A 121,509-nucleotide genomic window follows, 5' to 3' on the forward strand; every position below is an offset into this window, starting at 1 on the left:
CAAGTAATTTAACAACCGGTTCTCTGCCCTAATGATTTCTTCCAACAACCAGTTTGCCAAACTGCTCAGAAAGTTAACAACCGGTTCTCCCGAAGTGGTGCGAACTGGTTGAATCCCACCACTGGTTGTAAGTGTTGTACCTTGATGAAGGTATCTTTTCTTTTATGCACACTGAGAGCGTATGCACCAAGACAAATTCCTTGTGTGTCCAATCACACTTGGCCAATAAAAATTCTATTCTATTCTATTCTATTCTATTCTATTCTATTCTATTCTATTCTATTCTATTCTATTCTCTGATAGCTATTTAGGGGAGGGGGGAAATGGATCCTTCTGGTGCAATGAGGTTTTTTTCAGATAAATTTTTGGAGGAAATACCATATCAAGATGTAGTTTGAACAGTGTTAGTCTCAACTGTAGGACACAATCTCTTTTATCACTGTTAATGTCTACAAAGAGATTCTTTCATAAGTCTCTCAGGTGTAATTTCCCAGCTTCAGAAATTTGGCTCCAACTCCAAATTTAGCATACTGCTGTTATAGCCACCGAAATAAATTCAATTGGAACGTGCTTAAGTGCTAACCCATTTATTTAATACACCTTGCACCATTAAAATCTAGTCCAGAGAATATGACAATTATCTTGAAAAAATTTGAAGGGAAACAGTAATAAGGCTATAATAAATAATATTAGAATATACTGGTATACTAGAATTAGTAGAAACTTGTTATTATGTAACCATTAGGTTCCTGTAATACATATATAGCCTTGTATTTGTATAACACACATATATTGTACCTTTATATCTGTAACACAAATATGCCTTTGCATTTATATCACATATATTATGGCTTTATATTTGTATCTCCTGTAACAAACACATTCTTATTATGCCTCTGTAATATATCTGATATTTGTCAAATATGTTCCTGTCATTTGATCTGAATCCATATCAATCTTCTTTCTGTTCTTCTTGTGCCATCTAAGAGCATGGTACCTATCTCAGTTGGAACTGCAGACATCATCCAGGAGATAATATACACTTCAGCCCTAACTTACACCTTTGATCTATTCCCCGCAGCTCAGGGGGCCAAATGAGCAATTGGCAGAACAAAGGAATGCTCAGGGAAAAGATAACGCTAATTGGGAGGCTTCTATTCCTTTGCAGGGGAACAAGTAATACACAAATCTAACTAGGAGGCCAGAATTGGGTACTAAGCTGATGTCTCTGAGGATGTAAAAGGATGCCATATCTTCCCCAAGGTGCGGCTATCTCCTCACATGCATTGTATCTGTTTGTTCTAGATATAGTCCCACCCATTATTTTGTTTTTGGCCATAAATAAAATATGCTTCTTTTTGCAAGCCTGGTCTTGAGTCTCTCTTTTTGGCATTCTGGTGACTCAAGTATATTTTGGGACCTTACAAATTCTTATAACCCAGAAGTTACAGGGTCTCACTTTCCATGTATACCGATGAAGCCATTCACTTTTCACAAATTCCCCAATGAAATGAGACTAAAGAACAGCAAGGATCCCTCATGAGGCTAAACTGCCATCCTGCTTGCACATTTTACTGGCCCACAAAATAACAAACCACTTTTTAACCTAATATAAAGTGCAGGAACAATCTCATTATCAATTCACATTTGAATAATTTAGTGTACAATAATCCCAGAAATTTAACTAGGACAATCAGTTAATATAGGTCTACGGAGATTCTCAGGCATCCAGGTCATAGTTGCTTTTTCAAGAGGCAGCTGGACTTTCTGGTTTTTCTTTGAAGATGTTTCACTTCTCATCCAAGAAGGTTCCATGAAACGTCTTCAAAAAAACAACAAAAAAGTCCAGTTATCTCTTTGAAAAGCACCTTTGGGATAGTTAATACAGGTTTTATTTTATTTATTTATGTATCAAATTTGAAAATGTGATACATAAATAAATAATTACACTGAGAGCATATGCATCAAGACAAATTCCTTGTGTGTCCAATCACACTTGGCCAATAAATTCTATTCTATTCTATTCTATTCTATTCTATTCTATTCTATTCTATTCTATTCTATTCTATTCTTCACACAGTGACTTCATAGAACAAATCAATTCAGAATTCTCACTCAAGATGGAAATTATTAGACTGAAATTTTGGATACATTACGTAAAGGCCCAGGTCTCTAGGGAAATCTATATTCATGGTAAACATGGAAGGAAAAACAATACCAGCAGCAAGGAAGGTGGATGGACAGTGGTCATGGGTATGTTAAGAATATGGTGAGAGAAGAGAACTAGGAAAACACAGAGTCAAAAACAATAATAAATTGTTGTTTATAAATTGTTGTCAATGACTTGGACGAGGGGATAGATGGGGAACTCATCAAATTTGCAGATGACACCAAGCTGGCAGGAATAGCTAACACTCCAGAAGATAGGCTCAAATTACAGAAGGATCTTGACAGACTTGAACATTGGGCACTATCTAAACAACATGAAATTCAACAGTGAAAAAAGTAAGGTTCTACATTTAGGCCAAAAAAACAAAATGCGCAGGTACCGTATATGTGGTACCTGGCTCAATAGTAGTACCTGTGAGAGCGATCTAGTGAGAGGGATCTAGAGTCCTAGTGGACAACCATTTAGATATGAGCCAGCAGTGTGCAGCAGCTGCCAAAAAAGCCAACACAATTCTGGGCTGCATAAACAGAGGGATAGAATCAAGATCACGTGAAATGTTAATACCACTTTATAATGCCTTGGTAAGGCCACACTTGGAATGTTGCATTCAGTTTTGGTTGCCACATTGTAAAAAGGATGTTGAGACTCTAGAAAGAGTGCAGAGAAGAGCAACAAAGATGATTAGGGGACTGGAGGCTAAAACCTATGAAGAACGGTTGCAGAAACTCAGTATGCCTAGTTTAATGAAAAGAAGGACTAGGGGAGACATGATAGCAGTGTTCCAATATCTCAGGGGTTGCCACAAAGAAGAGGGAGTCAAGCTATTCTCCAATGCATCTGAGGGTAGAACAAGAAGCAATGGGTGGAAACTAATCAAGGAGAGAAGCAACTCAGAACTAAGGAGAAATTTCCTGATAGTTAGAACAATTAATCAGTGGAACAACTTGCCTGCAGAAGTTGTAAATGCTCCAACACTGGAAATTTTTAAGAAAATGTTGGATAGCCATTTGTCTGAAGTGATGTAGGGTTTCCTGCCTGGGCAGGGGGTTGGACTAGAAGACCTCCAAGGTCCCTTCCAACTCTGATATTATTATTTTTATAAATCTATTGTTATGAGCCCCAGCTTTTTACATTTCATAAAACAAGAGATTTGGGGAGGGGGTACAGTCTAATACACTCCTTACACCTGATTCCCTGACAGATTTTTGCTGAAAATATTGTTTACATTTTGTGCATAAAAACATTGTTGCTAATTACAATGGCAAGGGTAAAAGATGGAGATATCCTGTAGCAAATACTAATGAGATCATGGATTTAAATAAAGCTGTCTGAATTGATACAGGAGGGTCAAAAATTCCATTATAATGGGAACAATGGCTTGTCATATTTTGAAGGAAAGAAATATTTGGGTTTACAAGTCATGATGTTTAACGTTTTTTAAAGTCATGTGATGAATGCTAAAATAGCGCATTCTAACCACTGTAGCCACAGTGGCGCAGTGGTTACAATGTAGTACTGGAGGCTGACTCTGCTCACTGCCAGGAGTTCGATCCTGAGAGGCAGAAGGTTGACTCAGCCTTCAAACCTAAGATCAGTAAAATAAGGACACAGATTATTAGAGGCAATATGCTGACTCTCTGAACTGCTTAGAGAAGTGGTATGTAAGTTTAAGTGCTATTGCTAGTTATATAAGATTGTGGCAGAAAAAGAACATTGATTCAATAATCTGAGATTTAATATCCTCTTCATTTAACTAAATGCCTAAATCAGCATTTCTCAACCTTAGCAATTTTAAGATGAATGGATTTCAATTCCCAGAATTCCCTTGTCCTCCATGCTGGAATTCCGGGAGTTGTTATTCACACATCTTAAAGTTGTTAAAATTGAGAAACACTGGCCTAAGTACTGAAGAATAGAATAGAATAGAATTTTTTATTGGCCAAGTGAGATTGGACACACAAGGAATTTGTCTTGGTGCATATGCTCTCAGTATACATAAAAGAAAAGATACGTTCATCAAGGAACAACATTTACAACACAATTGATGGTCAATATATCAATATAAATCATAAGGATTGCCAGCAACAAAGTTACAGTCATACAGTCATAAGTGGAAAGAGATTGGTGATGGGAACTATGAGAAGATTAATAGTAGTGCAGATTTAGTAAATAGTTTGACAGTGTTGACGCAATTATTTGTTTAGCAGAGTGATGGCCTTCGGGAGAAAACTGTCCTTGTGTCTAGTTGTTCTGTTGTGCAGTGCTCTATAGCGTCATTTTGAGGGTAGGAGTTGAAACAGTTTATGTCCTGGATGTGAGGGATCTGTAAATATTTTCACGGCCCTCTTCTTGATTTGTGCAGTATACAGGTCCTCAATGGAAGGCAGGTTGGTAGCAATTACTTTTTCTGCAGTTCTAATTATCCTCTGAAGTCTGTGTCTTTCTTGTTGGGTTGCAGAACCGAACCAGACAGTTATAGAGGTGCAAATGACAGACTCAATAATTCCTCTGTAGAACTGAATCAGCAGCTCCTTGGGCAGTTTGAGCTTACTGAGTTGGCGCAGAAAGAACATTCTTTGTTGTCCTTTTTTGATGATGTTTTTGATGTTAGCTGTCCATTTGAGATCTTGCGATATGACAGAACCTAGAAATTTAAAGGTTTCTACTGTTGATACTGTGTTGTCTAGTATTGTGAGAGGTGGAAGTATGGAAGGGTTTCTCCTAAAGTCTACCACCATTTCTACGGTTTTGAGTGTGTTCAGTTCCAGATTGTTTTAGTTGCACCACAAGGCTAGTCGTTCGACCTCTCGTCTATATGCGGATTCGTCATTGTCTCGAATGAGACCAATCACTGTTGTGTCATCTGCGAACTTCAGTAGTTTAACAGATGGATCGTTGGAGAGGCAGTCATTGGTATACAGAGAGAAGAGAAGTGGGGAGAGCACACAGCCTTGGGGGGCCCCTGTGCTAATTGTACAGGTATTTGATGTGATCTTGCTTAGCTTCACCTGCAGCTTCCTGTTTGTTAGGAAGCTTGTGATCCACTTACAAGTCTGTTCCGGTACCTGTAGCTGGTTTAGCTTAGTTAGAAGAATGTCTGGAATGATGGTATTGAATGCTGAACTAAAGTCTACAAAAAGAACCCTTGCATAGGTCTTTGGAGACTCAAGATGTTGTAGGATGTAGTGCAGAGCCATATTAACAGCATCATTTGTTGATCTATTTGCTCGGTATGCAAATTGCAAGGGGTCTAACAGCAGATCCGTGATGGTTTTCAAGTAGGAAAGCATTAGCCTTTCAAAGGTTTTCATGACTACAGATTTTAAAGCAATTTGTCTGTAGTCATTCAGTTCCTTGATGGTGGGCTTCTTCGGCACTGGGATGATGGTAGAGCGTTTGAAGCAAGAAGGAACATTGACAGGAAACAAAAAGAAATGAGATAAACAATCATTCCTGGAATTAGTAACCTGAGAACATTTTGACAATAAAGTACAGATGAAGCACTGTTTTGGGAGAGCTGCTTTGGCGATGTCCTGATTGTGATTTCAATCGCTTGAATTTATTGCAAGAACTAAAGATTCAGAAACTGCTTCAGAGGTGGTATTCAGAAGGTTCCGACCAGATCTCGAGAACCGGTAGCGGAAATTCTGAGTAGTTCGGAGAACCGGTAAATACCACCTCTAACTGGCCCCAACCCTATCTATACTCTGCCTCCCGAGTCCCAGCTGATCGGGAGGAAATGGGGATTTTGCATTAACCTTCCCCTGGAGAGGGGTGGGAATGGAGATTTTACAGTATCCTTCCCCTGTCATGCCCACCAAGGTAAGCCATGCCCACCAACCCACGCCCACTGTGGTTTACCGGTAGTAAAAAAATTTGTATCCCACCACTGAACTGCTTGGAACCCATTGACAATTGGCTGATGATGAGCCATGATGTAGTTTTCCTACAACAGATTCCACATTATTTGTTGATCTTAAGGGGCAGAGACATATTGTGGTAACAAATCAAGGATAACCTGTAGTGTCTGGATTTGTGCAGTATACTGCACAAAAATGACATTGGCTAGGCAATGAGTCACAACATATCTTGACTCAGTAGTTTAAAAAATATAATCCCATTTTCACTATTTTTATTTGCTTGCAATTATTACTTTGTTTTAAAATGCATTTGTATAGATTTTGTTTTGTGAGAATCCTGCCAACAATTAAACCACTATGTTGTGTGAACATATAGAATAGAATAGAATAGAATAGAATAGAATAGAATAGAATAGAATAGAATAGAATTCTTTATTGGACAAGTGTGATTGATTATATTCATAAGATGTCAATAAAATAATTTCTGACTAAGAACATTTTTATTTTCCTTTATGAGTATGTGTCTTTTTTATCTGTTTTAAAATTTATGTTAACACAGTTTCTGAGAGGTTATTTAAATCTAGGCAGTGTAACACATTATAAACTTCATACAGCTACTTTATGAATTTGCCATATAAATTACAAATTAATTACTTTGTAAATTAATTTCCTTGCATCAAATTATTTGGGATTATAAACCTCCAGAGAAGAGAATTGTTCTAAGTAAAATCCAAGGATTAACATGGATTTAAGAATTGATAAATGTAATTTGTATGCAGATCCACAATGGAAAAAAGGCTACATTAATTAATTAGACAACCATTTATCTGGGGATTCATCAAGCCTTTCTGAATATTTTGAATCCGATTTTCCTCAGTTGGGACCCTCCAAATATGTGGAAAATATTTGCTTGCTGCTGGATCTGGGAATAGTAGTCTCAAGATATCTGGGAGGATCAAATAACGAGTGGATTTGCTCTTTCTTTTAAGTCAGTTAGTTTATCAGAATGTGATATAAATCAGAATAGCTGGGTAAGAACAAATTAAATAATATAAACTGAATTGACTATCTTTGTACCACAAACTAATGTTGCTTACAACCAGCAATGATTAGCTCATACAATACTTCAGGAATAAAACGTCCATCAAATTGAATTGACTTTCTTGTGAGCATTTCATATTTCTTAGAAATAATATGGAACTGATTTGCCAGAGTCTTATTACCCATGCAACCAGTTTTTGCTTAGTTTTATAAGATTAAGCAAAAAGTGATAATTCTGCTACGTTGCAGGTTCACATTGTGTTGGGAAGCACATGCTAACCAGTTACATTTTGTCTGGATTTTTTTAATTGAATAGAATAGAATAGAATAGAATAGAATAGAATAGAATAGAATAGAATAGAATTTTATTGGCCAAGTGTGATTGGACACACAAGGAATTTGTCTTGGTGCATATGCTCTCAGCGTACATAAAAGAAAAGATACTTTCATCAAGGTACAACATTTACAACACAATTAATGGTCAATATAGCAATATAAATCATAAGGATTGCCAACAACAAAGTTACAGTCATACAGTCATAAGTGGAAAGAGATTGGTGATGGGAACTATGAGACGATTAATAGTAGTGCAGATTTAATAAATAGTTCGACAGTATTGAGGGAATTATTTGTTTAGCAGAGTGATGGCCTTCGGGAAAAAACTGTTCTTGTGTCTAGTTGTTGTGTTGTGCAGTGCTCTATAGCGTCGTTTTGAGGGTAGGAGTTGAAACAGTTTATGTCCTGGATGTGAGGGATCTGTAAATATTTTCACGGCCCTCTTCTTGATTCGTGCAGTATACAGGTCCTCAATGGAAGGCAGGTTGGTAGCAATTATTTTTTCTGCATCCCCTGAAAGCAGAAAATTAGCTTAATCTAGTAAATTTATTGTGCAATAATAGCTAAGAAACCCCCCATATTAGACAGGAATGTTAGCAAGCCAAGAGAATACTTCATGGAATACTAAGAACCACCAGAAGACACACTTACTAGTGTCTTCTATGAAAGCTCACCCAATGATTTTGGGCCTGTTGTTCCTTAAAAACAAAAAGCAAAATTAAAATTTTACAAGTGAAAAGAGAAAAATGAACATTTAAAAGATTAGAAGAATCTTTTAAATGTTCATTTTTCTCTTTTCACTTGTAAAATTTTAATTTTGCTTTTTGTTTTTAAGTGTGCATTTGTTTTATATTGTTTTATTATGTTGTTTGTGAACTCCCAATAGTCACTTACGTGAGATGGGTGATGCAAAAATTTGATAGAAAGATTAAATATAATAGATATAATAATCTCCTTTTATAGGGTGATTATTCTGGGAGAAAAAAATAGGTTTCCTATTACTTTTAGACATTTCAATTAAAATGGTAATCCTCAAGCGAATTACATTATAATTTAAACAAATTTAGGACCTGTGGACTTCAACACCCACAATTCACTAGCCAAGTCCACACATCTGAAAAGTTGCCAAGTTTGAAAAACGGCGGGCTGACCCAAGAGAGCGAGAGCGGGTAGAAAGCGACAATTTTAACAATCCCAGGTCAAGCAAACTCGCATAAACGCACAGGCACATTTAGGGAAAGGCGGGAGGAAATTGACCCAGGGTGAAATGCCTAACTGTCGCAGTAGAGGGAACTTCTCCGTGTCGGGCTTTCCCTTCTATCCTTGGCAGCCCCACCCTCCCCTCTCCCTCGCGAATGGTTCGCTCCGTAGCCCGTCGAGCCCCGCCTCCCACAGAACCCGGAAGAGCGTATCCGAAGGAAGGGCGGGGCGAGGGGGCGGGGCGGCGTTGTCCCTCAGTAACTGCGGGGCGGGGCTTAGGGAGGGGAGGAGGTGCGTGGAGACGCCTCCGCCAGCCCTGTCCGCGCCCTCCCTCGATTCCCGCCCTCCGACAGCGCCTCAGCGGCAGCCGCTCCACGGACAGGGGCCACAGCGGCGGGGAGAGTATGAGTGGCGCAGGGGCTCAGCCTCCCGCGGGCCCTGGGGTCAGCCCGGGCCCCGATTCTGAGCCGCCTCAGCCGCCACCGCCGATGCTCAGTGTCGACCTGCCGGGGCTGCTGTCGCAGTTCGCGCGGAGTTTCGCGCTGGTCTTCCCCATCTACCTGCTGGGTTATCTGGGGCTGAGCTTCAGCTGGGTCCTGGCTGCCTTGCTATGTCTCTTCTGGGTGCAGCGGCACCGAGGCGGAAAGAGCTCCCGCCTGGGCCGGGCTCTCGCCTTCCTGCAAGACGAGGAGCGGGCGGTGAGGCTCACCGTCTCCACGGGAGACCTTCCCGCCTGGGTGAGTGAAGGCAGGCAGACAGACAGGCAGGCAGGCAGGCAGGTGGGTGGGTGGGTGTCTCTCTCTCTCTCTCGGGATTGTCTGTGGGGAGTTAGCCCTTCCTCGCCCGCCCGCCCGCCTTCCGATTTGTGGGGGGTGAGCGGCTTCCCCGAGGGAAAGTGGATCCGGGCTCCAGGGGGAACCCACTTGAGGGTCTGTTTCTGCCCCTTTAGTCGCCTCGGGGTGGGGTGGGGTGGGGTGGTGGGGATGGTTGGGGTCGTTCTTCAGCAACGGTTTGGGCCGAGCCCACAGAAAAAGCCAGCCTACTCCGCTCGTCAGGACGCGGAAAGTTGGGCGAATTGGCTAAAAAACAGGGTGAAACAAGAGCAACAAGAACTCTCTTCCCCCCCCCCCCCACTCCCACGGGTGGAGGCGCAGCCACGCCTTTCCTTGCTTTAACCAGGTGGGTGGGTGGTCAATGCCAAGAGGGTGAGAGTTGTCCTTTCCTCCTCCCTCCCCCAACCCCGCTTTCTTGAATTCCTGAACCTGCGTTGGAATTTATTCCCTGGGGTTGAAAACGATGGCAGTCAACGTGTCTGGAGGGTTTGAAAATTAGGAAAGGCTGATGGGAGTTAAATCAGCCTCTTCTGGGTACAAGATCCACACCGCCCCCCCCCCCCCCCCGGCCTTTTCTGGAAGTGAATCTGCCTCTTGGAAAAAGCCTTTGCTTGTCATCAACTCTCTCAACCCCCCTGTTGGAAAGGTTAGGGGAGTGGTCCTAAGGAGAAATAACTCGGGGTTGCATTATTTCAGAGGTGTAAGAGGAAATGGATGGATGTATTATTTTTCTCTTAATGTCCACAAAACAATCATTGGGTGATTGAAATCATGCAGGGGCCTGACAGGCTACTATATATTTGGTTTCAAATATACTTAGAAATGAGGATCACACCATGCTTTTTCCCAGTATTTATTTCCTTCCTCATAAATAACTTTTCTCTGGTTGTCTTTTTGTTTTCAGGTCAAATACAACATATTATTTCATCTGAGTTCCTTGTTAAGAGCACTAAGGCATTATTGAACTATTGCCTCATGTGTGTCATAGGATGTTAAATTTGTCTGGGGGGGGGTTGTCTTGAGATTTGTCTGCACACTCTACAGTATACAATTGTGAGCCACCCAGAATCAGTTGGCTGAGATGGGCTATAGAAATTGAATAAATAAATGCATAAATAATGTGTAAACTTTATTCTATTAGCCAACCATGCCAAAGAGATGTTGCTTCTGAAGTTGTGGAAAAAGGAAATGGGAGTTATTTTTAAATGCAGCACATTCTTTGGATGACACCTGTTTGATCTCAGCTACCTGGCTGTTGATCTGCAGATTAGCATGAAATTCATAAGTTTTCTGAATAACTGTTTTTATTCCAGACTCTTGCTTTTCCCCTTCTTTTAGTAGCTGCATGAAATGTGAGTAATTAGTGGGTGTGTCTTCCCTAACAGTCACTAGGAACGTTATTGTGTAAGAAAAAGTTCAAGAATTGCTTTTGCTTTTTTTAATATTAAAAGATTAATACAACTTAAATATGACATATACATTTGTTCATGCTATTATTAAACATTTGGAATTGTTTACAGTTTGGGCAGCTTGCAATTTTTAAAAAAAAAATGTTCAGTCACAGTGAACTAATGAAATTCTCAAACTGTAGCTCATGAAATGAAATTCTAATGTTCAGAGCAACTACTTTCTCTTTGAAACATATCTTGTCAAGAAAAGAGATGAAGAAGATAGAGTCAAATGTGATAAGCAGCAGCAGATTATCTCTGTAAAGAAGGAGTGCATAGCTGTCTTTGTATAGATATTCATGTTTTATATTTTACGGGGTGTCAAACTCGCATTTTCATGTTGTCATGTGATATATCTCAACTTCCCCCCCTTCATTAAAAACGGGGGTGAGTGTGGCTAGCATGTGACGCATCTGGCCTTTAGGCCACGAGTTTGAGACCCCTGTTTTACAGAGTATACAGCGTGTATAAAGAGGGAAATAATATTTGGCTAGCAGTTCTGGTTGAGAATAGTATATATCATATCCCTCCCTAAGAGGTCCTTGTGTCAATTCAGAATTGGTTCCAGACCTGTCTGATTAGATGAGGTTGTTTTGAGAGCTGAGTCATTTTTTTGCTCTCATTGTGTCAATTTATTTGGAAGTGGAACAAAGCTACTCGTCTTTTTCTTCAGTATTAGAATTTTATGAGTGGTTCATGTTCTCTTTGTTCTGAGGTCTGGTCTCTATACCTATACTTTACAAAAAGCTTTCAAAGAAAAATCAAACAATGGATTTTATTATTTATTTATTTATTAAACTTGTATACCACCTACCTTGCCAGAGACTAATCTAGATGGCTTGCAGACGGTCAATTAAAATTAAAACATTAAAACGATAAATAAAGATAATACATTTAAAATTCATTTAAAATTAACTAAACAGGATGGCAAGGGAGGGCACAAAGGGTGCATAGGAAGGAGGTAGGATGTTATTTATAAATAGTCCTCGACTTACGATCATAATTGAGGGCAAAATTTCAGGTAAGTAAGTAAGAAAGATATTTTTAAGTGCATTTTGTCCCATTTTACAACCTTTCTTGCCATAGTTAAGTGTATCTGGCTTTCCCATTGACTTTGCTTGTTAGAAGTTTGCCAAAGGTGATCAAATGACCCCAAAAGACTGAAACTGTCATAAATATGAACCAGTTGCCAACAAGCATCCAAATTTTGATCATATGATCCTGAGGATGCTGCACTGGTTGTAGGTGGGAAAAACAGTCGTAAGTCGCTTTTCAGTGTCGTTTTAACTTCAGACAGTCACTAAATGAATGGAATGAATAAGTCAAGGACTACCTGCATTCCATTAACCACTTCTAAAACGCCAAAGTCCTATTGGGGTCCTAGGCTAGTTGGCACAGCCATCTCTTCAAGGCCTTTTGGAAGACCAAAAGGGGGGTACAGCTCTCATTCACAAGTGTGACCAATGCTGTTTCTGTCACATAACTGGGCCTGGAATCTGGCTAAAAAGGGAAGATGGGAGACTGTATGGAAATTGTCCAGACAGTTAGGGTAAAGAGATTTTTTTTAAGGAGGGAGGAAACCAGGTCCTCCTTAAAAGATCTTGAAAATGTCTCATCCTGCAGTGAAGAATTTATCATTGTCTAAACTTAACTGGTTGCCATTGTCCTGAAGGCTTTCACCAACCAGGATGGTGCACTTATAGTACTGAAGATTTCCCTTTGTCAGGTCCAAAGGATCAAACTATTGCCAGTAACCAGGTAGAAGTTTTACCCAGGCATCTCCCATGGGCCTGTACTACACCTGGGTTCCAACTGGGAACAAATCTGAGCAACTTTCACCAGGTGTTCCACAACTTCCTTTACATGGCTCTGAAGAGGTACTGAGTGATCCTGAACCAGGTAACACTCTGTGGACACCATAAAAAAGTAGAGAAATAAGTGTTTCACTGCTCTTATTGCCATGAGGTAGGCCTTAATAGTAGCACTAAGCCAAGGGTATCAAGCTCACATCGTCACAGCAATGTCATGTGACATACCATGATTTTTGTCCCCTTCACTAAACCAGGCATAGGCGTGGCCAGTGCGTGATGCATCTGGCATGCGGGCCATGCCCCTGCTTTAAGCCCTATCTGGTTGGTTTCATCACTCATTTTCCTCCAGTGGTGCTCTAGTTTAAGCAGTGTCTCAGTCATTTTCAGAACCCGCAGCTTCTCTGTAAACCATGGTGAGTATCGGGAGTGATGGGTCATAAGAGGCAGCAGAATGTGATCCGGTCGAAAGCCTCAGCCATCTTATGGTTCCAAGATGTGAGCATAATTATGTGGCAAAGGCCCTGGGAACTCCCCCAATTTCTTCTGGAACCCATTCAATTCTACACAAAGGTGCTTTTCAAAAGGTATCTGAATTTTCTTAGTTTTTTTTTTCTTGAAAATGTTTCTCTTTTCATCCAAGAAGCTTCTTCAGTTCTTGGATGAGAAACAAAATATTTTTGAGGGGAAATCCCCCCCCCCATTTGCCTTTTGAAAAGCACCTTTGGGACAACCATGAGCAGGATGATTGATAATCTCCATAGATATTCAAGACATTCAAGTCCATCAATCGTCAATCAGACTGCTTGAGTGGGCCTTTAGAAAATGTGGTTTTAATAACCTAAGAGGAAGCTGTTATGGCTTGAAAATCTTAAATACAGGCAAAAGTGTTGTAGTTGGCTGGGCTTTCTTGAAAAGGAAATTAAGGATAGTGAATCTCAAATGTATCAGCGAGGAAGAAAACTAAGTGACATTAAAAACAAATCAGTGTAGTTAAATAAGCAGCTTATGAAGGAGCTGAGGCTGAAGAAGATGCTTATATGAAATGGAGGGTAAGGCAAACAGCCAAGAAAGCTCAGAAATGAGGTTAGGAAGTCAAAGGCAAAAAATAGCCTCAGGCTCACAAGGAAGGTTTCTTCAAAATAATTCAGTAGCAAGAGAAAGGTGAAAGAAAATCTACAGTCCAAGTGGAGAAATCTTAACAGATGACCAAACCTAAAAGGCAAAGGAAGTCAGCAGCTATTTTGCTTCTGCATCCAAAGGATATATTTATTTATTTATTCATTTACTTAATTAAGTGAATTATTAATTAACAAATACCATTGAAAGATGGGAGAAGAGGCACATTAAGTACATGGGGAGAGATCGGATCTTTCCCAATCCATAATTGAGTAGCATAGATTTTAAATGAATATTCAGAGGGAAAGTTTAAATCAGTAAAGAATGTGGTAAAGAAGCCATTTTGAATGTCTTGTTCCCAGGTCTTGAGAGGTACCTCTCAACAGTGAAGTTTCTGGTGGAAGGACTGTTGTCAATCTTTGCACTTTAGAAGACTCATGAGGAGCAAAAATGGTCCTTTCTTAAAAAAAAAAAAAAAAGGATTCAATAATTATTGACCAGTCAACCTAGCTTAACATTAATATCTAGCAAGATGTTACACTAGAGCAGATAATAAGCATGTCATTTGTAAACTTGTAAATAGTGATTGGTAAGTTTCATCATGGCTTTGTCAAAAATAGGTCATATAAGAAAAAATTATCTTCTTTGGTAAGATAATTATGGTAGTGGAGTACCATATATATAATTATTTCATTTCAGTCAAGATTTCAAATAATATTTTATAAACAAGCTGTTAAAACTTAATTTGGATAGTATTATGAAAGGTGGATCCATGATTGGCGGACTAACTGCACTTAGAATCAGGATTGTTTGCTTTACCGCAAGTTGGAGAGTGGTAACCAGGGAAATGTGTCTTGGAGCCACATGTTTATTAATGGCCCAAATATTGGGATTGATGAGCTGCTTATCAGATTCATAGATGAGCTACAACTACAATTGGAGGAATCTGACCAACACCTAGGATGACAGAATAAGGTTGCGGTCTAATCTGGACAGATTATGAGACTGCACTGAGAGGAACAGAGTAACTTTTAACAAGGAGAAATGTTAGGAATTACATTTAGGGTACAAAAATATAGTCAGTGCATACAGAATGAATAATTCATGGCTTGGAAGCATTATATTGAGAAGGGCTCTGTATCTGAAGATCAGCTGAGTAAACATAATCTATTCCCTTGACATATTAATTTACAAAAAATTAACAGCATACATGAGAACGGGTTTAGCTACTATCTTCGAAACTAATGCCAGAAGAGCTCAAATACTCAAAGGTATAAATATGCAAATACAGTTTTAATCATGTTTATTTATGCACTCTTTATGTAGCATAGTTAGTATGAGATGTTAAGATGTGTGATATTGTCAGGCTGAATGCCTTGAGGAACTGTTAAAGGAGAATGTTAAGTTATATAATTGTCACATTGTTTGCAGCCTATAATATAGGCTAATAATATAATAATATAATATAGGCAAGGCAGAAGAAAAGGATGTTTTGACAAAATTTCTGGAAAACAAAAATTTAAAAATAACTTGGAATATATCATCTAGTTCTATTTTTAGGTCAAATTCAATGTACTTTTCTTAAATGGTCATATTAGTTATACATAAAAACTCAAAAAAAGGACAATTATCAAACTTTTTATTCAAACAAAGCTGTTAGAGCAGTTTATATATAACAAGACAACCTTCTACCCATTGGAACGTCCTTCGTCAATATTTACTTCTGTTAAAAAATAAACAGAATGATCATTGGTGGACAAAAAACTGTTGGCAGGAGTGACTTCCAATTTCCTGTCAGCTTTCCATTGACTTTTCTGGTGGGAAACTGACAGGGAACATTGGAACTTATGATCACATGACCAGTAACAGCAGTACTATAGTGGCTACAAGTCTGGGAATAGAAGTCTGTAGGTCCTTGAAATTTCAATTCTATGAGAGTAATGTGGCTTAGATTTGGACACTTGCTTTAAATTAGCACATTTACGGTAGCTTGATTCAAAAGTGTTTGCTCTGGAATCCACTGTTTTGATTAACTGAAGGTTACAAATAGATAACACTTGAGATTTTTAGTAGCGTGTAGATTAATTGGGAGGAAAAGTTGAATCCTGTCCTTGGCTTATAAAGCCAAAAGAGAAATGATGTGAAGGAAAGAAGAAAAAATCAGCAGATTCATATATATCTATATATATTTCTATATATATGAAACTACTGATTTTTTCGCGTTTGGGAGGCTAGTAGATCTATTTCAAGCTATTTAGCTCTCATCAACTAGCCATACCCTTACTCGGATTCAAACTTGGGCTGCATGCATATTAGGCAGTTGTATTTACCTCTGAGCCACAAGTTCTTCCATTATCAGCTGAGCCGGGGGAGATACTTAAATGTTTTTTGTTGAGACTACGTGTTTTTCTGTCGAAGCACTTCGCCTGCCCCAATATGGGCGGGAGCATACTGCTTCCCTTTATTTCTTTATCAGCAAACACAAATTTGGTACAAAATAGTTGTTGTGAAAGTGACAGCTTGAGGGCGCCTGGATTGGAGTTGAAAGGCGAAAGGGAAACAGTATGCTCCCTCCCATATTGGAGCAGACCAGGTGCATATTTGGGTCTTTTCCCGTGTAAGGTTGAAAGTAGGTAGGCCTAGATACTTTCAACCTTACATGGGAAAAAGACCCGAATATGCCAAAACCTACATACCTTTACCCGTGAAAACCTATGAAAACAAATATACATATATATGTATATGTATATGTATACATACATATATACATACATATACATATACATGCATATACATACATATACATACATATATATATATATATATGGATTCGTAAAAAATGCTTCTGGGAGCAAAACCCGAATAACCAAAGACCTACATACAAACACCCGCGAAAACCTCAGAAAACAAATATATATCTCCCGCGTAAAATTGGAAGTGTCTTGGCGACGTTTCGACGAAATCTCATTCGTCATCTTCAGGCTTCAGCTTTGTGCTTCTGGGAGCAACGCGGGAGAAAACCCGAATAACCAAAGACCTACATACAAACACCCGCGAAAACCTCAGAAAACATATATATATATATATATGTCTTTGGTTGTTCGGGTTTTCTCCCGTGTAAAATTGGAAGAGTCTTGGCGACGTTTCGACGAAGTCTCATTCGTCATCTTCAGGCTTCAGCTTCGTGCTTCTGGGAGCAATGTGTGATCGCAGCTGTTTCTTCCTTTTAACTGCTAGTGGGGGTTTGAACTGATTGGGTGGGAGCTTGGCTGTGCTCTGATTGGATGGGGGTTTTTTTGTGCTCTGATTGACTGGGGGTGTGTCCTGTGTTGGTGGGGGCTTGGTTGTGCTCAGTTTAGTCTGTGTTGCAGGGGGATTTGAGCTGGTGAGCTGCATAGCTGTTGTTTGGCTTTGTGGTCGTGCTACATCTTCATAGTGGGTGTCAGTCTGCTGCATGTATGGATTGGAGGGGTTTGAAATGGCTAATGTTACGTGTGAGGTGATGGATTCGTAAAAAACTCATTCCAGTTCATAGAGATCATAAAGAAACAAAACTTACAGCCCAGCGACCTACTTGTGAGCTTTGATGTCATACCCCTCTTCACCCAAGTGCCAATCAAAGAAGCCTTGACAGCTATCCAAAACAAATATAACCCCCCCCCAAGCACATCCTAGATCTGACCAACCACTGCCTATCCAACACATACTTCATCTATAATGGACAAAAATACAAACAAGTACAAGGAGCACCCATGGGATCACCCCTCTCACCTGTCATTGCCAATCTCTACATGGAACACTTTGAAACCCAAGCTCTAGAAAAATCTGATCACAAACCCAAACTCTGGCTCAGATATGTAGACGACACCTTCATAATCTGGCCACACGGGAAAGAAAAACTTGACAACTTCCTCACACACCTCAATAGCCTACACCCCAAAATACAGTTCACCATGGAAACAGAAGTTAATAACCAACTTCCCTTCCTGGATGTCTTAGTCTACAGAAAACCCAATGGCTCCCTAGGACACACCATCTACCAGAAGAAAACACACACAAACCGCTATCTGCACGCACTCTCACACCACCACCCAGCACAGATCAACTCCGTAGCCAAGACACTCATCTCCAGAACAAAATGCTTAGCTGATGAACAACACCTAAAACCCGAACTAGACACTCTCACTAACGTACTAACATCCAATGGATTCCAAACAAATAAGATTACCAAGCTAATCCAAAAAGAACCCCCCCGCTAAAATCCAAGACAGAGAACAAGAAAATGGCACAGCCCTCCTCCCATATATAAAAGGCACCACAGACAGAATCAGCAAGATCCTCCACAAACACAACATCAAGACAGCATTCTGCACAAACAGAAAAATATCCACCATCCTAAGAAACCCCAAAGACAAAATTGAGTTAGAAAATCAAGGAGTACCGTATATACTCGAGTATAAGCCGAGTTTTTCAGCACGTTTTTTGTGCTGAAAAACGTCCCCTCGGCTTATACTCGGGTCTATACGGCTTATACTCGAGGTTTTTTTTTTTTTAAAGCCCCTCGGCTTATACTCGAGTATATACGGCTTATACTCGAGTTTTTTTTCTTTCTTTTTTTCACATTTTACCGGACGGAAGCCCTGCCGGTGCAGTGAGAGGGCGGGGCGGGGGAGCCGCCAGCCTTCTCAGCTGAGGGAGGGAGGGTTTCAACCGTAGGTGCCTCATTTCCCACCCTCGGCTTATACTCGAGTCCCCAGTTTACCCCAGTTTTTGGGGTAAAATTGGGGACCTCGGCTTATACTCGGATCGGCTTATATTCGAGTATATACGGTATATGAAATCCCATGCACCGCCTGCCCCATCACATACATTGGACAAACCAACAGAAGAATAAGTGCACGCATTGAAGAACACAAGAACTCATTCAAAAAAGAGGAACCAACTTCTTCCCTGGTCCAACACTTTAAAGTCACAGGACATGATATTGACTTTAAAAAGACCAGAACTATCGCCAAAACTGAACACTTTAACAACAGAATAATCAGAGAAGCCATCGAGATAGAAAAACGCCCACACAGCATGAACAAACGAGATGACACCTCCCGCCTACCAGCCATTTGGAAACCCGCCCTTATTGACAAACGAGTCCCTAACACGAGGAATGACACCAGACCCACACTCACGAGGTCCATACAGGATGTCACCACCGCACATCCACCCAGAAAGCAGACCCAAACCCACACTGATCATGAAGCACGACCAAGGACCAGAAGCCAGACCGCAGCTGCAACATTAGCCATTTCAAACCCCTCCAATCCATACATGCAACAGACTGACACCCACTATGAAGATGTAGCACGACCACAAAGCCAAACAACAGCTATGCAGCTCACCAGCTCAAATCCCCCTGCAACACAGACTAAACTGAGCACAACCAAGCCCCCACCAACACAGAACACACCCTCAGCCAATCAGAGCACAAAAAAACCCCCATCCAATCAGAGCACAGCCAAGCTCCCACCCAATCAGTTCAAACCCCCACTAGCAGTTAAAAGGAAGAAACAGCTGCGATCACACATTGCTCCCAGAAGCACGGAGCTGAAGCCTGAAGATGACGAATGAGACTTCGTCGAAACGTCGCCAAGACACTTCCAATTTTACACGGGAGAAAACCCGAACAACCAAAGACCTATATACAAACACCCGTGAAAACCTCAGAAAACATATATGTGTGTGTGTGTGTGTGTGTTTGTGTGTAGGTCTTTGGTTATTCGGGTTTTCTCCCGTGTAAAATTGGAAGTGTCTTGGCGACGTTTCAACAAAGTCTCATTCGTCATCTTCAGGCTTCAGCTTCAGGTTTGGGAGCAATGTGATCGCAGCTGTTTCTTCCAACTGCTAGTGGGGTTTGAACGGATTGGGTGGGAGCTGGGCTGTGCTCTGATAGGATGGGGTTTTTTTGTGCTCTGATTGGCTGGGAGTGTGTCCTGTTTGGGTGGGGGCTTGGCCGTGCTCAGATTAGTCTGAGTTGCAGGAGAATTAGAGCTGGTGAGCCACATTGCTGCTGTTTGGCTTCGTGGTCGTGCCACATCTTCATAGTGGGTGTCAGTCTGCTGCATGTATGGATTGGGGGGTTTGAAATGGTTAATGTTGCAGCTGCGGTCTGGCTTCTTCAAACCTCCAATCCATACATGCAACAGACTGACACCCACTATGAAGATGTGGCACGACCACGAACACGAAGCCAAACAGCAGCAATGCAGCTCACCAGCTCAAATCCCCTGCAACTCAGACTAATCTGAGCACGGCCAAGCCCCCACCCAAACAGGACACACCCCAGTCAATCAGAGCACAAAAACCCCCATCCAATCAGAGCACAGCCAAGCTCCCACCCAATCAGTTCAAACCCCACTAGCAGTTAAAAGGAAAAACAGCTGCAATCACACATTGCCCCAGAAGCACGGAGCTGAAGCCTGAAGATGACAAATGAGACTTCGTTGAAGCGTCGCCAAGACACTTCAATTTTACGGAGAAAACCGAACAACCAAAGACCTATATACAAACACCGTGAAAACCTCAGAAAACATATATGTGTGTGTGTGTGTGTGTTTGTGTGTAGGTCTTTGGTTATTCGGTTTTCTCCCGCATAAAATTGAAGTGTCTTGGCGACGTTCAACAAAGTCTCATTCGTCATCTTCAGGCTTCAGCTTCAGGTTTGGGAGCAATGTGTGATCGCAGCTGTTTCTTCCAACTGCTAGTGGGGTTTGAACTGATTGGTGGGAGCTGGCTGTGCTCTGATTGATGGGGTTTTTTTGTGCTCTGATTGGCTGGGAGTGTGTCCTGTTTGGGTGGGGGCTTGGCCGTGCTCAGATTAGTCTGAGTTGCAGGAGAATTAGAGCTGGTGAGCCACATTGCTGCTGTTTGGCTTCGTGGTCGTGCCACATCTTCATAGTGGGTGTCAGTCTGCTGCATGTATGGATTGAGGGTTTGAATGGTTAATGTTGCAGCTGCGGTCTGGCTTCTTCAAACCCCTCCAATCCATACATGCAACAGACTGACACCCACTATGAAGATGTGGCACGACCACGAACACGAAGCCAAACAGCAGCAATGCAGCTCACCAGCTCAAATCCCCCTGCAACTCACACTAATCTGAGCACGGCCAAGCCCCCACCCAAACAGGACACACCCCCAGTCAATCAGAGCACAAAAAACCCCCCATCCAATCAGAGCACAGCCAAGCTCCCACCCAATCAGTTCAAACCCCCACTAGCAGTTAAAAAGGAAAAAACAGCTGCAATCACACATTGCCCCCAGAAGCACGAAGCTGAAGCCTGAAGATGCCGAATGAGACTTCGTTGAACCGTCGCCAAGACACTTCCAATTTTACACGGGAAAAAACCCGAACAACCAAAGACCTATATACAAACACCCGTGAAAACCTCAGAAAACATATATGTGTGTGTGTGTGTGTGTGTTTGTGTGTAGGTCTTTGGTTATTCGGGTTTTCTCCCGCGTAAAATTGGAAGTGTCTTGGCGACGTTTCAACAAAGTCTCATTCGTCATCTTCAGGCTTCAGCTTCGTGCTTCTGGGAGCAATGTGTGATCGCAGCTGTTTCTTCCTTTTTAACTGCTAGTGGGGGTTTGAACTGATTGGGTGGGAGCTTGGCTGTGCTCTGATTGGATGGGGTTTTTTTGTGCTCTGATTGGCTGGGAGTGTGTCCTGTTTGGGTGGGGGCTTGGCCGTGCTCAGATTAGTCTGAGTTGCAGGAGAATTAGAGCTGGTGAGCCACATTGCTGCTGTTTGGCTTCGTGGTCGTGCCACATCTTCATAGTGGGTGTCAGTCTGCTGCATGTATGGATTGGAGGGGTTTGAAATGGTTAATGTTGCAGCTGCGGTCTGGCTTCTTCAAACCCCTCCAATCCATACATGCAACAGACTGACACCCACTATGAAGATGTGGCACGACCACGAACACGAAGCCAAACAGCAGCAATGCAGCTCACCAGCTCAAATCCCCCTGCAACTCAGACTAATCTGAGCACGGCCAAGCCCCCACCCAAACAGGACACACCCCCAGTCAATCAGAGCACAAAAAACCCCCCATCCAATCAGAGCACAGCCAAGCTCCCACCCAATCAGTTCAAACCCCCACTAGCAGTTAAAAAGGAAAAAACAGCTGCAATCACACATTGCCCCCAGAAGCACGAAGCTGAAGCCTGAAGATGACAAATGAGACTTCGTTGAAACGTCGCCAAGACACTTCCAATTTTATGCGGGAGAAAACCTGAATAACCAAAGACCTACATACAAACACCCGCGAAAACCTCAGAAAACATGTATGTATATGTATATATATATTTTTTTCTGAGGTTTTCGTGGATGTTTGTATGTAGGTCTTTGGTTATTCAGGTTTTCTCCCGCATAAAATTGGAAGTGTCTTGTATGCGGTCGTGCTTCATCATCGGTGTGGGTTTCAATTTGCTTTCCGGGTGGATGTGTGGTGGTGACATGCTGTGTGGCATTCGTGTGGGAACATCAACCCCATTAACCAATTAGCAACACAGCCAACCAATCAGCTTGAAACAGCTAGGCCAGCTATTCAAACAGATCTCCACAGATCCTCCACAAATACAACATCAAGACGCCCACACAGCATGAACAAACGAGATGATACCTCTTGCCTACCAGCCATTTGGAAACCCGCCCTTATTGACAAACGAGTCCCTAACATGAGGAATGACACAAGACCCATACTCACGAGGTCCACACAGGATGTCACTGCCACAAGTCCACCCAGAGAGCAGACCCAAACCCACACTGATCATGAAGCACGACCAAGGACCAGAAGCCAGACCGCAGCTGCAACATTAGCCATTTCAAACCCCTCCGATCCATACATGCAGCAGACTGACACCCACTGTGAAGATGTGGCACGACCACGAACACGAAGCCGGACAGCAGTGGTGCAGCTTCCCAGCTCAAATCCCCCTGCAACTCAGACTAATCTGAGCACAACCAAGCCCCCACCAACACAGGACACACCCCAGCCAATCAGAGCACAAAAAACCCCCCATCCAATCAGAGCACAGCCAAGCTCCCACCCAATCAGTTCAAACCCCCACTAGCAGTTAAAAAGGAAGAAACAGCTGCGATCACACATTGCTCCCAGAAGCACGAAGCTGAAGCCTGAAGATGACGAATGAGACTTCGTCGAAACGTCGCCAAGACACCTCCAATTTTACGCGGGAGAAAACCCGAATAACCAAAGACCGACCGACCGACCGACCTACCTACCTACCTACCTACCTACCTACCTATATATATATATGTAGGTCTTTGGTTATTTAGGTTTTCTCCCGCGTAAAATTGGAAGTGTCTTGGCAATGTTTCGACAAAGTCTCATCCGTCATCTTCAGGCCGATGCCTTCTGCTTCATGCTTCTAGGAGCAATGTGTGATCGTAGCTGTTTCTTCCTTTTAACTGCTAGTGGGGTTTGAACTGATTGGTTGGGAGCTTGGCTGTGTTCTGATTGGGTGGAGGTGTTCTGATTGGTTGGGGGCTTGGCTGTGCTCTGCTTGGATGGTGGGGTTGGCTGTGCTATGATTGGCTGGGATTGTGTGGGTGGGGGCTCGATTGTGCTCAGGTTAGTCTGAGTTGCAGGGGGATTTGAGTTGGTGAGCTGCATTGCTGTTATTTGGCTTTGCGTTGGTGGTAGTGTTACATCTTCATGGTAGATGTCAGTGCTGCATGTATGGATTGGAGGTGTTTGAAATGGCTAATGATGCAGCTACGGTCTGGCTTCTGGTCCATGGTATGTATATATATATATTTGTTTTCGTAGGTTTTCACGGGTATATGTATGCAGGTTTTGGTATTTTCGGGTCTTTTCCGTGTAAATTTGGAAGTATTTAGCCAACGTTTCTATGAGATCGCACCCATCATCTTCAGGCTTTGGCTTTGTTCTTATGTGAGCAAAGTGTGGATTCTAACTGCTGTTTCTCTATAAATACTGGTGGTGGGGGTGTTCTTTTGAATTGCAGGCCTAGCTGTTACAAGCTGATTGGTTGGCTGTGTTGCTAATTGGTTAATGGGGTTGATGTTCCCACACGAGTGCCACACAGCATGTCACCACCACACATCCACCCGGAAAGCAAACTCAAACCCACACCGATGATGAAGCACGACCACGGCCCAGAAGCCAGACAGCAGCTGCATCATTAGCCATTTCAAAACCCTCCAATCCATCAAGACACCTCCAATTTTACGCGGGAGAAAACCCGAATAACCAAAGACCTACATACAAACACCCACGAAAACCTCAGAAAAAAAATATATATATACATATACATACATGTTTTCTGAGGTTTTCGCGGGTGTTTGTATGTAGGTCAGGTTTTCTCCCGCATAAAATTGGAAGTGTCTTGGCGACGTTTCAACGAAGTCTCATTCGTCATCTTCAGGCTTCAGCTTCGTGCTTCTGGGGGCAATGTGTGATTGCAGCTGTTTCTTCCTTTTTAACTGCTAGTGGGGGTTTGAACTGATTGGGTGGGAGCTTGGCTGTGCTCTGATTGGATGGGGGTTTTTTTGTGCTCTGATTGACTGGGGGTGTGTCCTGTTTGGGTGGGGGCTTGGCCGTGCTCAGATTAGTCTGAGTTGCAGGGGGATTTGAGCTGGTGAGCTGCATTGCTGCTGTTTGGCTTCGTTTTCGTGGTCGTGCCACATCTTCATAGTGGGTGTCAGTCTGTTGCATGTATGGATTGGAGGGGTTTGAAGAAGCCAGACAGCAGCTGCATCATTAGCCATTTCAAAACCCTCCAATCCATACATGCAGCAGACTGACACCCACCATGTAGATGTAGCACGACCACGAATGCGAAGCCAAACAACAGCAATTCGGTTCACCAACTCAAATCCCCCTGCATCTCAGACCAACCTGAGCACCACCAAGCCCCCCAAAACAGAACACACCCCCATCCAATCAGAGCACAGCCAACCCCACCATCCAATCAGAGCACAGCCAAACCCCCAACCAATCAGAACACACCTCTACCCAATCAGAACACAGCCAAGCTCCCAACCAATCAGTTCAAACCCCACTAGCAGTTAAAAGGAAGAAACAGCTGCGATCACACATTTGTCCTAGAAGCATGAAGCTTTAAACACGTAGCCTGAAGATGACGAATGGGATTTCGTCAAAACGTCGCCAATATAGTGTTTATAATAATAATCTAATATATTGCATATGTGTTTTCACGGGTAGGTCTTGGCATATTCGGGTCTTTTCCCGTGTAAGGTTGAGAGTATCTTGGCGACATTTCGATGAGGTCTCACTCATCATCTTCAGGCTGGTGGTCAGAGCTGCTGTCTCTCTATCAATACTGGTGGGGAGGCGGGGAGATTAATACATTTGTGAGAGTGTGTAATTCAGTTTTCAGATGGTCTTTGTCGGATAAACGTTTGGTTCTGGAGATGAGAGTCTTGGCTATGGAGTTGATCTGTGCAGGATGGTGATGTGATTGTGCTTTAAGTAGCAGTTGGTGTGTGTTTTTTTCTGGTAGATGGTGTGTCCTAGGAAGCCGTTGTGGTTTTTGTAGGGTAGGAGGTCCAGAAAGGGGAGTTGATCGTTAGCTTCTATTTCCATAGTGAATTGTATTTTGGGGTGTAGGCGATTGAGATGTGTAAGGAAGTTGTCCAGTTTCTCCTTTCCATGTGGCCAAATTACGAAAGTGTCATCTACGTTTCTAAGCCAGAGTTTGGGTTTGAGTTCAGATTTATCTAAAGCATTGGTTTCAAAGTATTCCGTGTATAAGTTTGTATAAACTTATGACGGGTGAGAGGGGTGATCCCATGGGTGCTCCTTCTATCTGTTTGTATCTTTGTCCATTATGGATGAAGTAGTGTGTTGGGTAGGCAGTGGTGGATTAGATCTATGATGTGGTTGTGGGGGGGGGGTTGTATTTGTTTTGGATAGCCGTCAAGGCTTCTTTAAAAGGCACTTTGGTGCAGAGGGAAATGACATTGAAGCTCACGAGTAGGTCGCTGGGTTGCAGGTTTTGTTTCTTTATTGTTTCTATGAAGTGGAATGAGTTTTGTACGTGTGTGGTGATGGATTCTGTGTAGGGCTGAAGTTGTTTGGCAAGGAATTTGGTGAGATTTTGTAGAGGTGAATCTATGGAGCTGACTGTGGGTCTGAGTAGTATTCCTTCTTTGTGTATCTTGGGGAGGCCATAAAACTTGGGGCATCTGGATGACTTCTCTCTGGGGATGATTCTTTGCTGGATCTCTTCGCTGATGGGGGAGGCTTTTATTTTGGATTTGGTGGTTTTTTCCAAGTAGGTGGTGGGGTCTGTGTTTAGAGGTTTGTAAGCGGGGTCTTAGAATAGGTTGGATAGTTTGGATTGGTAGTCCGATGTGTTCATCACCACTGTGGTGTTGCCTTTGTCTGCTGGGAGAATGATTATTATTGTCTTTCCTCAAGTCGGTGAGTGCTTTTTGTTCTTCTTTGTGTAAGTTGCTTCTGGGTGGGTTGCTGGAGCAGAGGACATTGGTGACTTCAAGTCTGATTTTATTGGCACACACCAACCGCTACTTAAAGCACAATCACATCATCACCCTGCACAGATCAACTCCGTAGCCAAGACTCTCTTCTCCAGAACCAAACGCCTAGCCGACAAAGACCACCTGAAAACTGAATTACACACTCACACAAACGTATTAATCTCCAACGGATTCCAAAGAAACACAATTACCAGCCTAATCCAAAGGGAGACACCTTCCAAGAACCAAGACACAGAACAAGACAATGGCATCGCCCTCCTCCCGTATGTCAAAGGCACCATAGATAAAATCAGCAAAACTCTCCACAAACACTACATCAAGACAGCCTTCTTCACAGACCCAAAAAAATAGCCAACATCTTAAGAAACCCCAAAAATAAGATCCATCTAGAAAACCAAGGAGTCTATGAAATACCATGCAAAATCTGCCCAGCCACATACATTGGACAAATTAATAGGAGAATAAATGCACGCATCGCAGAACACAAGAACGCAGTCAGAAAAGAAAAAAACCTCCTCCTTTTTCTAGCACCTTAAAACCACAGGACATGAAATTGATTTTGAAGGAACCAAATTAATCTCCAAAACTGAACACTATAACAAGAGAATAATTATGGAAGCCATCGAAATAGAGAAACACCCCCACAGCATGAACAAACAGGACGACACCTCCCACCTATCAGACATTGGAAACTAGCCTTAGTCAACAAACGAGTCCCAGCCACAAAAATTGACACTGGACCCAGGATAACACACAACACCATCACCAATCATCCTCACCAGATTCAAAACCAAATCCATCCCACAGATGAAACACAACCATCATCCAGAAGCCAGAGCATGCTGGCACCGCTGGCTGCTGCGCCCCCCTCTGATCCCCACACAAAGCAAGCTGACACACCAGGAACACATGACAAGACCTCAGACTCGGAGCCAAACCAAAACCCAGGATGCTGCATCACAGCCATCTGCTCAAGACATCACATCACAGAACTCCAGAGGCCACAACACCAAAGCTCAGGAACAGAAGACTAGGACCACACCCACACAGGATGCAACGAAACAGCCGACCAATCTGCAAACACCCACTCCATCTACCAATCAAGATACAATCACACAGCCAACCAACCCGCTCACAGCAACACTCCCCACCTCCCCACCAGTATTTATAGAGAGACAGCAGCTCCGACCACGCTTTGCTCGAACAAGCATGAAGCCAAAAGCACCAGCCTGAAGATGATGAGTGAGACCTCGTCAAAATGTCGCCAAGATACTCTCAACCTTATATGCAATGCATTTTTCAAATTATTTGTACTATTCTTCTCGAAAACTGGGAGTGCAACAAGGATAATATAGTCCAAAGAAGGTTCAATTCAGCTTCTTGGCCATTTATGATAGGGCAATATAAAGAAGCAGTGTAGAAGATTATCTGCATTGGAAGTGGGTTATCATTTTAATGATAGTGGCAAAGGCGTCATTTCATACTGCACAGAAGAAATAAGGGTCTTTAAGGATTATTATGGCATGGGTAGATTAAAGACTTGAGGATATTATTTATGATATTGCCATGAAACTGGAGAGAAAGAACCACAGTATGAATATAAAATCTAATAAACATGAACATGGGAAAGGTCAATAAAAGATGAAAAGAATCAATTACATATTGAAATCCTAGACTTCATCAAACTGATACAGAATTACACATCTCAGGAGATCATAATGTTTATTACTCAGGATATAAGAAACGAAGGAATGTCAAAGTTGGAAATAGTGAGAGGAAAATATAATTGGACTGAAGGATCTAAAACCAGTATATTGATAGTTTTGAACTTTGGTGTTGTAAAAGACTCCTGTGAACACCATGGATAGCCAAGAAAGGAAGGAAATGGGTCATAGAATAATTAGTGCAGTTCTTCCTCAAAGTAGAAATGATAACATGCATATGGAAAGAGCTACTTGTGTTGACTAGTCTATTCACTGCTTACTCCAGGAATGAGTGGCTCAAGGTTGACTCAGCCTTCCATCCTTCTAGAAGTTGGTAAAATGAGGACCCAGACTGTTGGAGCAAAACGCTGGCTCTGTAAACCACTTTGAGATGTCTGTAAAGCACTGTGAAGCGGTATATAAGTCTAAGTGTGAATCGTATATAATTCAGCAAAAAGTGAAAGGTAAGAGAACAACCAGCAATATGATAATGACAATGGATGACTGAAAACCTGAAGACCAGATTGGGAATAGATAATTGTGGAGAAGATCTATCCATTCCTGGTTTACAGCAGGTATCTGTGCTTAACTAAACTATGGTTAGCTCTTAAATATAAAAGTTTAGGCTATTAAGTAATAACCGTACACTAAGTGGTCTTCCTCTCCAAATGAACATCCAACATTACTTCAGCCTGCCTGCATGAGGCATGTCCCAAATTTACTTATTTGTTTGTTACATACTTTGCCCATCTCCCCAATAGGGCAAGTCTGGGAGGTTTACAGAACATAAACAGGTAAATAGAAAAAAAATTACAGTTCTAAAAATATGCACATTAAAAATCTAAACTATACCCCAAAAAAAAAAACCCCAAGGAGATGGACAGAATGGAGATAAGGTCTTCTTACCCGGTCAACCACCTTCATCTGTGAACGCCTCCCTTGTGGCTCCAAGCCAACCAGCAGAACCAATTTTAAATTCCCTCTTGGAAGGCCAAAAGAGCCGGAGCAGTTCTCACCTCTAGTGGTAGAGTGTTTTACAGGGTCTGGATCACAGCAGAAAAAGTTCCTCTCCTTGACCTCATTCACCTGAATTCTTTAGCAAATGAGGTCTGTAGCGGGCCTATTTTCCTGGTGCAGGTGGACGGGGTAATCCCTTTGGATTCTAATCCCATTGAGGCTCCTGTATCTTTTTTGTTGCCTTCCTCTGAACTTGTTCAAACTTGTCAATATAGTAGATATATAGTTATACCTCCTAGAAATACAGTAGGAAATCTGCACACCTGTGTGCAGTAGAACTGCACACAGGTGTGCAGGTACAGCCTCCCCAGTGCCAAATAAAAGCAGAATAAGGACTTTGTTATAGACATTGACAACAACCTGGACATAAGGCAGTAGTATAAAATAGCTGCTATTAGGGCTAACTCAGTCTTGGCCTGCATCAAAAGAAACATTGTACCATGATTTATTCCCTTTTATTTTTATTTCACATGGCAAGTTGCATGGGATAATTCTCAGAAAGTAATTTGCATAGGAACTGTTCTGATGCAAATTGGAGGGATTTGCATCAGATTTACATCAATAGTGATTTGTAGTGGGAGAATAGTTGTGGAAAAATAAAATATTGGGGGGAAAATCCATCTCAGTCATTGTTACATTGTCTTGTTAAAGAGGAATTTCTATTTTTGAAAATTAGCAGTACCCGTAGTCCCAGAAACAATGAACTTACACACTAATAGCAAGTATAACTTATGGATGTTTAAAAATCTAGTAATGTGACCCAAAATTTATTGTGGCATTAATTTAAATATTGTATTGCCATTCACTGTAATAAAATTTATCCTGTAATTTACAACTTCTACACTGCAAAAACATATGGACTACAAATCTTGATCAAGGCAAAACAATACATGCAATTTACATAGACTTCTGTAAAGCTTTTGACTCTGTGGTACATGACAAACTTCTCCTTAAACTAAAATCCTATGGCATCTCTGGACCCCTCCACAATTGGATAAGAGCATTCCTATCAAACAGACAAGAAGTGGTCAAAATAGGCAGTGTCCTATCAAATCCTGTTCGTATCAATAGCAGCGTTCCCCAAGGCAGTGTTCTTGGACCAACACTCTTCATATTATACATTAATGATCTCTGTGACCATATTATAAATAATTGTGTTCTCTTCGCTGATGATGTTAAACTATTTAACACTACCAACAATACAGCTACCCTTCAAAAAGACCTTGACTTTGTGTCAGAATGGTCAAAAACTCAGCAACTCCAAATCTGAACCAACAAGTGCTCTGTCTTACACACTGGAAAAAAGAATCTGAACACTAAATACAAACTTGATAGACACTACCTTATAGATGACCCCCACCCCGTTAAAGATCTTGGAGTTTTCATATCAAATGATCTAAGTGCCAAATCCCACTGCAACTACATCACAAAAAGGGCTTTAAGAGTTGTAAACTTAATCTTGTGTAGCTTCTTCTGCAGAAACGCTACACTACTAACCAGAGCATATAAAACATTTGCTAGACCAATTCTTGAATACAGCTCACCTGTCTGGAACCCATACCTCATTTCGGACATTAATATAATACCTTACGCCACCAGACTTGAAATCCTGGGTTTAGAAAATTTAGAACTCCGCCGCCTTCGACATGACCTGAGGTTAACTCATAGAATCATCGATTACAACGTCCTTCCTGTTGAAGACCACTTCAGCTTCAATCACAGCAGTAAACGAGCACACAATAGATTTAAGCTTAATGTGAACCGCTCCAATCTTGATTGCAGAAAATATGACTTCAGAAACAGTTGTTAATGCCTGGAATGCACTACCAGACTCTGTGGTCTCTTCCTAAAATCCCCAAAGCTTTAACCAAAAACTCTACTATTGACCTCACCCCATTCCTAAGAGGTCTGTAAGGGGCATGCATAAGAGCACCAACATGCCTACCGTTCCTGTCCTAATGTTACCTCTGATTGTATCCAATTTTGTATAGTTATTACATACATGCTTATATATATATTTATATATTGTATAGTTATTTCATGCTTATGCTTATATATAATATGACAAATAAATAAATAAAATAAATAAAAATAAATAATATCTGATAACCTTAAAATATAACAATGTTTAATCCCTCAATCCCTTAATTGAGTGAAGAGATTGAGACAGATGAGTTTAGGCAACATATTCCTAAAATATGCATGTAAAGAGGATATTGCTCATAAAAATAAGCATTGCTATGATAGAAAATGTAGAATGTAAACTTGCTTTTAGGAATTTTTTTTCTAATGAATCTTGAAAAAGTAACCATATTGAAGATTACTTTACATCAGGGGTGTCCAAACTTGGTCCCTTTAAGACTTTTGGACTTCAACTCCCAGAGTTCCTCAGCCAGCTTTGCTGGCTGAGGGACTCTGGGAGTTGAAGTCCAAAAGTCTTAAAGGGACCAAGTTTGGACACCCCTGCTTTACATGGTTTCACTTTGACTAGGTAAAATTAGAAATAGCCCTGATCAATAGTAAAAAGTTAAAGTTTTCCTGTCAGTTGTGTCCCCACTCTAAGGCACAGTGCTCATCTCCATTTCTTAGCTATTTCCATGGTCACATGCCAGCATGGCTATACTGTTACTGTTACCCCCACACCAAAATGGAACCTATTAGTCTACTTGTATTTGCATACTTTTGAACTGCTGTGTGAGCAGCAGCTGGGGCAAGTAATGGAAGCCCACCCCGTTGTTTGGCGTTCAGGTCTCAAACTGCAAAAGTGTTTAACCACTGAGCCATTGCACCCTCCCCCTTCCAATCAATAATAAAAGATCTATTTTCGAGGGCTCCACTTTAATCCTTGCTATTTCCAGTTAAAATCTGGATTGGAAAAACCATGCTTTTTTACAGGTAATCTTTGATTTACGATCATAATGGAGCCTGCCTATTTTGGTTGTGGTCATAAGGCGAGTCATCCGTGGAATCAATCTGGTTTTATGACCATTTTTGTGGCAGTCATTAAGCAAATTCATTGTTCGCTATGGGGCATTTTTTGTCAAAAAGTGGTCTAAATGTGGGCTGGTTGCTGAGCACCCGAAATGCAGATCCATGACTGGGTGGGTAGCCATCAGAACTTTGAAATAGCACCTTTTATGGCCCTTCATAACTTCAGACATTCTCTAAATGGTCAGTCATAAATCAAGGACTACCTGTATATCAGGCCTGCAAAATTCTTAAGGAGAAAGGGCCGCATAGATAAATTAAAAATCCTTGTGGGCTGCAAAGAAATAATTGGAATGCCGATCAGCTGTTCCGTAGCTATTAGAGCAATGCAAACACAGGATCTTGGTGAAGTGCTTAGTAAGCATGTCTTTCATGGTGGCAGCTACTGTAAAGTTACTACTTATTTTAAAAGAAAAGTGGGCTGCAAAAGGCGATGGTTATGGAGTATTGTCTGATCTGCTGTATATTCTTGGAATCTACTAGCAGTCATGTGAAGGCAAAAAGTGATATGGCATTAGGAAGTTTTGTACATTTAAAATGAATACTGCAATCTCATTTCAGAGTGGCACTAATCAAAAATCTGTGGTCATAAATAAGGATGATTAGCAACGGTTTTTAGAAATTTGGTCTTTCAACAGAACTAGTGCATAAAAATCTTGCTAGTGTGTGGCATTCACTAGCTAGAACCCCTTCTAAGCAACCTTGACATTTTCCTTGCTTACATTCCTCTTATGTTGTACAAATGGTAGTGTCATGAATTAACTTAAAACAAATTTTTGGTCACCCTGTGGTCTCATTTGTGAGTAAATGAAAGATGAACAAGCTTGGATAATGCAAAATATTTGCCTTTTTATTGCACTAGAAAATATATCTATAGGAAGTCTACATTTCCGATAACTAAAAAGTAGATTTCAGTTGCTTCCAGACTCTCTTGTTTCCATATACATGCTGCAGTGTTGTACTGTATGAAATAAATAGGATTTCTCAAATTTGACCTAAAAAATAAGATCTTTCTACATCTGCAGAAGAGGCATTGGTGTATGAATTGATAACCTTTTTATTTACTTTCAGTCTTTATACCTGATTTTAGAAAATATCAGTTGCTTTTTCCTTTAATTTAAATACTTGTTTTAGTTGCTGAAATGTTTTGTTATATCAATACTCTTTTTTAATGAATCTCTTTAACATTCATGCTAGGATTCAGAATTAATTATTGCTTAATGACGAAGGCTTTTTCAAAGCTAAACCATCCATATGCTTGGAAATAAAATAGGTACTGAATTTCTCTCTAAACCATATGTCTTTGCATTTGTTTGGCTTCTAAAATGATTTAAGTACATACTGGTCAAGGTGGTGGCTCACTTGCAGTATAATGGAATATACTTTTAGCAAGTTCAGGCAATAAAATGGCTTATAATCGTGACTTATAATGGTGATAGTTTTTATAAGGATGCAATATATTTACTTCTTTTTCTATTGAATATAATCAGGGATTTTTTTCCTATTTTCTCCTTAAGTCATAATCATATAAAGTATTATCTAATTCCATTGTAGTGTTCTCCAGAACAATTTGATAATTATTCTAGCTTGTCCTAGAAATCTATTACAAACTGAGAATCTGTAGTTTACTTGGAGAACAAATTGCATAATATAGAACACAAATTAAATTTTTAATTTCAATTTTATGCTGTGATTCTTCTTAAAAGAAAGCTTGAGGAAGCTAATTAAATATCTTATTATGCAATTCAAGGATGCATAAAAAATGATCAAACGTAATTGCAAAGAATGTATTGATAAAAATAGATGTTTAAAATACTAGCCTTTTTTGAGGTGGGGTGAGGGAAGGTGAAGCTCCTTGCGGGACTACTTCACCCTGAAGGCACCTACCTGTTCTAGTGTGGTCATGCTTTAGGTCTTTCCAGTGGTGGGTTTCTACCAGTTTGCCCCAGTTCAGAGGCGTTAGAGGCGGCGGCAGGAGGCTCCATCCCCCCACCCAGATGTCATCATGAATGCTCTGCACAAGTGCAGAAGGTTCTTTGCATGCGCAGAAGTGCCGCGCACGAAAAAAGCAAGTACATGCACATGCATGCTCCCAGTTCTGAACTGGTAGCAAAGGTAAGTGGAATCCACTACTGGTCTCCTCCCTTAAATATTACCACCTGAGGGGACCTTGGAGGCACACCTTCTCAGTGGCTGCGCCCCCACCCCTTTGAAATAGCCTCCCACTTGAAATCTGAGCTATCTCTTACCCTTTTAGCTTTCCAGGGGGCTGTAAAGACCTGGCTGTTTGCTCAAGCATTGGGCTAGAATGGAGGTTGAGTGAGCTAGAAGGAAGATTGGTCTGGCATGGGGTATAGGTTGAAAAGGAAGGATGGTCTTGTTCTTAACTAGGTTTTTTATAGATTGTTGTGAGCTACCTAGAACAGGGGTATCAATGTGCAGCCCACGCCCACCCCAGCTCCACGAAGGGATAAAACATCACGGTACATGTGACGGCAATGTGATGCCGCGAGTTTGACATTCGTGACCTAGAGTAATCATATGAGGCAGCAGTAGGGAAATAAATGAATAAACCATGTGATCTGCATAACTCAGTTGTAAAACATTTGACTATTAAAATATTTTAACTCCTGCTAAGATGGTGCTAAATGGTGCTTTGTAATAAAAAATGGTTTTGAATGTTGATGGAAAAGTATTAACCAGGAAGACGAGGCAGAGAAATGATGCTATTACAAAACTTCCTTTAAAAAACACTTAAAAGAATCCTTTTCTTTAAAACCACTTTTTAATAAATTCAACTGTGGTATTTAAGGAAATTGTTTTTGTTGACTTCTGAGTAGAGACTTTCTTAAATGTGTTAAATCTTGAAAGAGTGAAAATGCATGTTTGGTTTTTACTATGCCAACTGCAAACTCAAGGTCAGTTTGACCTGTCACAGTTGTTACATTTAGGTAGAAGAAATGACTATACATTGTAGAACATGTCTGTTGTTACTTGAGGGTTTCTATATATCTCTCAGTTGTTTCATGGGTGCTTATAATCTTACAATATAGAACTTACTCATTTCATTTGGCAATGAGATGCCAAAACATAAGTTTATTTGGACTAAAAAAAGAAGTTTTAATTTTCCTGGACTGGAGTGAATAGATCTGAATGTAAGTTGTATGGAAACATTGCTTATAGCTGCCGGGTGCATCAGATTTGACTGACGCTTGTACTTGAATTCTCTATAAATAAAATATTGTATAATAATACTTAGAAGAGTCCAATATATATTATTGATAGTTCTCATGTACTTAAGCACATTAAAAATAACCACTAACCCTTTTAGCCAGGGTTTTGCAAGTTTGAACAAAACAAAAAAATCTATATGCAAGTCATTTTAAAACTCTCTTATTGTGGGTCAATCATCAGTTTTTATGGTTTTCCCCCCTCCCTGCAGTGAACTAGAAGCATCAATAAAAATGCCATTACTGAGTGTCAATTAACTCATAAAAGTTCATCTCCAGAATGCTGGTAAACTATTAGCTGAAGGATCTGAACCGGTTAGTTCAGCTTTAAGGCTGGTTAGGTATAGCTTAAGGGTATTGCTGGTGTACAGTAGTTTTTAGCTAGGGGTAAATGCTTCAGCCATTGGGATGGGAATACGGATCAGGAGGGAAAGGTTAAGATATGGCTCCCCAATTACAGGTAGTCCTTGACTTAAAAACATTCGTTTAGTGACCATTCAAAATTACAACGGCACTAAAAAAGTGGCTTTATGACTGTTTTTCACACTTATGACCATTGCAGTATCCCCCCCTGATCACGGGATCAAATTTTGAATATTTCCCAACTGATTCATATTTAGGACGGTTGCATTCTCCTGGGGTCACGTGATTCCCCTTTTGCAATCTTCAAGGCTTCAAAGCAAAGTCAGTGTGGAAGCCAGATTCACTTAACAGCCTGGTTACTAACTTAACAATTGCAGTGATTCACTTAAGGTTGTAAACTTAAGGTTGTAAACAGAGGCAAACTGTCTCGTTTAGCAACAGAAATTTTGGGTTCAATTTTGGTTGTAAATCAAGGATTACCTATGTTTACAGTTCTTTAACTAACACACTAAATAATTTTAGGTAAGCATTTTTAATCAAATATAATATATTTATATAATGGTTCTTTCATTCAATCCTTCAAAAAAAAAACAAACTTCTATCTTAATTCTGGAAACTATATAGGTGTACACATACTATTTTCTTGGCAGGGAGCGGGGCGTCAACCTGACAAGGCATCCTTTCATTTATTTATTTATTTATTAAATTTCTATACCGCCCTTCTCCCGAAGGACTCAGGGTGGTGTACAGCCTTATTTAAAACACATAAATACACAATATAAATCCCAGATTTAAAATGCATTTAAAATGAAATATTTAACAGGCCTAATTAACTAAAACGGTCATAGACTGATATAAAACCCTTAAAATTTAAAATTATAAATAAATTAATACATAAAATTAAGTTAAAAACACTTAGGCTAGACCCGCCCGATTGAATAATAGAGTCTTCAGTTCCTGCTTGAAGGTTCAGAGGTCGGGGAGCTGGCGTAGCCCCAGAGGTAACTCGTTCCATAGGGTCGGTGCTGCCACAGAGAAGGCTCTCCCCCTGGGGGCCACCAGCCGACACTGTTTGGCTGATGGCACCCGGAGCAGGCCCACTCTGTGGGAGCGCACAGGTCGTTGGGAGGCTATCGGTGGCAGAAGGCGGTCTCGTAAATAGCCCGGTCCTAAGCCATGGAGCTGATCACATCAACTTAGCAATCAAAAATGCCCCTTTCGTGGATGGCAACCGCCAGTTCCGCAGACAAAAATGACTCGCCCCCCCATCCCTCCAATAGGAGGAAGGTTGAGCCTGTATGTAGACCAGTGAGAAAACATAACTACAGACAGTTGGGTCCTCGCAACCATCCGGCATGGACTGTCACTGGAGTTCCTCTCCAGCCCACGCAATCGCTTCCTACAATGCCCTGTCTCCAACGACTGCCTAAGGCGGGACTGATGGAGCATGCGGTTCAATACCTCCTAGATATAAAAGCAGTAGAACTGGTTCCACCAAAGCAATGGAGACGGGTTTTATTCCATTCTGTTTGTTGTACCGAAGCACTCGGTGGACTGGAGGGCAATTCTGGACTTAAGGTCCCTCATCAACCACTTGGTCTACAGGAGGTTCAAAATGTCTTCCCTTCTCTCAATTCTACAAGAGATTCGCCCTGGAGATTTCATGGCCTCAATAGACCTGTCGGAAGCGTACCTCTACATCAGGATCTTACCAGATCATCAGAGGTTCCTAAGATTTTGCTATGCGGGTCACCACCTTCAATACTGTGCCCTGCCCTTCGACCTGGCATCGGCCCCACGCTGCTTCACGAAGATATTAGCAGTCCTAGCAGCCCACCTGCGACTATCCAGGGTGAGGCTGCAGGCTTATCTAGACAACATTGATTCAGGCCTCCTCTCTCCGAAAGGTGACAGAACACCTAGACTTGACAATATAAACCTTACAGGACCATGGGTTTCTGTTGAATTACCCAAAGAGTCATCTGACACCAGTAACCAGATTGAACTACCTCGGAGCCATCATAGATTCCACCCTGGGGCAGGTCTTCCTATCCCAAGAAAGGAGGGACAGCCTGCGGGCGTTAGTAGTTCAGATTCAACAACACACCAAGGTTCCCTTGGGCACACTGTCCGAACTACTAGGCAAGATGATATCTTGCATACAAATAGTCCCATGGGCTCGGCTACATGCTCGAAACCTTCAATGGCGCCTGCTACCGTATCAACAGGTGGGCACTGCCAATTCTCGGACAAAGGTCAGAGTTCCCCTTGCAGTGAGACGGTCCCTCCACTGGTGGGAGTCACCAGCTCTCGACAAGAGGCTCTCCCATATAAGAGCCTTAGAGGATAGTTCTGACATCGGATGCCAGTGTATAAGGGAGCCCACCTCAACTCCCAAGTGGCTCAAGGCCGCTGGTCCCCACAGGACCTAGCAACAACATAAACTGGTTGAAGGTGAGAGCGATCCATCTGCCTCTGAGGCACTTTCACAGCTCCGTCCAAGGACATCACGTGCTCATACTGACAGACAATGTTGCCGCAAAGGCACACGTCAACCACCAGGGCGGTACCCGCTCACGGACTCTCATGAAAGAGGCCCTCAAGCTGGGCAGGTGGGCAGAGATCAGTCTACGCTCTCTCAAGGTGGAGCACATCACCAGCGAGGCAAATGCTCAGGCAGACTTCCTGAGCAGGACCACAGTGAACAATGCCAAATGACGTCTCCACCCTGACATCTTTCTGCAGATCTGCTTCTGATTCGGGACACCACTGGTGGACCTGTTTGCCTCACGCCTGAATGCACAGCTACCTCGTTACATCATGAGGTTTCTGATCCAGGGGGCGGAAGGGACCAATGCCCTCTGCTGCCCCTGGCCCTCCAGCTTCCCTTATGCCTTTCCACCTCTCCCCCGATACCAGGGGTGATTCGCAAGATCATCGCAGAAGGCACAGAAGTCATTCTGGTGCCTCCTTACTGGCCACGGAGGCCGTGGTTCATGGATTGACTCAATTTATCCGCATCGAGGCCTTGGAGGATTCCTCCAGAGAAGATCTCTCTCAGCAGGAGGTCCTGCTCCATCCGGAGAGGGTCCTTGAGGACGGAAAATTACTCTGACAAGGTTATCCGGACCATTCAGGTGGATAGGAAGCAGTCCACCATCAGGATCTACAATTCGACTTGGAAGGTATTTGTTACCTGGTGCGCCCAGCACCACATTAATCCTGTCTCAGCTTCTACTTCACAGGTCCTTGATTTCCTCCAGGATAGACTCGACAAGGCGCTGGCCCACAACACCGTCGGAAGACAAGTGGTGGCCCTTTCCACTGTCTTGTCAAGGACAGACAGCTGCTGGCGCACCACCCAGTCATTCGCAGATTCCTGCGTGGGGCAAGTAACATCTGCCCTCGGGTTGTTCACAGATATCCTATCTGGGACTTACCTAGAGTGTTAAAGGCACTGACTTTACCACCCTTTGAGCCCTTGCACATGGCAAGCCTCAGATTTCTCATCCTTAAGGTGGCATTTCTGGTGGCCATCACATCGGCATGGCGCATTTCTGAACTGGCGTTCCTCTCTGTGTGGACCGACCTGTGTATCTTCCATTCAGACAAAGTCATCCTGCGACTTGACCCCTCATTCAGTCCCAAGGTGAACTTCTTGTTCCACAGAACCCAGGAGGTCATATTGCCTAACTTCTGTCCTTGGCCTTCCCATGCCTTGGAGAAAGCATGGCACACCTTGGATGTTCAACGGGCCCTCAAAATTTATATAAAGCTCACTGCACCCACCAGGAAGTCTGAGGCACTCTTTGTTTCATTCCAGATGACTTAATTGGACACTAACGTGTCCCCTTCAGCTGTCGGTTGCTGGATCAGGGCGCGTATTGTCCGGGCTTATAAAATTCAGGCATTGCCTGTTCCCAAGCGCATTACTGTGCATTCGACATGAGGTGCAGCTACCACCCCTGCATGGGGCATGCAAGCCTGTCTCCAGGAAATTTGCAGGCTGGCACCTGGACTTCTCCTTCGCCTTTTATAAGGCATTTTAAATTGGACGTATATGCTTCTGAGGAAACTTTGTTTGGCAGGAAGGTCCTTCAACAGGTTCATCTGGCTCTGGGGGCTTCATCTCCAGTCCCCACGGCATCCCACCCTTAGGACAGCCAAACTTTGGTATGTCCCACTTCTGGCCCATTCCGCATTCTGTTGGGAGAAAGGGCTTTGGTCCTACCGTGAACGTACCTTCTCCAATAATGCGGAATGGGCCAGCCCCACCCAGCCTAAGGGGCCTGGAGCCGGTCCTTACTAACCTTTGGCTGAGTTTCACTTTCAGGCTATCTTCGTCGAAAACTGGGGCCAACGGTCACAAGAGGAGGCGTGGCCAACAATTTCAACCCAGTTTCGGGGCAGATTCCACTGTAGCAACTCACTTCTGGCCCATTCCGCATTATGGGACAAGGTGCGTTCACAGTAGGACCAACGCCCTTTCTCACTCATCCAGATGCCTTTCTTTATGGTTAGCAAATCATAATTTCCTGTGACAAGAGTATCAAAATATTGTGGTTAGCATATTATACATTATGCTTTTATATCGTTTGAAGATGTAATACTTAGAAGATCACTGGTCAAACTTTCCATAATTTTTCTGAGGATATACAAAGGTAGCTCTCAATTTAACAATCATTCATTTAGTGACCATTTGAAATTGTAACTGGTCCTCACACTTTTATCCCCACTGTCACACGATCAAAATTCAGGTGCTTAGCCACTGGCATATATTTACAGCATCCTGAAGTGATATGATCACCATTTAGTCATATGACTTTTGACAAGCAAAGCCAATGGGGAAAAGCTGAATTCGCTTACCAATAGTGTGATTCATTAACTGTAATGATTCACTTTACAGCTGTGGCAAAAAGAGGTCATAAAATGGGGCATAACTCACTTAACAATCATCTTGCTTAGCAACAGAAATTCTGGTCCCAATTGTTGTGAGTAGAGGACTACCAGTAATATAAAATTACATAAATTTAAGAAAGAGGCAAAATTTGAAAATGAATCCAGGTCTTCCTGCATGAACCAACTATAGCAATGAAAATACCTTTTCAATAAATCAAGTCAATACTTCAGTAAAGCGTTTTCAAACTAGATTCAGGTTTACTGATCTATCTTAAGTAGGCTTGGGCAGGCAAGTTTGTGTTTGTGAGTCTCTGCAATATACTGTATAGATTAAAAGCTAATTATTAAAATAGCATCTTTATTTCTTACCCACCCCTAGCACCTATGGAATTATTAGTTTTATTCTTGGGGGGAAAGGCTTACATAGTTTAGATTATGGTTTGAGAAGCACTGGTTTAGCAGCTGAATTATGTCTTCTGTATATATAAATTAATGCTAAAATCAGATTCATCTTATTTATTCAGAATTACCAGGCCATATCTTCCATTCAGCCACTGCTAGATGGGAGAATTATAATCAGTGGCTTTTAATATATTTGAAGCCATTTCCTATTTTCAAATTCCTCCATTTTGTTTCCTGGTCATTGTGATTTCCTTTTCAAAGTTTTTTTTCTTAATTTGTAACTTTTGTTTTTAACGCCAGGTCCACTTTCCAGATACTGAAAGAGCAGAGTGGCTAAATAAGGTAAACTGACATTTTTATTGTTTAGAAGACTTTGTAAAAGTATACAATGTTGCCTTTGTCACAAAATAGAATTCTTACTTGATGTGCTTTTTATTATACTGTTTTGGATTTTCTAAAAGATCCAAAGTCTGTTTTGTTGGGCTTGAAAATTAGTTGTACAAAATACAAAAAAGTTCATCTTTCTGAAATTATAGTTGTAATATAATGTTCGCTAGCTTTTAAATGCTAGTTGGATTTTAAAAGAAAAAAAAGATTGTTTGATTATGTGGCATCAAGTTGCTGTTAACCCTTAATAACTACACCAGTTTATTTATTTAAAAGGATAATTAGACAGGACAAATATAAAATTAATAAGGCGGTATTTTGATTAGGGCAACTCAAGATTTGCAAAATAATGTGTTAGCTTCAAGTGTGGGGACACTCAGCAAGCCAAATACTGTTGTATAATAGAAAATGATATGGAAATAGAACATAACATGTCCTGTGCACTTGAATTCACTTAATATTTGGACTGCTTATTGTCCCTTTTATTTTATTGTGATTGGATGTAAATGTAAATCAATATTCAGTTAAGAATTTTCCTCCAGTATACTTGTTTTCTCAAGCATAAAGCAGAATAAAATATAGTGAAGTCCAGCTAGAGATTTAAAAATTACCTCAGCTGACAGAAGAGAATATGGAGAACATCTGGCAAATTTTGAGAATAACCATTATTGAAATATTTACAAGCTTTTTCTAAAGAACCCAGGGTGGTAATCTGTCTATTACTGTAGACACTCTCACCACAGTCATACTGAGATTATCTTTACACAATCATAAATTTTATCATTTATTAAATTTACATGCCATTCATCCCACTTCAGATGAGTATATACAGTAAAACACTATGTGGTAATGAAGTAGCATTAAGAGGCCACAAAAATTTAAGGGGCTGCAAAGGTAAAGTGATATAAATGGCTAACAATACAGAAATTCACATTTTTAATGAAATGGGGTTAATAGCATGATCATGGATTAACATTGAAAACTTAGTGGTCTCTTTTCCTTTTGCAGACAGTGAAACACATGTGGCCTTTCATTTGCCAATTTATCGAGAAGCTCTTCCGTGAAACAATAGAGCCTGCAGTGAAAGGAGCGAACAGCCATTTGAGTACTTTCAGTTTCACAAAAATTGATATAGGGCATCAGGTATGGTTTTTTTTGAATTGGAAGCTAAATTGAATCATCAGATATTATACTGATGATTTTATTTAACATTAAGTCATTAAACAGGGAAGCAGATTTGTTCCAAAAGCAACTGAAAAGCAAAAATTTGACACCCTGAAAAAAAATGAAAATTCCCTGAGCTTGTTTCTCTGAATGTGTTTATCATTGATGGAAGAATATTAGTTCCAAAATTTTAGTTCCAAAATCTTGTTTCAGATTATTTGAATTGCAGTTCAGGTTAGTGAATGCTACTGTTTACAGGAGTCCTGTATATGTAATTCTCGACTTACAACATAAATTTATTTAATGACTGTTAGAAGTTACAGCAGCACTGAAAAAAGTGACTTATGACCATTTTTCACATTTAAAACGATTGCAGAATCCCCATGGTCACATGATCAAAATTAGATCACCAGGTAACTGGCATGTATTTATGACACTTACAGTGTCCCAGGGGTCATGTGATAACCTTTTGTAACCTTCTGAGAAGCAGCGTCTCAATAACAGTGTTTACTAATTTAACAACTGCAGGCAAGAACACTTAATTGTGGCAAGAAAGGTCATAAAAAGGGGCAAAACTGAACAAATGTCTCACTTAGCAACAGAAATCTTAGGTCATAAGTGAGGACTACCTATAATATTGATTCATAGTCTCAGTATCACTTACAATATACACCAGTGTGTGTGTGTATGTGTGCACACAGACGTGCCTAAGAGAGAACCAGATTACATTGTGTCTCTTACTTTATATCTACATTAAGTATCTATCTTGGTTTGTTTTGAGTTTCAGTAAATTTTGCATAACTATTTGGGCTGGGTTGGGTGGGGTGGAGTAGGTTGATATACTTCCTATCAAGCAGATACTGTATTGTATCAATTGTTTGATTGCTATGGTGATAAAAGTAGTATTTATGCTTCAAAATGTAAACTTCTCATATTACAAGATTATTTAGGTTTTCGAACATCAATGCTTGCAGTCTAAATATATATACTGAATAAATGTTGCTCCATTCTCCTTTGGAAAATCTTGTTCAGAGGGCAGGCACATAATCACTAAAGCTTCTGCTGAGAGCAGATTTTGTTTGCTCAACTCAGCTCTGTTGATTTAAGAATCTGAAGCAATGGGTGCCTGGCTCTGCATATCATGGTGTCTTTGTGTATATGGGTGTGTGTATTTATCAATGGTGACTAGAAACTATGCACTTTTATTAAGAATAAGTTACAGGGATACATGTGCAGGATGGGATTGTTTTTGCAGTTCATACTAATTTTCAAAAAATTCAGAGCTGGGCAAATTATTTCCATAGGTGCTTTCTCATCGAACCATGCAAGCTTAATGTTGTTATAGCATTTTCTAAATTCAAGTCATTCTCTTAATGGTGAAAAGACTCAATTAAACTGCAAGCTTTGAACTAAGAATTTCTTTTTTCTCTGATTTTCTCTGAGGCTATTGCTATTGAGCAGTGCTTGTCCAGGGAGTTGCCTTTTTTTGTATTCTTTATAGTTCAGAATAATAATCCTTTCAATCTGACATTATCAGCTCTGTAAGCATCTGGATCTGTTTTTACATAATATAACATTTTAAATAAAGTGAAAGTGTTTTACATTTAAGCACCATTCTTAAAGACCTATTGATCTATTAAATTGGAAATTTTTATTTCAGCCCATTAGGATTAATGGTGTGAAAGTGTATACTGAAAATGTGGATAAAAGGCAGATCATTTTGGATCTACAAATCAGGTAATCCTGTTTTAGTAAGCATATATTGTGTCTTAAATTCCTGAAAATGTTCTTCATTGCAAAAATGTTGCAGTGCTTGCTTCTCAGAGAAAGAAATGCCTTTTAGCTTGATATAAAAACAAAGAAATCCATATGTGTTAATGGGACCATTATGCAACCCTAAGCATTGCTGCACAAAAATTAAGCTAGCAAAAATGACATACCACTGTTCTATAGTATGACGGCAGAATAAAACTTAGAAGGGATTTCTTGAAAAGCAGGATAACTTCTTACGTTGCATAGCAATAATATGGGTGTCAATTGTATGTCTCCAGCTTTTTCATTAATGGCACTAATAAAAGCAGCAAGGAAAAATATATTAATTGTGGAAATTTAGTCTAAGTTTAGGGACACGGTGGCTCAGGGGCTAGGACGTTGAGCTTGTCGATCGAAAGGTCGGCAGCTCAGTGGTTCGAATCCCTAGTGCTGCCGTGTAACGGGGTGAGCTCCCATTACTTGTCCCAGTTCTGCCAACCTAGCAGTTTCGAAAGCACCTAAAAATGCATGTAGAAAAAATAGGGACCATCTTTGGTGGGAAGGTAACAGCGTTCCGTGCGCCTTTGCCGTTGAGCCATACCGGCCACATGACCACGGAGACGTCTTCAGACAATGCTGGCTCTTCGGCTTTGAAACAGAGATGAGCACTGCCCCCTAGAGTTGGCAACGACTAGCATGTATGTGCGAAGGGAACCTTTACCTTTACCTTTAGTCTAAGTCCATTTTCTGTCATTGCTATAAAAATCAGGGGAAAAAACCAGGCTTGTTTCCAAATATTGCTTATATAAAAATCTAAATAAATAAATAAAATAAAATAAATAAATTCCAGATGTCTACAAAGAGAGAGAGAGAGAGATAAGATAGTATGTTTGGAAACTAGCTTTTTTCTTTCTATTAATTATGGACCTAAAAAACGTATTTACTCCATTTATAATTTGCTACAGTCTAGGCAATTTTTAGCAGTTAAGAATGAAAAAATAACATTTAAAGTAAATGATTATAGACAGTCTTTTCTATTAAGTATCTCTGGAGATTCTCAACCATCCAAGTCATGGTTATCCCAAAGGTGCTTTTTCCAAAAGGCAACTGGACTCTCTTGTTGAGTTCCATTAAATGGAAATCCCACATTTTAAAAATAAGTTTTAAAATGTTGTAATTAGCAAATAATGGGATGCAGTGGCTTAGTGGGTAAGATGCTAAGCTTGTCGATCGAAAGGTCGGCAGTTCAGCGGTTCGAATCCCTAGTGCCGTGTAACGGGGTGAGTTCCCATTACTCGTCCCAGCTTCTGCCAACCTAGCAGTTTAAAAGCATGTAAAAAATGCTTTCGAAAAAGCAATTTTTGAAAAATAGGGACCACATTTGGTGGGAAGGTAAGAGTGTTCTGTGCACCTTTGGCATTGAGTCATGCTGGCCACATGACCACGGAGACGTCTTCGGATTGTGCTGGCTCTTTGGCTTTGAAATGGAGATGAGCACCGCCCCCTAGAGTCAGGAACGACTAGCACATATGTGCGAGGAGAACCTTTACCTTACCTTAATTAGCAAATCTGAAAAGAAATACTTAGTTTTTGTGCCCTTTTCTTTTTTCTTTTGATTTTACCTATCTAAACTATTAAATGCCATGTAATAAAAGTGAAGATGTTTTGTTTATTTATATTTCACATTTCTGGACTGCCCATCTCTCTCAAAGTGGGACTTGGGGCATGTATAATACAATATCAAAATTTGAAATAGTATATAAAAATTAAAATGTTAACATTTTAGAGTTGAAATTTTAATAGTTATAAAATTATGAAAATTTAAAATTAGTTGACAAAGCCAAAGGGTAGGCTTTCATGGCACCAGCCAACCCCACAACTGTGTGTTCCTTTGGGCACCTTATGTAAGGCCACAGAGCCATGTTTAACCTCTTTTTAGAAGGCCAGGAAAGGGGGGGGGTCACTTCTGGAGGTACTCCCGGGTGGGGGGGCGATGTCAAAAAAAGGCCATCTTCCATGTTATTGGCGTATTTAAATTAGTTTTTAGAAACTTCTTCAAATTATAAATCGCATGTTACTAACTTTGAAGGAGGAAGTCTGTTGTGGCAAAATTATATGCAAGTAGCTCCTTTTATTAACTTTTATTAGAAAGCATAAGCTTTCATGAATTACTTTCAACAGATACATAAAGGGACTAGACTGCTATAGAATAAAGGCAGAAGTTGAAAGGAGGGGGTTACACAGTTTGTATGTGAATTGGATTTATAAGCATCTTATCAATTAATTGTTCTAATGTGTTAAAGACTATTATGTTTGATGGCACCTTCTGAGATTGCCTGAAAGCTTTTTATCTATCTGTCCGTCTGTCTGTCTGTCTGTCCATCCATCCATCCAGTTATAGAGTCATTCTTCTTACAAGCAAGTGACTCTGGGCAGCCTTTTAAAAGGAAACTCAAATAATAACTATCTAAAGCTACTATCATTAACAAATATTAAAAACATTAAGCATTACTGATAACTGATACGAGTTCAATAATTTCTCACTCTATCTTAGATTAAAGTTACAATTTTTCTGAATAGATACTTTAGGTCAGTGGAGGGTTTCAAAATTTTTTACTACCGGTTCTGTGGGTGTGGTTTGGTGGGGATAGCTTGGCTTGGTGGGCATGGCAGGCGAAGGATACTGTAAAATCTCCATTCCCACCCCAATCTGCTGGAAGGTTCTGCAAAATCCCCATTTCTTCCCAATCAGCTGGGACTCTGGAGGCAGAGAATAGATTGGGGCAGGGCCAGTCAGAATTTTTATTACCGGTTCTCTGAACTACTCAGAATTTCTGCTACCAGTTCTCTGGAACTGGTTAGAACCTGCTGAAACCCACCTCTTCTTTAGGGTCTGTTGTGGGTATTGAAATAGTCTAATATTATTTTGCCCTTGTTTTGAGCCTTGTTGAGTCCTGATATGTCCATTAATTGGTGGGACTGGGTTTGTATATATGGAATCCAGAGGAGCATTGTGGGAGCTGGCATAATTATCAGTGTAAAAACGGGCCCCTAATATAGTGTGTTATATTTGTCAGGGAAGGTGCTGTTGGGGCAAAATAGATCTCTAGATTTCTTGCAGGTGTGGAGGTTTGTATTATTTGCTGCTAGACTTCTAGGTGTTCTGACCCAGTTCCCAAAACATGACAAACCCTCTGAAGTTATTATATTAATGATTCCTTTATTAGGAGTGCCAGCAGCCCTGGTAAAAAGTTTCTCTCTAGCCGCAGGCTAACAAGTCTGTCCGGCAGGGAGATGATTAGTTGTCTGCCACATCTATTCATCTCTGCTCCCTGACTTTTATCCTCAGAGCTAGGGTGGGGCTTCGCTAGCAGCGGAGGTTCTTCTGTCCCAAGGATCAGCCCATAGATTTCCACTGCTCTCCTCTGCCTTCTGTGCAAATGCGCATTCGGCACTGGACTCAGCTGTGGGTCCAGATCTGGGAGCTGCGCCTCTGTCTCTCTCTCTCTGACAGCTCCATTCCCTCTTCCCCCTCGGAGTTCCCAGGTTGCCTTTTGCTGATCCTGATTCCCACGCTTCCTCCTCATGTGATTCAGCTGCTGGAGGAGCCTTTGGTCAATAGCCCACAACACAAGGATGCTAAAAGCATGGTACTACAACACCATGTCATTTAAGAGTGATGCATGGTCTGATGAAAGAATAAATCTAATTTTAACTACTCTAGTACTTCCCCATTTTGTTCTTTTTTTGGCCAAGTGACTGTATCAGCTTTGCATTCTGAATGAGCAAATACTCTTGATGCTACTCGTGATGAAGAGCTTAAAGTTTAGTGGATAATGTAATTGTATTCTTGTTTGTTAATATTGAAGGTAAAGCTGTTTTGCTTCTCCTCTATTGCACAGTATGGAAAACCATCACTTTGTAAATTGTAAGAATATTAATGAAATAAAAGGCAAGCAGTGGGGCTAAGTATGTAACGGGTCTGTAGTCACGTCTTGGATCTGCAGATTGATTTAGCTGTAAATAGTTCACAGCCATTATGCACTCAGCGGATAAAGTGTTCTGCTGCAGTCTGTGTCCAAATAGTAGATCATATTTCATGTAAGCTGTGTGGCAAAGACTTAAGCCAATCCATATAGACCTGAAGGTCATTCATTCATTGTTTGGGTACAATCAACTAGTCTTTTCCCTTTTTGTCTTGTTTATTTTGTTAGATGTATAATCTAAACTAGCACAGTATTAAATTAAAAGGAAATAAAGCAGGAAATAAAAAAAATCATGTGCAATATACAGTGACAAGTAATTTATAAGAAAGGAATATATATATATATATATATATATATATATATGGTTGTTCGGGTTTTCTCCCGTGTAAAATTGGAAGTGTCTTGGCGACGTTTCGACGAAGTCTCATTCGTCATCTTCAGGCTTCAGCTTCGTGCTTCTGGGAGCAATTGCCACTAGCAGTTAAAAAGGAAGAAACAGCTGCAATCACACATTGCTCCCAGAAGCACGAAGCTGAAGCCTGAAGATGACGAATGAGACTTCGTCGAAACGTCGCCAAGACACTTCCAATTTTACGCGGGAGAAAACCCGAATAACCAAAGACCTACATACAAACACCCGCGAAAACCTCAGAAAAATAAATAAATAAATATATATATATATATGTGTGTGTGAGTGTGTATGTGTGTGTGTGTGTGTGTGTGTGTGTGTGTGTGTAGGTTATAGGTTGAGGTTTACTAAAACTTTCAGCACTAATTTGGTGATATTTATTTATTTATTTAATTTCCTATTTCATAACCGCCTATCTCTCTTAGAAAGGGGCTCTGGGTGGCGTGCAATATAATCAGTATATAATAATATATAAAATTGACATTAAACATTTTAACATTAAGCAAATGCTATGATGGTGGTTGTATAACATATGCAAGATACTTAAAAGTACATTTTAGCCAAGCCTCAGTGGATTACAGTCTTGCTATAATTTAGAGAAAAAAATGGATTTTTAAACTTTTGGTGTCCTGAAATTGTTTTTTAATAGCAATTTATTAATAGAGTGTATGTATTGTACAATATTACAGTGTTTTCTGATATTTCTTAGTTTTGTGGGAAACTGTGAAATTGATTTGGAGATCAAGAGATACTTCTGTAGAGCTGGAGTGAAAAGTATACAGGTGAATTTCTTTTTTTTTATCTATTATACCTTGTTTAACTGAAATTGTATAGTTTTATTCTATTTAACATTATTCAAGTTCAAATTTACTAAAAAACTTTATGCATAATATATCATAGTTAAAGTAATTTTTAATTCATCGTTAGTGCTGTGTATGTATACATGTATGTACCTTTTACTCTGGTGACCTCATAGACTGGGTTCTGGTGTTTTCTTGGAAAGATTTCAGAAGTAGTTTGCATTACCTGCTTGCTAGGATTGAGAATGAATAATCCAAGGTCACCCAGCTAGTTTTGTGTGTAAGGCAGAATAGAATTCATGATCTCCCAGTTTCTAGCCTGATGCCTTTAACTACTACACCAAACTGGCTTAGTGCTGTGGTCATGGCTGTTTTCTTTTTTCTTTTAGATTCATGGCACAATGAGAGTTATATTAGAACCTCTGCTTGGTGATATACCCTTAATTGGAGCATTATCTTTATTTTTCCTTAGGAAACCAGTAAGTGGAAATTTCTATATTTCTTTTTTAAACCTTTTAAAACATTTTAAACCTCCAGGTGACCTTAATGACCCGCTAAAAGAACGCAAATGTCCAGCCGTCTGCAAGGAGTATAAATCCTTCCATTCCCCATCATCCAGTCAGACCTGAAGAAGAAGCTTCTTGAATGAGAAGCAAAACGTCTTCAAAGAAAAACCAGAAAGTCCAGTTGCTTCTTGAAAAAAGTTTAGAGAGAAGGGTTTCAGGAATGAGAGTGTAGAAGGCTGAGCTGAAATCCACAGAAAAGATCCTTCCATAGTTTTTTGGGGATTCAAGTTGGTGTAACACGTAGTGCAGTATCATATTGACAGCATCATCTGCCGACCTGTTTGCACTGTAGGCAATTTGCTAGGAGTCTAGCAGCAGATCTGTAATGGCTTTCAGCTGGGCCAGCACTAATCTTTAGAAGGTTTTCATAATTAAGGATGTCAGTCTGATCTGGATATCTGGTCTGTAGTCATTCAACTCCTTAATGAAGGGTTTCTTGGACAGTAGAGTGTTTGAAGTAAAAAGGAAGATGGGGGGCAGTTGATCAGACTCTTAAGCAAGAGGGAGTTACCCTGTCTGGCCTTGGTGCTTTTCCACCTTTTTGTTTATGAAATAGACCTTGCACATCTTTTTCTGAGCTCACCAGAGGTGCAGGGCCCAGAGGGATGGAGTCAGCCTAAGAGACCTAGCTGTTGTTCATGTATCTGAGATGGAGAGAGTAGCGATAGCTGACAGTGGTCTCCTCTCACACCTACAATAGAACACATTCGGTTCATCTGCCAATTTCTGATTCTCCTTCCACGAGAGAGGGAGGTCTGCTCTAGCCAGTGATAATATTGTAAGATTCTAAAGAACTGTTGATAATTGACGAGTGCTTGGTTCCTCTTGCAATCATCAACTGTGGTATTGTGCCCAAAGCTAGAAATCTGTCTTGTATCTCTCTCAGTAATTTGTAATCCGGGATTTGTAAATTATTTTTGGTGTGTGCTTATTAGAGCACTGACAAGTTGAAGTCTATGCTTAAGGCAATGTGCAGACTTAAAATATAGATTAAAATGTTTACTCAGTAATCATAAACCAGAATTCTGTTAAAATATCTTTTAAATAACTATCATGCTGAGTAAGATTTATAAGTGGCAAGGCAGCTGTAATACCTGCAGACAGAATATTTAAGAACAGCCTCCATATTAATATTACAGTTTTCCAGGAACACAGTCCTAAGGTTTTTCAGTATAGTACTATTAAAATGAAACAAATATTTATAATTTGCAATAAAATAATACAATAATCTAAAATACTTAATAGAATAGAATCCTTATATATCCTGTCTCTGGAGTTTCAAGCAGACATTTTATTATAGCTGTTTTCTATCACTTGGATCGTCAGTGGCTACAGCAGGAGAGAAAAATTACTATTTTGTCCAGAGGGAGAAATGTTGGGTTAGTTGGAATCTAGTAATGTTTCTTCTCATATTTTCCAGGCCAAAGTAACATTTGGCAATAATTCAGTGCACTCTCTAGTCAGTGTCTGTTGCTGGCTGTGATGACTATATATGGTAGCACTGTCTGAATTAATAGTTCTGAACATACTTGTCTAATGAATTTGCTTATGTCTTCTGTGGTTCGTGGCCAAAGTTTTTGTCAGGCATCTTTTGCCTTGTATTTCGTATTTTTTTAAAAATCATTCATCGTGGTAAACTAACAGAAGACGGTATGAATGTTAGAAGCTTATTAAAATATCTTTAGCAAACACAAAGTGATTTAGAAAACAAACATCACATTTTTGTTATAACTTTTCTTGCATTAAAGATTTCAAGCAAACTGCACATATATGTGTTTTATTTAAGCTAGTAGATTTTGACAATTCTATATTTAGTTCATACTGGTGAATAAACTTGCTTTTTGCAAACTGCAAATTCTCTTTCAAGCTTGGGCTAATTTGAAGGTATAATGAACAAGCCTTTATTGTAAAAACAGTTTAAACTTTGCAAGTTATAGGTAAATCTTGCATTGATGCCAGTGGATTCACTGTTTTTTCCAGTGGAGCCACTGATATTCCCATTGGGACCTAACATACACTTTGCCTCCATCTGTTTACATTCAAAAAGCCCTTTTAATTAAAAATAAAAAAGCGAGCTGGCATGTCATAAAGCAAAGTGCCAGCTATCAACAAATCTTTGCTGTCAATGCTGCCTCTGGGTCTCTGATGCATCTCATATTCTTAGTACATAAAAATGCTGAGTTGTTATACTATGTGCCTATCTGTGTTTATGTTTGTGTGTGTTTATGTCTATTTATTGCAAGTATATCTGCCTTGTTCAGAAGAAAGACAAGGATAAATGGGAAGTAGAGAATATCCCTTAGGAATGATTGTAACCATTTGTTCCTTAGTTCTTTTTAATTGGATGTATCTCCCATGGTAGCTGTTACATTAATGGGAAGGCCCTTTCTGCAGCTATTTCGCAAGATTGTTCACAATATCTTCTCAAAATACTAAATGGGCCTACTAACTGAAAAAGGATAAAGTCCTGATTTAGACATAAATACCTCGAAAGACAGATAGAAGGCATCAAACTATATCTGGCCTGTATGATTTGAGATTACTACTGGAATTGCATATAACTGTCTGTTTTAAGGCATATAAATATTCTCTGTACATCAGAAACTGGTCAATTAACAGTTTAGGTTAAAACCTATCTCTTTAACTTTTTGTACTTGATCTGTGAGATACTGTATTTTCTGCATTAAATGTACAATCCAGATATTGGTTCTACAGTTAGTAGACTGTTTATGAAAAGAAGTCCGCAGTGATACACGCTTTTCCTAATTAACAAATACATAGGGTAGTTGACTGTTACCCATATAAATTTAAATCCTTCAGTTGGAGAAAGTCAATGAACTACAATTTAGATCACTGAAAAAAGTTCCTATGTCTGGGGAAAAGGGAACATTTTTCCCCTCTGTCCGCAAGACTCTTAATAGGGCACATTGCACATCTGCAACCTGGAAGTCAATGAAAACGTTGGCTTGTGAAAGGGAAAACCATGGACAAGTCAACACATGTTATTCAGAGAAAGATCTTAATAGGTAATCATAGAAATGCATTAAACTAATCAAGAGGCACAGTGAGCACATGCTCAAATTCTGGAGCTTGAATTTCAGGCTTCTTGAAGTTGCAAAGGCTGGAGACCACTTCCTAAGAATATTGTTTCTAACTAAATCATTGGTACATAAAAAGTTAAAACCACAAGGTTTTCTCAGTTTTAGAATTTTTGCTGAAATTCTCCTGACCATCAGCATGTCCTGCTTCTTAAGCTGTGGTTGCTCTAAGCAACATTTTAATATCATTTTTTTAAATCTTTCCAGCTTTTGGAAATTAACTGGACAGGACTGACCAATCTTCTGGATATTCCAGGACTCAAGTAAGCCAAAATTGAATGAATTTATTTCTATAGATATTTACAACTTAGTATGCATATATGTTCTTCAGATTTTTGCAAAAAGTTACATGCATGTCTTTCCATCAGTGATCATTCAAAGTTACAATGGTTTTATTTTATTTATTTTATTTATTTTGTCACAACAATATATGTAGGTATCATACAAAAAGATTATATAGTATATAAACATATATATGAGTAAATATAGGAGGTATAAGCATATATATATATATATATATAGGAAGAAGAAAAGAAAAAAACAATAGGACAGGAACGGTAGGCATGTTTGTGCGCTTATGCACGCCCCTTATGGTCCTCTTAGGAATGGGGTGAAGTCAATAGTAGAAAGTTTTTGGTTAAAGCTTTTAGGATTATGAGAAGAGACCACAGAGTCAGGTAAAGTATTCCAAGCACTGATGATTCTGTTACAGAAGTCATATTTTCTGCAATCTAGATTAAAGCGGTTGACATTAAGTTTAAATCTATTAGTTGCTCTAGTATTATTGCAATTAAAGCTGAAGTAGTCTTTGACAGGAAGGACATTACAATAGATGATTCTGTGAGTTAAACTTAGGTCTTGTCGAAGGCGACGGAGTTCCAAGTTTTCTAAGCCTAGGATTTCAAGTCTGGTGGGATAAGGTATTTTGTTGTTTTCAGAGGAATGGAGAACTCTTCTTGTAAAATATTTCTGGACACGTTCAATTGTGTTGATGTCAGAGATGTGGTGAGGGTTCCAAACAGGTGAGCTGTATTCTAGAATTGGTCTAGCAAATGTTTTATATGCTCTGGTTAGTAGTGTGGTGTTTTTGGAAAAGAAGCTACGCAAGATTAGGTTTACAACTCTTAGAGCTTTTTTTGCTATGTAGTTGCAGTGGGCTTTGGCACTTAGATCATTTGACATGAAAACCCCAAGGTCTTTAATAGGATGGGGGTCGTCTGTAAGGTAATGTCCATCTAGTATGTACTTAGTGTTTGGGTTCTTTTTTCCTATATGTAAGACTGAGCATTTGCTGGTTGAAATTTGGAGCTGCCAAGTTTTAGACCAAGCGGTTAGATGATCAAGGTCGTTTTGAATGATAGAAGTATTGTCTGTGGTGTTAAATAGTTTGACATCGTCAGCAAAGAGAACACAATTACTTGAGATATGGTCACAAAGATCATTAATGTATAGTATGAAGAGTGTTGGTCCAAGGACGCTGCCTTGAGGAACGCCACTCTTGACAGGAACAGGATTTGATAAGGCATTGCCAATTTTGACCACTTGTTGTCTGTTAGACCGAAAAGCAGATATCCATTTGTGAAGGGGTCCTGAGATGCCATAGAATATTAGTTTTAGGAGAAGTTTATCGTGTACTACTGAGTCAAAAGCTTTGTAGAAGTCTATGTAGACTTCTATGAAGTCTATGGTACAGCAGCAGAACAAATGGTGCTCTTGGCCAGTCCTCTGGCAGTCCCAAAATCCCTGCAGTCATGCAGTCTGGGCCGTAGCCAATTGGCTTGCACTTACAGTATTATTTCGTTATTGTTTGCAACCTTATCTGTCAGTTTCTGGAAAGTCAGTAGGGGAAGTTGCTATGCCTCCCTTACCCTCTCGCTACAATCTGGCATTCCAACTTCTGAGGGCTATATAATACTGTCCTGTGATATCACTGGTAGTAGTCAGTGGTGAAATCTAAAAATTTTCCCTACCTATTCTGTGGGCGTGGCTTAATTGGTGGATGTGGCTTGGTGGTCAGGTGATTGGGTGGGTGTGGCCAACAATAAATAATAAAATAATAAAAAGTACACAAAGTACACAAAACAATAAGAGGTACCAAAAACCAACTTTCGCACTTTACACACAACACAATACAACTGACTCACACACAATGTAAAAGCAGCTGCACTTCACCTAAAATGGCTCCTGCAACAGCCCCTTCATACAGCCACAAAAAGCTCAAAAACCAACTTTCACACTTTATACACACACAACACAACACAACCGAATCACACACACACACACACACACACACACACACACACACAATGCCACATGCAGCTTTGTGAGCTTTTGTGTGTTTGTATAGTTGAGTGAAACACTACAAACACACCAAATTTCAGAAAGCTGCACAAATATTTCATTATTTTATTTTATTTATATTTTTTAGATAAAAGCAGCTAAATTTAAAACTTCCTTAACTTTAAATTGCTGTCTAAAAAAAACTCCTTAAAAGAACCCCAATTAACTATTTTTAAGACTCCCCACCCTAAGTTACTTACCCAATTGGAGGCAGGTAGACTGAGTTGCTCACCAATGAGATGGATTGCAGGCAGGCAGATTTAGTTGCTAGCTGATGCAATTGATTGTAGCAGCTGAAGTAAGGCTTAGCAAGCCCGAAAAAAGCAGCAATTAGGTAAGTGGGGATAGGGCGATTTGGGTGGGCAAAGGCGGGGGCTGTTGTAAGAGGTTGTAAAAAAATTATTTTAAAAGCCTGTGATGATCAGGCAACTCAGCTGGGATTGCCAGAGGAAAAAAAGATTTTAAAAGGCTCCTCTGACGATCCCAGCTGAAGTTACCTGATCGCAGCCCAGACCCTCTTAAAAGGATTGTTTTAACAACCTCTTCGGCCAGAAGAGCTTGTAGAAAACATGTTTTTTAAAGGTTCTGGTGATCAGGCAACTCAGCTGGGATCGCCAGAGAAGCCTTTTAAAAGCGTTTTTTTTTTACAACTTTTTGACCTGGATGATCTCCATGGATTTTAACTTGGTACACAAATAAAAGCCTGCAGTTTGTAAAAGGGTTAAATGGTGCAATGTGCAGGTGGTCTTCAATTTACAACCACAATGGAGCCCAACATTTCTGTTGTTAAGTGAAACCTTTAAGTGAGTTTTGCCCCATTTTAGGATTTTTCTTGCCACAGTTGTTAAGTGAACCACTGCAGTTGTTACATTAGTAATATGGTTGTTAAATGAATCTGGTTTCCTCATTGGCTTTGCTTATTAGAAGGTTGCAAAAGGGGTTCACATGACCCCAGGACACTGCAAACGTCATAAATATGAGTCAGTTGCCAAGGGTCTGAGGTTTGGTCAGGTGACTGTGGGGATGCTACAATTTTGGAAGTCACTTTTTTCCCTTGTAACTTTGAATGATCAGTAAATGAACTGTTGTATGTTGAGGACTATTTGTATAGGATTGTGAATGGCATTTTTAATTTATTAAATCATTTTACAAGTTGCAGACTAATGGATAGATTGGGTTTTAGTTTTAGACTGTTGAAAAATATTTATTGGGGAAAGGTTTACATAATTATCAGTAGCAAAATTAGATTTCTATACTGTTCAGTTTCTGGATGAATCAGCATCTGCTGTCATCTTTAATACTGTAACATGCAGAAGAAAACAACATGTTTTTATGCATGAAAAGCTATTTTCATTCTAGCTGTCAAGTTCTAGATGGGTCATGCTTTCAAAGAAAGACAGTAAGTTATTCCAGCTTGCGTTGCAGTCAAACGATTTTTAGACCTGAAGTGGAAAATATTTGAGATTCAGTGATGAAGCCATTCTATACAATTGATGAGTACATTTCCACAGATCTTACACAAAATCAACTGCATTTAGTATGTTGAGGCATGTTGCAGGTATTTAATTAGGTTGAAATATTTCAGCTTCATCTTCTGCTTTTATCTGACCATTGACAGTACACTAGTGAATTTTTTTTAAAAAAACAGAAATTAAGCTTCCTAAATAAATGTAGCAACAATTTCACAGCTAATTCTGATGGTTATATTTATTGGGCTATATTTTTGGTTGTATTTGTAGTCATCTGCATATATAAGGTCAATGATGAATTTCACACTTATTTGAAAATGTTTCTCTGGTGACATATAGGTAGGCCTCAGCTTACAACTTACAACTGCCTGTTCAGTGACCATTTGAAGTTATTGAAAAAAAATGACATGGATGAGTCCTCACATTTATGACTGTCATAGCATCCCAAGAGTCACATGTTCAAAATTCCGGTGCTTGGCTACCAGTATGTATTTATGATGGTTACAGCATCCAGAGGCCATATGATCATCATTTGCAACTTCCCTGCCAGACTTTCCAACTAGCAAAGTCAATCAGGAAGCTAGATTTGCTTAAGGACCATGTGCTTCACTTAACAGCTAGAGTGATTCATTTAACCATGTCCAAAAAGGACATAAAAATGGATATGACTTGTTTAACAAACAGCCTTGCTTAGCAATGGAAATTCTGATCCCAGTTGTGGTTATAAGTTGAGGACTACTCATGCTGAATAGTAATGTGATAAGACACATCCTTGACATGCCCTTATGCAGACTGGGAAACCCTCTGATAGTTGACTTTTGATGTGACTGTTACAGGTTGAGGTATCATAAGTGTGCCACAGGAACCATCTGATCTTACGTGTAATTCTCTCAGCAGCAAGTCCTTTCCACAGAGCATTATCTGAAAGATAAAAGTACCTTCCACTGATTGCTTGCCAGCAGTCATAGATTTAAATGGAATGCAAATTAGGAAAGTACAAGAATTCAAAGTTTATAATAATAATAATAATAATAATAATAATAATAATAATAATAATAATAATAATAATAATAATAATAATAATAATAATAATAATAATAATAATAATAATATTTTAACGTATACCGCCCTTCTCCCGAAGGACTCAGGGCGGTGAACAACCAAATAAAATACAAAAAAAACCACATACAATATTAAGAACAACCCTTAAAAAACTTATTCAATTGGCCAAAAATTTAAAATACAATTACACCCTATAAAATTACAGAAATTTAAAACCCATTAAAACAAATTAAAATTTTAAAAATCAAGCCAGCTTCATATTACTGGGTGGTGGGTGATGGTGGTGCCTTAACAGCTGAAATGAAAGACCAAATCAGTACTGCCCCAGCAGCTTTTTTGTTCTGACCCAGCTCCCCAAACACAACAAACCTCTGTAATCAATCAACAATTCCTTTATTAGGAGTGCCAGTAGCCCTGGCAAAAAAGTCTCTCTCTCACAGCAGGCTAACAAGTCTGTCCGGCAGGGAGATGAATAGTTGTCTACCACAGGGGTCTCCAACCTTGGCAACTTTAAGATTTGTGGACTTCAACTCCCAGAATCCCTCAGCCAGCAAAGCTGGCTGAGGAATCTGGGAGTTGAAGTCCACAAGTCTTAAAGTTGCCAAGGTTGGAGACCCCTGGCCTACCACATCTATTCATCTCCACCCCGTCTTTTATCCTTAGACCTAGGGTGGGGCTTTGCTAGCAGTGGTGGCTCTTCTGTCCCAAGGATCAGCCCACACATTTCCACTGCTCTCCTCTCCTCTGCCTTCTGTGCATCCGCGCATCAGGCACTGGAGCCAGCTGTTCCTCATCAGCCAGCTCCAGACCTGGGGGCTGTTGACTCCATCTGAGGTCTAACAGACAGCCCAGACTCCGTCTCTTTCTGTCTCTGACAGCTCCATTCCCTCTTCCCCCTCAGAGCTCTCAGGTTGCCTTGATGCTGATCCTGACTCCCACGCTTCTTCCTCCTCATGTGATTCGGCTGCTGGAGGGGCTGGCAGCCGACAAGCCACAACATTTTGTTTAATCATCAGGTGCCCAACTGTATAAACTAAACCATGACCGTTTCGTTCACTGATACCACTATTGCTAGTTTATGGAGCTGAGTCGTGGACGCTTACATAGCCAGAAATCTAAAACCTGGAAACCTTCCAAATGCATTCTCTCTGTAGGATCCTTGGCATCACACTGATAGACTAAGCAAGAAGTGAAACCATCAATCAGCAAAGCTGCAATCAGCCAACCGTAGCGGATGAAATCCAAAAACAGTGGCTGACATTATTCGATGCACCCTTAATAGAGATATAAGCATCTGCACAATTGTCTTCATAATTACATACTGGCCCTTTTCATCACCCTTACAATAAAAAGTGTCTGCTGTGACCTCTTGCTTGGCCACTGGCCTCTTTTGAATTATCAGTGAGATGTAGCGTCCAAATCACCTGTTGATGATCTAGCAATGTTTGAATGAGTACAGAATTGCACTGCTTCTGGTAGTTAGCTTAATCCGATGAGTTGTGGCACCTAGAAGTGACATGTGTTAACCTAAAGTAAAGCTTTTCCTGCTACAGGGGGATATAAATATCTTAATTCATTAATTAAATTTAATTCACCCACAAGTAAGCTGGCTTCGTGGAGCTATCCTTCCTGATCCATCCAGAAATCTTTTACTTCAAAGGCAGATGGATCTCTAGTTTATATAAGGAAAATATCAAAATCGACAACTTTTTTGGGGGGGGGGTGAGATTAAGACAAAGCAGGCAGGCGTTGACCACAATGGGAAGTTTAATTAGTCTTCATTGTTGACAGCTGCTCTGATGTGAATACCAGATATTGTTTAAAATTTGTCAGTATGCATTAATTTAGGAGCGGTTTGAAAGTAACTAAGGGCAGACTGCAGGCATGTTTTACAATTAAACTAGCTGCATTTCATGTAAACAACTTAAATCCCAAGATACTTGCTGCTCTGTGAGCTGATCTGATACCAGCCAGATCAGAGCATTGTTTTCTTAAAACTAGGATTTTGCTATAAACACATATCTTGCAAATCCAGGGGAGCTCCAGAAACAGAGTTGGATTCATGTTGATGAGAGCGCAATATTGACTATTTTCTTTCGTCTGTTTCCATCCCTGTTGTCAATAATCTCTCTTTTATATTATACCATACGTACATCTGCACATAGACACCGCCTGCTCTCTGCATTCCACTTTTTGCAGCCAGCGTATTAGGTTGGATAGATATTGGAAGGCTTGTGTTTTTCCCAGCCTTTTTATATTGTTTTCCTTCCTGGCTTGATACAGGACAACAGGAGTCTGTGGATAGTATTTATGGGCAGGGAAGGAGATGACTCATACCAATTCTATAAAAAGATATCCTAATTAGAATTAATGGATTGACTTCATTATTTCCTAATTTGTCATCTGGAGACACTTTATTACATTCTTATTTCTCTCCCCCATGCCTTTCTCCCAAAAAGGTGATGGGAAAAATATTCATGGTTGCATGCCCATATATTAACATAATTTTATAATATTTGTTTTTTTTAATTGCATTTATATCCCGCCCTTCTCCGAAGACTCAGGGCGGCTTACGCTATGTCAAGCAATAGTCTTCATCCATTTGTATATTATATACAAAGTCAACTTATTGCCCCCAACAATCTGGGTCCCCATTTTACCTACCTTATAAAGGATGGAAGGCTGAGTCAACCTTGGGCCTGGTGGGACTTGAACCTGCAGTAATTGCAAGCAGCTGCTGTTAATAACAGAGTGTCTTAGCAGTCTGAGCCACTCAAGGACCCTTGTTAATTTAATGTTATAATATTTTCCACAATTAACTATGTAATATTTATTTTTAAGCATAATTTTTAATAGCATTTTAATGTCTATTTTAATCTTTTAATTTTTTATTTGTTTTTATAACGTGTAAGCTGTCCAGTGTCATTTGTAGGGGAGATGGGTAATATAGAAATGTAATAAATAAATAAATAAATGAATTTTATTAAGGTTAGGGTTATGGCAGCCCAAATTTAATTTTGTAATTTATTTAATTTTGTAATATTTGCCATAATTAATTTAACTTCATAATATTTGTTATAAACAATATGATAAAAGTCCTAATGGAGTGGATTGATATGATTTCCAGCCAAGCAAACAATAAAGCAGTCAAACTGACAGCCTATTTTAATTGCTGTTTTGCTTGGCCTTTAAAAACAAAACAATAGCTTTTATATGTGGTGAATATTAAACTAGCACTGCTTCATCTATTTGCACTGTAAGAAACAAAAATGCAGAATAAGAAACCTTTTGAACTAATCAGTAGCCCTTCATATATTATGATGAAAGTTGATGCAGGAAGGAAGAATAGGGTTTATACAGATATAATAAGGCCATCTGTCTTATTCTAAACTGCTGTTTCCATCTTGTGGTGATCAAAGGTATTGATGAAATTCATATATGCTTTGGGCTTACTTCCATTTTTGGATCATTTGTAAAAGCAAATCATCAACGTCAGCATCATTGCTTAAAGGGAATAGGGCTGTGCAAAAATTTCTTTCTCTCCTGAAAATGTTCTGCAAGAAAGGGAGATGGGTTGGACTGTTTGTTATCCATATGATTCAATTTAATAGGCTGGTTGTTTTCTGTTATTTTCCTTCCTAAATAATGGAGACAATCCATAGCCTTTTTTATGCAACATTGAATACCATATAAACTAAATCTGTAGAATTCTGTAAAAGATGATGATAAATCACGGAAGACAAGGACAGGATGTTTTCATACGTAGGCATGTTGTAAAGTTTGTAAATTGTATAGCTGGTTTGTGAAATGGAAGATGAAAATGTATTGAAGAATGAATATATTGATGGTTTGATATCCCAGACAATTCCCCCCCCCCGCCGCCGCAAATAGAAATCTGATTGAGCAGAAGACTAAACTGAAATAGAGAATTTCAACTTGTATGTTTATTTTCCTGCCCTGCTATGTATTAGAAGTGCAGTTTGTATGTAGTTTTGATAATGGCAGCATGTGTAATTAATGCTAACCTTAAAATAACTTCATTGATTTTTTTTTTTCACTTAGTGGATTATCTGACACTATAATACTAGATATAATATCTAATTATCTAGTGCTTCCAAATCGAATCACTGTTCCTTTTGTCAGTGAGGTGCAGATTGCTCAGTTGCGATTCCCCATACCAAAGGTAAGGTTTTTAACATAATATTTTGACAGAACAAAATGTTTGTTTATCGAAGTGTTTGCAGAACAATCTCTGACAATAATGGTTATAAAAGAACTTAAAATCTAGATACTGAACAAATAGTACATTTCTAGCAGCTAGGTAACAATTCTTTGAATGTGGCTTTTAAGCTATTGTTGGACCATTAAATTTCAAAACAGCAGAAAGCTTCTTTTCTTTCTGCACCATTGGGATATTGTCTGGACACTGTGGGTTGTAACCAGTTGGGTGGATTCTTCCAGTTCATTTAAGAGATGCTAATCCAAGTGGTTCCCCTCCATCCAGAGATTTCCATGGCAGCATGAAAGAAACTGGAGAAGTGACACATTTCTGAATGCCTGTAACATGCAAAGTATTTGGTTTTATTGGTCTCTGTAGTTGAGATACATCTAGAAATTGTTGGGTTTCCCCCCCCCCCCGAACTCATTTCCTACTATTATTAAAATTATGACAAAGATGTATGTAAATAACATAAAATTAATGACAACTTATCTCTGTGACGTTTTTTCTCCTTTATCCTAGTCTCAGCAATGTCCACAAGGCAAAGGCGGGCACGGGGGCATCAAAAAAGTAAAAATGGAGATTACAGTGTTGTGATTAAAAGCCCACTCCCTTAGTGCATATGCGGATGTCACACATGTGTACAAAGAGTGGGGGAGAGCTTCAGTTCCACTGCTGTATCTTGATGCTTTTCTCTCTCTCTCTCTCTCTCTCACACACACACACACACACACACACACACACACACAGCTACTGTTTCTTACTGTACATCTTTATTAAAAGTGATACAATTAGGAGGAAGTATGCCTTCATTTATTTTAGTTACTCACTACCTGTATAGGTTTAACAATTCATAGCTACTATGATTAGTTTCCATAATAACTTTTTTTTAAAAAAGAACCAATTCAGCTTTCAATCTAGAGAATTCATTAGGACATAAACAACATTCAGTTATGCTGATGATATCTTACTGCTGAATGTTGAATGATGACAACTTTTCTTGCCTCTTCTCAGGGTGTACTAAGAATACACTTCCTTGAAGCTCAGGATCTTGAGGGAAAAGATACTTACTTAAAGGGACTTGTTAAAGGAAAATCTGACCCTTATGGAATCATTCAAGTGGGAAATCAAATTTTCCAAAGCAAAGTTATCAAAGAAAATCTTAATCCAAAGTGGAATGAAGTTTATGAGGTATGAAACTACTGCCCAATATTAGTTTTGAAAAATGTGTTTAAGCATTTAGATCCTTTAAGACTGATATCATATAATTCTATTATAAATATGTTGATCTTAAATGATTTTTTTAACTGTTGGAGAAAAATTGCTGTTGCACTTTAGTAGAACAGTTTAGATAAAATATCAAGTTAAGTTTAGTATAAAAATAAGCCTTGGAGTTCGTATATGTTCTTCTTTCTCACCCTGTCTCTGATTTCCTCAACTGTGTTTTACTAGCAAGTTGCAATTTCATATTAGATCTATACCAGTGGTTCCCAAACTTTTTCAGTCCGCCGCCCATTTGGTGCTACAAACTCATCCTCAGTGCTCCCACCCCCTATAAATAGCATTGTTCGAATAGCGGTTTGCAGGTTCTGTGGCTAGGTGATCGTGTGACTGGGTGGGCGTGGTCATGTGACTGGGTGGGCGTGGCCAACTCTCCCCCCCTCTCTTTCTCTCCTTCATCTCTTTCTTCCCTCTTTCTCTCCATCTCTCTTTCTCCCTCCTTTCTCGCCTTCATCTCTCTTTCTCCCCCTCATCTTTCTTTCTCTCCTTCATCTCTCTTTCTGGACGCGGCACCTTAGACCTGCACTCCACTGTGTGTGCATTCACCCAACTGTGCCTGGCTCTGGCTGCTCTCACTGAGCTTCACAATGGGGCAGACGGCGTCCCTCCTCCTCCTCCTGGAGCCCATTATGACAGGGAGCATTGGCAGCAGCCGGGCCAGCCAGTGTTCTGAGGTGGAGAAAAGTTGCGCGTCTTCCCGAGCAACCGGATGGGGTAGGGTAGGCTTGCACCACACAGGTGGGAGGTGGCTGCAGGACAGTCCTCCTAGGTTAGCAGAAGGCTGTGTCAGGCCTGGAAACCATACTAGGCTGTAGGTTTCCAGACGCTGCCACATTTCTCCCCTGAGGGGAAGAAGGGGGGTTGAGGGGTATGGTAACATTCTTCAAGCGATCAAGGTCAGATTGTGTTCACATCTGCAGAAGGAGGGCAAGAAGAGGTTTCGAATAAAGTGGAAGACGTTGGACCATGGGACCGGCAAAGGGGTTAGGGGGGTGGGACTCTTGGGGTTTGTATAACTGGGAAAAGAATCCGGAAGTTTCAGTTTTGGAATTTCACTCATCGTGTGCCAGTTTCCTCATGCTAGTAAAGAACTTTGAAAGACAATGGCTTCAGAGTTTTTTTTATGCAGAAGAGGTTTTTCTGGAACCTTGTCATTAGTTCTTTACTAGCATAAGGAAACTGGCACACGATGAGTGAAATTCCAAAACTGAAACTTCCGGATTCTTTTCCCAGTTATACAAACCCCAAGAGTCCCACCCCCCTAACCCCTTTGCCGGTCCCATGGTCCAACAGTCTTCCACTTTATTCGAAACCTCTTCTTGCCCTCCTTCTGCAGATGTGAACACAATCTGACCGTGACCGCTTGAAGAATGTTACCATACCCCTCAACCCCCCTTCTTCCCCTCAGGGGAGAAATGTGGCAGCGCTTGGATGGGGTAGCTAGCGCCTGGCTATCCCATCCAAGTGCCTCACTGGCTACCTGATCCAAGCGCCTCGCTAGTGGCTGGCGACCATGTAGCTAGCGAGGCGCTTGGATGGGATAGTGAGAGGCTTGTGGCCACTAGTCACCCCGTCCAACCGCCTTACTAGCCACGTGGCTGCCAGCCACTAGCAAGGCGCTTGGATGGGGGTAGGCTGTGGCTGGCAGCTGGGCGGACGCAGGTCGACCATCTTTCCCAGCCCCGCTTCCCCGAGGGCAGCACTCAGCTATACTTGCCTAGTCTGCTGCTGGAGTGGTTGGGGGCAGTCTGAGGTGGGCATTTGGGAGCAGAGTGGGAGGCCACTGCGTCCTTGGCCACGGCAAAGGTAGGAAAGCAGGCTGGGCCACATGGTCAAGGAGCCAAAGAATAGCTGCAGCTATGTCTTGGTGTGTCACTAAGGCAAGCTGTGCAATACTGCAAGTGAGGCCAATAAATAGTGGTGGGGCAGGGCAGGGCAAGGAGCGGGCGAACCAGCAATTTAACAAACGGTTCAGTGTGCTGTGAGGCCAATAAATAGTAGTGGGGAGGGGCAGGACAAGGGGCAGGGTGAGCCAGCAAGGCTGTGAGGGGCCCACCTCCAGCACTCCTCTGCCACCCCCCTTGCCTCTTAGCACCCCCCTAAGTCATCCCACCGCCCCCAGGGGGCAGTGCCGCCCACTTTGGGAACCACTGATCTATACCATAAAAACCGTGGAAATGCCAGTAAATGAATGGTTTGGAGTGAATACTATAGTATAATACTAGTCTAAGGCAAGAGAGACTCAGATTAAAGATCCTGCTTAATCATGGACATTATTGGATAATTTTGGGCTGAGATAGAATTACTAACCCAATCTATCTTTACAAGTTTTATAAGATAAAGATGAGTATAAAAACCCATGTGTACTGCCCTGGGCTCACAGAAGAAAGAGGCTTCCTAAATTTTTAATCACATCAGAGAGAAAACATTGTATATTTGACAATAATCTGTTAATGTTTTTAATCTAATTTAAAAACCTTGTAATCTAAGTCATACATTTAGACTGAATTGGCTATCTGGTTTGTTATATTTCCAGGCCTTAGTTTATGAACATCCAGGACAAGACTTGGAGATTGAACTCTTTGATGAAGATCCAGACAAGGATGACTTTCTAGGAAGGTAAGTATCAAGCCATTTGCATACCTTTTTAAAAAATAATAATAATTGAAATCCTATCCTGGAATCTTACTATCCAGATCAGTCCATAAATGAAAGCGTAAAGGTAAGCTCTAAGAGTCAGAAAGAAGCTAGCAGGCATATATATATATATATATATATTTCCTATGTTTTTCTATTATTACTTGAGTGTATGCAAAATTCTGTGCCTTCAAAAAGTTAGTAATACTTTTGGTAGAAACATTTTTAAAAGATACCACATGAAAAGAAAGCAAAGCAATATTGATTGTAGTAGAAATAGTCATTCACAGCTCTAATTAATGCACATAGGTTCTTTTTCATTTTGAATATACAGTACGTTTGGCCTTTACTACGTAAAGGAATAGACAATCACAAAACTGTTTATCCTTGCTTCTCTTCTCCCTCCTTCCCAATATCTTGTTCTGCTTCAAAGACCTAAAGTTTTCTGCAGCAGACCCTACCATCTTATTCACAGTTCTTAAAACAAGATAAGCTTTATTTCATACCTCAATCACATATCCTTCTTTTTGTTAAGAATTGCTTTTTCAGTTTTTTTCTAGTGTATTCACCATTTTGCTGCTACAAAATTCCAGCTTCAGGTTCTGTAGTTCAGATAATGGTCTTCTAATGCATTGCATTGTGTTTTTTTAGCCTGACGATAGACTTAATTGAAGTTGAAAAGGAACGTCACATAGATGAGGTAAATCTCTATTCAGCCTGGGGAGGACAGTGGCAAGGAAGGTTCATACAATAAATCTGCAGTGCTTAATCATATATTGGATCTGGATTACAATTTCAGCAAAGGTTTCAGATTTCCTTGAATAGATTTTCTTAGTTTGATTATAGCATTTTGTGTTAACAAGTGAAATTGAAGGCAAAAGCCATGGGAGTGGAATACAAGCAGTCTTACGGCCATAAAGAGCTATAAGTCATAAGACATGACAATCATAGAGGGTCTGTCATGTGACCACCTTGATTTTATTACCTTTCTGCAGTGGACATTAATCGAATCTCTGCTGTTGTTAAATGAATCCATGGTCATCAAACAAATAGCAATAGTAGTAGCCCTTAGACTTATATACTGCTTCACAATGCTTTACAGCCCTCTCTAAGCGGTTTACAGAGTCAGCATATTGCCCCCAACAATCTGGGTCCTATTTTACCGACCTCAGAAAGCTGGAAGACTGAGTCAACCTTGACCAGGGGTGTCAAACTGAAAGCCAGCGGGCTGGATCCTGGCCCAAGGGGCAGCCATGGAAGTGGCGAAGGAATGGACCATAGTGCCTCTGCCAGTGAAAATGGAGTGCACAGCCCTCCCAGGCCCCGTTTTGGCCTGAACAGCAGCCCTCTGCCGGTGAAAATGTCTCCCCCGGACTCCGTTTTTGCTGGCAGAGGGCTTCAGGAGACAGTCCAGGCTGAAAATGGGGCCCGGGGGAGAGCGTGCCCCCCCTTGGGATCTGTTTTTGCTGGCAGAGGGGTAGCAAACCAAACCAAAAGCAAAACAAAATGAAAGGAGAAATGTTTCCCCTTTTGTATTTGAGCATCAAGAAGGGACAGGAAAGGAGAAAGGGGAAATAGGAAAGACAAAGAAAAAGAAGGAAAAATGGGAAGAGAGTAAGGAAGGAAAAAGAAGGAAAGAGGCAAAGGAAGAAGAAAGGAGAATGAAGAGGAAAGGAAGGAAGGAAGAGAGGGAGGAAGGAAGGAAGGAAGGAAGGAAGGAAGGAAGGAAGGAAGGAAGGAAGGAAGGAAGGAAGGAAGGGAAGTTCTGCCTTAGAATTTGGCCACCAGCAGATAGCAAGGCTGCTCTGGAGGGCAAGGGTTTGGCACTCTCCCTGGTCTTCCCTTCCTCTGCTGGAGACAATGGATCCCCCCAGCTCCTCCTGGGTGATGTCCAGCTGGCCATACCCACCCTGGTCATGCCCTCTCCCTCTCGGTCAAATGCAACCTTGATGCGGCCCTCAATGAAATCGAGTTTGACACCCCTGACCTTGAGCCTGGTGGGAATCGAACTCCAGGCAGTGAACTGAATTAGCCTGCAATACTGCATTCTAGCCACTGAGCCACCGCGGCACCACAAATGCTGTGGTTAAGCAAACCAGTGGTTTGCTATGGACATGATCTTAGCTAACACCAGAAATAAGGGCCAGTTTTTGGCAAAACAATCATAAAATGTGGTCATATGATTGCAGGATGCTGCAGACGGCTGTAAAAGTTCCTGTTAAATGTGTTTTGAGATGTCCTAAGTTAAACATTCAGATGCTTAATTCTAAAAAGTCATTACATGTATTTTATTATCAAATAATTTTACTATAGTTTTCTGGGTGAAATGCAGGAATCAGTACAATTATTGCCTGTTAGATAAAATGTTTTTATTCTGTCAGCTACAATGCCTTTAGCTGTTTTCATATGAAGTGTCCTTAGTTGGCTTCGCCCAGGAATTTGTATGCAATGTTGGTAAATTTTGCAGCAAACGGCTTTGGTTCTTACGATACTTTATGGACTTTCCTTACAGTGGTTTACTTTGGATGAAGTCTCCAAAGGAAAATTACACTTAAAACTCGAATGGCTCACGTTGAAGTCTACTGTTGAAAATCTTGACCAGGTATATTTGTCTACTTTTTTTTTTTTTTGCGTTTGAAGAGGCTGTCATTAAAAATACGTCTTTATATGTGTGGTTGTCCACATTCATTTAGATATGCTCTATTTCTAGAAGAACACAGAATAAAACCAAAGATTTATTTAGGCACAAAAATACCAAATTCTCTCAGCAAGTCAAAAATAAGGGGCTTCATTAGGAAATCTTGCTTTTTGATCTCTGGGTAAGAAAGGGCAGACTGAAAACTTCTTGGCAGAAAACAGAGCCAATGACTATGGCAAATGAGGAGCCAGGGAGTAGACTGGCTCTTTCACAATTCCTCTCTGGACAAGGAGAGGACTTGAGGTTGCCCACAAATACTCCATTCAGCTGTTCCTCATGAGGAGACTGAAAGATGGTGGCCTTTGGTATATCTGGAGCTCTGGGAGATGAGGGAAGAACCATCTTGCTCAAACCATACTTGGCAGCTTTGAAAGAATACTAAATTTGCATATTTTTCTCATCACTTTCAGAAATTGTGTGTTAATTTGTTTTTATCTATTAGAAATCTTTGGATTGACAAGTTTTATAACACTGGGTGAATTTTAACTTCAAGTTTAAGAATTTTTTTAAATTTTTTTTGAATAAAAGCAAGAGAGTGATTTTAAAAAGTTACAAATAAATAAGGATCTAGATAAATTTGAAGTAAGATTTTATTTTTACTTACCGTATATACTCGAGTATAAGCCGAGTTTTTCAGCACGTTTTTTGTGCTGAAAAACGTCCCCTCGGCTTATATTCGGGTCTATATGGCTTATACTCGAGTTTTTTTTTTTTTAAGCCCCTCGGCTTATACTCGAGTATATACGGCTTATACTCGAGTTTTTTTTTTTTTTTTTTTTCACATTTTACCGGACGGCGCGGGGAAGCCCTGCCGGTGCAGTGAGAGGGCGGGGCGGGGGAGCCGCCAGCCTTCTCAGCTGAGAGGAGGTTTCCCCAACCGGTAGGTGCCTCATTTCCCACCCTCGGCTTATACTCGAGTCCCCAGTTTACCCCAGTTTTTGGGGTAAAATTGGGGACCTCGGCTTATACTCGGATCGGCTTATATTCGAGTATATACGGTACTAAATCCATATGCTGCACACTCACTTATAAGGAATTAATTATAAGAAACCTTCCTCTGGGAAAGTGCTTTTGTCCATTTTTTATATGTTTTATTTTTTTTAAAAAAATCGAAAGATAAAACTTTAAAAATTGGACACTAGAAGGAACTAAATACTACAATTAAAGGGGAAGAACACTCCAACTAGACTTACAGAATGAAGCAAAATATTTTAACACTGGACATACTGAAGGATACTTTTGAACAATGGACCCAGAAGCTAATTTTAAAAAGCTCTATCTCTATACATAGATTATGTCTATAAAAAATTATGGAAACAGGAACATAAGAAACTCAAGTACCCAAGTGCCCTGAAAAAATTTAGTCCCTGAATTTGGGAGAGAAATACTATGTAGAGTTTTTCATATTCCCCCATCCCCCGTACAAACCATAAGTATTTCAGGCAAAGCAAAAAGAATTTATTAGGGTTGAGAAGTCTTTATATTAAGCGCAGAAACAAATAATATATTCAATATTTATGTTAGATCATCATGACGCAATGAATCGAACAATAGAAGGCATTGATTCTAGATAACATTTCACAAATGGCAGATTTATGTTTTATGTCATTTACTTTCCCAGTTGAGTGGGTTTCTTCACACTTGCAAGTTTATTCAAGGACTTCAGTATTCACTTTGCTTTTCATATCATTTCTCATATGTAGAACAGTTACAGTTATTGAAAAATAATTCCATGGACTTACTTAGAAATAGCACTAGCAGCAAGAATAAGGCAGTGAAAACATTCTCACGTTGCGGAATTTTTTTTCAGATAAATTTTTATTCAAATCTAGTTTGGTTAAGTTTGGAAATAATTAAAATATTTTACTTTAGGATAAAAGTTGGCTATCTCGTTCTTTGATATATAAGACATAGTAATACTTAATTTTAAATTATTATGTATAATTACACTTTTATTTTCTAGTTTGCATTTTATAACTTGCTTTCTTTTTAGCTAGAGACAAAGTACGAAACTAAAGTTTTTAATGATATTTTTATGATTTTAGGTGCTAAGAAGCATTAGAGCTGATAAAGATCAAGCCGACGATGGGCTTTCATCAGCATTGCTTATTCTTTATTTGGATTCAGCACGAAATCTGCCAGTAAGTTTTGGGTGATAATGAAGCTTCTCTTGAGTGATTCCTAATTTTCTTTGGTCACACATTGCTTACTACTGTGCCACTTTGCCTCACTAGTCACATTATGTTTTAATTACTTCTGCTCATGCATTCCATTACATTGATAATTTTTTTATGATAAACATACCTTGTGGCTGAATTTATTTTGCAGGATCAGTAATCTAGTCACGTTTATAGAACAGTGCCATTTTCATTCACAATAAATTTACAGCATTTATTAATGTGGTAATCTTACGATTTTGTGGACACTTTCTGAAATGAAAAAAATAGATAGTTGGTCAATTCCAGCTTCGAACGAATGAATACGCTTCTAAATCTGGAGCTATGGTGCTGTAGGACATGTGTGTGCATATTTGCTTTCAAATGGTGCTCTTTTTTTCTGTGAATGGAATCTCATTTAAGGTAAAATATTTAAAATCTAAACAATATATTAGGATGATCTGAGCAAGGAAGAATCATGCTTTGTTGTAGCAGATCAGTAGAGATAACTGAAAGCCAGCTTCTGATGTTGTGGATTGCTAATGAAAATGACTTTTTTTTTTGGCTATTCTAGACTATTTTTCATATATATAAATGTTTGAGCAGGGTTGGTGTAAATGCTTTCCCACATATGCTTGCAAGCTTATAATTAAAAGATCTGTTTACGGTCCCCAAATAGCAGTTCCCAGAATAGCTGTGGAAACACCTTTCACTTTGTAAAAATAAAATGTGCCCACACACACTGTCCCAATTGTACAGATTTTTCATTTCTGTACAGAGAGAACTCAGATATGTATAATTGGAGGGCTTCACAGAAAATTCCATATATTTAAACTGTAAATCATGGTATGTCTTTTAATGCCTTTTTATCCAGGACTAAATAAAAAATAATGAAAGGTCCCCAAATAAATCCAAGGATGTGATGTTTGTAACGAAGCATACATTTGCCTTCTTCATCTGGCTTTTAGGAAGGAAACTCCTAATGAAGTTTACTAATGTGATTTGAAGATAAAATATTAGACAAAGATCAATGGTCATGAAGTTTTCTAATTACAATTTTGCTATTTCAAAAACAGAATTCCTCCTGAACACTAGTTGGTTCTGAAGTTGGTAACAATGATAATAGTGTATATATAGGAACTGCAATATTTTTGATCGGCAATATTTTTAAAAACTTGTTCTGGTAAAACTTTTCTATTCTTTTCTTTGATAAAAAATAATAACAGTGAATAATCATATACATATACAGTTATAATCATATCATTGACTTACAATGATCCATTTAGTAACTGTTCAAAGTTACAGTGGCACTGAAGAAAGTGACATGGATGGATGGATGGATGGATGGATGGATGGATGGATAGATAGATAGATAGATAGATAGATAGATAGATAGATAGATAGATAGATAGATAGATTAACAACTTTATTGTTCATTTTGAATGTACACTAATCGGCATAAATTAAAATGAAATTTCATTGCATACAGCTCTCAAAGGATCACCATCTCCAATATACACTACATAAACATGAGAAACAAAAACAAATAAATACCAATAAATACAAAATTTATGGATATACCTACATATACTATGTTACACAGAGAAACAACACAGTCTTGTTGGATGTACACATGTACATGGTGAGAAAAATGAATCTCGCGAGTTGTCAGACGGATGGCATAGGGAACAAAGCTGTTACAGATTCTGGAAGTCCTGCTAGAAATATTTTGAAACCACCTCCCAGACGGGAGCAACAGAAACAGACCATGAAGTGGGTGTGTGGGGTGTCTAACAATGCTTTCAGCTCTAAACACACAGCACTTATAAGCAGTACCCTCAATAACAGGAAGTGAACTCTTGAATAGAATACTTTTTAAAAAAATCAAGAAACAGTATGTAATAATGGGTCTCATTGTATCATAATCATTTGATAGTATATACATAATTAAAATTTTCTTAAGAGAAATGAAGCTTTTTCCTTTTGTGCAGAATGGATACAGATTAAGAGCAACTTCTATATATTCAGAAAACCTTTTTTTCCCCCCATTTACAATGGATAGCAACCTTATTGATGTCTGGTATGAAAAGGTGATGCATGAGTAAACTAAAAAGCTATTATTGAAAAGTGTGATTTTGTTGTGCAAGTGGTATCTGTAGCTAAAATGCCCCAAATTGCAGTAGGAGAAAAAAAAATTGCCTGGAAATGTCAATAAAGCTAGATCAATAATGGAAAAAAGCGCTATTGGTTTATCCTTTCTTTGTATGATTTTCAGTACTTCACTTTTCTGTATCTATGCTAATGATAAAGCTGATTGAGCCTCAGGCTGCCAGAATCCTATGACTTTCTGCTTTCTCCTTCCGTTTGCATTTTTCTAAAGAGTATCTACGAGGGAAAATTTGGGTGTGGATACTTAAAAGAGAGGAGAGCATCGGGACTAGTCTTTTGTGAAAATACTACCTCAGTCTATAGATCGCTATTTGTGAGTTCTCAGGTTTCAATGTTCCTTTGTTTTTTTTAAAAAGAAAAATAACTTTTTTTTAACCTTGGTGTTTATAAACCCCACTTTGCCCTAACATTGGAATGGAAGAGCATGCAGTACTTTGTTTTTTAAGTGCATGGTTTTAGAAGTTTATATTGTTTTGGCTTCATTTTCAGTGGTTTAATTAGTTTAGCTTCTCAGCTAAATTTGCTAATTTTTTCAGAGACTAGCATGCTCAGTTAGCTACTTGAAGAAATGTGACGCTTGCAGAGAAATGAAGTGGTCATGAATTGTAAAAATCGACATACTTTGTAATTGTTTTGGAAAGTAAGTGCAAGTATTGTGTGTGGCATATATAAGGGCCCAGAAGGTCTTTAATTTGGTTCAAGTTGCATAATTAAAATTGGAATAATATGTGTTACAGAAAAAATACACCTCCTTGTGCAGCCTTTTGTCATTAAAATATGGACCCATAAGTTAGGCGTTTCCATCTGAGCATATTAAAATAGATTTTGCTGAGAGATAACAGCTAGTGCAAAGACAGCCTTTGAAAAAGTTACAAAAATAAAATAAAATAGGGGTTGTGAATTCACATTGCACAATCATTTCAAGCTTGCAAACCATCTACGTTCCTATTTTGTAGCATCTTATTATTGGGTTTACTTTGAGAATCTTGATTGTCTTGAGTTTCTGAAATTAGTGGGGGGGGAAAAGGCCTGGTTGTGTGTTAGATTCAAGTTGGAAAGATTCAAATGTAATAATACCAAAACAGTGTGTCATAATTAAATTCTCATTTTGCTATTAGTCCTTAAACCCTGGTTGCAGTGCATTGTTAAAACTTCTAACTCTATTAAGGCAATTGAAATGATGTGGTCCAGAAGTGAAGGTTGATCAGAAAAAGAAACGTTTAACAGCAACTTGACCCAAATTAAACTTCACCTTGTCTTTTTTTTTCTTTGTGGAACTGGAACAGTTCCTTCTCTTTTTATAGCTTAAAGATTCCTTAATAAGCATTATGGCATTTGCATGACAGTGGCATGCAAGCCGCAAACATCTCTGTCATCTGTTATTTTTATTCCAATACCGTTGGCTCCTCTTCATCAAAAGCAGCTATGGTGTTCATCCTAAATTGAGAAGAATAAAATAAAAAAAAATACAGTGTAAGGCAAAATTTCATGGCAGTCTTGAATATGCCTGTTACATGTGTGAACCCCTTCAAAGAAAATACTGTAACAAGAACCATTAGGAGCTGAAAATTAAATGCTAAGAAATTACATGGGGAAAAAAAGAAAGAGAAGACTTTTTCCAGTCTAGGCAAATAGACATTCAGCATAAAACTACTACTACATTCAGCATAAAACTACTAAAAGCCCAAAGCTTTTAAAAGAATAGAGAAAAGGAACTATTTTTAAAAGAACATTGTGCTGCATCAAGTTGTTAACAATACTTAAGTAGCCAGCCAAACAGAGGATACAATGAGCATACCTGATTTACTTTTAATAAACCTAAGGACAAATTTAGAGAATAATACAAGGAGTCCTTAAGTTATGGCCTTAACAATCATAAAATAGGCCATTCATGTGACCAGCCCGATTTTACACATTTTATTTCTAGCCATTAAAGAAATGCTACAGTGATTAAGCAATTATTCATTAGGGGTGCAGTTTTGCCAAAAAAAATGCTGGTTTTCAGCAAAATCGGGGTAAAATGCAGTCAGATGATTGCAGGAACCTGCAAAATGTGGTCAGGAGACTGTAGAGGGGGCTGATCATTGGAAGTGTGAATCTGGATCATAAGTATACAGTACACCTAGTTGAGCTGTCGAAACTTTGGTTGCTAAGTAATTGATTATAAGTCAAGGATTAGTTGTATACAGTTCCTTTATTTAAAAATGAGTATCAATAAATTTATGATACTACATTTTTTCCCTGCCCATCTGACCTTATTTTTTTTTTAGAATTGTTTAATTAGAAAAAATGGGAGCTGGCACACCCCAAGGCAAAAGTGCCAGCCTTTAGTTCATCTTTACAATAACAATGTTCTCAAATAAACAGCCCGCACAAGATTTCTTGACGTAAATACTGGGTAGGAGCTTATTTGGAAATGTGGCTTCCTGACAAGAAGATAAGCAGATATTTTGTTTAAAATATCTAATCTAAACCTTAAAAATATAGAGAAAATTTAGGTGATTAAACGGAGTGAAACAATCTAGAAGTAAATTCATTCTTAGTTAAAAAACTTAATGCTCAACAACTCTTCAGTTTATCAGATATAAACTTTCTGTCAATTTTGGGTATACTATTTCTGCCACATGATATATAATATTGAGACATATGATAATATTTGATAATATTTTTGATAATATTTTTTTCCCATTGAAAACAAGATTCACTGCAGACAAATTTTAAACAGTTATTCCTGAGGACAGAGAATTCCCTTTCCTGTTTTGAATTAGTTAGCATGCCTTGCCTAGCAATTTAGATGAAAGGTGGATAGAACTGTGTATTTATTCCATCTCAGAAATTGAGGCAAAATGAAATTCTAGAATCCCTTTCACTCTCTTTTTAAGTATTCCTAATTTCTGAAATTGCTAGTTTTAATTCATTATAGTTTTAATTCATTATAGTTTGCCTGCCTCACGACGATGCAGTTTTTCTGAAATAAAATTAGAAATTGTTAATGAAAATTATCAGCTAGTTAGATCTACTCCACTTTTTGTATCCATATTATCAAATCCAATGCAATGAAGCATTATAGAAAAAAAAAGTTATTCCAAATAGGAGAATCTTAGCCTGTCTGGAAAAAGTCAATGAAATATTGTAATTGAAAACAGAATAAGAAAAAAAATGGTGTATCAAATTATTTTATAGTAAGTAATGTTCAAGCATTTTTCTCTTTCTTCTGAGAACGTTTGTTTGGTCTGCCGTTGTTGTCCTGTCCTTAATTAACCAATTGGAACTGCTTCGTTGCATGTCATATTAACTCTCCGTATGTTTATTTTATTCTGGTTTAAAAGCATAATCCTTTAGATTATAATCCAGAAGCCTTGAAGAAGTCTGCTGTTCAGAAAGTCTTAAAGGTAAAAGTGATATAATTTTCCATTTAAAATCACAAATTAAATAAAGACTCTGGGCTGCCAGTTTGGTCTAGTGGTGAAGATACAATACTATACAAGTGCCTGTGAGTTAGGCATGAGAGCCGTCTAGGTGACTTTGTGCCAATCACTCACTCTCAGTTTAACTCATCTCACAGTTGTTGTTATGGGAAAAATAGGAGGAGGAAAAAGGATTAAATACATTTGTCACCTTGAGTTATTTATAAAAATTATAAAGGCAATCTTAAAAAATAGAAAATATCTTCAAATATTTTGAATCTAGGAGATATGAGTTTAGTGTCACAAAGTTAGATCAGGACACAATGACATTAATTTGTTTGTGAGTAGAAGGCAAATCCCATCAGTGATTGCACTACATAGGATAGGATAGAATAGAATAGAATAGAATAGAATAGAATAGAATAGAATAGAATAGAATAGAATAGAATAGAATTCTTTATTGGCCAAGTGTTATTAGACACACAAGGAATTTGTCTTTGGTGCATATGTTCTCAGTGTACATCAAAAGATATACTCGTCAAGAATCACAAGGCACAATACTCAGTGAATAAATTATCGAAACAATCTTTAATTTTAATAAAAAATTATTTTTAAAAAGTTGGCATTAGAGAGCCAGCTATATTATTACTATTAATAGTAATTGGAGCATATGCACCAAGACAAATTCCTTGTGTGTCCAATCATACTTGGCCAATAAAAAAAAAATTATTCTAAAAAAATTCTATTCTAAAAAAATTATTTAATTCTTCTAAAATAGTACTGAATGTCCAATATATTTTCAAAAGCATGCTTTTATTAAACCTGTTGATACTTTTTTTTTTAATCCAGAGAATTTCCAAGTTCCTTGATCCCTTTTTAATATATTTGCTGAACTTGGAATGTAATTGCATATTGGCAATCAAAATCTTCATAACAAAACTAATATAAGGGCCACTAAGTCATCATGAAACACAAACCCTTTGTAGGCTTATTAATTCCCTCCCTTTTGTTTCAGGATCACCACTGTAGGTACAAGCCTGGAATTAATAAGACAAGTTGCCAGTGGAAAACTAAATTTAGCCCTGCCACTAATGTGGAAAGTAGGAGCAGTGCTTTTTTGAAGATGCTGACAGCACAGAATATAGCTGGTAGTTTATAAATTGTGCAGATGCACAGCTCAGAATTGCTGGTTAAACTGAAAGTCTAGCTGTAAGCAGATATATAGACACTACGTATCTGTTTTTCCCTACCTGTAGAAAACTTAATTGGTAGCATATATAAAAAAGAAATGTGCCTCCCTGTTTCCTGAGGCAAGAAATAAGACTTGAATCTTACTTCTATTACTGTTAGAAACAAGTTCTGCTTATATTAAAGGAGTAGTGTATTATTTTCTGAGAGACATTTTGCCTGTCCCATCAGTTTTGCCATTCAGTAGTAAATAAATTTTACGTAAGCATTTTGAAAACCAGAAATTGATAAAGTTAAGAAAAACATAAATAAGAAGGAATAAGTATCTGAACAGGTTAATATCGAACAGGCCAAACATTCAATAAACAATACATTTGATCAAATAAAGGCATGATTGAGACCCTCTTGCATACATATTCAAAAATACGTAATATAAGAGAGGATAATATTGGTGAAGATCCCTATGGCTCATATTTTGCCCTTGAAGATAATTTTCAGAAATGGAACTAATCTGGGAGAAAATCTGAATGAATTTTCTGTCAATTTTAAAAAAATTCACAGTGAGAAATAATTAAAAGCAGATTGCTAGGAAAATTAAACTAAATATGGCTTACCCTTTAAAAATTCAAAACAATGTGTTGAGATAAGAATACCTATGTCTTTAGTCTGCAACTTTTGTCTTAACATTGTTTTAACTTCTCTTTTAATCGTGTTACTTTTTTGGAGTTCCTGTTTATAAATTAATTAATTATTAATAATTTAATTAATGTATTAACAGCATTGATAGATGCTTCAGATTAACTCATGTAACTCCTTCTTAACTCCTTTCTTAATTGAGAAATTGGTAGGGAGCTTATTAACAGACATTCATAATCTGATTTCTTTAAAGTTACTTCTTTAGTTTTAGTAAGAAAACTAGGTAAACATAACAGAAGCCATAGCATATCATCTCTTTTGTTACCCTCCAAATGTTTTATGATTCTGACATTCTGCTTAATCATTCCATATAAGTAAGATTAGCTTTCTAAGCTTGCATTTTCTCCATATCCCCCTTTTGCTTCCTGACTGCAACATTCATTCATTTCTTCTGATGTTGCTTCATTAATTTGGTTGTGGGTGGGGGGGAATGAAATGCTTATTTAAGGATGAAAGGTGGAGCACCTTAAACCAATTCATTCAAAAACACAATACTTGTAAAGGGGTTGGAAACCTCAATGATTTCTATGTGCAGATCTTTCAAGGTAAGTTATGTGATTCCTATATCTCGTATACATTTGTGACACACAGTGTGGATGGAAAGAATATAAGAGTAATAGAATTATTGTTTTCTGCATTTTCAGTCAGGGAAGAAAATGAACAGTAATCCAAATCCCCTTGTCTTAATGACAGTTGGACATAACGCACAAGAAAGCAAGGTAAGTCTTAACCATTTTTGTCCTTCTCTGTAAAGCAATGCAGTTCACACCATCCTAATTTTTTGCGGGTTTTGTATATACAGGATCACATCAATCCGTTTAACATTTTTCTTCAAAACTAATGGAACCCCTTACTCCCATCCTCAAGTGATTTGCAGGCACTTGGACCTGAATTACAATTGGGTGTCATGGTTTTTCTCAAAGGGACACACTACTGTGAGCTTCTTTGGATAAGAAGTACTATACTTGAAAGCTGCTTTAAGAGGACAATATCCTTCACATTACTCTTTCTACCCAACTCATATTTCTGATCTGGATTGGGAATGCAGGTGAAATAAAAGCTTAAAGCTACTTGGTCGCCCATTCCAGAAATCTAATCTGGAAAAAAAAATCCTGATATCTGTAATTTCCATTGAGGGACAAAGCCCATTGTAGAGTGTGAGGTACAGACTCCCAGTGCAAACCACTTTGATATTTGTAAGTATTTATATACACGTGTATGTTGAATATCCAGCTCTGTGATTTCCATTGTTGTCCAGTTCTCTTAGTATATTACCCAAGGACATGCAGTCCTTGGAGCACAGGGAGAAGAACGTCTGTGTATCTGTATAAGTAGGTTTTGTTTTTTGCCATATATGTTAATAAAGAATCCTGCCTTTGAATAGATCCGCTATAAGACCAATGAACCCGTATGGGAAGAACATTTCACTTTTTTTGTTCATAATCCACGACGACAAGAGCTAGAAGTTGAGGTAAGTCAGTCTAGTTATTTGCTTGATCTGTTGAGGGTAGAATGCCAAAACGGTTGCAGCATTAAGAGTATTGCAGCAAAAAATGATATACTCTCGAAATTTGTAAATGTTTTGCTGAATAGACAAGGGATCCTATCTTGGAAATAGTAGTTTTGCCTGTGCTGAATCATTTGCTTAACAAATGTGAGGCAGGTGATTAGAATTTTTTTTAATTCTTTTGGTGATATATATGTAACATAGTGTGAAACTTACTTTATACTGAATATAGCATAAATGTCATATCAAATTTGGCTTTCTCTTAGTGCTGGATTTGAGTGTGTAAGAAAAGTGAGAATACACCAAAATTCAAATTAAAGGAAACAAAGATGTTTTGTTTAACTATTGATACTGGTGTTGTTATTGAATTATTTTTAAATACTGTATTCTCTTTTTCTTTATTAGAAAAAGCCAACATGCCTAACACCTTTTTTTTTTGCATGAGTTCATTCTAAGCTGATTAAGTTTATTAATGGGTCAAGAATCAGGTTAATTGAATAAATTAAGGACTCAATAATTTGTTAACTTCTTTTTAATACAGGTTTTTTTTTTTTGGTGTTTTTTTTTAATTTGAATTTATATCCCGCCCTTCTCCGAAGACTCAGGGCGGCTTACACAGTGTTAAGCAATAGTCTTCATCCATTTGTATATTATATACAAAGTCAACTTTTATTGCCCCCAACAATCTGGGTCCTCATTTTACCTACCTTATAAAGGATGGAAGGCTGAGTCAACCTTGGGCCTGGTGGGACTTGGAACTTGCAGTAATTGCAAGCAGCTGTGTTAATAACAGACAGACTTAGTCTGCTGAGCCACCAGAGGCCCATTTAAATATAATAATTATTTTTCTTTTTTCTATAGGTCAAGGATGAACAACATCAGTGCTCCTTGGGAAATTTTAAGCTTCCTCTTAACCAACTCCTTGCAAATGAAGATCTAACTATGCATCAGAGATTTCATCTTAACAATTCTGGTCCAAACAGCACTGTATACATGAAGATTGCACTCAGGGTATATTATAACAGTTTCCTAAAATGTATTAAGCATGAAATAATTGTGGTAATGCAAATTCTATTTTACGAAAGAAAGTCAGGAAAAGATTTTAAAAGTGTGGTTGCTGGGAATCAGAAGTTGTAAACTTAGTTACTTGATTGACACATTGAAAGTTGAGACCAAAGCTGCAGACTCTGGTGAAAGTGTCAATATATTCCATATAGTGAGTCTGTATTTCAGTGATGGAGCATAATATTTTGCATGCAAGAGTTCTGTTACTGCCATGCTTCCCTTTTGCTGCCCAAAAGCAAAAGTGATTAAGACTTCTGCCTAGAGCTTTGGTCAGCTTTCTCCCATCAAGTTAAGAAGAAATGCCCAGAGGTCTAATTTTAATGTGAAACAATTCCTTCTCTTATATCTGCTTAATCTATAAGAAGATTTGCATTTGGAATGAGTGAAAGCAACTATAATGCTCCTTATATCAAGACATAGATCCCTTTAAAATGACAAGATTAAGAGTTTAAAACAACACATAGTGCATCGTAATTGGCATATGTTTACAACAGACAATAAATAAGGATATTTTTTTGATGAGATGGAATCAATAGCAACAGCATAACAATAGCATCTAGGCTTATATATTGCCTCATAGTGCTCTTTGGGTGGTTTACAATGTAAGCATTATTTATATATTACCCCTACAATCTGGCTCTTCATTTTACTAACCTCAGAAGGATGGAAGGCTGAGTCAAGTTTGAGTCCTATTAGGATCAAACTCCTGGCTGTGGGTAGAGTTTGCCTGCAATACTACACTTCAATCATTTACCACCAAGGTTCTTTTCATATATTACAGGGGTGTCAATCCAGCCTGTGGGGTGCTTAAATCAGGCCTGCTGGGCCGGACTGGAAATATTAAAGGACCAGCTAAAATGAGCTGTGTGAGACCCTCCCGTGCCTCATTTTCGCCCTCCATGGCCTCCTGCAGCACTCTGCTGGCTGAAAATGGCTGTCAGAGTGCTGCAGGAGGCCTTGGAGGGTGAAAACGAGGTGCAGGGGGGCCATGCGCGGACTCCCTGCGCCCCGTTTTGGCCAGCAGGGTGCTGAAGGAGGCATCCATCCCGCACCCCTGAGGAGAACTACAATGCTGATCTGGCACTTGAAAAAATCCAGTTTGACACCCTTGATATATTATATCATATGCACCTGCAAAGGGCAACCTGGTGCCTCCCGTATCCTTCTAAAAACATCAGCCTTATACCCAATAATCAAGGATTCTAGGAAATTGTATCCAAAATATCTGGAAATGCCAGATTTGTTACACACTATATGTGTACTGTGTGTGTATGATAACAAATAAGACCACACACATTATCATGCTATTCTCATACCTGATATTATGCTCCAAGGAACATCTTGCAACAAGCAGACTCAGTAAATCTCATTTTAGATACCACAGGACTTCTGCATTACTTTCTCTCTCGCTTTTGTCTATCTTACTATCAATGTTTGAAATTAGGCATTTTATAGGATGCCTAGGAAATCTATATAATGCCAAATATGGGATGTCAAAGTACAAAACGCTTAATATTTCACACATTTCCTAGGCATTCTAATGCAATGACAAAAGGCAAACTGGCAAAGTATGAAATACTTTGGCAAAAATGCATTTCTAGCCTTTCTAGTTGGAACAAGTAGGTCAATGCTTTGTCTTTTCCTCTCTCTTTTTCAACAAGAAAGTTCTGTACTTTATTTTGCATTTCTTCTTTCATTTTCTTATATGTCTTTTCAATAAAAATTAGGGGTAGTGGTAGGATTAGGGATAGGATTAGCCCTAACCCTTTTCATGACTGTTACTATGCTGCATAATGCCTAGGGATATAGCAGTGATGGCTAACCTTTTCCGGACCGTGCCCAAAGCTCGCACATGCATGTGTGAATGTGCGCCCGAACCTCCCAAACTCAATGCGTGCATGCCCCCACCATATGTGCCCCCCCCACCCCCCCGTTGTCAAGGTTCCAGAAAAACCTCTTCTGCATAAAAAAAACTCAGAAGCCATTGTCTTTCAGAGTTCTTTACTAGCATGAGGAAACTGGCACACGATGAGTGAAATTCCAAAACTGAACTTCCGGATTCTTTTCCCAGTTATACAAACCCCAAGAGTCCCACCCCCATAACCCTTGTGCTGGTCACATGGTCCCACGTTCTCCCAGTTCATTCGAATATCTTCTCGCCACTCCTCCTGCAGATATGAACACCATCCGACCTTGACCGCTTGAAGAATGTTACCATACCCCTCAGCCCCCCTTCTTCCCCTCAGGGGAAAAATGTGGCAGCGTCTGGAACCCTAAAGCCTAGTATGGTTTCCAGGCCTGACACCCGTGCATACACGTGCATGCCCCCCCCCCCGGGCATGCTCCCAGCCCCTGTGGATGCATGGCAGAGACCTGAAGACCAGCTGGCTGGCAGGAGGCTCATATGTCCACAGAGAGGTGCTGCATGCCACCTCTGGCACCCGTGGCATAGGTCTGCCATCACGGGTATATAGCATATTAAAATAACAAAGGCGTTTCATACTTTGCCTAAAAGTGTCATGCATTCTATACAACGCCAGCTTTTCACACATTTTTTTCAGGGATTAAATCCCAGGGAGATTGTAAAAGATTCTGAAAAAGCTTGGTAGCAAAAATCTGAGGTTGGCAGTGCTTAACAAATGGAAGAGTCTGGATTGGTGTGTACTTTTAATTCTCCGCAGCCATCTTGTGATCAGCCAGATTTTATTATCTTTTTTATGGTAGGTGTTAAGCAAACCCATTATTTGCTATAGGATGAAAACAAAGGAGAAAAAAAATGGTTTTCAGCAAAAATATAAATTGTGGTCACATGACCATGGGATGCTGCAAATGACTATAAATGCAGGCTGATTGCCAATTGTCCAAAATGTGGACACATGATCAGGGGAAGTGGCCATTGGAACAGGGTCGTACTTTCTAAGGATCAGACACAATTTGAATAGACTCTAAGCCCTAGAAATAAGTTGAGGACTATTTGTACTTCCTATCAGTTAAGTTTCATTCAGGCGGACTTTTCTTTTGCCCATCATGGTGGGGATGAATAGTTATGCAGAGCTCACCGATAAATTACATACTACATGAGATTTTCCAGATATGTTTCTATATAGAGCCATTGGAGAGAGAGGAAAAATAGCCTCAAAGACAACTCTTCTAGGTTTGCTTTGGTTCTGTTGTAATCTGTTCGTGTACCTCAGCTTCCTCCACAATGCTGGGTTTTGCAACCTTTGAAGCTCCGTTCAATGTGTGCAGGCAACATTTTTTTCCCTGAACTGTAAGAATGAATGAATGCGGTCTTCTTGTTTGTTTTTGTGACTATTAGATCCTTTCTCTTGAAAACCAAGTGAGATCTGCAGATTACCAATATACGGCCAAAGTGAAGAGGCCTTCTGTTTCCAAAGATGGGAGGAAGGGTACTTTCAAGCCTCAGGTCCCGTCCTCTCCAGCAGCTGATGTGAGCAAAGCCCCAAGTTCTACAGCTGCAGATGCCAATAAAAGGACTGACAGGACAGAACCAGGCCTCCCCTCCAGTCCTAACCCTCAGTGGCCAGCGGATCTCAGCAGAAGTTCCTCCAGTCTTCTGACCTCCAATTTGAGTGGTTCTCCCAGCCACCTTTCAGTCAAAGAGCCCACTCCAAGTATAGCTTCAGACATCTCTCTCCCCATCGCCACGCAGGAGCTGAGACAACGTCTGAGGCAGCTTGAAAAGTACAGTTCCAAATTCTTTTTTTTTTACATTGTATCTATTCTTTACATTGGCATTATTACTTTTAAGTTCTCTCCAACATGATTCTAAGCATAATATCTGCATTTTGTTTACAGTATCTGCGCATTGAGTTGACATTTTCATGAGGTCTCCACCTTGACTCAGATATTCATTTGCAAGTTTAAAAAGCACCAGTTTCGGCACCCCCACAATTTATATATTGCCGGTATTCTCCCCCACCCCCCGCCCAATTTTCTGCACAATAAGCAGAATTGTTTTTATATTGTTACTTCTCAAAACCAAAACATATTTTCACAATCAACAATTACTTAATATTCTGTATTTTAATTGTGTCTGTTCATAACAAGACTTTTCCCCTGACGCTGGAAAATCAGAATGAATTGTAAATTCTACGTACAGAATCTCATTAGGATTGTCTTATGTATGCAGGTGGGTTAGAATAGTACTTTAGGGTTCTTATTGAAGTATTTATTTCATATTTCTGTCATTGGGATATAATATATTCACAAAATCACAAAAGGGAGAATTATTGTTGTGTCATTGTGAGGCTGAACATTGACAGTTTTGTATTATCCTGATTTTTGTAGTGGAACAACGTTGGGACAGTCTCCACTGGGCCAGATTCAGTTAACAATTCGTCACAGTTCACAGAGAAACAAACTTATGGTGGTTGTGCACACATGCAGGTGATCCTATTATATATTTCTTGCATTTATCAATTTATCTGCAAGGTATGGTAGCTATGCTGAAGAACTGGGAAGGGTCTGCTTTCTTCTCTCCCATGTCGTCAAAAATTATTCCTCCAGTTAAATCTCCCCGTTCAACTGTGATTTTGACTAACCAGGATTCTCTTTGGAATCCAGGCTGAGGACTTGTATCCAGGCAGATGGGAAAAAAAAGAGATCAGTGAATCCTAGAGAAACGGTTCCTGACCAAGCATTGGTCAAAATTTGCAGATGTGCTGCTTTATTAACTATTTCTGATCTGGATATTTTATATTCTTTTATTGTAGAAACCTAATCGCCTTTTCAGAAGAAGGTTCCGACCCTTATGTTCGAATGTATTTATTGCCTGACAAGAGGAGATCAGGAAGAAGAAAAACAAGTGTTTCAAAGAAGAATTTAAACCCGGTGTTTGATCAGGCGTATGTTGCAATCTGGTTCCTGATTTTACAACATAAAGTTGGGAAATTATTAAAATTTCTTTCTTTGTACTGAAATGTTACTTCTATTGATTTTTAAGAAGGCATCTAGAAAGGGGTTAACAGTTCACTGTTACTATAAGTGCAGTGCATGGAGATAAAAATAAATGCAGATGTATCCAATTAGCATCTCCTGGTTTATTTTGTTACCATCTCTATAAATAAGATTATAGAAAAAAATGAGTCTTTTAGCAGTATGATCACAATAGAAAATAAGTCGCAAAAAAAGCCTAATCAGTTGGGTATTAATTGATACAAATACTATAATTCAACAAAGTAGAATTTGGAGCAATGCCTTGAGGGTAATATAGGTATTAAAATGAGCATTAAAAATGTGGAAGACAAATAATTTTGCAGGGGGAAATGTTCCTTACGTAATTTATTTATTTTATTTATTTATTAAATTTTTCTACCGCCCTTCTCCCGAAGGACTCAGGGCGGTGTACAGCCAGAGATAAGACACAGAATATATACAATTAAAACCAACAATTAAAACGTAACAAATTGCAAAAGGCTGATAATTTAAGAATTTGAATTTAAAATTTTAAAAATATCAATAAAACCCCAAATTAAAATCAAAACTATTGTCTATCAATAACTATCAAGTCCCGCTTGAATAAATAAGTGTGTTTTTAGCTCACTACGGAAGGTCCGTAGATCAGGCACTTGACGTAGGCCAGGGGGAAGTTCATTCCAGAGCGTCGATGCTCCCACAGAGAAGGCCCTACTCCTGGGGGCCGCCAGCCGACACTGTTTGGCGGACGGCACCCTGAGGAGACCCTCTCTGTGAGAGCGTACAGGTCGTTGGGAGGCATATGGTAACAGCAGGCGGTCTCGTAAGTACCCGGGTCCTAAGCCATGGAGCGCTTTAAAGGTGGTAACCAAAATCTTGAAGTGCACCCGAAAGACCACAGGAAGCCAGTGCAGACTACGGAGCAGTGGTATTACGTGGGAGCCACGAACGGCTCCCATTACTACTCGCACAGCCGCATTCTGGACTAACTGCAGCCTCCGGGTGCACCTCAAGGGCAGCCCCATGTAGAGAGCATTGCAGTAATCCAACCGAGACGTAACCAGAGCGTGGGTGACTGTGCATAAGGCATCCCGGTCAAGGAAGGGACGCAACTGGCGGACCAAGCGAACTTGGCAAAAAGCCATCCTGGAGACGGCCGCCAGATGTTCATCAAAGGACAGCCGTCCATCCAGGAGGACGCCCAAGTTGCGAACCACCTCCTTTGGGGCCAATAACTCGCCCCCAACAGTCAGCTGCGGATGCAGCTGACTATACCGGGGTGCCGGCTTCCACAGCCACTCCGTCTTGGAGGGATTGAGCTTGAGTCTGTTTCTCCCCATCCAGACCCGTACAGCTTCCAGGCACCGGGACAGCATTTCGACCGCTTCGTTGGCGTGGTCCGGGGTGGAAAAGTACAGCTGAGTATCATCAGCGTACAGATGATAACTCACCCCGAAACCACTGATGACCTCACCCAGCGGCTTCATATAGATGTTGAACAGGGTAGGTGAGAGAATCGACCCCTGAGGCACTCCACAAGTGAGGCGTCTCGCGGACGACCTCTGCCCCCCTGTCAACACCGTCTGCGACCGGTCGGAGAGATAGGAGGAGAACCACCAATAAACGATGCCTCCCACTCCCAATCCCTCCAGCCGGCGCAGCAGGATACCATGGTCGATGGTATCAAAAGCCGCTGAGAGATCTAATAGGACCAAGGCAGAGGAACAACCCCTGTCCCTGGCCCTCCAGAGGTCATCCACCAACGCGACCAAAGCCGTCTCCGTGCTGTAACCGGGTCGGAAGCCGGACTGGAACGGGTCTATCGACAGCTTCCTCCAGGTGCCGGGGGAGCTGCCATGCAACCACACTCTCTACAACCTTCGCCACAAAGCGAAGGTTGGAGACTGGACGATAATTTCCCAAAATAGCTGGGTCCAGGGAAGGCTTCTTGAGGAGAGGTCTCACCACCGCCTCTTTCAAGGCGGCGGGGAAAACCCCTTCCACCAAAGAAGCATTTATAATCCCCTGGAGCCAGCCTCGTGTCACTTCCTGAGCAGCCAGCACTAACCAGGAAGGACACGGGCCCAGTAAATATGTAGTTGCATGTAACCTCCCCAGCAACCTGTCCACGTCCTCGAGAGCCACAGAATCAAACTCATCCCAAATAGCCTCAACAAGACGTGTCTCCGTCATCTCGGTTGGATCATCGCAATCTTGGTCCAAACTATCCCGAACTATCCCGAACTAATAGATATGAGTCAAGCAGTTGCAATCTCAAAAATCCCACTGATTTTCAGGGCCCCTTAGCCAAATATTCTGAAGCCACAGATCTCCTGATTTCAAAGTACCGTATATACTCGAGTATAAGCCGAGTTTTTCAGCACGTTTTTTGTGCTGAAAAGCGCCCCCCCTCGGCTTATACTCGAGTCTACGTCTCGATGTACTTTTAAAAGATACTGTATTTTTGATAGATGTCCAGCAGGGGGCGCTGCATAATAAAAATGAGCGCCGAACATTTTGCACTTTTGCACTTTTATTGTTTTTCGTTCAAATAAATATTCATGTTATTTTACTTGGCTCTATCTTTATTTTTTACATTGACCAGTAGCTGCCTCATTTCCCACCCTAGGCTTATACTCGAGTCAATAGTTTTTCCCAGTTTTTTGTGGTAAAATTAGGTACCTCGGCTTATATTCGGGTCGGCTTATATTCGGGTCGGCTTATACTCGAGTATATACGGGGTACTTTGATTATATTCTTATCTGAAACATTTTTCCCTTCTCAGTTTTGATTTCAGCGTTTCATTGGCTGATCTACAGAGAAGAACTTTAGATGTTGCAGTGAAGAACAGTGGAGGATTCTTGTCTAAAGATAAAGGTCTGCTTGGTAAGGTGAGTATCACAGATGTAAAAAAAAAAGCAGTACTTGGATAATGATGATGATGATGATGATGATATCAGAGTTGGAAGGGACCTTGGAGGTCTTCTAGTCTTCTAGTCCAACCCCCTGCCCAGGCAGGAAACCCTACACCATTTCAGACAAATGGCTATCCCTACTAATACATCCCTAATGGAAAACCTACACCATTTCAGACAAATGGATAATGTGGCAAATAAATGTGAACTGAAGTATTGTAGAATATCGGCCAGTTTCCCTTTTTTTTTTTTTTTTTTGGCAAAGTTTTTTTATTTATTTAATTTATATGCCACACATCTCACTATCCAGGTGATTCTGGGCAGCTAATAAGGCAGTAAAAGGAAGAGCATGCAAACATTAAAAATATTAAAATTAACAGGAATTAGATAAACCAAGTACATGAGCAGCATGGAGCTTGAAATCTTCTTTCGTAGGCTGTTAGCCATCTCTAGCATAGATAACCCCCATTGGGACCCTATGCCAATTGGCAGAGCCATGTTCTGAGGCCTTTCCAAAAAGCCAAGAGGGTGGGGATGGATTATTGGCATAATCCCATAAACTTTACCTAGATCTGATTCTGAAACAGAATTGCTTATTTTTTTTCTTCTTTATGCACTCTGTAGCAAGATCCCATTGAGCTAATGTATAAAAATTTGAGTTGTAAAAAAACAACCCTCAAAGTTACTTTTACTTTGTTTGGTGTATTTCTTCTAAGGATTTAAGATCCATGCATGTGCATCCATGCAGAGCCAGTTGTTGAAGGGGTTAACTTTGTATTGGAATCACGGTTCAGATTTCACTTTTGCGAGACTTTATGCATACAGGGGGTTAGGAGTCAAAGCCAGAATCTAGGATGGCTTTCCACAGAACCAAATCATAATTTAGTTTTTTGTTCTCACAGGTATTAATACCATTGGCTTCAGAAGAACTTTCCAAAAATTGTACTCAGTGGTAAGTACAGCCGTAGGATGCCTTTTCAATTTTACCTCATTGAGAATTTGGATAAGAGTTCATTGTTTCCTTTTTCTTCTGTTTGTTTCATAGGTATGACTTGACAGAAGATGGGACAAGACCTAACGTTGCATCTTAGGCAGCTTTGAATTCCAAAAGCTCCTGTTAGCATATCTTTGCCAATCTTTATGTACTTTATCAGCATTGTACCAATATTACTTTTTATAACCCTTAGTTACTTGGCCCATCACCCCAACCATTTTATAATATTTTGAGATTTTACCGTAGGCTTAAGTCAGCTTACTTATAAACAATTTTTTCCCCATTTGTTACAGCAATTTTAATGTGCAATAGGGTTTGTAGAATAAACATTTGTTTCTGTAGGTCCTGTTATGGCATTTCTGTCCTTAAGAAAAGTGGGCTATCTTTCATTTTTTCTACCTTATTTGTGTCTCATCAAGATATCTGGCATGTAAATAGATACTATTTTTTACAATGCATTTTCCTCAGAGGTGTAAATGCAGAAAAAAATATCAAAGAAAACTATTTTCTTTGAAAAAAAGTATGATATAAAAATTTTAAAACAAATTTGAGAATAGCATAGCTAGTAAAATGGATTTAATTTTACTAATATTATGGATTTAAGAGTTTCTTATTTTTAAAAAATGAAAACTATTGATGTAATGATGTATGATTAAAGATTTGCAAAAAAGGGAACTACAAAATATTAACCTTTAATATTTATATTGAAAAATGTATTCTTTGAGTTTTGTTCAGATAATGCATATAATTCACAAATGCATATATTATATATTTACCCAGGATGTGAAAATGAAGATTTATGTAGTACAGTACCGTGTTTCTTCCATTCACTGCTTCTTATTAAAGGTTTATTTGCCCTATCCATAATGTAGGGAAATGCCTATGCAACAGTATGCTCAAGATATATAACGGAATTAGGATTTGGCAGCCACCCTGATACAACATTGCGATATCACATTGATTGCTAGCGATGGAAAACAGTTTATAACTGAGTTTTAAAGCATGTTTACAATTGTATGTGGAATACCAGCAAATAACGAACTCAAGCTGTAGAGACTTTTGAATTTCTGCTTGATTCTTTTACAGTTGTTTCAGTACTATCAGTATTGGTGCCTTGAGCAGCTTTTTAAATTTTATTTTTGGATCGATGCATGTAGTAGCCATATAGCATTCATAGCACTGCATTCTTTTTGAAAGTACAAGTTCCAAAGTTGATTCATTCACACATTACCAATAAGGAATATGACAGTGCAGAATGGGAGGACAGAGTGTGAAAAAAACAGCATTGAAGCTGATCCACAGTGCTTCGGTATAACAATAATGCAGGGGGAAAAAAGACTTCCAGTGAGTCATTTAAAATCAAATGTATGTTCTAATCCAGGGGTCTCCAACCTTGGTCCCTTTAAGACTTGTGGACTTCAACTCCCAGAGTCCCTCAGCCAGCTTTGCTTTGCTTTGCTTTGCTGACTGAGGGACTCTGGGAGTTGAAATCCACAAGTCTTAAAGGGACCAAGGTTGGAGACCCCTGTTCTAATCAGTGTAGCTTTTTCCCCCCATTTGATTTTCCCAGGCCCAGGAAATGCAAGAACAGTTTGCGAAAATTGGCTTAGTTATTTGAGTATGAACATTTTATTCATTGTTGCTTTCAGAATAGAATCAAGGGGGGGAGACACATTAATTATATTTATTCAAGTATTTTTGAAAGCTTTCTCAGATGGTTTTAACAATGACTCATTTTTTTTATTTTAACCCAAGAAATGGCATAGTTCTATGGAAATTAGTAGCGACACACCATCTTGAATATATATGCAATGCCTTTCTAAGAATAATACAACAGCATAAAATAATAAAATTTTATCAGAATGTTGAGAGTCTTAGAAAGTCCTCTGGCCAAATTATTTCTATGGGTGAATAAACTTTAGGGATATTAGCTTTATAATTGAACTCAAAAAATCTTAACTCTGGCTTAGACAATTTTGAAGAAATTCTCCAAGAGGAACAGTCTTCACTGAAGCTTGTAGAGATCTTCCCATTGTGCCCTATAAATAACTAGACTACTAAGGATACCAAAGTGCCTGTAATATATGTAGCAGATTGTTTATATCATGTTTTGAGAATCAGTTGTCTATATTTCAGTGTGATGTACCTGCACACGGGCATGTATGCTTCTCCTATGTTTTATTATGTATGTGCCTCATTAGATAGACTTTATAATCTCATTCAGACATTGGCTTCATATAGAATAGCATGAGTAACTCCTATCACAACATAGCTTAGGTTAGCAGTCCTCACTTCCTTTTAAATGACAGAAATGCATTTACTGCATGATAACTTTCAGGGAAATCTAAAAAAGGGAAAATATGCAAGAGGATGATTCAGCCATTATATATAGTTATGAGAAAAAAAGATATAAATAAATAAACCCATAATTTGAAGTTTTACTGAAGAAAACCAAGAGATCTTCTAACCTTTGCATTCTGCTGTGGTTTAAAGTGACATCAGTGACTAAGAGTACTTTATGGTGGCATTGCTTAAGTGGCAATTTCTAAAGTTATATTTGAATTCTACTAACAAGGGATTGTGGTGAGAAGAGGAGGCTCATAATATCAACAAATGTATGCAGAACGATCTAGCACTTTGGGCTTCTTTTTTGCAATCAAAAACTAAAATTAGCAAAAAGAATTTTTAAAATGTGGAGAAACAAAGGTCCACTAATATGTTAAAATAAGCCTTTAGTTTGATGTTAAGGTACACAAAGTAATGTTTTCTTCCGTATCATCTTCTCTGTTCTTTCTAATGAGGTCAAATCTTTTGTATTTTGCATGAAATGCAAAAAAAATGCATTGATGCAATGTGAAATATATTGAAAATAGTTCTGCAATAAAGAGATGGAGAAAATTTGGACCAAAATCTGAATGATGAGTAAAACATTTTTTCTGCCTTTGGGACATAGAAACTGAGTGCATGAATAATATCCTGTTCACAATTTAATGGTTCACTGAAGAATGATGAGGATTGATGAGATTCCAATTAGCAATTCTATGACTGAGTACCATCAGATTAGATTTCTGTGTTTTCTATTCTGTGCCTTAAAAAAAAGCTTAAATATTTCATGTAATGAAAGCCAAGCTTTGTTCTCTGTATTTACCCACTTTATGTGCTATTGAAACTGGTGCAGTTTTTTGCTGCATTTTGTATTTAGAGCTGTTGTAATCTAACCACCAATGAAGCTGTTATTTGACTTAGGAATTTAACATTCTTTCCTGTTTTGAACTATCATGATGCAGCAACTGGGGAAAAGAAAAGAAAAGAGTAGTTGTTTGCATTTACCGATTGCATTTTTTTCGCTGATCTTATTTTGCTATTGCATGTATTTATTCAGTAAATGATTCATACGGAACTCACTGCCTCTTTTCATTCATTCAAAGACCATCTGCTGTGTTTACTTGACATAATTAGCAGCTTTTAGTGCCCTCAGTTTACTTCCCAAAGCATTGTATTACATACAGATACACTGAAATAAAGAAGAACAGATATAAAATGATTGCATTTTCTTAAGAATTACAGCTTTGTTTGTTGCAATTTGCATCCTGTGGAATGATGGAAATTACCCAACATTTGAGTGGGTTCTTAAGACTTTGATGAAAGTGTTCAAAAAGAAGAAAAATTACTTGACAAGTGTTGCTATGAATACAAATTAAATCTTGGCTGATGCTTCTCCATAGTTGATGCTAGCTTTCCTTTCTTCCAACATTAATTTTAGAATGGGTGGCCTATTTTAAAGATGTTTGCAAGATTATATAGCCTTAATATCTGTAGATTCCTACTTGAAAAAGCTCTGTTCATTGTGCAAATGGTGACATTTTACTAAATGTAAATGTTGTTTACTTATAGCCAATCAGAATCTCAGCATCTCAATAATTCTTTCATCACCTTGACAATTAGTAATATAGACCACACTTCTGAAAACATAAAGGGGACAAGAGGGATATATAAATAAATAAATGTACTGCTTTATAAATCCTTAGTAAGACCAGACCTGGAATACCTCATCCAGTTGTGGTCACCACATTACAAATAAGATGTTGAGACTTTGAAAAAACGTGTAGAGAAGAGCAACTATGATTAAAGGCTTGACAATTAAAATATATGAAGAACGGTTGAGGGAATTGGGCTTGGCTAGTCTAGAGAAAAGAAGGATTAAGGATGATAGGATAGCAGTATTCCAATATTTGAGGGGCTGTCACAAAGAATAAAGGGTCAACTTATTTTCCAAAGCACCAGAAGGCAAGACAAAAAACTATGGAAACTAATTAAGGACAAGCAACCTGTAATTAAGGAGAAACTTCCTAACAACAATTAACTAGTGGAACATCTTGCCTTCAGAAGTTGTGGGTGCTTCATCACTGAAGGTTTTAAAACAAACAAACAACAACCATTTGTTTGAAATGGTATAGGGGTTGAACAAGGGGTTGGATTAGAAGACCACTTAGGTTCCTTCCAGCCCTATTCTGATTAATTTAAATACAATGGTACAGTTCTGTACAAACATACAAAAGATCACACTTTTAATTAAAAACTTCACTACAGCATGAAATACGTAAAAGAGGATTCATTGCCACTTAAAATCTGGATCATTTCACAGTCTACAATAAACGAATAAATTGAATCTAGGAAATTTCGATTCTGTCTAGAATGGAGCTGCAGTTGAACATTTCAATGAAAAATCAAAAGTTAAAGGATGCAGAAACTATTTGAACTCTCAAATCATTTTTGGAAATCAAGCCATTTTTCAGAATAATGTGCTGAAAAGTAACAACTGCTAGAAAGTTTAAAATAGATGATTCATCTGAGGGAGCTGAATAACAATGTTAATAAGCCACCACAATCCGTATACATAAACAACATCAGTAATTCAAAATATAACATTGAGCTTGCTGCAGCATTTGATCACTTATAGGTTCTTAAGTCATCTCCAAGGGAGTCCCATGTAGAATGCATCACAGTAGTCTAGCAGTCATCAAATGGTTTATTTTTTTTATTTGTTTTCAACTTGCAAGGCATCTTGGTCAAGGTAGAATGGTAACTGGCACATGATTCAAAAATTCCTCCTGCTCACAGTTTCTACCTGCTGTTTCATCAGGAGTGGAAGAGGACCTTCCAAGTCATGAAACAAGGCTTTCTGAGAGGAATACAACTTGTCAAGAAGGGGAGGGGATTATATTATTGACCAATATTTACTGACTTATACTAATTTCATCCTGCATTTTGTCTAATCCAGACCTTTACAGACTCGCATCCAGGGCACCTTCGTCTCAGCCTGAGGTGGTAGTCCACTGTTATCTGCTTCTGAACAACTTCTCATCTCAAACCAATAGATTAGATAACATGGGGGGGGGGGAGAGAACCAAGGACTACATCTTTGCATCCCCATGATCATCATGTGGAGTCCCTCACTCAGAAAGTAGACGCCCCCCCACTCAGACAGTGTCTTGAAGTCCTACTGACTGCAAACAGCCTGGAAGGATACCATGGCTGATGGTATTGAGGGCTACCAAACACACAAGACATGCATTCTCTACTGAAGTCCAGACATGGCGCATCTACCAGAGTGATCAGTGTATTTGCTTTCCCATGAGCAGCCCTGAATCCTGGCAGAAAATATTCTAGATCATCATCTTTCTTCTGCATCTTCTATAGCTAATTTACCAACACCATCTCCATAACCTTTTATAACAAGGGAATGTTAGAGATTAGATACCTAGGATCAAACACAAATTCTTCAGGGAAAGGTATACCCTTCCTTTAAAGCAAGTAAAACCACACACTCCCATTGAAGTGATGGTAGTCCTTGAGGGCATCTTCAATTTCGTACAGCAAGTCTTTGGGCAACAGCCCTTTTTGGTCTACAAATATGGACATTTACTAAGAGGGGGAAACTGTCGTGCACTCTCAAATGGTGGAATGGTTTCTTGGCTGTGGATGTACATATTTTATAAAACTCAAATATATTTCAGAAAGTGACATCACTGTAACTAGGTCTCAGTAGACCTGCTCCTAAGCAGAGTGAATAACCAGCTTCCACCTTTATGTGTTTGTTTGGAATACTGTAGTGCGGTGGCTCAACCTATGGTCCATGGACCACTGGGATGGGGTGGGGCGGGGCGCAATGTCAGGAAGGCTTGAAGAAATCTTACGATTTAAATCTTGAGTTAAGTCTTGGGGGTTCGTGGCCATGCTCCATTGCTACAAAATAAAAGGTTGAGAACCCTAACTCTAAACCATACCTACATCTTGGAAGACCATAAAAGGGAGATATACTCTGATGCTTTCTTAGGAAACCTGTCTAAACAAGGCAAAATGAATTAGCAGCAGCTTTTTGAGAAGAAAAAGTAACACAAGATAATAGTTCTCTCATAAGCCTACGAATAGCCATTTTGTGGATGGATAAGGCCCAGCAATGTCCACCAAAGCTATAAATTCTGTTCAATAACCCCCAAGTTTATATAAGCATGATAGACACTGGATGAGCAAAATAATTTTTACAGGTTGGTTTGAGGATCTTTGGTGCAAAATTTATACAAAAGAGTGGATCACAGCTATTATAATAAGGGAGATCTTAAGCAGATCAGATCCTTACTTAAATCACCATTGTTTCTTAATGTCCAGCTGAAAGTATCTGACCAGCATTAATCTTGTTCAAATAAGACATCTACAGCATTAATTAAAGTGTGTTTACATTTAATATGCCACTAAGTCTGCATCTCAATTAATCTATATTGAATGGCAGATTTAAGACTGACAAATGGGGTCAACTTATTCTCCAAAGCACCTGAAGGCAGGTCAAGAAGTAATGGATGAAAACTAATCAAGTGGAGAACTAACCTACAAATAAAGAGAAATTTCCTGACAGTTAGAACAATTAATCAGTGTAATAACTTGCCTCCACAAGTTGTGGAGTTGTGAAACTCCAACTTTGGAAGTTTTTATTTATTTATTATTTATTTATTTATTTGTTCGTACTTTTATACCGCCCTATCTCCCTAGGGACTCTGGGAGGTTTACAGCCAAATAAAACACACATATATATATACAGAATAAAACAGTAATTTAAAAAACTTATTAAATAGGCCGAATATTTAAAATAGAAATATAAATAATAAAACCCCATTAAAACCAGATTTAAAATTTAAAAATTCTAGTCCAGTCCTGCGCAAATAAATAGATGTGTCTTAAGCTCGCGGCGGAAGGTTCGAAGGTCAAGAAGTTGGCGAAGTCCTGGGGGAAGCTCGTTCCAGAGGGTGGGAGCCCCCACAGAAAAGGCCCTTCCCCTGGGTGTCACCAGTCGGCACTGCCTGGCCGACGGTACCCTGAGGAGTCCCTCTCTGTGAGAGCGCACGGGTCGGTGAGAGGCAATCGGTGGCAGCAGACGGTCCCGTAAGTAGCCCGGCCCTATGCCATGGAGCGCTTTGAAGATCATTACCAAAACCTTGAAGCGCACCCGGAAGGCCACAGGCAGCCAGTGCAGTCTGCGCAGGAGAGGTGTTACATGGGAGCCACGAGGGGCTCCCTCTATCACCCGCGCAGCTGCATTCTGAACTACCTGGAGTCTCCGGGTGCTCCTCAAGGGGAGCCCCATGTAGAGAGCATTGCAGTAATCCAGACGAGATGTCACAAGAGCATGAGTGACCGTGCATAGGGCATCCCGGTCTAGAAAGGGGCGCAACTGGCGAACCAGGCGAACCTGGTAAAAAGCTCTCCTGGAGATGGCCATCAAATGGTCTTCAAAAGACAGCCGTCCATCCAGGAGAACGCCCAAGTTGTGCACCCTCTCCATTGGGGCCAATGACTCCCCCCCAACAGTCAGCTGCAGCTGCAGCTGACTGTACCGGGATGCCGGCATCCACAGCCACTCCGTCTTGGAGGGATTGAGCTTGAGCCTGTTTCTCCCCATCCAGACCCGTACGGCTTCCAGGCACCGGGAAAGCACTTCGATAACTTCGTTGGGGTGGCCCGGTGTGGAAAAGTACAGCTGAGTATCGTCAGCGTACAGCTGGTACCTCACACCGAAACCACTGATGATCTCACCCAGCGGCTTCATATAGTTGAACAAGAGGGGCGAGAGAATCGACCCCTGAGGCACCCCACAAGTGAGGCATCTCGGAGTCGACCTCTGCCCCCCCGTCAATACCGTCTGCGACCGATCGGAGAAATAGGAGGAGAACCACCAATAAACGGTGCCTCCCACCCCCAATCCCTCCAACTGGTGCAGCAGGATACCATGGTCGATGGTATCAAAAGCCGCTGAGAGGTCTAATAGGACCAGGGCAGAGGAATAACCCCTATCCCTGGCCCTCCAGAGATCATCCACCAACGCGACCAAAGCTGTCTCAGTGCTGTATCCGAAAGCTGGAGTGGAACGGGTCTAGATAGACGGTTTCCTCCAGGTACTGGGGTAGTTGACGTGCCCCACACTCTCTACAACCTTCGCCGCAAAGCGAAGGTTGGAGACCGGACGATAATTACCTAAAACAGCTGGGTCCAGGGAAGGCTTCTTGAGGAGAGGCCTCACCACCGCCTCTTTCAAGGTGGCCGGAAAGACCCCCTCCAACAAAGAAGCATTCATAATCCCCTGGAGCCAGCCTCGTGTCACCTCCTGAGTGGCCAGCACCAACCAGGAGGGACACGGGTCCAGTAAACATGTGGTGACGTTCAACCTACCCAGCAACCTGTCCATGTCCTCGGGAGCCACAGGATCAAACTCATTCCAGTCTCAACAAGACAGCTCTCTGACATCTCACCTGGATCCAACCAATTTTGGTCCAGACCATCCCGAAGCTGAACGATTTTGTCATATAGATAACCACTAAACTCCTCGACACGTCCCTGCAATGGGTCATCCCGCTCCCCCTGTTGAAGGAGAGAGCAAGTCACCCGAAACAGGGCGGCCGGGAGGTTATCTACCGATGCAATGAGGGAGGAGACGTAGCAACATCTCGCTTCCCTCAGTGCCACTAGGTAGGTCCTAGAATAAGACCTAACTAGTGTTCGGTCAGCTTCGGAACGGCTGGACCTCCAGACACTCTCTAGGCGTCTTCTCCGGCGTTTCATCCCTCTCAGCTCCTCGGAGAACCAGGGAGCTGGTTGAGACCTACGCCGGGTCAGAGGCCGCAAAGGCACGACACGGTCTAAGGCCCCCGCCGCGGCCCACTCCCAGGCCGCGACAAGTTCCTCGGCCGTGCCGTGAGCCAGATCCTCAGGAAACGGCCCAAGCTCCGTCTGGAACCTCTCCGGGTCCATCAGGCGCCTGGGGCGGAACCAACGTATTGGTTCCGTCTCCCTGCGGTGTTGAGTGGCGGTCAGGAAGTTGGCGAAGTCCTGGGGGAAGCTCGTTCCAGAGGGTGGGAGCCCCCACAGAAAAGGCCCTTCCCCTGGGTGTCACCAGTCGGCACTGCCTGGCCGACGGTACCCTGAGGAGTCCCTCTCTGTGAGAGCGCACGGGTCGGTGAGAGGCAATCGGTGGCAGCAGATGGTCCCGTAAGTAGCCCGGCCCTATGCCATGGAGCGCTTTGAAGATCATTACCAAAACCTTGAAGCGCACCCGGAAGGCCACAGGCAGCCAGTGCAATCTGCGCAGGAGAGGTATTACATGGGAGCCACGAGGGGCTCCCTCTATCACCCGCGCAGCTGCATTCTGAACTACCTGGAGTCTCCGGGTGCTCCTCAAGGGGAGCCCCATGTAGAGAGCATTGCAGTAATCCAGACGAGATGTCACAAGAGCATGAGTGACCGTGCATAGGGCATCCCGGTCTAGAAAGGGGCGCAACTGGCGAACCAGGCGAACCTGGTAAAAAGCTCTCCTGGAGATGGCCATCAAATGGTCTTCAAAAGACAGCCGTCCATCCAGGAGAACGCCCAAGTTGTGCACCCTCTCCATTGGGGCCAATGACTCCCCCCCAACAGTCAGCTGCAGCTGCAGCTGACTGTACCGGGATACCGGCATCCACAGCCACTCCGTCTTGGGGGGGTTGGGCTTGGGCCTGTTTCTCCCCCTCCAGACCCGGACGGCCTCCAGGCACCGGAAAGCACTTGATAACCGTTGGGGTGGCCCGGTGTGGAAAAGTACAGCTGAGTATCGTCAGCGTACAGCTGGTACCTCACACCGAAACCACTGATGATCTCACCCAGCGGCTTCATATAGTTGAACAAGAGGGGCGAGAGAATCGACCCCTGAGGCACCCCACAAGTGAGGCATCTCGGAGTCGACCTCTGCCCCCCCGTCAATACCGTCTGCGACCGATCGGAGAAATAGGAGGAGAACCACCAATAAACGGTGCCTCCCACCCCCAATCCCTCCAACCGGTGCAGCAGGATACCATGGTCGATGGTATCAAAAGCCGCTGAGAGGTCTAATAGGACCAGGGCAGAGGAATAACCCCTATCCCTGGCCCTCCAGAGATCATCCACCAACGCGACCAAAGCTGTCTCAGTGCTGTATCCGAAAGCTGGACTGGAACGGGTCTAGATAGACGGTTTCCTCCAGGTACTGGGGTAGTTGACGTGCCACCATCTCTACAACCTTCGCCGCAGCGAAGGTTGGAGACCGGATGATAATTACCTAAAACAGCTGGGTCCAGGAAGGCTTCTTGAGGAGGCCTCACCACCGCCTCTTTCAAGGTGGCGGAAGACCCCTCCAACAAAGAAGCATTCGTAATCCCCTGGAGCCAGCCTCGTGTCACCTCCTGAGTGGCCAGCACCAACCAGGAGGGACACGGGTCCAGTAAACATGTGGTGACGTTCAACCTACCCAGCAACCTGTCCATGTCCTCGGGAGCCACAGGATCAAACTCATTCCAGTCTCAACAAGACAGCTCTCTGACATCTCACCTGGATCCACCCAATTTTGGTCCAGACCATCCCGAAGCTGAACGATTTTGTCGTATAGATAACCACTAAACTCCTCGGCACGTCCCTGCAATGGGTCATCCCGCTCCCCCTGTTGAAGGAGAGAGCAAGTCACCCGAAACAGGGCGGCCGGGCGGTTATCTACCGATGCAATGAGGGAGGAGACGTAGCAACATCTCGCTTCCCTCAGTGCCACTAGGTAGGTCCTAGAATAAGACCTAACTAGTGTTCGGTCAGCTTCGGAACGGCTGGACCTCCAGACACTCTCTAGGCGTCTTCTCCGGCGTTTCATTCCCCTCAGCTCCTCGGAGAACCAGGGAGCTGGTTGAGACCTACGCCGGGTCAGAGGCCGCAAAGGCACGACACGGTCTAAGGCCCCCACCGCGGCCCGCTCCCAGGCCGCGACAAGTTCCTCGGCCGTGCCGTGAGCCAGATCCTCAGGAAACGGCCCAAGCTCCGTCTGGAACCTCTCCGGGTCCATCAGGCGCCTGGGACGGAACCAACGTATTGGTTCCGTCTCCCTGCGGTGTTGAGTGGCGGTCAGGAAGTTCAGGCGAAGGAGAAAGTGATCTGACCATGACAAAGGTTCAGTGACTAAATCCCTCAAGTCCAGATCCTTCAACCACTGATCAGAGATGAAAATCAAATCCAGTGTGCCTCCCCCAATGTGAGTGGGGCCATCAACTACTTGAGTCAGGTCCAAGGCCGTCATGGAAGCCGTGAACTCCCGAGCAACTGTCGATGACATGCCGGTCGATGGCAAGTTAAAGTCTCCCATGACTATAAGTCTGGGGGTCTCCACTGCCACTCCAGCAAGCACCTCCAGGAGCTCAGGCAGGGCTGCTGTCACACCACAAGGAGCCAGGTACGTGACAAACAAGCCCATCTGACATCTATGACCCCACCTCACAAAGAGGGATTCACACCGGCAATCTGAGGTACAGTGGTCTCCCTCGGCTCTAGACTCTCTCTAATAACAACCGCCACCCCCCCACCCCTACCCTGGGCCCTCGGCTGATGGAATGCTTGGAAACCTGGTGGGCACATTTCAACCAGGGGCACACCCCCTTCAGTGCCCAACCAGGTCTCCATAATGCCCATAAGGTCCACGGCACCCCCCTGAATAAGATCGTGTATTAGGGGGGCCTTATTGACCACGGACTGTGCATTGCACAGCATCAGCCGAAGGCCTGGGCTCTGAGGATCTTGACCATCCGGGAAACGGGAAAAGTCAGAGGGCTCGGGGCACGCGATCGCCTGCAAACATCGAGCACGCGCCCCCAGAGAATGATATGAGCCCCCACTTCCGCCATATCTGCCCCTCCCACTTACCGTACAAATAGGACCACCCTCAGTAAACGGAACGCGATCCTCCCCCGTAACCTTCGAACCTATTAACTCGCAGCCGCGAGCACACGCAGGAACTGTAACCCCTCCCGACGGGCTACCCCCAACACCCGCCCTTACCCTCCCACCCCTTAAAAATGCCCTATCTAAAAAACCTCAAAGGCTCTTTCTCTTCGCATGCCACCTCTATGGCATGCTCTCTTAAGAGGTTGGATAACCATTTGTCTGAAGTGGCGTAGGGTATTCTGCCTAAGCAGGCGATTGGACTAGAAGACCTCCAAGGTGCCTTCCAACTATGTTATTCCGTAGATCTATCATTCATATATTATCATCATCACATCCTGTGTTAAGCACATTGGGCGACAAATGTACTCCACTGTCGTGTCCCACTCCTCCGCTGATGGCCGGGTCAGGGAAATCCGAATCAGGCGTGCCTCTGCAGCTCTGCCAAAGTCCTAGCAAAGTCCTCAAGACAGGCAGGAGACCAGAAAGTGACTTCAGCAAGATATGTTAGACTTTGCCTGACTCAGAGAATGCCAGAAAGCAGATCCTTTATATAGGCCATGGAGTGTGGCTCCATGACTCAGCAGTTATCCAGGCCTGCCCCTTCCTTTCCTTCTGTCGTCGCCGCCTATCAATTCTTCTGAAGCGAGGGTCACTCCAGTCGGCAGCTGTTGGTAATTGACCTCCCTCAGGCTCACATGCTGTGGGGGAGGGGGAGGGGTCTAGTTTCTCCGTTTGCCTGGGCATGGAGCCAGAGCTGGGGGCTGGAGGTGCTTCCTCCTCCTCAGCCTGTCTGGGCATGGAGCCAGGGCTGGGGCCGGGAGGCATACTAGGACATTCCTCAGCGTTCAGAAGCAGATAAGAAGGCCCCGGCTGCGGTGAGAGTGGGCAAGACACAACATCCACCATTTTCAGTCCGCAGCTACAGTCTCTGCAGTCTTCCATTTAAGGTTGATGTTTTTCAGATTTTCCTCAAATGTTTGGCATCAGGTTTTCTTTGGTCTTTTTCTCAGACTATCTAGTGCAGGGGTGCCAAACTCATGTCGTCATGGCGGTGTCATGTGTCGTATTGCGACTTTTCCCCACTTCGCCAAACGGCATGGGCATGGCCAGGATGTGATGCATCTGGCCCATGGGCTGCGAGTTTGACACCCCTGATTCATTATCCTGTTGATTGTGGTTTTCATTGGACATTGCTCAATTATGCGGAGCAAAGCATATTCTTTGTTCTGTCAGTATTTCAGAGAGTATTTGGGAATTGCTTCTTTGTAGAATTTCATTGTTTGTACCATAGTCCTGATATGAGATACGAAGGATCCTTCTGAAACAACGTTGTTGGAAGATGATGATCTTATTAATAATTCTTGTTATAGATTTCATTGGTATAGATGGCAGTCGGTATGACAATGGCATTAAATAATCTGATCTTGGTTGTTGTTGTGCTTATAGCGGATGTGGTTTATATTGAGCGTATTTGTTGGAAGACAGCAGTTGCTCTTTAGCTATTCAGCATTTCACGTCTGCTTCTGTTCTCCTATCTGTATCCATAATGCAGTCAAATTGTTTCACAAATTTTAATGCCTGTCTTACTAATGTTACTGGAATGTTTTCTTGAATATTGCCAGCTTGCATTAGATGGTCTTGTCTTCACTAATTTTTTAAGCCCACTTTACTTGCCTCTGTTTCAATTTCCAGTTCTTATCTTTCAGCTGTATCTTAGTGTTTGCAAGTAAAGCAATGTCATCAGCAAAATCTAGGTCATTTGTCTTGTTTATTCCACGGGAGATCAAAATCCAACTTACTCATTGCCTTTTTCATGGTATAGGCCACACTTGGAATACTGCATTCAGTTTCAGCGATGTAAAAAAGATGCTGAGACTCTAGAAAAAGTACAGAGAAGAGCAACAAAGATGATTAGGGGACTGGAGGCTAAAACATATGAAGAACGGTTGCAGGAACTGGGTATGTCTAGTTTAATAAAAAGAAAGACTAGGGGAGATGTTATGTTTGGGTATTGACGAGGCAGGAGACCCGGTTAGTGACAACAGCTCTTTAATATAGTGTGACCCAGCAAAACTCTGGAGAAAAACCTCTCCTTATATACACTTCAGCCAGAGGCTGCATCCAATCAGAAGCGAGATACTTCCCGCCTAAAACTCCCGCCAAAACTTACAGTAATACATTACACTCCTTCCCTCCCAGAAGGCACTTTGCCAATATTTACATATTACTTCTCTACGTAGTCCTGCAGGTACGTGGGGCGTCTCCTGACTCTCCCGGACCTGCGCAATTCACTTTCTGGAGTTGAGTCGAGCTTGCCGGAGGGGCTTTTCGTTCCTCTGAGCTCCTCCTCCCGGCCATCCGGCCCTGGATTATTTGCCGGCTCGGACCTGCTGTCCTCTAGAGGGACCCGAGGGTGTCGCTGGACTTCGCCTGACTCAGATAAGTCTCTGTTTGGTTCTACGCTTTCTGTTTGTTCTCGGCTCCAGTCAGCTGTGGGGTTAATTAAATCATAGTCAGGGCTGGTCTCGCCTAATTCTGCCTTATCGCTCAATCTGTTTCTTAATTGATCTATGTGGCGCCTCCAAACTCTGCCATCGTCTATTTCCACTAGGTAAGATTTGGGGCCCGTTTTGTCTATGACTATCCCCCTCTTCCAGCTTGGGCCGTCGCTGTAATTATGTGCCCACACTGAGTCTCCTATGTTTAATTCCCGGATTCTATCTGGTTTTGTTTTGAACCCGTCCTGTACGTAGTTCGGGTGTAGCCGGTCTAGCGGGCACCGTAGCTTCCGCCCCATTAATAGCTCGGCTGGGCTGCGGCCGGTGGCCACACAGGGGGTCCTGTGTTGGACGGTTAGAATCGTCGATCTGTGCCTGCCAATCGCCGGGCCGCTTCGTGATAGCGCTTCTTTCGCACTCCAACAAAACGTTCAGCAAGGCCGTTCGGCGCGGGTGGAACGGCGCTGAGAGGGCATGTCGGATGCCCTCTTCAGCCAGGTACCCTTCAAATAATGCTGCGGTGAGCTGTGGGCCGTTATCGGACACGAGGGTGTCCGGTAGCCCGTGCGTGGCGAAAAGGTGTTTTAGTGCTGCAATGACAGCTCCCGCGGTTGTGGATTTCATTAGATGATCTCCAGCCATTTGGAGAATGCATCCACCACAATTAGAAATGTTTGGCCGTGGAAGGGCCGCAAAATCAATGTGTATGCGGGACCAAGGGCCTTGGGGTTTCTCCCACTCCAACACTGGGGCCGAGGGTGGTAGTGGTCTGATTCCTGACATACCTGGCATCGGCCAACCCTGTCACTGATTTCCTGTCCATTAGGGGCCACCAGACATAGCTCCTGGCTAGCCCTTCATCCTTACAATTCCTGGGTGACCCTCATGCAGTAGTTCCAGGACTTTTTTTTTCAGCTTCTCTGGAACTACCACCCTATCCCCCCAGAGCAGGCACCCCCCTTGCACAGACAATTCCCCTCTTTTCTTTGCAAACTCTCTAAACGGTCGCCCGCGCAGCGGGCCATCCCTTGAACCCAACCGATTACAGTTCTTAAAACAATGTCGGTAGGAGGCCCGAGCCACTTCCTGCGATGTGACTGGGCCAGAGTCCCAAGAGTCAATTAGTAGAACGGGGTGCCCGGAGTAGGGTCCTCGATTTCCCGGCAATGGGCATCTGCTCAATGCGTCCGCATGCCCCAGCTCTTTCCAGGTCGATGCTGCAGTTTGTAAGAGTAGGCGGCCAGAAAATAGTCCATCTGGTCAGCCGGGTGATAGTGCCACTGGCGTTGGGCGGTCGCCAGCCAGTAATCCCAATAGCGGTCTGTGGTCAGTGATAATTTCAAAGTCTCTCCCAAAACGTATTCATGAAATTTTTCACCCTGACACTATTAGAGAGCCTCCTATCTAGCTGGCTGTAATTCCTCTCAGCCGGGACATCGCTCGTGAATAGAACGCTATAGGGGCTTCAGTGCCGTTTGGGAGTCTGTGGCTAAGTACAGCTCCTACTCCATAGGGGACGCATCACAAACCAATACTAACGGCAGTCTGTTGTTGTATTGTATTAACAGGCTATCGCTTGATAGCAAACTTTTTACTGCCTCAAATGCCCTATTCTCTGACTTCCCCCACGACCAAGCAGTGTTTTTTCCAAGCAATTTATGCAGCGGTTCAGCAACGGTTGCCTTGTCTTTTAAAAACACGGCGTAAAAGTTTACCAGACCCAGGAAAGCCTGGAGTTCTGTCTTGTTTTTGGGTGCTGGGGCTCTTTATCGCCTTGACTTTGCTCTCAGTGGGTGAATCCTTTTTGTCTATTCTATAGCCCAAAAATTCAACAGATTCGACCCTATCTGACACTTGCTTGCTTTGACTTTTAATCCTGCCGCCCTAAAATTGCCAAAACTTTCCTTAACCGCTTCCCCAGTTCTCTTAAATCTTCCCTGATACCAACACATCATCGAAATAGTACGACTCGGTAACCCTTGTAGGAGCCGCTCCATCAAATTTTGAATAGCCCGGGCCACACTCACCCGAACTGTAACCGGGTGCACTTAAAGGCACCCGGTGCGTTACAATGGTCTGGGCTTCAGCTGTGCTAGCATCTACGGGTAGCTGTTGGTACGCTTGTGCCAAGTCTAATTTGGCGAAAACTTGTCCGTGCCCTAGTGAGTGCAATAAGTGTTGCACTACTGGAACTGGGTAGGCGCTTTTGCAATGCTTTGTTCAAGGTAGCCTTGTAATCAGCGCAAATTCTTATGGACCCGTCTGGTTTTATAGGGTGACGATTGGCCTCCCATTTGGCATGGTCAACTGGCACTAGTATCCCCTGGCTGACTAATTTATCTAACTCTTTGTCGATTTTAGGTTTGAGTGCAAAAGGAACCCTCCTTGCCTTTAACCTAATGGGAGCTATTTGGGGGTCTAAATTGAAGGAGATAGGGGTCCCCTTGTACTTGCCTAAACGGTCCTCGAATACGCTGCGAATTCCTCCATTAGGGCGTTTTGCAGGTTGCATCCGCTCCGTGGACGCCAGTCACCCCATTCCCAACGCCTGAACCAGTCTAGCCCCAGCAAGCTTGGCAAGGTTCCCTCGACTAACGTGATGGGCAGGGTCTTTTCGTATGTCCCGTACTTGACCTCGACGGTCGTTGTCCCTCGAACAGGGATGCGGTTGCCCTGGTAATCCTGCACCCGGAGCCGTTGTTTCTGTAGCTTGCGCTTTGCGATGTCGGCAAGGCTTTCACAAAAGTGTCCCAGGACATGATTGTGATAGCTGATCCTGTGTCTACTTCCAGTCGCCACGGTACGCCTTCAATTGTCGGGTTAGTGAAGATCTTTTCTTCGATGCGGGTAGCTGCGTGGTCTATGGTAACAGTCATTCGGTTTGACTTCGCTCTTTCTTTCCTGGCCAATCGCTGGTCGCCTCGCCGATCTCGCGCTCTGATTGGCTGGTTTGAAATTTCGGCGGAATGTGGGGTTTGCATCTCTGACTCAGAGCCGCTCTGATTGGCCGATTTGAATTTTCGGTGGAAGGTTGGGGTGCTCGGCAGACTTGAGCCAGGTGCCCTTCCTTTCACACCGCCGCAAATGGCGCCCCTGAACTTACATCTTTGGCGCTGATGTCGCCCGCAACTTCCGCATTCCTCCGGGTCTTCCTTGTCGATTTTCCGGTGTAGTGGACTTCTTCCTCCTCTTCGCTGGTTGACTCACGATAGGTTTCTTCGTGGTGGACTGTGCTCGGCTTTGCGCCCGCCATCGGCGTGAGTCGCTTTGTAAGGTGTCTGCTGCATGGTTGGACATCTCATGGGCTCTGGCTTCGTCCAGGCGTTTGCCAATGTCAGGTTGCTCTTGGCTAGCAACCGTCTCCTCAAACGGATGTCTCTGACCCCGTATAAGTTGTTCCAGCAGCTCTTCGTCCAGATCGCGGTACTGCAATGCTTGGAGGCTTGTCTCAGGGCTGCCATGTAGTCGCTGATAGACTCGCCTTCTTGTTGCCTCGCTCCCAAACTCGTACCGTCGAACGTATTTGGACGGGGCTGGTGCGTAGTGATTCTTCAGGAGGGTCTGAAGGGTCTGCCACGATACGGAGTGTAGCGGTGTTGGCTCCGCTAGGGCTTCTGCGACGGCGATGACTGCGGACCCACAGTGGCTTATGAAGTAAGCCCGTTTGCGGTTGTCGGAGACTCCCTGTAGCTCGTTTGCCTCCAGGAAACTTTCGAAACGGGTCAAATATATTCCCCATGTCTCCTGGGCAGGGTCAAACGGAGCGGGTGGCGTGTAGCCGGTCATCGCTGCATTCGCTATCACCTGGCTGGGTTTGATTCTCGTAGTGAGTTCAGCTCTGTTCTGGTACTCTGCCTCAAGATCCCACCTTCGTCGCCAATGTTATGTTTGGGTATTGACGAGGCAGGAGACCCGGTTAGTGACAACAGCTCTTTAATATAGTGTGACCCAGCAAAACTCTGGAGAAAAACCTCTCCTTATATACACTTCAGCCAGAGGCTGCATCCAATCAGAAGCGAGATACTTCCCGCCTAAAACTCCCGCCAAAACTTACAGTAATACATTACAGGAGACATGATAGCAGTGTTCCAATATCTCAGGGGTTGCCACCCAAGAAGAGGGAGTCGGGCTGTTCTCCAAAGCACCTGAGGGTAGAACAAGAAGCAATGGGTGGAAACTAATCAAGGAGAGAAGCAACTTAGAACTAAGGAGAAATTTCCTGACAGTTAGAACAATTAATAAGTGGAACGACTTGCCTTCAGAAGTTGTGAATGCTCCAACACTGGAAATTTTAAAGAAAATGTTGGATAACCATCTGACTGAGATGGTGTAGGGTTTCCTGCCTGGGCAGGGGGTTGGACTAGAAGGCCTCCAAGGTCCCTTCCAACTGTGTTGTTATTATTGTTATTATTATTATAATCAGAAATAAAAATGGAGCTAGGATACAACTCTCTCTTACACTGACATTAATTGCAAAGAAGTAGTATTGCCATTTTGAGTTTTTACATAGCATCTAGTGCTGTTGTAAAGGTTTTTTTTTAAAGATGTTAACATATCTCTTAGGGATACCATGTTTGTAGTGTGTTCCATAATGATTCTCTATTGATGGAGTTAAATGCTTTTTTAAACTCAATAAACTTAATTATCACCTGCTTCTGTTCAATGATACTTTGCAGTGGGTGATTTTGAATCTGGCTTGTTCTTCATACATTTATTTATTTATTTATTTATTTATTTATTTATTTATTTATTTATTTATTTATTTTATTTTATTTTATTTTATTTTATTTGTCAACAAGTACAAGAAAACAAGGAACAGAATAGACGTAGACATGGACACATGAAAAAATAGTCACAAAAAAGAATATAAATAGGCAAAACATAGCCATAAACACATAGAATGATCACATATAATTGGGAACAGTAGGACAGGGATGATAGGTACCCTGGTGCACTTATGCATGCCCCCTTAGGGACCTCTTAAGAAACATGAAAGGTCCATGGTAGACAATTAATGAAAAGTATGGGGATTAGAGAGACTAACAACAGGATCAGATACAGTGTTCTAGACATTTACTACTCCATTGCAAAAGTCATATTTCTTACAGTTAAGATTAGAGCGAATTACATTGAGTTTAAATCTATTGATAGCCCTTGTGTTATTATGGTTGAAATTAAACTACTCATTTACAGGTAGAACGTTTTAGTAAATAATCTTATGAACTAAACATATGTCAAAATGTAGACGATGTAGTTTGAGGCTATCGAGACCTAAAATTTCAAGCCTGGTTGAATAGGGAATTTTATTTCAAGTAGAAGATTTGAGTAGTTTTCTAGTAAAATATCTCTAGACCCTCTCTAATGTAATAATGTCTGAAATACAGTGAGGGTTCCAGGCAGGTGAGCAATAATCAAGTATAGGTCTGACAAAGGTTTTATATGCTCTAGTTTGAGGTATAGTGTTACCAGAGAGAAAACTTCTTAAAATAAGATTTACAACTCTTAATGCCTTTTTTGCAATGGCTACAGTGAGTTCTGGGGCTTAGATCTTTTGAAATGAGTACTCCTAGGTCCTTGACAGAGTGTGGATCAACTTTTATATCATTACCAGCCAGCAAATATTGTTCAATCTTGTTTGGGAGTCATTTGAGTAGGATAGTACACAGTACTTTTCCAGGGACTGAGATAAGTGTGACACCTCTCCAATTGTTACAGTCACTTAGATTGCCCTTTTTGGATATCTTGATAATGATATCTCCCCCTCCACCATCTGGGACATGTTTATTTTGCCAGCAATCATTTAATAGTTTAGTAGTCTTACAAATGGCCATCTGCCATCATGTTTCAGGAGTTCAGCTGACATCTCATCTAGCCCAGGTGTTTTATTGTTCTTCCATAGTCATATTGTTTTTTCCAGTTCTGTTTTGGTCCCATATCTACAGATCAATGGGTAGTGGGTTGCTAAAAGTATACATTACAATCAGATATGGTTGATTTAATGTCTCTTTAATGTAGACTTTAGGAGAAACCCTTCCATAATTCCACCTCTCACAATACTTGACAACACAGAATCAACAGTAGAAACCTTCAAATTTCTAGGTTCTATCATATCACAAGATCTAAAATGGACAGCTAACATCAAAAACATCATTAAAAAAGGACAACAAAGAATGTTCTTTCTGCGCCAACTCAGTAAGCTCAAACTGCCCAAGGAGCTGCTGATTCAGTTCTACAGAGGAATTATTTTATTTTATTTTTTTTATTCAAAAAGTTTTACAAAATTTTTTCCCCCCCTTTCCCCCCCTCCTCCCCCCTCCCTTCGCAACCCCCTCCCCCGACTTCCCGGAACAAGCACAAGGTATAGTTAAAAGTAAAACAAACATATGCTAAAAATTTTCGTCCCAACTTAATTATACCCTACAATCATCAATTCTAACTTCCCCAAAGCAATCAAACATAATACATCATAATCATTCAAAACAGTCTGATAACTCTTAGTCTGATATCTACGTTGAATATAGTCAATCCATTTTTCCATTCCTTTAAGTATCTTTCTTGTATTGTCTTTCAAAAGGCTGATATCTTCGCCATCTCAGCCAAATTGGCAACTTTCAATATCCATTCTTGTATTGTTGGTACTTCTTTTTTCTTCCAATATTGTCCTATTAGTAATCTTGCTGCAGTTATTAGATTTAAAATCAATTTAGTCTCAATTACTGTACAATCCGTAATAATTCCCAACAAGAAAAATTGCGGCAGGAACTTTATCTTCTTTTCAGAACATTTTGTAAAATCCACCAAATTTTTATCCAAAAGGCCTTTATGTCCTTACAAGTCCACCAAATGTGAAAATATGTAGCGTCATCACAATTACATCTCCAACATTTTGCTTGCATTTCTGGATACATACACGATAATTTTTTAGGATCTAGATGCCATCTATAAAACATTTTATAAAAATTTTCCTCAGATTCTGTGCTCATGAATTTAACATTTCTAACCCAAATTCTTTCCCACGTTTCCAATAATATTGGCTCCTGAAAATTTTGTGCCCACTTTATCATACAGTCCTTTACCAAGTCCCTTTCAGAATCTATTTCAAGTAACACATTATACAATCTCTTTATGTGCTCCTGAGACTGATTTCTAATTTGCTTTACCAAATTTCCCTCGTTCTGCTCTATACCAATTTTCTGATCTCCCTTCCATCTAGCACGTAATTGCTCATATTGAAACCAAGTATAATTTTTCCCTTCCTCTCTTAATACTTGCAGAGATTTTAACTGCAAATTACCTCTTTCAGTATACAAAAGATCTTTATATGTAATCATTTCCTGCTTCTGTTCTATGTTTATATTTTCTACTGTATGTCTAGGACATGCCCATATAGGAACCTTATAATTTAGTTTATAAGAGTATTTTTTCCAAACACGCAGAAGGGGATTTCTTAGCACATGATTTTTAAAGGCCTTATCCACTTTTTTGTCATAAATTAAATATGCATGCCATCCATATAACAAATCATAACCTTCTATATTCAAAATTCTGTCCTCTGTTAAATTAAACCAATCACTTATTGCAGAGAGAGCAGCTGCTTCATAATATAATTTAAAATTAGGCATTTTAAACCTCCCTTTCCGAGAATCTTGAATTATTTTCATTTTAACCCTAGCTTTTTACCTTCCCATATAAATTTGTTAATTCCTTCTGCCATTCCTCAAGATTCTTATCTTTCTTAATTATTGGTATCATCTGAAAGAGGAATAAAAATCTAGGTAAAACATTCATTTTAATAGCAGCAATTCTCCCAGCAAAGATAATTGCAATTTTTCCAAACAATCAACTCCTTCTGAACTTTTGCCATAAAACCTCATAGTTATTCTTATACAATTTCACATTTGATGACGTAATATAAACCCCTAAGTACTTAACCTTCTTTACAATTTCAAATCCTGTTACTTCCTCTAGTTTTTCTTTCTGTTGTCTGGCCATATTTTTTATTATCACTTTTGTCTTTTGTGATTTACCTTAAACCCTGAGACATTCCCATATTGATCAATTATTTCCAACAAAGATTTACTAGAATTTATAGGGTTTGTTAAAGTAATCACCAAATCATCTGCAAAAGCTCTTAACTTATATTCATACTGTCTAACTCTAATTCCCTCTATCTCCTTGACTTCTCGTATTTTATCCAATAATGGTTCTAGAGTTAAAATAAACAATAATGGTGATAAAGGACATCCCTGTCTTGTTCCTTTCGCAATCTTAAAAGGTTCTGTTAAGCTACCATTGATTATAATCTGTGCTGTTTGCTCTCCATAAATTGCCCTAATTATTCTTAAAAAACCATCTCCAAATTGCATCTTTTCTATTAATTTAAATAAAAAATCCCAATGCAATCGATCAAAAGCTTTCTCTGCATCGAGAAAAATAAATGCTGCTGGAATAAAATTTTTCTTTTCTAAGTACTCCAGTAAATTAACAATCTGCCTAACATTATTCCTCATCTGTCTCCCTTTTATAAATCCAGATTGATCATTATGAATTCTTCGCTGCAGAATCAACATTAATCTATTAGCTATTATTTTAAATCTTATAATCATTATTTAAAAGTGAGATTGGCCTATAATTCCCAGGTTTAGAACAATCCTGTTCCTCTTTTGGTATCAATGAAATAAAGAGGTTCTCCATGAGAATTCCCCTCCTAGTTGTATCTGATTAAATAATTCCTTAAGTGGACCTAACATCTCATCCTGTAAATTCCTATAATAACTAACTGTAAGCCCATCCGTACCAGGAGTTTTCCCATTTTAATTGTTTAATTACCAAAATAATTTCTTCCGAGGTTATAGGCCGATTCAATTCATCCGTTTGTTCTAAAGTTAAATTTTTAACCTTATATTCCTTCAAATATTTATCAATATCCCTATTCAATATATTATCTTTAAGATATAAATTTGTATAATATTCTAAAAAAGCTTTTTTAATTTTATCCTGTTGATATCTCTCTTTACCTTTGTATTCTATTTTTTCTATAGTACGTTGTTTTGTCTTTTCCTTAAAGTGTATGCTAACCACCTACCAGGTCTATTTGCATTACAAAAGTATTATGTTTGGCATATTGTATATTTGTTGCCACCTGATCAGCCATTATCATATTAAATTGATTCTGTAGTAACTTTATTGCATCTTTAAGTTTTTGATCATGTGGGTTATGTATTAATAATTGTTGTTTCTTATAAATTTCCTCTTCTAAATACCTACGCTGTCTTTGTTGCTTATTTCTCTGTCTATTATTAAGATATATTAATACACCTCTCATAAAAGCTTTACTGCAGTCCCAAACCATTTCTATCGATGTTTCATTATTCAAATTATAATCAAAAAATTCTTTCATCTGCTTTTTACATTGATTTACATTATCCTGATATCTAAACAAATTTTCATTTAATCTCCAAGTTCTTCTACCCTCTTTTCCATATTGCAATTCCATCCAAACAGGACTATGATCAGACAAACATCTTGGAAATATCTTAGTTTTCTTCACCCTAAAAAGCAAATCATTAGAAATTAAAATAAAATCAATACGTGAGAAGGATTGATGCCTATCAGAGAAAAAGTCTAGTCTCTTTCCTCCAAATTCCGCAGTCTCCATACATCTCTTAACTCAAAATCTTCTATCATATCAAAAAAGGATTTAGGCAGCTTTGCATGTGCAGGTATCTTCTTGGAAGAAGTTCTCTTGTCCTTTCGTGTATCTATTACTCCATTCCAATCTCCCAATATAATACGATTTATAATCCCATAGATCAACTTATCATATAACATTCTATAAAATTTTTCTTGTTGCTGGTTGGGTGCATATATACCAAGCAAGAGAGTCCTTTTGTTTCTATTGTAAGTTCAATAGCAATATATCTTCCATAAATATCTGCCTCTATTAACTTGGCTGGTATATCTTTTCTCAAATAAACCACTATGCCATGTTTTTTCTCCAAAGCTGAAGCAACAAAATGTTTACCTAACTTTGAGTTTATTAGGTACTTTTGATCTGATAATTTAATATGCGTTTCTTGTAAGCAAATAACATCATTTTAAATTGTTTCAAATAATGAAATATTTTCTTCTCTTCTGAGCTGAGTTCAAACCATTGACATTCCAAGTCAAGATTTTATTTGCCATTACTGGGCTGCTGAAGCCTTTGGGCAATCAACTGAAGATCGTCCTCCCGTATCTTCGGCCGTGCTCCTCCCACCGCTTCTGTAGCAGAGTCCTGAACTTTACTTTGAGTTTGTTGCTCCTTTTCTTTACGCTTAAGGGCTCCCCTCGTCAGTCTTTGTTCTTGTGGTTGTTCCTCTGATGGTAACATCACTGGAATCACCTCAGCTTCCACACCCATTTGAGTCTCTTGAATTCTTTTTTCTATTATTTCTATTTCAAATTTCAGCACTGTAGAAAGAAAATCTTTGGCCTTAAGCACTGTGTCAATACGATATCTTCTTCCCTGATAATACACTGTCAAGCCAACTGGAACCTCCCATCTAAATTGAATCTGGTATTTCTTAAGTTCTTGTGTAAAAAATGTAAAGTCTTTTCTATCCCTTAACATCTTGGGAGGGATCTCTTTCAAAACCTTCAACTCCTGTTCTCCTATTTTCAAGTTTTTCTGAAAAGCAACTTGCAAAATTTGATTCCTCACTGTTCTTTTCAAAAAATAAACCACAATGTCTCTAGGAAGTTTCTTTTGCCTAGCAATCCAAGAATTAACTCTATAAATTTTGTCAATTTGATAAGCAACCTCTTGTGGATCAAGTTCAATAAATTCAGCCAGAGCTTCTGATAAAATTTTTTTTAAATCTTCCCCTTTTTCCTCATTCAAACCCCTAATTCTCAGAGCTCCTTCCATCATTCTATACTGCATCACCACCACTTGATCTTCATTTTTATCCAATTTGATTTGCATTCCCCCCATTCTATTTTCTATTTGTTGATTTGACTGAACAATTTCTTGCACCTCCTCCTCCACCACCTCCAGTCTTTTTGCCAAACCTTGAAAAGCCATCAGGATATCTTCTCTTATTTTTTTATTATTCTCTTTTATTTCTTCTCTTATTTTCTCATTATTATCCATAATCTCCTTAAACCTTTCCTCAGACACTTTCCCTTGCTCTTTAATCAGATCTTCTAAAGCTGGTTCAGAACCCCTTCTGCCCCCAGTCTTAGGTGGTTTAGTAGCCATTTCAGTTTTAAAATTCACAAAATATAAGTCTAGAAACTTCTCTTTTCCCCTTTAAGTATAGGAGAGCTCAGTTCACTTCATTAAAATCCACATAACATTTCTTATCTTCTTAGTTGCACAGACTGTTTGAAATTCCATTCGTCATTTTCACTCCCGTTCAGGCGCCATCTTTAAGAGTCAATTAAAACAAAGGAGAAAAAAAAATTTCTCTTTTTTAAAAGGTAGAAGTCCGGAAATCAAAAATACTTGCAATCCAATAATCGTCCGCTTGCACTCATTCCGTCTGCTTAAAGAGATCCATAAAGATAAGACAATTAGCAGAGATGGACACCTTCTTCTTTTCCTGCTTTTGCAGACACGCACTGAAGTCGGAGATGGCAGGAATATTTATGGGACCCGTCGACCCTTCGAGGCTCTGCTTAATTAAAACAAAGCCTCTGGGGAGGTCTACCAACATTTCCTGCGCTCTTATCTTCCCCCTTTCATCCAGGGAAAAAGATTAAAGCCGGCTTTTCCTGGCTTTTACGATGTTCAGTGCGGAGCCCCTTTAATTAGGGCTCAGCGAAGAGGTGGAGCCACCCGGAAGTCGTACAGAGGAATTATTGAGTCTGTCATTTGCACCTCTATAACTGTTTGGTTCGGTTCTGCAATCCAATAAGAAAAACACAGACTTCAGAGGATAATGAGAACTGCAGAAAAAATAATTGCTACCAACCTGCCTTCCATTGAGGACCTGTAATACTGCACAAATCAAGAAGAGGGCCGTGAAAATATTTGCAGATCCCTCGCATCCTGGACATAAACTGTTTCAACTCCCACCCTCAAAACGACGCTATAGAGCACTGCACACCAGAACAACTAGACACAGTTTTTTCCCGAAGGCCATCACTCTACTAAACAAATAATTCCATCAACACTGTCAGACTGTTTACTGAATCTGCACTACTATTAATCGTCTCATAGTTCCCACCACCAATCTCTTTCCACTTATGACTGTATGACTATAGCTTGTTGCTGGCAATCCTTATGATTTATATTGATATATTGACCATCAATTGTGTTGTAAATGTTGTACCTTGATGAACGTATCTTTTCTTTTATGTACACTGAGAGCATATGCACCAAGACAAATTCCTTGTGTGTCCAATCACACTTGGCCAATAAAAAAAAAATTCTATTCTTTGAAATATCTCTATCCCCATGCATAGGAAGCTGACTCCACATCTCTGTAAAAAGTATATATATATTTAATTTCATTTTGTCACAACAGTATATACAATCATTAACATAAACAATAACCCATCATGAGAGAATAAGTAAGTAAAAGTATAAGTAAAAGTATAAGTAAAAGTATAAGTAAAAGTATAAGTAAAAGTATGCATATAATACTATAATGAAGGGAACAATAGGACAGGAACTGTAGGCACTTTTGTCCTCATTTTAATTCATGGAAATATTTTTAATACAAAAGAAAGAATTCTTCCTAATGGATGGACAATATATGGTTTAAGTGTTAGATTTTGCTTTGTATTTGATTTTACCACACATAATGCCTGACACTGCATTTAGAAACGGAGAATTTCGTCATTTAAGTAATTTAAATATAGCGCTAGAGGGCACTGCAGGGTATAGTGAATAACAATTCTCCCCATAAACTTGGAGAAGGAGAAAAGTTTTAGCTGATGGTGATTTTCTGATGTCTCTAATTTGGACTATGGATGTGATACCTATTGTCAACATTAAATCTGCAAAAATAGAGTTCTGCCTTCAAAAGACAGCACAATTGTAAAGCCAAATGTAAAAAATATAAATATTTCCAGCTTAAATTACTACCAAACAAATAAATAAAAAAGGGAGGGGGGGAATCTTGACAATTTTTTTCACAAATTAGATGCTATTATTTTTAGCTATGCATGAGCCAATTTTAGGTCAACAGCCCTGACACATAATCCTGCAGGGCTGTCCATCCGCTATTCAAAGCTGATGAATCATGTTTTGAACTGACTTTATTGCAATTTAAAAAAAAAAAGAAAATATAGATGAATCATGCAATGTTTCCAGAAGGGAAAATTATACTTTTCAAAAGCTATGTAGAACACAATGACATTGGGTAAGTTTAATTACCCTGACACTTTAAAAAAAAGGAAATTTAAAATAGAAGTAGAGAAAAAGAATCAGCACAATACATGCTGAAAAGAAAACAAATGTAGTACCAAAATAAGCACATTTCCACAATAGAAATAAAAGCTTAGCAATTACGTAAACAAGCCCATTCTCCCAACCAGCCTTCTTGTTACAGGTAGTACTTGAATTAAAACTATGATTTCTGTTACTATGCAAAGCAGTTAAGTGAGCTGTGTCCAATTTTATGACTTGTTTTGCCAACCAGCCTTCTTGTTACAGGTCGTACTTGAATTAAAACTAAAGTTTCTGTTACTATGCAAAGCAGTTAAATGAGTTGTGTCCAATTTTATGACTTGTTTTGCCACAGTTAAGCAAATCATTGCAGTTAAGTGAACTTTGTGGTCATTAAGCAAATCCAGCTTTTCCCATCGATTTTGCTTTTTAGAAGCCAGCTGGGAAAAATGCAAATAATAGATCACATGACTCAGGGACACTGCAACTGTCATAAATATATCCTGGTTGCTAACTGCCTGAATTTTAACCATGGGATTATGGAACTTCTGCGACAGTCATATGTGTGAGGATTTTTTACAGTGTCATTGTAACTTTGAAGGGTTGGTAAACGAATGGTAAATTGTGGACTATTTGTGGATGGTATAATCCAGGGCTGTCAAACTTCCGGCCCTTGGGCCGGATGTGTCACACGCTGGCCACACCCACACCCAGTTTAGCGAAGGGGGAAAAAAGTCCCGATACGTCAGGTGATGCCGCCGTGCAATGAGTTTGAGACAGTGGTGAAATCCATTTTTTTTACTACCGGTTCTGTGGGCGTGGCATGGTGGGTGTGGTGTGGCTTGGTGGGCATGGCAGGGGAAGAATACTGCAAAATCTCCATTCCTTCCTCACTCCTTGGGGAAGGATATTGCAAAATCCCCATTCCCTTTTCACTCCTGGGGGAAGGATATTGCAAAATCTCCATTCCCACCCTACTCTGGGACCAGCCAGTGGTGGTATTTGCTGGTTCTCCGAACTACTAAAAATTTTTGTTACCAGTTCTCTGAACTGCTCAAAATTTCCACTACCGGTTCTTCAGAACCTGTCAGAGTCTGCTGGATTTCATCCCTCGTTTGATACCCCTAGTATAATCAAATGAGTTCAGCTGTTATTTAATGACACAATGGCAATATTTTACTAGTATTTCTGTTGCTAGAAGTCATGAATGATATACAAAATCACAAAGTTTCTCTCCACGCTTGTCCTGAGGTGTTTTAACCTCATTGTGAACTAGGAAGATGACTCGGTTAAGGAAACGAAAAAGAGGGTTTGATGAAAGAATGGCCTGGAAGCAAACATGCATCTGTGGTTTTTTTCAGCAATGTTTGTGAGAATGGTACTCACAAGACTACTTTCACCAGATTTGATAGGAGGCGGATAGGAAGGGTGAGATTCATTTACAAGATACTCATAATTCCAACTAACATGCAAAATGGAAGCCTGAAAAATTGTTGATGTACAGGGACACATTATAAAAAATGATGCTTGGATGGTAAATTCATGAAGCATTGACTCTTGCTGTTTCTGCAAAAACCCATTCAGAGAAATCATTCTGGCCATTATCTCTTCAGATCTGATTTCAGTCTACTAAGATTCCAGTGGGAAGATTTAAGTGAAGAACATGGTAGTAACATCCAACAATCACACGGCTGATAGCTGCTTCCCAGGCAAAACATGCATTCTTGGGTCTCAGGAGACCCAAGATCCTGGTGGGAGAGCTTTAATGTGTGTGCGTGTGCGTATGTGTAGTTTAATACAAAAAGAAAATCGGTTTTGCAGCTCCTTAAATATTATACCTTTTCAGACATTGTATTTTGTCATCTTTGTGCTTGGGCATTTTGCAGTGGTTTGCCTGAATGGATAGGATTAGGGCTCACACATCCCGCTAAGCAGTGGTGGGATTTAAGTAATTTAACAACCGGTTCTCTGCCCTAATGATTTCTTCTAACAACCAGTTTGCTAAACTGCTCAGAAAGTTAACAACCGGTTCTCCCGAAGTGGTGCGAACTGGCTGAATCCCACCACTGCCGCTAAGCCACAAACTTATAACATTGCAATTTAATTTATGCCATCATCAATTTGTTACTTGTTTTGTTAGACTAATATTTTTCCAATCCAACAGAAATCGGAAAGAAATGAAGTAAAGGGACTCTGTGGAGTATCTGTGGAGTGTCAAAAAAATAAAATCAAGAGGGTGATTTTAGCTCCTTGCAGATGTCCCTGCTATCTGTTAATCCGTTTGATAGAAAAAAACAGGAGGAAAAATGTTTCCACTCGGGAGGGAGGAGGAAGGGGGCTTAGAAAGGAGTGGCCAGCAACAATCCAAGTTCCTGTCCAACAGTGCTCCTATTGGAATAGACCCAGGGAATGAGTAGTCCTTATTTAGTGACCACAATTTAGACTGGCATGTTGGTCATTAAGCAACATGATCACTCAGTGAAACTGACAGTGCTTATGATCTCCCTTTCCTTTGCTTTATAGATTTGCAAAATCCATACATCTGATCATTGGTTTGCAAAGGTACTTTTTCATCAGTCATGACTGCAAATGGCCATCATCTGAGGCAGTCACTAAACAAGCATGATCTGTATTTTTCTGCTCAGCCCCCAGCTGCATCTGGCTCATTTTCACCTGATTTGCTCCTATTCTGTTGTTTACACAAAATGTCCTGCTGATGAGACAGACAGACAGAGACAAAGACAGATTGAGCCCACACATTTATGTAATTCATTTTCAACTATCCACTGATTTCCAAAGAATTTGAGCAAGATCTCATTCTGCAAATATTTTTTAATTTAGATTGTTTTGGAGGTTTCTATATGGGAAGATGCGAACAGAGGCGTCCATCAGTCATATTTCTAACTTCTGCTCAATAGTAGTAACCGTGAGAGGGATCTTGGAGTCCTAGTGGACAACCATTTAGATATGAGCCAGCAGTGTGCAGCAGCTGCCAAAAAAGCCAACACAGTTCTGGGCTGCATAAACAGAGGGATAGAATCAAGATCACGTGAAGTGTTAGTGCCACTTTATAATGCCTTGGTAAGGCCACACTTGGAATACTGCATTCAGTTTTGGTCACCACGATGTAAAAAAAGATATGGAGACTCTAGAAAGAGTGCAGAACAGAGCAACAAAGATGATTAGGGGACTGGAGGCTAAAACATATGAAGAATGGTTGTCTAGTTCAATGAAAAGGACTAGGGGAGACATGATAGTAGTGTTCCAATATCTCAGGGGTTGCCACAAAGAAGGAGTCAAGCTATTCTCTAAAGCACCTGAGGGCAGAAGAAGAAGCAATGGGTGGCAACTAATCAAGGAGAGAAGCAACCTAGAACTAAGGAGAAATTTCCTGACAGAAAAATTAATCAATGGAACAATTTGCCTGCAGAAGTTGTGAATGCTCCAACACTGGAAATTTTTAAGATGTTGGATAGCCATTTGTCTGAAGTGGTGT

The 121,509-nt window shown here is 40.3% G+C and overlaps 1 protein-coding gene across 2 annotated transcripts; it reads left to right on the top strand.

The window, feature by feature from the left end:
• The first annotated feature begins 8,915 nt into the window (after positions 1–8,915).
• On the top strand, positions 8,916–91,180 carry ESYT2 (extended synaptotagmin 2). 2 transcript variants are annotated; one of them, XM_058179752.1, is made up of 23 exons: positions 8,916–9,344; positions 41,277–41,318; positions 42,372–42,506; positions 44,188–44,264; positions 49,384–49,456; positions 49,864–49,953; positions 53,346–53,401; positions 62,072–62,192; positions 63,243–63,419; positions 66,046–66,128; positions 66,798–66,846; positions 68,659–68,748; positions 70,890–70,985; positions 76,499–76,561; positions 79,105–79,179; positions 79,845–79,931; positions 80,829–80,978; positions 84,352–84,737; positions 85,344–85,442; positions 85,769–85,900; positions 88,756–88,861; positions 89,788–89,837; positions 89,931–91,180. In XM_058179752.1, the coding sequence occupies exons 1-23, from the start codon at positions 9,012–9,014 to the stop codon at positions 89,974–89,976; spliced, it is 2,616 nt and encodes an 871-aa protein (XP_058035735.1). In that variant the 5' UTR covers positions 8,916–9,011; the 3' UTR covers positions 89,977–91,180. The 2 variants fall into 2 exon arrangements, with proteins under 2 accessions (XP_058035735.1, XP_058035736.1); XM_058179753.1 differs by lacking the exon at positions 76,499–76,561.
• Positions 91,181–121,509: the final 30,329 nt, after the last annotated feature.

This window comes from Ahaetulla prasina, chromosome 4, assembly GCF_028640845.1.
Source record: "Ahaetulla prasina isolate Xishuangbanna chromosome 4, ASM2864084v1, whole genome shotgun sequence".
NCBI lineage: Eukaryota > Metazoa > Chordata > Lepidosauria > Squamata > Colubridae > Ahaetulla > Ahaetulla prasina.

Bases quoted from the DNA above. Each gene is read 5' to 3' on its own strand.
- ESYT2 (XM_058179752.1), top strand. From the start codon at position 9,012: ATGAGTGGCGCAGGGGCTCAGCCTCCCGCGGGCCCTGGGGTCAGCCCG. The intron at 68,749-70,889 runs GTATATTTGTCT...TTATGATTTTAG, and splicing joins CTGTTGAAAATCTTGACCAG to GTGCTAAGAAGCATTAGAGC. The intron at 76,562-79,104 runs GTAAAAGTGATA...CTGCATTTTCAG, and splicing joins CTGTTCAGAAAGTCTTAAAG to TCAGGGAAGAAAATGAACAG.